At 49.4% G+C, this 140,476-nt stretch overlaps 10 protein-coding genes, 1 non-coding gene and 3 pseudogenes across 16 annotated transcripts; 5 read left to right on the top strand and 9 right to left on the bottom strand.

The window, feature by feature from the left end:
* Positions 1-1,165: 1,165 nt before the first annotated feature.
* On the top strand, positions 1,166-2,817 carry LOC120690715. The gene is made up of 2 exons (XM_039973497.1): positions 1,166-2,125; positions 2,255-2,817. The coding sequence occupies exons 1-2, from the start codon at positions 1,335-1,337 to the stop codon at positions 2,505-2,507; spliced, it is 1,044 nt and encodes a 347-aa protein (XP_039829431.1). The 5' UTR covers positions 1,166-1,334; the 3' UTR covers positions 2,508-2,817.
* A 96-nt stretch (positions 2,818-2,913) lies between these two features.
* On the bottom strand, positions 2,914-5,225 carry LOC120690716 (thylakoid lumenal 17.4 kDa protein, chloroplastic-like). Its single transcript, XM_039973498.1, has 3 exons — positions 4,852-5,225; positions 3,514-3,760; positions 2,914-3,388 (listed from the first exon to the last, which is right to left on the bottom strand). Exons 1-3 carry the CDS (start codon positions 5,074-5,076, stop codon positions 3,165-3,167), a joined length of 696 nt encoding a protein of 231 aa, XP_039829432.1. The 5' UTR covers positions 5,077-5,225; the 3' UTR covers positions 2,914-3,164.
* Positions 5,226-5,255: 30 nt separating this feature from the next.
* On the top strand, positions 5,256-5,965 carry LOC120690717. Its single transcript, XM_039973499.1, has one exon. It carries the CDS (start codon positions 5,410-5,412, stop codon positions 5,674-5,676), a length of 267 nt encoding a protein of 88 aa, XP_039829433.1. The 5' UTR covers positions 5,256-5,409; the 3' UTR covers positions 5,677-5,965.
* A 39,885-nt stretch (positions 5,966-45,850) lies between these two features.
* Positions 45,851-45,935, top strand: LOC120693589 (annotated as a pseudogene).
* A 598-nt stretch (positions 45,936-46,533) lies between these two features.
* On the bottom strand, positions 46,534-49,850 carry LOC120687870 (glutamyl-tRNA reductase 2-like). The gene is made up of 3 exons (XM_039969950.1): positions 49,246-49,850; positions 48,095-48,336; positions 46,534-47,975 (listed from the first exon to the last, which is right to left on the bottom strand). The coding sequence occupies exons 1-3, from the start codon at positions 49,469-49,471 to the stop codon at positions 46,842-46,844; spliced, it is 1,602 nt and encodes a 533-aa protein (XP_039825884.1). The 5' UTR covers positions 49,472-49,850; the 3' UTR covers positions 46,534-46,841.
* A 19,275-nt stretch (positions 49,851-69,125) lies between these two features.
* LOC120688836 lies at positions 69,126-69,720 on the top strand (annotated as a pseudogene).
* Positions 69,721-79,214: 9,494 nt separating this feature from the next.
* LOC120688835 (MYB-like transcription factor EOBI) lies at positions 79,215-81,466 on the top strand. The gene is made up of 3 exons (XM_039971200.1): positions 79,215-79,323; positions 80,187-80,316; positions 80,673-81,466. The coding sequence occupies exons 1-3, from the start codon at positions 79,215-79,217 to the stop codon at positions 81,229-81,231; spliced, it is 798 nt and encodes a 265-aa protein (XP_039827134.1). The 3' UTR covers positions 81,232-81,466.
* Positions 81,467-84,033: 2,567 nt separating this feature from the next.
* LOC120693723 lies at positions 84,034-84,222 on the bottom strand. Its single transcript, XR_005683177.1, has one exon. It is a non-coding gene; the product is annotated as a U2 spliceosomal RNA (small nuclear RNA).
* Positions 84,223-86,682: 2,460 nt separating this feature from the next.
* Positions 86,683-89,349, bottom strand: LOC120693156 (membrane steroid-binding protein 2-like). The gene is made up of 3 exons (XM_039976562.1): positions 89,101-89,349; positions 88,729-89,011; positions 86,683-87,286 (listed from the first exon to the last, which is right to left on the bottom strand). The coding sequence occupies exons 1-3, from the start codon at positions 89,270-89,272 to the stop codon at positions 86,968-86,970; spliced, it is 774 nt and encodes a 257-aa protein (XP_039832496.1). The 5' UTR covers positions 89,273-89,349; the 3' UTR covers positions 86,683-86,967.
* A 644-nt stretch (positions 89,350-89,993) lies between these two features.
* Positions 89,994-92,825, bottom strand: LOC120693157 (membrane steroid-binding protein 1-like). The gene is made up of 2 exons (XM_039976563.1): positions 92,357-92,825; positions 89,994-90,583 (listed from the first exon to the last, which is right to left on the bottom strand). Exons 1-2 carry the CDS (start codon positions 92,662-92,664, stop codon positions 90,226-90,228), a joined length of 666 nt encoding a protein of 221 aa, XP_039832497.1. The 5' UTR covers positions 92,665-92,825; the 3' UTR covers positions 89,994-90,225.
* A 1,563-nt stretch (positions 92,826-94,388) lies between these two features.
* Positions 94,389-97,635, bottom strand: LOC120690806 (F-box/LRR-repeat protein At3g48880-like). 6 transcript variants are annotated; one of them, XM_039973632.1, is made up of 3 exons: positions 97,323-97,608; positions 95,700-96,069; positions 94,389-95,272 (listed from the first exon to the last, which is right to left on the bottom strand). In XM_039973632.1, the coding sequence occupies exons 2-3, from the start codon at positions 96,053-96,055 to the stop codon at positions 94,660-94,662; spliced, it is 969 nt and encodes a 322-aa protein (XP_039829566.1). In that variant the 5' UTR covers positions 96,056-96,069; positions 97,323-97,608; the 3' UTR covers positions 94,389-94,659. The 6 variants fall into 6 exon arrangements, with proteins under 6 accessions (XP_039829566.1, XP_039829567.1, XP_039829568.1 ...); XM_039973633.1 differs by lacking the exon at positions 97,323-97,608 and adding an exon at positions 96,503-97,316; XM_039973634.1 differs by lacking the exon at positions 97,323-97,608 and adding an exon at positions 96,788-97,316.
* Positions 97,636-110,344: 12,709 nt separating this feature from the next.
* On the bottom strand, positions 110,345-111,971 carry LOC120688834 (annotated as a pseudogene).
* Positions 111,972-112,484: 513 nt separating this feature from the next.
* On the bottom strand, positions 112,485-114,860 carry LOC120692875 (LIM domain-containing protein PLIM2b-like). The gene is made up of 5 exons (XM_039976272.1): positions 113,824-114,860; positions 113,605-113,704; positions 113,494-113,516; positions 113,065-113,154; positions 112,485-112,763 (listed from the first exon to the last, which is right to left on the bottom strand). The coding sequence occupies exons 1-5, from the start codon at positions 113,956-113,958 to the stop codon at positions 112,485-112,487; spliced, it is 627 nt and encodes a 208-aa protein (XP_039832206.1). The 5' UTR covers positions 113,959-114,860.
* Positions 114,861-114,970: 110 nt separating this feature from the next.
* Positions 114,971-137,682, bottom strand: LOC120688833 (folylpolyglutamate synthase-like). Its single transcript, XM_039971198.1, has 15 exons — positions 137,537-137,682; positions 134,033-134,123; positions 133,427-133,536; positions 133,188-133,248; positions 132,965-133,048; positions 122,644-122,700; positions 122,182-122,242; positions 122,048-122,094; positions 117,429-117,506; positions 117,170-117,334; positions 116,836-117,090; positions 116,636-116,714; positions 116,135-116,344; positions 115,962-116,098; positions 114,971-115,328 (listed from the first exon to the last, which is right to left on the bottom strand). The coding sequence occupies exons 1-15, from the start codon at positions 137,680-137,682 to the stop codon at positions 115,269-115,271; spliced, it is 1,641 nt and encodes a 546-aa protein (XP_039827132.1). The 3' UTR covers positions 114,971-115,268.
* Between the last annotated feature and the right edge of the window lie 2,794 nt (positions 137,683-140,476).

The raw sequence follows: 140,476 nt of genomic DNA, 5'->3' as shown, positions 1-140,476 counted from the left end.
ATGCGGAATATATTTGAATATCATTGTTGGCCATAGGAGGGAGATACTTATATGCTATATTTCTACTATAGAGGAGTGAGTCAAAGAGCATGCTCTAAGTTATGGAATAGAAACATAGCTTGGTTGTGTATAGAATCAATTTCCATCTCCTATCCTATGAATTTAGAATAGACTTATATCTCAACTTTAGAAAGTGGTGGAATATAAAATTCTAAACCAAATAACCTAGTTTATTAAGTAGCTAGTTTTCAATTCCTCCAAAATGAGAGGATCCAAACATCCCCAATAGTAAATGACCATTTCAAATAGCCTGTGAATAAAAAAGGTATTCATTAGGACAATACCGCACCCTAGCTTGCATTATCTTTGTCTATTGTTTCTTGTATCAACAACCGTGTTTAGTTGCGATATAGATGCCAAGTCATAGCTATCCCTTGATTTTAGATCAACACACAAACTAATACGACAATGTAACGTATGCCAATCCTACCACATCAGATTTGTGGAAACCGATGGTGTACCATCTATCCCTTTTGCCCTTTTGACGTGAATTGCATGCGACAACCGTGCATCTTACACTTATCGTACAATCCAGCCCCGTAGCGTTGGTTTGGTATACAACGCATGACATAGTGGACCACAATCAATATAAGAATTAAAACATAAAGCAACTAATAACCAATGTCTCTAATAGTAAATTACCATTGATTTCCATGCCAGTGCTACATAAGCGATGTGCAATTTGGCACATGCATGGAACACTACACTGCCATACGAGGCAGCAACCTTGAGTAATTCCTTCGCTGTTCAATATTAAGCTTTGCATCGCCTGATGAATGATGGTTAAGAAACACGGTGTTCAATATTAACTCCGGCTTCTTCTCCCCCGCACGCATCGGCGGAGGACGCCTTCCCGTCCAGGTCCAGGTTGGCGCGGTGCCACGCCAGATCGCCGTGTGAGCGCTCACCACACCAGCCGCGCGCTGCCACCCGCGCGAGGCCAAAACGCCCGGCGCCGAGAGCAGCGCGCGGCCGAGCCTTTTCCCCCTCGCCCCACGACGAAATTAATCAGGCGCTGAACTGGCCCGAACTGCCGCGCAAGGCACGCATCGTCCAGGAGCCCCCAGCCCTCCCCCGACCCCGACGTGGCAGAGCCCGGGGGAGCTATAAATACCGCCATTGCCGCGCCCTCCCTCTCCGCAAGCTAGCTAGATCGCCATTCCACTCCGCCTTCGGTGGGAGGTTCGGTTCCAGGCAAACAGCCCTTTCGTAGTTCCGTTTGAGAGAGAAAGAGTCTCGCGTTGGCTCGTTCCTTTCCCCGGTCGGTGGCGAGGATGACCCCGGCGAGCATGGTCGCCATGCCCAGGAGCGTTCCGGCGGCGGTGGCGGCGTTCCCGGCGTCCGCGCGCGCCGAGGAGCGGAGGAAAACCCGGCCCGCCCTCAGCAGGACTGCGGCGTGCGGCGGGGACGAGCAGCAGCCGCCGTCCATGGCCGCGGTGCCGCCGTCGCTGCGCGCCATCCAGGCCAGGCGGAAGCAGGCGGCGGCGCAGCGCGGGGTGCCGCGGGCGACGGCCACGAGCGCGGCCGGGTGCGCGGTGGCGGCGCTCGTCAAGGCCGTGGAGGCCGTCCAGGGCGCGGCAGCCGGGGGAGCCTCCGAGGCCGCGCGCGGCGCCGGGGACGCCGTGGCGTGGGTCTTCAGCAAGGTGCACTTCCAGTCGCCGGACCTCGCCGTCGGGCTGCTCGGCATGGTCGCCTGCTGCCTCGGCACCGCCGTCCAGGCGGAGAGGGACCGCATGGAGGCCAGGAGGCTCGAGGCGCTGCGCAACGCGGAGGCCGAGCCCGACGACGACGACGGGGACGCGGAGGAGCCCGAGGATCTGCCGGAGCTGGTGGAGGGGGACATGGAGAAGGAGCTGTGGAGCCGGATCGGCATCCTGCATGGCGGCGGCCTGAATGGGGACGGCCAGGAGGACCTCGACGAGGAAGAGATCAAGGAGATCGACAGCGCCCGCGCACGGCGGCGGAAGGCGGCGTACGAGAGGATCATCGCCTCCGGCGGAGCCAACTCGCTCGTCCTGTCCAACTATGCGCAGCTCCTCTACGAGTTGGACAAGGACATCAACAGGTGCTTCCTTCTTGTCGCATGCACGCATGCAATTGCAATTGCAACCAACCTTTCGATCACATCTCCCTGCTGTTAGGATCTTGACGATTTCTTACGCGTGAATGATCGCTGCACACATTTGGTTGGCAGGGCGGAGATGTACTTCAAGCAGGCGGTGGCCGCGGAGCCGGCGGACGGCGAGGCAATGCGGAGGTACGGCATGTTCCTCTGGCACGCCCGCGGCGACATCGGTGGCGCGGAGGAAATGTTCACCGGCGCCATCGACGAGGAGCCCGAGAGTAGCCACCACCGGAGCAGCTACGCGTGGTTCCTCTGGATGACCGGCGGCGTCGAGACCTGCCTCATCGACACCGGCAAGAACAACGGCAACGACGCCGAATGAACCACCGCGCCGCAGCCCATCGGAGACCCAAGACAAGACCTTACCACCGGCAAGTGCCCGGCGGGCCGGCCGGCCATCTAGGTACTGCCGTGTCGCATGGCCAGCATCACTGAGCAGCATCGGCCCTTATAGGGGGCAGTTATCCAGTATATGCTAGATGAATGCGCATCAACAAGGAGCCAACCCAGGAGGCAACAATAATAATGTTGGCAAAGCTAGCGCATGTAGTATTGTAGTGTGTGTGTGATGCTAGTACTAGTGGTGTGTGGAATAAAGCATCCATGCATCCTTCCAGGGCATGGATTCATCATCAGACAGAAATGTTATAACCGCCTTGTGAATAATAATAATAATAATAATAATAATAATAATAATAATAATAATAATAATAATAATAATAATAATATATGGGGAAAACATATAGTGTTTCCTTTTTTAATTTATGTATTGTGCTTGACTTGGCAAGGTGTAAGAAACATGGTTGCATTGCTGCTGATATATAAGATATACAGATGTTTGTACATAGGGTCATAGGCATGGAGAAAAATCGTCGCATCTTGTCATGGTGGCTCTATAGACAGGCATGAACACTCATCAAACGATCTCATCAACATATTAACATGAACGATTGGGGATGATTAGATGGAATCTGCTGAATCACCTGCAGCCCAGCTCTAATCTACTGTCTGCGCTGATGCTGGTGTTTGCGCACAGCTTCTGAAGGTCAACGTAGCCAATGATTGTGTCCTCAAACACAACATCTTCCATCTTAGCATCATCGAAGGTCGATCCTGACAAGACTGTATTCTTGAAGATTGCCCCTGTGAGATCAGCCTTCTCGAAATTGACACGGTCTATCACTGCATTCGTGAAGTCGGTTCCTGAAAGCATTTGAACGGGAAGAGCTCATCATTCTGTTTATTCAGTATTGGGAAACAGTGCGGCAATATTATGCGATGAACCAGAACAGCAGAATAAGGTATTAAGTTGTGCAATTAATTGGTACCTTTGAAGCTTGCCCCAACAGCATAAGCTTTGGACATGACAACTTCAGACATGTCGGCGCCATCAAACTTTGCATCGGACATCAACGCCGCAGCTAGAGACTTGCCTTTCAGATTAGTTTTCTCATTCGTGTAATCACAGAACCGGAGATCAAGGGGCTTGTCATACACCCCATTTGCCTGACCAATTGTGTTCCCCACGAATGCACGCTCACATCTGTTTGGCTCAGTTGAGAGTGGAGGCAATCTCTAACAACCAAAGCAAACAGGGAACAATGTTATCTCAGTAATTAAAGTGGCACTGCAGTAAGAAAAATAAGTCCTCGATTTAACGCTGATTGTATATTCAGGTGATCAGGTCACACAGGATCAAAAGGAAAATGAAGAGTTTATAGTTCACGACTACTACTAAGCTAAAATGTGTTCAAATGAAATTTGTCTTTGCAAGCACAAAAGACACCGAGATAACTAGTTAATCTCGATGGAAAACACTAGCTAGCTATTTCTAAGCTGCTCCATTGAAATTCTGTCAGATATATTTCCAATTGAAAATGCTCATGCTTCATGCAGTTAATCCTCCGATCACCAAATACAGCAAAGTTATCATTTCTCTACAAATAAACCTAGCTGTATCAGAACAACATTGTGAACGTGCAATGTGAACCTGAATTCTCATATATCTGTGTACAATAAAATACTCAGAACAGAACTTCTAACTTTAGATTGAGCGGAAGTGATGCTAAATTTAAGGTGCTCTGCTCAGTCTCCAGACTATAGAGAATTGAACTCTTGGTAACTGTACTGATATATTCGTTATGTTGAATAACACGAATTCTTGAGGTTGCTTAAATTTTATTACCAAGAACAGTAGTAAAGTACCAAATCCTCTTCCAATAGAGCCCTCAAAAGCTTCCAACATATAACATCTTCCTTAAGGGGGAGAAACAATATTTAACTAGTACTAGTTAGTGCTTTCCATGGATTTGAAAATTTCCATGGAGCAGCTTTATGTATCTGACAGAAATTTTCCTCTGAACCGAATTAAGAGAAATAGTAAACAGTCACTCTACCTAAGAAAAATTCAGTAAAATTCCATTACTATCTGCTATCATCAGATCGTAAAATGTGAGGTCAATTCATTCCCATGTCACACCGAGACAGACCAGCATTTGATAAAGATTAAAGTTCCATTTGATTTCAGAGCATTATCTGCCTTTCGCAGTCTAGCGGAATCTGGCTAAGGTCGATCAAAACTACATTTCTCAAAACTACATTCCACAATTTGCATCCTGCCCGCGGTGCGACTGCGATAAGAAAGGGAGGGGGGAAAACCCACCAACCTGGCTCGCGGCAATGGCCGGGTTGGACGCGGACGCGACGGCCCAGGCCGCCAGCACGCCGCACGCGAGGCGGCCGGCGCTCTTGCCCCCGGCCGCCGAGAGCCACGCCGCCTCGGTGCTCTTTCCGCCCGCGTCGGCCGCCGCCGAGCACGCCACGCGGCGCCTCGGCCGCCGCGGGCGGCAGAGCGCGGCGCCGGCCGGCGAGGTGAGGCAGGACGAGGCCATGCCAGTGCGGCGCGGCTGGCCTTGCGAGGTGGATGGGGGGAGAGGGAGAAGAGAGGGTGGTGGCGACGAGGCAGAGTCGGAGCGAGCGCTCTCTCCCTCTCGAGTCTTCTCGCGCGCTATCTTATCGGCTTCGTTATCTTCTCGGGGCCCACACGTGACTCTCGAGGCGTGTCCCTCTCCCAATTTTGGAGCAACCCCCAACAGCCCGGAAACCGAAGGCAAACCAACCAACCAACCCCACCGACGAGACGAGATCGCCACCACCTCCCGACCTCCCCCGAGTTGTTCCTCGGCCGGCTGGGCGCGGGGCAGGGGGACCGGCGGACGGCAGCCATGAACGGCATCAACCCGAACGGCGGGATCCTGTCCTACGGGACGCTGGAGGGCTACGCGATGTGGGTGGCGACGGGCGTGGCGTCGGCCTTCTTCGCGTCGCTGGAGCGGTGCGCCTGCATCCACCTCCACACCGCCGAGGACGACGGCGACGAGGAGGACCTGGAGGAGGGCAGGGAGCGCCCGCTCATGCTCTCCCGCCCCCAGGCGCTCCCCGAGTACTACTACGACCGGTCCGGGTCCTCCACCTCCTTCGCCAAGATGTGACCCCGCCGCGAGGTCCGATCCGATCCGATCCGTTTCCTGATTTTGCTCTTCGCTTTTGTTCCGTTGTGAAATTGTTTGGTGTGCTCGTGTGTGGGTGTCTGAGATCCTGCGTGATTCCAAGCGCTGATGGATCTGTAATTCCGTCCCGTTTCTTGTCTGATTCTTTGGTTTGTTTTGATTTTTTTTTGGGTTTCGAGACTGCATTGTGTTGATGCCTTGATGGATCTCGAGCACTCTGCGAATTTCAGATGCCTGGCATTTAAATATTCAGTGTTCGTTTATATTTGAATTCGCGTGTCACAAACATGCAAGTGTGTTACCTTGATAACTGTAACAAACATGACAGTTATCAGGTTATGGCAGCATCTCAGGCCTAAGGGGAAGAACAAAAATACAGGGTGGCCGCACTACTGATGAATGCTTCGATGGAAATTATTAGAAACCGATCGTTCCGTGGTCTCCATGTTAGAAAACAGGATGACTCACATCATCAAAGATGCTGCCCGTTTAATGTAAGATTCAATGCAGGAATAATTAGTCCTAGTTAGCATCTTAATGTACAACTCTCATCCCTAAAACAAGCATTTTCTTCACTTATATTGCTTTTCTGATGAATACGTGTACTATTTATTTTGCGTCCATCATCTTCCACATGCCTTTGTAGACAATGGTGCGTTTGGATCAGGCAGGCCATTTGGGCCTTTGAAAGCAAACAATGTTGAGTTTTCAGATTAACTGGATTGTACTGCTAGCTTAACCCATCAAACATCAGTCATCATTGCAGTATACCCATCAATCCATCATGCACACATATGCATACCAAAAACTGATGAGTATCACAACATCATGCACTGGTATTTCAGTGCACAGGAGTGTTTGACTGGTGGCCGCATTCTAACGCATCACAGGATTTATATCATCTTGTATCACCCTAGAGATCGAGTGGACAGAGTTGTACGACCAAATTCACATATATGTTCAGTAACGTGGTCATCATGCACGCCAGGACAACAGATCCCATTTCCATCCGCGTACGGATTTTTGCGTCCCTCATCGCGGAGCACTTCTTCAGGGTTAGAATTTGAGACGAATACAAGACTTTCAGGTACCGGACCCCCCCCCTCGTCTCCTCCTGGAGGCGACTCGGGCGGCGCCCCACCCTCCTCCACCGACACCACCCCTCCCGACCTCCTCTGCACCTCGCCGCCGCCGGAGCAGGGCACCGGTAGTCCGGTGACTGTTGGGAAGGCGGCGGCGGGGCTTCCCTCGATGCCTCGGGGGCTCCCTCCCCAGTCAACAATGCACCCGTGCCGAGCACTAAGGCGACGGCGGCGGCCCGGGGGTGCGGATCCGATGTGCTGGGGGCCGGATCCGGCGCCCCCGCGGCTGGATCTACGTGGTGCGGCAGCAGCGGCGACCTCCCCCCTCTGCTATGGCCCGTGGTGCGCCGGGCACTGTGGCGGCGGCGGCGGCCCGAGGCTGCGGATCCGGCGCCCCCGCGGCCGGGTCTACGTGGTGCGGCAGCGGCGGCGGCCTCCCTCCTTTGCTTCGGCGCGTGGCCCGTCGACGCCGAGCCCCGGCGGTGCGCGGTGGTCCGTCTACGCCTCCGTCTACCGCCGGTGGCGTTGGGCAGCACTTGCCCTGGACCCTCCTCTCCTTGCTCAAGCGGCGGCTGCGGGCGCGCCCTGTGGCAAGGGGAGGTGGGGGGAAGGGGGGCTCGTGGTGGTGACGTCCTCGGGCCCGCGCAGGCGTCTGGGGCCGCCTGACCGCCTGGAGGTGAAGGTGGAACCGCACTGCTGGCGGGTGCCGGCGGCGGTGGTCGGCGACGGCCCCATGCGCCGCCTGGCCGGAGGGTGGCCGACACAGCTGTGCGGCTGCCTCGTGCAGCCGGCGCGTCAATACCCCTCTGAAAAGGCGGCTAGGCGATGCCATGGCTACAGCTCAAGATGCTCCGGGAGGAGGTGCGGTGTGGCGCCGGCATGTTGCCGGGTCGCAAGGACGACGGAGATAGATGGAGCTTCGGCAGCGGGCTTTGTGGAGCTGTGACAGTGGCGTCCCTCAGTTGGGGCGGCCGCAGTGTTGGTGCTGTCTTGAGGCGACGAACGCGTGCAGTGGGGTGCCAGTACTCCGGGCGAAAGCCCTCGCCAGATTCATTCTGGTGAAATGGCGGCGGTGCCTCCGGGCGTCGCTCTCCCTGTTGAGGGCATCATTTTTGGAGTTGCAACCCTCCTACACAAGATCTCTGGGTGAAAACCCGGTCCAGCTCCTGGACGAGCGACGGTGGTGCCTGTGGGTGTCGTGACCTCCTTGGAGGCGGCGTCTCTAGAGACACCGTTCGGCGACTTGGCCGGCCTGCTGCTCGCGATTTACTTCGGCCGGTGGTGACAAATCTGTCGGAGGGCGTGCGGAGAAGGGGATTGCCTACCTCACGCCAAGACGCCTGCTCTTCTGTTGGTGGCCGGGGTCATGACTCGGCTGTTGTTCGCCTGCTTGCAGTGTTCCGTTGCGCCTGGAGCTGCGTGGCAGTCTCCAGTGCGGTGCGAGACAGCGTTTGAAGGACGGCGCTAGCGGCAACGACAATCAGTGACGACTTGGCCTGCAGCGGATCGCGACGGGGTGTTTAGGATGGCTGAATCCTTCCGGTGCTGTACAACATCGGAAGACGGCGCATGCAACATCTTCGGTCTTCTGGCTTGAGGGCGGCGTCTTCGTGCGAGGGGGAAAGCAATGTGATGATGTCGAACCACGACGGTGGTCTGGCGGCTTGGCTCAGTTCCCCGGGGGCGGGGCACCTCTTCTTGCTGCCTCGACGGCAATCTCTGAAACGAGTACGGAGCGTGGTGCCGTGTGGCGGGTTGGAGGTCCCCGCACGCGAGAGAGGCGTGCTGAGTGGCGGGTTGGAGGTCCCCGCGCACGCGAGAGTGGCGTGCAATGGCGGAAGTGGCGAGACCCCGCGCGTTGGGTTGCTCTGGACTTGGTGTTTTCCATGCCGTCGAGCGGTCGGTTTGGGTGCAGCAGGACTGCGGCATTGGGTCCTGCACGACAGTGGCCTCCTAGTGTGATGGTGTCTGCCCCTTCTGCTCCTCTATCAACGCTGGAACACTTCAGTTGTTTCGTTAGCCGCAAGAGTGCGATGGTAGGTGGAAGCTGCGGTTGTGTCTTTTCCCCTCTGTCGTCGTTGTGAATAGAGTTTGGTCGTGTTGATGTCCCAATTCAACCGGCCAGTGAGTATAGTTGAGCGGTAACCCGTGTTGACGTCCCAATCCAACCGGGCGAGTTTGTTGTTTTCTTTTCTTTTTGTTTTCTGTCTATGGCCTCCCAGGGCCGTAGTCTTATATTTTCCTGCTATATCAATAGAAACGCACTCGTCGAGTGCCGTCCGTTCAAAAAAAAAAAGAATTTGAGACGAATCCGTGCTAAGGTGGCGTGCTTATCATGCGAGTGAGCTTCCCTTGCAGTTGATGCGAAGTTCTCAGTGTCTGAAGGCTGAAGCATCATACAAATTCAATTGCCAAACTCGATGAAACTCTTGAGAAAGCCCACCCATCAGCACAAGTTAGGAAAGGCCCAAGCCGACAAACATCACAAAAAGAAGAGGCCCACTCTCCTCACGTTCTTCCGCCACAGCTCACAGGCTGCTGTTGTTTAGTACCACACTGGCTGCTCACATAGCGCCGAACCAAGTTAAATACCCACTTCCAACGGCGGGAGTATAATCGGTCGCTGCGCTCCCGGCCCTCTTAGGGCCCAGGCGCCCTCTCTGGCTAACCACTATCTTTTTTTGCCGGTGACCTGCGCCAGCCGCGAGGGGGAACAAACAACTCCTATCGTAAGCGGTTAAATTTTCATGATGCGTAGGATTGTACCTTGTCAATTTGTTATGTTTCTGTAAGAATCGGCGGAAGAAAATTAAAAGAATAATCTAGAAGATCACCTGAATTATCAGTTGTGCAGGGGGGTTGAGCCTTGGGGCACCGGTCTCGCGGACGCTTCATACATTCGGCCGGGAGGAGAACCATTACCAAGATGTTCTTGCGTTCTTGGCATCTTGTAGAGCTGCTGCTGCCGCTCCACTGAAGATGCCGGCCGCTCGTCTTCTTCCACCACGATTCGGCCTCCCTGACTGAAACCGGCAAGCTCCGCAACGAGCACGCATGCCAAGAGAAGCAGCATGCGCCATGTTGGGGTCTTCATTGGCGTGTGGAGGAGGAAGAAAGCTGGATTGGAGGGGAGATGGAGTTGGGGCCGGAGAGCCTCAAGTGAGCCAACAATGCAAGTTGATGCTGAATTTGCTCATCTGCAAGGGCTGCAGGTTCCCGGTTCCGTACCAGAACTACTACGTAGTAGCGCACCACAAGTTCGCTGGTGTGTCCTTGCTCCAAGTTTGGATCCGTCTGATGATTGGGCGCATGCTGGATTTGTCTAATGCTTGGCAGGTGCGTCCTCATCTCATATCATATGGAGGAGTGACATCATGGCTCATGTGATTGATTACTCCGAGCCCGAAAGAGTGGTTAGTTTGGACGGCAGCCGGATTTCAAACGTTTGGGATCTGAAAGTTGACTGAACATCCAGTGAATGGAGATCCTCCTACTTTGCACGTTTGGCAGTTTGGCCCCATCTTTGTGATCCTGACGTCTGAAAGTTGAAATTTTCTATGACTAACATCATGCAAGGGTGTGCTGCCGTTATCCGAATGTGAATGTTTTCCCAAAAAAAAATTCAGCAGTTAGCACCAAACCTCTTTGCTCTTTGAGAAAATGCAGGTGGCGACGTGTTTGTCAACTCCAATCATGCCGTGTCAAGTAAAATTTCTAAACATTGGCTTTTCCAGCGCACTGTTCTCTTCTCTATCCATTTTTCCGATGTATTGTTCACAGTTCACAGTCCAATGAATTTTGTGTCCTAGTATTCCTACAGCGTGAGCGTTTGTGTATAACTTGATAGGCTGTTTAAAACCCACAGACCGATCGAAAAACACCAGAAGTCTCGCACGAAGGCGAGCGCGGAAGGTACCAGCATGAAAAAAAGCTTACAAAAATAGTAAATAATATCAAAGCTTTTACAAAACCGCTTTAAATTTAAACTTTACAAAAGAAAAAAATAGCAGCGGAGAAAAATCTAACTCACAGAGCATTTTTACTAGAGAATAAATGAAACAAACTAAATAAGTCGAGAACTACCGAGACGTGAAGACAAGGCGCCACATCGAGCCCACCGATGTGAAACCTAGTTAGCTCCTATATCTGAAATAGGGTAAACAACAAACCCTGAACAACTAATACTCAGAAAGACTTACCCGACCAGTGGGTATAACTTAGCCCACCTACCTAGACATGCAAGGCCTTTGGCTGGTGGCTTATTTTGCAGAAAATAGCGACTAAAGTAATTCCTAAATTTCTATATTTTAGCTCCATGTTCTATATAAATTTACGCTAATCTAATATTTGCACGAATCAACTATATCAAATATGGTGGTGCAATCAATAATAATTCAATGTTTTTCATCATCATAGATATATAAATATACTCATTATCTCATTATAATACTACGATGCGACGCAGTGATCAAGGTGCTCATATCCGAGAGCGACTGACGGCGAATCGACCCGATTTAACCTTGCAAGGTGGAACTAACCAACACGACACGCAAGAGCCCCGTCGGACCACACGCACCAACATTTCCCCTCCCCGCCTCAAACTACAGGATCGCCCCACCATCATATGGTCAGACGAGCTCAACGTGAGACCACCAAAAGTAAATACGTACAACCCATTTCTCCGCGACTACTCGACTACCCCAGGAGGTGAGATGAGATCCTGTACTTTCGAAGTGAGGCAGTATTAGGCTTACCGGTTTCGACTACCTTCTACTCCCGGCATGCAGTTAGTACAGTTCAAACATGATCAGCAGGGCCAACAACGGTACGGTCCTTAACTGACACAGACGGGACTAAGACACCCAGGAACCCTGTCCTGCTGCCATACCTACATATCCTTATCATTCCCGTCCGGTCTCAATTCTCCATTCATTCCATATCAAATACACAACTCATGTACTAGAATAGGAATATATCATATATCTCGCGAGTAACCGGAAATTATTCGACTTCTAATCATCCTATATCTCGCGAGTGACAAGAGAGCACTCGTCTTCTACCGGAACCATTAAGCATAGCACTTCTATCGCCCTATACATATTAGTATAACTCATGGAAACCTAGGGATCATGCAACTAGGGTTCCAAACAATTCCTAAACCTAATGCACAAATAATAGAGACATATATAGGTGTCATAATTTAAAATAATAGAATGTGCATCGGGGCTTGCCTGGGGTAACACTAAGTCAGTGTTAATGCTATTAAGGTCTTGGGCCCTTCCGACCTTGGGCCGGGTCTTTGGTTGCTTTAGCGGGTCCTTCCATCTTCTGGCGATATCCGTCGAACACCGTCTTGTGGGTCGATTCCAACACCACGTGCTTCACGTCCACACGTGTACATCTAGCATACCTAAATGAGGTACAATAATGCATATGCATGAATATATATGAAATGCCAATTAAATGCATATGCATTGGATATAAATTAGTGCAACTAAAATTTCCTACTTACAAAAAAACTATACGCATAAAGGACTAGCTGGCGGACTGTCCGCTATGCAGCAGCGGACTGTCCGCAGCTCAACTTGCCGACCTACCAAACCTACCAACGTCTCTGGATAAACTTACAACTATACTGCGGACTGTCCGAGATCCAGGAGCGGACTATCCGCAATACACCTCTACCAACCCACCAGAACCCACGACGTCTCTGGCCGAATTTCAAAACTCTCCGGCGGACTGTCCGCGCCCAAGTGGAGGACCGTCCGCGGTACAACTCGGCCCACCCACCAGAACCACCAATGTTTCTGGAGAACTTCTAGACTGACTGGCGGACTGTCCGCTCACCCTTAGCGGACCGTCCGCTATAAACCTTCGCCAATCCACCAGAGACAACGTCTCTGGACAAATTTCTAATCCTAACGGCGGACTGTCCGGCCCTCCTTAGCGGACCGTCCGCGATTCAATTCTGCGAAACCATCAGAGGCAACCACGTCTCTGCACAAATTTCTAACCTGACCTGCGGACTGTCGGGCCCTCCTAGGCGGACCGTCCGCGGTTCGTCTCTTTGACATCGCACGACAGGCGGCAGCAAGCGCGGCGGCGGCGGCCGTTCACTAGCGCCGGCGACGCACAACAGGAGGGGAAAAAGGCCAGGGTGCACAAGTGACTCACCACGAATCCATTCTTGCGGTCGGTTCGGGTGGAGGATGACCGTAGAAGTAGATCGACGGTGGAGCAAAACTTCAAGCGGGCTCCAATGGTGACCGGCGGTGGCGGGGGCGATTCCGGCCGGTAATGAGCTGGCTGGGGGTTGGGGAAGGTGGAGGAGGTGCTGGGGAAGATGCTCGCGCAAGGAATCGAGGTATGGTGGACGGAGGAGGGAGATCGAAGGAAGGGGCGACGGCGGGCGAGCGGACGAGAGGACCTCGTCTCTGGTCGACGCGAGGAAGAGAAAAGAGGATATGGCAGGCGGGTCCCACAAGGAGGTAAAATATCTGGGTGTTACCTGGGCGGACCGTCCGCCGCTCCGGAGCGGACCGTCCGGAGGCAGGGTGTTACAATCCTACCCCCTTAAAGAAATCTCGTCCCGAGATTTAAGCGGCGAAAGGAATGGCGAGGTTCAGATTGCTAAAAATTTCCATAGATAGATGTTTAAGAGATTGATATTCGTAGTTAAGACATTTATTCAAACTCTTAAATATCTTTTCTGAACTTTGCGATATTAAGGACCTAGTTCCAGAGGGTGCTAGTTTCTAGATTAATCAACGTAGCCGGTTTTAACGGTATAAACAGTGCCAACCGATTTACTAATTCCATGCTCGACATGGTTCTGGAAGATATAAATTTTATAGTAACTAGATTATCATTACCTAACTGGAGATTGGCCGTGCCACTGAGTGAAAGGGCTGGATAATATAGGTGGGCTCAATCACCATTAAAGTCGGCTGGAAAGGACCGGTTGACTATTATAGTGCCAGCACATAGTAGTATTTTGCAGAGAAAAGAGGTTCTAAGCTTCTCAACGAATATATAAATCAAGGAGGTTCTTGGGAAGAATTAAATTCTCAATTTAGTGGTGAACCTAGATAGAGAGGACACCAAGGTGAGTATTTTCTCAAGGACATTCTTACTCAGTATTATTCATTAATTACGTTGCATGATGCAAGATGCATATGTCGCTATGCAGGTTAGTGGCTATAATCCTCAGAAACTCAATTACAAAACAACCCACTAGCAGGGTTACTCTCCGAGAGCCTACCCCCTTAAAGAATAAAAGTATAGGAAAAACAGTTCCAACTATTTTACAAAAGAAGTGTCGATGTAGTTTCATCTACACGCACTTAAGCACCAGCGCGCACCCAGCATCACAATCACATGGCGAAGGCACACACGAGGCCCTAGGCTCCATCGCGGCACTATAGGTCGTGGGACAAATCTCCACCATATATAAGAACCAATAATAGAAATCCGAATAACATGATTGAATACAAAAGGATTAGAGGGGTAAAAACAGCCAAAAAATACGTTCAAAGGCATGAAATCCACATGGTCAACCAAACTACCACCAAATTTTCCCCGATGACCCAACAATGCAATATGATGTGATGCAATAGTGTGGTTGCACCGCAATAAACAGGGAACCTTATTGATGCAGGATAACTATACTGAACGTGATCAAATTTTCTAATTTATTTATATTTATTTGAGCATGAATACAAACGGAACCACTTTAGGTATAGGAATCAAGGCGATTAGAAATAAACAAATACTCCTACTAGAAGAACATCAGGGTGGTTTTAGTTATCAAAAATGATCGGGACGGATGATCTGCGAGCATTTGAAGGAATAGCCTATAGACAAATTAACATTGACCAACAGTAGGTACATCAATTATTTGAATAAATTGAAATGGTCAATGAACCACAGATAGGATGATCTTAGCTATTTTTCCTAGATCATAATCTACCACGAAATAAAAATCTATGTTAAAAAGGTATGGAAGAGGTCTACCACTACTGAGGGCTCTTCTCTTATTATCTTCATATTTCGAAATGGCCAAATCGTAGATACCTCGCAGAGTACTAATTTTGTCTAACATCTCGATGCGGCAGTAGTCAAATTTCAGAATCCACAAACTAAAAATCTAAAAAAAATTCATACTTTTTGACAACACCTAAAACTAAGTTACCTACAACCTTGAAACCATGAATTTATTTAAATTTTTATAAAATAGAGTCCTAATCAACACATTTCCTAAAACTTCCTATCATAAAAAAATGATCTTAATGGTGGGGACCGCGAATGACGGCATAGCACAAAATTTTTAACCAACCAACAAAACACAAGAATGAATTTAAATGAATGACATAGTGCATGAATTTAAATGATTAACATGGTGCATGCACGCCCTATACATTGTTATTTTAACTCTCAAGATGATAAGATCAATCAGAAAGCTTCATCCTCGGAAACGAAGAACATTTACTACTACTATATTCGTACTTCGCATTTCAACTATTTAATTAAATAGATTCGTTTTGTTCAAGCATGATACACTGATTTTCAGGTTTTCCTAATCATGTATAGTTCGAAATTACTGAAAGGAGATGTGCCGGGTGTGAAGGAATTTATACAAAACTTACTAATAACACCCGAAGCAAAACAATATGATCAATATGATAAAATGTTAATAACCATTCAAAGCAAAAATAGTACGTACGATACGATGTATGCATGACCTATACGTTCTCATAAAACTAAATTTTGCCAATCAAACTATGGCAATATACGGAGATCCTTGTGGTGGCACCATACGTACCCTCCCTATAAATACTAGCCGTTTACTACTAATCTTCCCTACGTAAACGGGGTTAGTGTACCTGTAGAAGAATCACAGTATATATATATTTATATCCAAAAATTGATAATTGCCTGAAAATTAGTTGCTATTATACATATCTAGCCACCTGATATAACCTACACTAAGTAGGGCTTACCATCTAATCTCTCCTAATTCCTTAATCGCAAGGAAATTGCTGGTACCCCCTGGTGCATTTCAGCTCTGATACCAGCTGTGACAGACCCGCCGAGTTAAAATGCTTAATTAAGCGTAACCGCCATCATTTGAATACATCAGGCGCATTAGCTTAATTAAGTGTAACTTGACAGGCTATTTCTAACCCACAGGCCGATCGAAACACACCAGAAGTCTCGCCTGAAGGAGAGCGCAGAAGGTACCAGCATGATAAAAAACTTACAAAAATAGTAAATAATATCAAGACTTTTACAAAACCGCTTTACATTTAAACTTTACAAAAAAAAAATAGCAGCGGAGAAGAATCTAACTCATAGAGCATTTTTACTAGAGAATAAATGAAACAAACTAAATAAGTCGAGGACTACCGAGACGTGAAGACAAGGCGCCACATCGAGCCCACCGATGTGAAACTTAGTTAGCTCCTATACCTGAAACAGGGTAAACAACAAACCCTGAGCAACTAATACTCAGAAAGACTTACCCGACCAGTGGGTATAACTTAGCCCACCTACCTAGACATGCAAGACCTTTGACTGGTGGCTTATTTTGCAGAAAATAGCGACTAAAGTAATTCCTAAATTTCTATATTTTAGCTCCAGGTTCTATATAAATTTACGCTAATCTAATATTTGCACGAATCAACTATATCAAACATGGTGGTGCAATCAATAATAATTCAATGTTTTCATCATCATAGATATATAAATATACTCATTATCCCATCATAATACTACGATACGATGCAGTGATCAAGGTGCTCATATCCGAGAGCGACTGACGGCGAATCGATCCGATTTAACCTTGCAAGGGGGACCTAACCAACACGGCACACAAAAGCCCCGTCGGACCACACGCACCAACTTTTCCCCTCCCCGCCTCAAACTACAGGATCGCTCCACCATCATATGGTCAGACGAGCTCGACGTGAGACCACCAAAAGTAAATACGTACAACCCATTTCTCCGCGACTACTCGACTACCCCAGGTGGTCAGAAGGGATCCTGTACTTTCGAAGTGAGGCAATACTAGGCTTACCGGTTTTGACTACCTCCTACTCCCGGCATGCGGTTAGTACAGTTCAAACATGATCAGCAGGGCCGACAACGGTACGGTCCTTAACTGACACAGACGGGACTAAGACACCCAGGAACCCTGTCCTGCTGCCATACCTACATATCCTTATCATTCCCGTCCGGTCTCAATTCTCCATTCATTCCATATCAAATACACAACTCATGTACTAGAATAGGAATATATCATATATCTCGCGAGTAACCGGAAATTACTCGACTTCTAATCATCCTATATCTCGCGAGTGACAAGAGAGCACTCATCTTCTACCGAGAACCATTAAGCATAGCACTTCTATAGCCCTATACATATTAGTATAACTCATGGAAACCTAGGGATCATGCAACTAGGGTTCCAAACAATTCCTAAACCTAATGCACAAATAATAGAGACATATATAGGTGTCATAATTTAAAATAATTGGATGTGCACTGGGGCTTGCCTGGGGTAACACTAAGTCAGTGTTAATGCTATTAAGGTCTTGGGCCTTCCGATCTTGGGCCGGGTCTTTGGTTGCTTCAGCGGGTCCTTCCATCTTCTGGCGATATCCATCGAACACCGTCTTGTGGGTCGACTCCAACACCACGTGCTTCATGTCCACACGTGTACATCTAGCGTACCTAAATGAGGTGCAATAATGCATATGCATGAATATATATATGAAATGCCAATTAAATGCATATGCATTGGATATAAATTAGTGCAACTAAAATTTCCTACTTACAAAAAAACTATACGCATAAAGGACTAGCTGGCGGACTGTCCACTATGCAGCAGCGGACTGTCCGCAGCTCAACTTGCCGACCTACCAGACCTACCAACGTCTCTGGATAAACTTACAATTATACTGCAGACTGTCCGCGATCCAGGAGCGGACTGTCCGCAATACACCTCTACAAACCCACCAGAACCCACGACGTCTCTGGCCGAATTTCAAAACTCTCCGGCGGACTATCCGCGCCCAAGTGGAGGACCGTCCGCGGTACAACTCGGCCCACCCACCAGAACCACCAATGTTTCTGGAGAACTTCTAGACTGACTGGCGGACTGTCCGCTCACCCTTAGCGGACCGTCCGCTATACACCTTCGCCAATCCACCAGAGACAACGACGTCTCTGGACAAATTTCTAATCCTAACAGCGGACTGTCCGGCCCTCCTTAGCGGACTGTCCGCGGTTCAATTCTGCGAAACCATCAGAGACAACCACGTCTCTGCACAAATTTCTAACCTGACCTGCGGACTGTCCGGCCCTCCTAGGCGGACCGTCCACGGTTCGTCTCTTTGACATTGCACGACAGGCGGCAGCAAGTGCGGCGGCGGCGGTCGTTCACCGGCGCCGGCGACGCACAACAGGAGGGGGAAAAGGCCAGGGAGCACAAGTGACTCACCACGAATCCATTCTTGCGGTCGGTTCGGGCGGAGGATGACCGGAGAAGCGGATCGACGGTGGAGCAAAGCTTCAAGCGGGCTCCAATGGTGACCGGCGGCGGCGGGGGCGATTCCGGCCGGGAATGAGCTGGCTGGGGGTTGGGGAAGGTGGAGGAGGTGCTGGGGAAGATGCTCGTGCAAGGAATCGAGGTATGGTGGCCGGAGGAGGGAGATTGAAGGAAGGGGGCGACGGCGGGGCGAGCGGACGAGCGGAGCTCGTCTCTGGTCGACGTGAGGATGAGAAAAGAGGATATGACAGGCGGGTCCCACAAGAAGGTAAAATATTTGGGTGTTTCCGCCGCTCCAGAGCGGACCGTCTGGAGGCAGGGTGTTACAAGCGTGACTGTTGTCTTGCACATATGTACCAGGTGTACAGTATTAATTTTTGAATGTAGCATGCCACAGTTCAGAAAGCATCTTGATGTGGCTCGTTCAGTGACTTCCCACCTTTTCTAGTTTGTCCATATATAAGTCCTGCTGGATAATAGACTAATGCCATTTTCTGATGAATTATCCTAGTCAAAGACGAAAGCGGCGGAAAAAAGAATATTATATTCGTATGGTTATTTATTTCTTTAATCTGTCAGCTGCCACCTGCTTGACTAAACAATTTATGTAGTTGGATCATGCTTGAACAGCACTGCCTTGAAGTTTTAAACTGTTAGCTGTCATGAGGCATTTGGGATCAACAATTTCCATGCTTTTAGAACCCTTGGACGATTGTCCTACTGCCTAACTCATCAATCATTCATTGCTCATTCCTATCATACACATCACAGGTCTGAACTTATTTTACGCTGCACATGGACATGAACAGACCTGTATATGGCTGTATGCTAGAGTTTTTGACTAGCAATCTAGCTACTGTTTCCGTGCAGAGGGGTTGACCACATGTGGCTTCTATCTTACCATTTCACTATGGGGCACTGCATTTGCTTTTCGGGTTCTTTATGGAATGGAGGAATCCGCTTGGAATGTCTGCAGGAAATGTCCTTATTGTAGGAAAATCCCCAAGAATTTCCTGTTAACTCTAATAATGTTTCAAAAGGCACAATAAGGGAAACTAAATGCAATTCACTTAATCCACTTCCACAAGGTTCTATTTTACATCAGTTCAAGAGACAGCAGCAACAACTTCACAGATCAGTCACTATGGCTGAATACAAGAACTCTGCGTATCTCGTTGCAAGTGCAGACTGATTTCTGCTTCGCTGGAGCCCAGGGCTAGTCAATTGTGCAGTGGATTTGGCCCCTGAGGCACCAACCTCTTGGATACTACATGCATGTGCTTGTAAGCATCACGAAGGTGTCGCCGTGAAGCTGAAGAAGATGCCTGCTTTGACAAATAGGCCGGTGGGAAGCCCCCTCCGCTGCTGTCGCCGAATGCCACGACATCTAGTTCTGCAACTCTCCGGCCATCGCTGACGATTGCCACTAGAAGAAGACTGATGAGCAGCAGCATCGCCCTGGTTTTCAGAGATCTTCTCACCATGATGCGATGCTTCAATTCAAGGGGAGGTAGAGGGAATCAGGGAAGAAGAAGAACTGGGCCTAGAAGTTTTGAACTGAAATATGGTGCTTTGCCGCTTTATAGTGAGAGAAGGTTATGGATCACCAACTACTTTTCCAATGGAAGTCCAAGAGATTTAATGCCATGACAAGCAAAGACTTGACTTGTTATCGGTGACGCGACAGATTGATGTCTTATAATATAGTGCATAGTCTTGGACGGTGCACATGAGTAACGAGAGTACTCTATCCTGCTTGTGATGAATGAATTATCAACCGTGCGGTGTGATCGTGCGCTTGTTCTTTGGATTGCAGGTACACGGGCGTTGAGTGTCGACGGGGAGCTGCCGTGGAGTTGGTGTGGCCGATGGACCATGCGGTGGATGGCGGTGAAGGGCAGCCGGGACCGGAGCTCGGACCGGACGGCAGCTGTGGCGTCCACTCCTGGATCGAGGGCGGAAGCGGCGACGGAAGGCGGGTTTCTTGGTTTGCGCCACAAAACCAAGGAGGCGGACGGCCGTCGAAGACGCCAAGTCGTGGAGGCACGGGCGTCGGCCTTGGGACTGACAGAGGCGACGGGTGTCGACGGCGTCTAGGGCATCGCTGCGGGCGAGGAGTTGACGGGCGAGGAGCGGCGTCTAGGGCCGTGTCGGGTACCACGATTAGGGACCCCCTAATCGGTGTACTAAGATCATTCTAAAAAACGCAAGCACGTTTTAGGGCAACTGGGCCCACGAAAGCCCACGACCACCTTCCAATCTGGAAGAAAGGAAATGACTCAATAAAGCCTAGCATGCAGCCCATTCACATCCCTCTCGGGCCCACCTCGGGTCCGCCGGACCATCTCCGCCTCGCTTGAGGGTAGCGGATCTATCCTCGAGCAGGTGAGCAATCTCTGCCTCGCTCGAGGGTAGCGGATCTACCCTCGAGCAGGTGAGCCATCTCCGCCTCTCTCGAGGCCACCCCTCAGCACAAGAGACAAACAGCCCCGCCGCCTAACCACTCGCCGTACGGAGGCATTAAAGGCCAGCCATTCAGCCACGACGCCCAGGACGGACGGTGTCAGGCTGCCACTTCCACAGTGGATGTGACTGGGGTCCCATCCGCTGACTTCGGTCACCGCTCCGCCATCCCGAAGGCTGTAGCGACACTGTGGGACATGTGGCGCGAGACAAGACGGGCCCGGCACTGCTCCCGTTCCTGTTCTGCCGACACCGACCACCCGGACTCGCCTCCCACTGGGGAAGGGGTCCGGCGATATCACGTGTACTTTCGGAAGGAGCGCTCATCACACACGGTCGGAGTCCAGGACCTCCCCCTCCTCTCAGAGGTCTGGGACCTCCACGTGTCCCCCGGACCTTCTAGTGTGCACGCCTGCACACCGACCATGGGGTCCGGGGCCATCCCGCACCATTACTACCGCCGGAACACTGCAGGACGATCGACGCAATCCTCGCAGAACCAAGGACGAAATCCAGGACGACAGCGACGCACTCCGCCTTCCCACAGTGTACTTCCTACAGTGTTCGACCACTGTACCCTACGATTCAGGGGAGGACGGCGACTTCTATGCCCCACTCATGTATGCCGCCCCTCCTTGTGACTATAAAAGGAGGAGGCGGACTCCCCTTAGCGGGCGCCGAACTCTGGACTTTGGTTTTGCCTGGTCTCTCCGGCTTCTCTCTTCAAGAGGACGTACATGAACTACTGAGCACTCATCTCAACCGACTCCACTCCTAGCTGAGACTTGGGGGCTTCTCTCCTTCTCTCGCCTCGCTTGTACTCCCTACTACAAGCACTCCGGGTGCAAGATAATACAGTGCCCTCGCACACCCCCTTTGCTGGACGTACGGCCCCGCGGCCGGAACCAGGATAAACCGTGTGTTACTGTGTTACCTCTTGCATCATCATCTGGGACGAGGAAACACGCAGCATTTACTAGTTGGGATCTGGGGCCCCGGGTCGGGACACCGACAGTTGGCGCGCCAGGTAGGGGAGCGCTGCGTGACATTTTTTCTCTCTTTTTCCAATTTGATTTCCAGGGATGGCGAGCAGATCCAAGCCATACTCTATGGGTGTCTCGGATCCGCTCCCAGCTGGGTTTGTGATCTGGTTCGGGAGTCTCGAGTTCAGAGCGACCGGCAACGGTTACCTCATGCGCCTCCTCTCGCCCAGACGCAACCCCATCACCCCGATTTCACCGGCCCGGCACGACAGGCGCTCGGGTCAGCGTTCGCGACAAGCACGCGCGGAGCGGCGTCGCACAGCACGTCACAACTCCCCCTCGTGGGTCGAGGCTGGCATGTCGCAACTCAGCATCGAGGCGAACGGGGCCACCGTTTCGTCATCACGTGCCTCGGCATCATCTGTGTCGGCACCGTCACCTGCAGTGGTGCTAGTGCCTCCCAGGGGGGGCTCGACTTCGCCCTCGCCCTTCCCCTTCGGGATGCGCAACACTGCCGCTCGCACCTACGCCTCTTCAATCAGTACTAATCTCACCGAGTATGAGGATCTGCCGGGTCATCATCTTCTATCGATCCGCAACCTCATCGTGTCGTCCCTCGACGAATCCTACCCCGAGACGGCGAGCTCGATTGCCGACGACGTCAACTTCTTCATGAACAACTTCGCAGGTGAGGAGGCCGAGGACTACTCCGGGGTCTATTACCCCGACGCTCTTCGCTCGTTCCAGCTGGCGACGGCTTACTGCCTCACCTGCTCCGAAGACTCCAGCGAGGGGGATTTCGATCCTTCCCGGGAGTGCTTCATGGTGGACCTTGCGGACGAGCAGAACGACAACGCCCCAAGCAACGACGGGGACGCCGGGGTGGACGCGCGGGCAAAGCAACCGGCGAACCCGCCTGCAGCCCCTTCCTCGTCAAGCTCGGTGGCGCGACAAGCCCAGCTGGCGCAGCTCAAAGAGCTTCAAGCCAAGCTCGACGAGCAGCGTCAACAAACCCAGGAGCTGCGCGCCGCACTCGAGCAGCAGCGTACCGCGCGCGGTACACATGCCCAGGCGGCGGGACGTGTTGCCCGGGAGCGCATCCTGGCCGACGACAACGTCGACAAACCTCCGGAGCTACAAACGGCCGGCGAAAAACTCGTCGCTGCAGCCTATCTACTTCAAGCTATGCCCGAGCCATCGACGCCTTCGGGCCGCAACTTGCGCCGCAAGGCACAGGAGCTCATCGAGCAAGCTGCCGTGCAGCAGGCCGAGAGTTCTGCGTCTCGTATGCGCTCGAAGGCCTCGGAGCCGCCTGCCGGGACTGCGCATCAGGACCGTGAGGCTTCTGTGCACACGCCACCGGCACGGAAGGGCAAGGCAGCCGTAACACCCGATGCGAGGGCACCCTCGGTGCACGAGCGTATTGGAAGAGTTCCCGTAAGGGAGCGAATCCGGGACACTCGCGGGCACGCTGGCGACGGCGATGCCCGCAACGTCATCGACGGCAGGAGGTACACCCCTCGACGGGGTGGACGCTTCGACCCCGAGCACGACAGGGGTGAGTCCCCGGAGCCTCCGGGCACCCGAGTATTCAGCCGGGAGATTCGAACTGCATCCTTTCCTCCGTGCTTTCGACAACCTAACACCCTCGTCAAGTACTCGGGCGAGACTGACCCTGCAGTCTGGCTCAACGACTACCGCCTAGCGTGCCAGCTAGGGGGTGCGACGGAGGATGCGGTCATCATCCGCAACCTTCCTCTTCATCTTGCTGACGCCACACGAACGTGGCTCGAGCACCTGTCTGCGGATCAGATCCACAATTGGGCCGACTTGGTCCATATCTTCGTGGGCAATTTCCAGGGCACGTACGTGCGCCCTGGGAACTCCTGGGACCTCAAAGGGTGTCGCCAGAAGCCCCGCGAGTCCCTGCGTGACTACGTGCGACGCTTCTCCAAGCAGTGCACCGAGCTCCCCAGCGTCACCCATGTCGAAGTCATCAACGCTTTCCTCGAGGGTACGACGTGCAGGAACCTGGTGCATGAGCTTGCGAGAAGCCGACCTGTCAGCACCAATGAGTTGTTCGACGCTACCACCAACTACGCCACCGGCGAGGAGGCTGTTGGTGCCATCTTCGACGACAAATCGAGCAAGCGCAAGGACGATGCGCCCGCGGAGGGCAGCAGCGTGAAGCCCAACGCCCCCGCCAAGAAACTGATGCAGGGGAGGAAGGGAAAGAAGCCGGTCCCACCAAACCAGCATGAGTCAGGGCGGGTAGAGGACTCCGAGGAGGCCCTCGCTGCCGCCCCAGACTACAAAGGTCCTCGAGGCCCCCTCGAGGTGGTGGTGGCCAATTCGACGACATGCTCAAGAAGCCGTGCCCTTACCATAAGGGCCCGGTCAACCATACCCTCGAGCAGTGCGAAATGCTCAAGAAGTATTACAACCGCGTCGCGCATCGCGACGAAGACAAGAAGAAGGATGCGGGCGACAAAGGTGGAGATGACGAGTTCCCCCCAGTGGAGAACGCTTTCTTCATCTTTGGAGGAGCAACGACGAATATGACTTCTCGGCAACGCAAGCGTGAGCACCGCGAAGTCTTTTCCGTCACCAAAGCCACGCCATCCTACCTCGACTGGTCGAAGGATACCATTGCCTTTGGCCGTGAGGACCACCCCGACTACGTCCCGCATCCGGGACGGTATCCGCTCGTTGTCGACCCCATCATCGGCAACACTCGCTTCTCCAAGGTGCTCATGGACGGAGGCAGCAGCCTCAACATCATGTACGCCCCCACCTTGGAGCTCATGGGGATCGGACTGGACAAGCTTCGCCCCAGCAAGTCGCCATTTCACGGCATCGCGCCGGGGAAGCGAGTCCAACCCCTCGGCCAGATCGATCTGCCTGTGTGCTTCGGCATAGCAGCCAACTTCCGCAAGGAGGTACTCACTTTCGAGGTGGTGGGATTTCGAGGGTCCCATCATGCCATCCTTGGTCATCCCTGCTACGCCAAGTTTATGGCCGTCCCCAACTACACCTACCTCAAGCTCAAAATGCCGGGTCCAAAGGGTGTCACCACCATCGGCTCGTCGTTCGAGCACGCCTACGAGTGCGACGTTGAGTGCGTTGAGCGCGCGGAAGCTCAAGCGGAGGACGAGGCCCTCGCAGCCACCCTCGACAAAATGGCGAGCGAGGCCTTGGACCCCACGCGCCGACACGCCGGGAGCTTCGAACCGGCCGAGGGTATCAAGAGGGTGCCCCTCGATCCGAGCCACTCCGACGACAAGGTGTTGCAGATCAGCGCCACCCTTGACGACAAATAGGAAGTGGTGCTCATCGATTTCCTCCGCACCAACGCATATATCTTTGCGTGGAGCCCCTCGGACATGCCTGGCATACCGAGGGAGGTCGCCGAGCACTCTCTTGATGTCCGACCCAACTCCAAGCCGGTGAAGCAGCGCCTAAGACGCTTTGACGAGCTCAAGCGCCGGGCGATCGGCGAGGAGTTGCAGAAACTTCTGGCGTCCGGATTCATCAAAGAGGTATTCCATCCCGAGTGGCTAGCTAATCCAGTATTAGTAAAGAAAAAGAGTGGAAACTGGAGGATGTGTGTAGATTACACTAGTTTAAATAAGACATGTCCGAAGGTTCTCTTTCCTTTGCCACGGATCGATCAGATTGTAGACACTACTGCGGGATGCGAACTCTTATCCTTTCTTGATGCTTATTCCGGTTATCACCAAATCAAGATGAAAGAGTCCGACCAGCTCGTGACTTCTTTTATCACACCCTTCGGCATGTACTGCTACGTTACGATGCCCTTTGGCCTCAGAAACGCCGGAGCCACATACCAGCGATGTATGCTCCACGTTTTCGGAGACCATCTCGGGCGCAGCGTAGAGGCATACGTCGATGACATCGTTGTTAAATCCAGGAAGGCGGACGACCTGGTTGCTGATCTCAGGATCGCATTCGACTGCCTACGAGCCAAAGGGGTAAAACTTAACCCCGAGAAGTGCGTGTTCGGGGTGCGTCGAGGCATGCTCTTGGGCTTCATTGTCTCCCAGCGGGGCATCGAACCCAACCCTGACAAAGTCTCAGCCATCACTCGGATGGGACCGATCCGAGACTTAAAGGGGGTACAGAGGGTCATGGGATGCCTAGCGTCCCTTAGCCGTTTTATCTCGCGTCTCGGCGAGAAAGGCTTACCCCTGTACCGACTCTTGAGGAAAACCGAGCGCTTCACGTGGACCCCCGAAGCTCAAGAAGCCCTTGAAAGGCTGAAGGCATCGCTCACTTGAGCTCCCATTCTCACACCACCTACGGATGGCGAGCCCCTCTATCTATACGTAGCTGCGACGACCCAAGTGGTCAGCGCGGTGATCGTGGTCGAAAGACAAGAAGAGGGTCATGCTCTGCCCGTCCAACGACCGGTATACTACATCAGCGAGGTGTTGTCTGAAACTAAGACACGCTATCCACATATTCAAAAGCTGCTCTACGCAGTGGTTTTGGCTCGGCGCAAGCTGCGCCACTACTTCGAGGCTCATCCCGTCACCGTGGTCTCGTCTTTCCCCTTGGGAGAGATAGCCCGCAACCGGGAAGCTGAGGGTAGAATTGCCAAATGGTCTGTGGAGCTGATGGGAGAAACACACACCTACGCCCCTCGCAAGGCGATCAAGTCCCAAATCTTGGCTGACTTCGTGGCTGAGTGGACGGACACTCAGCTACCCCCATCACAAATGCAGGGCGAATGCTGGACTATGTACTTCGACTGGTCGGTGATGAAAACCGGCGCCGGTGCCGGCCTTCTTTTCATCTCACCCCTCGGAGAGCATATGCGATACGTGATACGCCTACACTTTCCCGCGTCGAACAACATGACGGAGTCAGGCCCCTCGTCCGCTGGGCCCTCCGGCGGACGAGGACGAGCCCATGGACATTGACTTCGGCACCACCTCCGCGGAGGAGGCCGAGGCAATGGAAGTTGACGAGTTCAGTACCTTGACTGGATGATTCGAGGGGTTCTACCCTCGGACCGCGCTCAGGCGCGACGCCTCGCCAGGCGGGCCAAGTCCTTCGTTCTAATCGACAATGAGCTACACAAGCGTAGCCCCTCGGGTGTTCTGCAACGATGCATCCCCATCCCCGAGGGCAAGGAGCTGATCCGCGACATCCATGCTGGCATCTGCGGCCATCACGCCGCGCCACGCACTCTCGTGGGCAACGCGTTTCGGCAAGGCTTTTACTGGCCCACCGCGGTCGCCGACGCCACCGACGTTGTGCGGACCTGCGAGGGGTGCCAATTCTATGCTCGAAAAACACATCTCCCGGCCCATGCTCTGCAGATCATCCCCGTCACGTGGCCGTTTGCCGTGTGGGGACTAGACCTCATCGGTCCGCTGAAGAAGGCGCCCGGGGGCTTCACCCACTTGCTGGTAGCGGTCGACAAGTTTTCCAAATGGATCGAGGCTCGACCCATCGGCAAGATCAAATCCGAGCAAGCAGTTCTGTTCTTCACCGACATTGTCTTTAGGTTCGGGGTCCCGAACTCGATCATCACCGACAACGGCACCCAGTTCACAGGCAAGAAATTCTTGGCGTTCTGCGACAGCTTCCACATACGTGTGGACTGGTCGGCTGTGGCACACCCACAGACGAATGGGCAAGTGGAGCGTGCCAATGGCATGATCCTCCAAGGACTAATGCCAAGGATCTTCAACAAGCTGAACAAATTTGGCCGGAGGTGGCTCACGGAGCTACCCTTGGTCATCTGGAGCCTAAGGACGACCCCGAGCAGAGCTACGGGTTTTTCTCCGTTCTTCCTCGTCTATGGCGCCGAGGCCATACTCCCCACTGACTTGGAGTACGGATCGCCGAGGCTCAAGACATACCAAGAGCAACGAAACCAACGAGCTCGCGAAGACTCGCTGGACCAAGTGGACGAGGCTTGAGACATGGCGCTCCTCCACTCTGCGCGCTACCAACAGTCCTTGAGATGGTACCAAGCGCAGAGGGTCCGGCGCCGAGACCTCAACGAAGGGGACTTGGTGCTGAGGCTTCGACAGGACAATAGGGGCCGCCACAAGCTCTCACCTCCATGGGAAGGACCGTACATAATCGCCGAGGTGCTCAAACCCGGCACCTACAAGCTGGCAAACGAAAAAGGCGAAGTCCTCACCAACGCTTAGAATATACAACAGCTACGTCGCTTCTATCCCTAGAATTTCAAGTTTTTTGTACATATGCCTGTACTCGCATCTTCAATTTTCCGAAATAATAAAGTACGCTTTACTGGTTTATTTTTGGGAACCATCTGGGCCCTCGAAGGTTAGGATGCGCGCTGACGCTGAGGTACGCTCGGCTTTACCCTCGGCAAAGCCGAGCCTCCCTCGGGGGCTACTAGGGGGGAACCCCCGAACGTCCCCAAAAAGTCACCAATATTTTTCGAAATATTTCCGTCTCGACCCTAAGCTTCTTGTATCCTTGGAAAAAACCGGCGCGAGGCGTAAGCAACTACGGACGGGGCCGGCCGAGTCGAATGGCCGCCTACGACTCCGGGATACGGCACCCCCCTCACCACCCTACGCCTACATTGCTTATGAACGCGAACCCCCTCGCAGACGTTCGTCCAAGTCGCATACAAGAACACGGAAATAAAGTAAAGAAAAATAGACTCGAACACACAAGGCCTCGACGGGCCACGCACTCAAATTACGAAACAAAATCTTTTATATTCATAGGATGCGATTACAAAGCGCGACTATGATATAAACACTAATCTATTTACATGGGCTTCGAGGCCCAACTGTCCTACAGGCTACCATCCCCCCTTGGGGGTCTTCAGGGGCGTCGAATTCGGTGAATAGAGGGAAGTCTGCCTCGAGCTTCTCGGCGAGGACGGTGGCAAACTCCTCCGCGGCCGCATCGGCTTCATCCATAATGGCCGACGCGGCGTCCGCGTCAGCATCATCGGGCACGACGTACCCCGACGACACCCTCTAGAGATCCATGAGGTAAAGCGTCGAGGCCACGGCGAGAGCCCGCAGGACACCGAGGCGGAAGGTACTCTTGGCGTGTTCGGCAATTTGGCCGCCTAGCGCGCGCAGGCGGCTGATCACCGAACTGCCCGAGACGGCACCCTCCCCCTCGAGCTCTTGACACACGCTCAAGGCGGTCTGCTCCAGCTCAGCAAACTCCATCTGTGCCGCCGTGAGCGCGGTGTGGACCGCTTCCTTCGCCGCGGTCTCGTCCGCCACCTTTTGCCTCAGCTCTGAGTAAAGAAAATCGACATTAGCTACGAAAAGAAACAAATCGACGAAAAATCGAAGGTACTCACCCGTCATGTTCTTCTACGCTTCCTCCCTCTGGGTCCGGGCGGCCTCTTCGAGCGAGGACAAGGAGGCTTCCTTCTCTCCAAGGGCGGCCCCCATGTTCCGGAGGGCCACCTCCTTCCCCTCGAGGGCCTCGCCCTTTTCCCGGAGGGTCCCGGTGAGCGCAACCATGGCCACCTCTTTATGGAGGAGCTCGGCCTTCTGTTGCTCGAGCGTCATGCTGAGGCGCTGCAGCTCAGCGCTCTACACCTCCACCTCGCGAGCTCTATCCTCGAGTACCGTCCGAAGGCGCTGCAGCTCGGTAGCTTGCGCCTCGGTCTCCCGAGCCTTCTGCTCCGCTGCCGCCCTCTGGACGTCCCGCTCGCCAGCAACCCGCGCCAGCTCCTCCTCCAGCGCCTGTTGACGCGCCCCCAGATCGGCCATTTTTGTGTTGGCGTCGATATTTTTGAGCACCAGCTCGGCGTTGTGTTGCCCGAGCTGGCTCATCTGGGAGTACAGCCGGTTCATCTCGGCGCTCTTCTCGCGCAAGATTTCCCTCAGCTGTTGCAAAGGGGGACGGCGTGGGTGAAGACGCGCAAAAGCTAAAACCAAATCCGATCAATTTTCGGCGGGAAATATTTACCTGGCTGACCTGATAATCCGCATTCTGGTGGAGCTGGAAGGCGCGGTCGAGGGCTTGCAAGATCTCACGACCGACGCTCATCTGCTTGTTCCAGGCCTCCTCCTCCTCTTGCTCCTTGCGAAGGAACTCCGAGGGGACCCCGGACGGAACAATCGCCCCAAGATGGCCCCCCTCGGACGACCCCGCCTCGAGCATGCCCGCGCTGGCTGACGCGAACTCGGCGATGTGCGCGGCGGCGCTTGCCGTAGCAGCGGGGTCGATATCCATTGAGTCCCCGTACTCCTCGCTGCTGTCCGGCAGCTCCACCACCGCCGTCGTGCCCTCCTGCGCCGTTGGCACAGGCACTACCGCAATGGTACCCTCGTCCCGGGCCTTGGTGGGCTCCGAGATGGGGGCACCTTCCACCTCTGGCGCCTCTTGCGCCGTGTCCTCTGCGAGGCCCTCACCCTCGGCCCTCGAGGGCTCGAAGACGAGGGTCTCCTCCGCTGCTTGGCCGGCAGGGCGCTCCTGCGCATCCCCGCCAGCTTCTCCTTCCGTATCCGGTCGGGCAGCGCTGGCCGCGTCGCCCTGACCGGCCTCAACTTCAATGGCCGCTTGGGCGGCGCCACCGGCACCGCCCCAGCCGGTCTCCTCGGCGTCGTCAGCCTGAGCAGCCGCTTCGGCGCCACTCTGGCCAGCGTCGCCCTCCTCCTGTGCCCGGGCCTGCTGCGCCGCCCGGGCCCCTCGAGCCAAGGCCTCCCGTAGCCTCGCGGCCGCCGCCTCGAGATCCACAACAGGCTGGGGCTGCGGCGCCGTGTGCGGCGTGCTGCGTGCCCCAGTCTTGAGAGCCTTGGCCGGGCCAAGCTGCACCGCATCTTTGGGAACGGCCCCGGGGCTGAAAACCGAGAGACGCGGGTTGAGGGCAACAGGATTGAGAAACCCACCCAACACGTAACAAAAACAAAATCCAAAGTACTTACCCGGACCGAGCACTCATGCTCCGCTTCCTCGTGGCGCTTCTTCGAGCTCGGGGCATCATCTCGTCCCTCGAAGACTGCCCCGAGGGCGCCCCCCTCATGTCGGCCTGGTGGCTCGAGGCTGCCAGCATGGACGACTCCTCTCCCGCCGCGGCCTCATCGCCATGGGTCAGCACCTGGGGCGCGGAAGTCTCCTCGCCGACCGCCAGCGGGGATGACTCCCGATCTGCACCCTCGAGGGAGGGATTCGCCGATGACCCCGCCCCGGCCCTCGGCTCCTCTGGCGCCACGATCGCTCCTTCTTCTTCTTCCCACAGGTAGAACGGTGGGGGGCTCGCGCCCTCCCCGTCGCTCCTCAGAGCGTGGTCCTCGGCGTCCGAGGCCTCCTCCTCGTCCTCCTCCGAGGACTCAGGTGTGGCGGGCTGCGGCTTCCCCTCCGCGCGAGCAAGTTTGCACGCCTTGTCGTGCCTCGCCTTCCTCTTTCTTTTCCTCTCGGCCTTCTTCTCCGCCGCGTCCTTCCGCCTCTTCATCTTCTCCGCGTGGAGGCGATTGATGAGGCGCCGTTCTGGGACCGGGGGCCTCGAGGTGCCGCATCTCAAACCCTGTACAACATACCCGGGATGGGGTCAGGGAAAAGGAACTACACGATGCCCGACGAGTTCGAAGCCAAAACTTACCAGGGAAATATACCCCGGCTCGGGGCGCATCTTGATCCTCCAAAGATCCGCGGGATCTTGGGGAAACTCCGCCACCGCGTACTTCGCCCTCCGGGCGGCGTTGGCATAGGAGAGAAGCTTGCTTGACGTCCTCGAGCCTTCAACCTTGCTCCCGGGGGTGAGCTCGAAAATCGGCAGGGCCCTTTCCACGAGAGGGATGACCCTCTGCCGGTGGAAGTTCACGATAACGGCCGCTGCTGTCAGCCCCTTCCTCGCCAAGCGTGCCAGCGCGTCGGTGAGGCCCTCGAGCCTGGCTTGTTGCGCTGGGGGCGACACCCCCCAGTCCCACTTCGGCGGTCGCTCCCGGAGAACTTTGTTAGTGAACGCCAGGAGCGTGCCCTTGTGGTTCCGAAGGTAGAACCGTCCTCGGCTCCACCCGGAGTTGTTTGTCTTCATCTTGCTTGTGATGTAAAAATTCCTCCGGGTCGGGCGGACGTGGAGCATCAGGCCACCGGCGCGCGCGTACCGCCTCGGCTGGTTCCGCGCGTTCTCGATGAAGAGTTCGCCGCGGAATATATGGATCCAGAGGTCCCAGTGGGCTTCAATGCCAAGGTACCCCTCGCAGACGGCGACGAAGACCGCCGCCTGCGAGATGGAGTTGGGGCTGAAATTGTGCAGCTCCACCCCGTAGTACTCGCATAAGGCCCTCATGAATCTGCTGACGGGGACGCCGAAGCCTCGCTCGTGGAGGCGAACGAAGCTGACGACGTAGCCTTGCGGGGGCTTCGGCTCGGTCTCGTCTGGGTGCGGGGAAATCCACGCCGGCGCCCCCGAGTCGGGGTTCCGCGGCAGCAGCCGGTCTCTGACCAGCTTCTCCAGGACTGCCATGGCGGCGGAGGACTTCCCCCATGGCAAGGGCTCCTGGATGTCCGACATGTCTTCAACTCGAGGGGGAATGTGGGAGCGAAAGCTCTGGATGGCTAAGGTGCTTTTTCTCCCTTCTCTATCTCTCTCTCTGTCTCCTTTCTCTTCTTCCTTCCGCTCTTGGCTGCGGGCTCAGGATGCAGTGGAGGCGGAAAAGGCAAAGCAGAATGAAGGCAAATGGCCAGTGAGAACCCAAAGCATCCCTTTTCTCTTCATATTTATTCACCGTGACGGGCGCATCCGTAGCCACGGCCCAAATCTACCACCTTGAATGCGGTAGATTTTGCTACCGCTGACGGATGGGCCCTACGACCGTGGAGTCTCCCACGCGCGCACGCAGCAGTAAATGCGGCACGATAACCGGCGGGCGCGGCGCGACTGTTGTGCCACCCCATCCGTCAGCCGCCGCCCACGCCGCTTCGTCTGCCCGAGGCGGTCGCCTGAAAAGGCGCGCCCACACCGTGCCGCACAAATCGGGCCACGTTGCCCGCTACCAGCGGAAGACCCGCGTGTGCGTGGCTCGCGGCTCAGCGACGTTTTCAGATCACAACGAAATATTCCTTCATAGGGTCTCTTTACCCTCGAAGGAATCGCATTTCGCGGCCTTACTGATCAGGGGGTCGAAGCCTGGCCCTTCAGGGGGTTCGACAGGCGCCCCAGATCACCAGAGTCAGGGACTGCAGGGATGTGCCATACAAGCTACCCTCGAACGAGGAGTTTAAGACATCCTACGCAGTGTTCAAGGCCGGTCGAGGGTGCCTAGAAGGGGGATCCCATCCTGGGAGAGCATCGAGCCCTCAAACCCTACCGAATGGGTTCGAGCCCCGCCTAGCGAACCCTCGCGAGCGCTTTATGAGACGTGTCTATGGACCACGAGCCGACCCCTATCGAATGGGGCACGGACGTCCGCTTGAACAACCCGCTAATAGCTCACTGAAGCAGCCATAGCTCGCGGCCCGGGCATGGGTAGCATGGTGCGCTTCACCCCTCCTCCCTGTGGAAGGGCGACGAGGGTTGTAATCAAAGTCGAGGGTTCCCCAGAACGCCTTCACACGGGCCTGGGCTCGAGGGCTCCCCGCACACCACGGTTCAAACCACACCCTCGAATAAGTCGACAACCGTCCATTGTGAAGCTCCGCGTGTTTAATCAAACCCTCCGCTGTTGACGAGCGCTCTCCTGAAGGTTAAGCTGAGCGCCGGGCCACTGTACCAGCACTGAGAGTGCCGAGGCCGGCTGAAAGAGTGCCGATGCCGGCTGAAAAAGTTGCTGGACGGCCGCCCCAGTAAAGCTACCCAGTGAGACAACGTTCATAGCCCTTGGACAAGCACAAACTCTCCTCCAAGGCCTCGGGGGCTACACCCGTGGGTGCGCTGATGCGCCCCCACGAAGGTGACTTCACACATATTCAAGGGTTGTAACTCTATGTACACTCCTATACCCTCGGTAATCCTCCCCGTAGAGGAGAAAGGGGACTTTATTGCTCAAATGCGAATAAAGATTACAAACGGTTACCGGCGCGAAGCCATCGAAAGATACAAACACATTGCCACCTACATGGCAATTTTCCCTGTCTTGGGGAGGAGCGAGCGACGAAGAAAGGCACCGAGCCCCTAGCTGACGCAACAGCGAGGCTGCTAGGGATGCGAGGACCAGCCCCCAGAATACACGGGTCCAGCGGGATGCTTTCCTCGCAAGCCTTCTTCTGGCGTCTCCTCCACCGAAGACCATGCGGGGGGTCGAGCTGGCGGAGAGCAACCTTGTCGCCGGGGGGGGGGGGACGATACGAAAAACAGCCGCCCAACCTGGCGCTAACGCCATGGGCAGGCGTCTCCATCCCCCTTCAGGCTAGGGGACATCGCAGGAGCAGGACCCCACGGGCCCAATGCTCTTCTGCTGATCCCACTGAACCTAAGGGATGGAGCGCACACCCACTCCGGTCTTCCCCAACCGCTCGCAAGTATTCTTCTAGCGCCAAAAGTCTAAAAAAGCCAGGCCACCCCATCTGGGGGCCGGTCACAAAAAGGCAAAGGAAACATTACAAGATTTAGGCGAGGCTGGAAGAAAGAGTTGGGAGGTTGAAGAGGAAAGGGAACCCCACGACCCCTATTTATAGCTGCGCCGGGCACAAAGCTTCAAGCTTGGCGAAGAGCGGAGGCTTGTATCACCCGTGACGACGCGGCACTCCACGCGCAAAAGAGGTCCTTGGTCACCGCGCTGAGACACGACCGAACGAAATAAAGCGGAGCTGAGCCCCTGGACGCTAAGCTAAGCGGTGCAGCGTCGGCTCTGGCCGGCTGCCCTCGAACGGCGCGCCGCAAGGCGACCAGGAACGCCGGGGCCAAGACCCTGTGTGCGGGACAGCGTGATGAAAGCACCAGCTGCCAAGCAGCGGGCGCCACCGTCGCCCTGGCCCCCCTCAGCGCGCGGACACGACTTGTCCTTCAAACAAACAAACAAAAAGGCACGCGCCTCGAAGTACTCAACCCGCAGGCGCACTACCCCATCTGACGAGTTGTCACATCCGCCGGGCTGGCGCCCAGGCGCGCCTGGCGGGGGCACAGCATTGACCGATCACGTCAAGGGAGAAATTGCCGAAATACCCTTTGGACGAATCCCTTGACTCGACCAAAGCCTCGGGGGCTACTGTCGGGTACCACAATTAGGGACCCCCTAATCGGTGTACTAAGATCATTCTAAAAAACGCAAACACGTGTTAGGGCAACTGGGCCCACAAAAGCCCACGACCACCTTTCAATCTGGAAGAAAGGAAAGGACTCAATAAAGCCCAGCATGCGGCCCATTCACATCCCTCTCGGGCCCACCTCGGGCCCGCCTCGCTCGAGGGTAGCGGATCTATCCTCGAGCAGGTGAGCAATCTCCGCCTCGCTCGAGGGTAGCGGATCTATCCTCGAGCAGGTGAGCAATCTCCGACTCGCTCGAGGGTAGCGGATCTACCCTCGAGCAGGTGAGCCATCTCCGCCTCGCTCGAGGGTGGCGGATCTACCCTCGAGCAGGTAAGCCATCTCTGCCTCGCTCGAGGCCACCCCTCGGCACAAGAGACAAACAGCCCCGCCGCCTAACCACTCGCCGTACGGAGGCATTAAAGGCCAGCCATTCCGCCACGACGCCCAGGACGGACGGTGTCAGGCTGCCACTTCCACAGTGGATGTGACCGGGGTCCCATCCGCTGACTTCGGTCACCGTTCCGCCATCCCGAAGGCTGTAGCGACACTGTGGGACATGCGGCGCGAGACAAGACGAGCCCGGCACTGCTCCCGTTCCTGTTCTGCCGACACCGACCACCCGGACTCGCCTCCCACTGGGGAAGGGGTCCGGCGATGTCACGTGTCCTTTCGGAAGGAGCGCTCATCACACACGGTCGGAGTCCCGGACCTCCCCCTCCTCTCAGAGGTCTGGGACCTCCACGTATCCCCCGGACCTTCTAGTGTGCACGCCCGCACACCGACCAGGGGGTCCGGGGCCATCCCGCGCCATTACTACCGTCGGAACACTGCAGGACGATCGACGCAATCCTCGCAGAACCAAAGACGAAATCCAGGACGACAGCGACGCATGCCGCCTTCCCACAGTGTACTTTCTACAGTGTCCGACCACTGTACCCTACGATTCAGGGGAGGACGGCGACTTCTATGCCCCACTCATGTACGCCGCCCCTCCTTGTGACTATAAAAGGAGGAGGTGGACTCCCCTTTGCGGGCGCCGAACTCTGGACTTTGGTTTTGCCTGGTCTCTCCGGCTTCTCTCTTCAAGAGGACGTACAGGGACTACTGAGCACTCATCTCAACCGACTCCACTCCTAGCTGAGACTTGGGGGCTTCTCTCCCTCTCTCGCCTCGCTTGTACTCCCTACTACAAGCACTCCGGGTGCAAGATAATACAGTGCCCTCGCACACCCCCTTTGCTGGACGTACGGCCCCGCGGCCGGAACCAGGATAAACCGTGTGTTACTGTGTTGCCTCTTGCATCATCATCTGGGACGAGGAAACACGCAGCATTTACTAGTTGGGATCCGGGCCCCCGGGTCGGGACACCGACAGGCCGTCAGGAAGCCGAGGCGGGAACGGCGTCTAGGGCCACGGCGTGGAGGCGGGAATCTTCCCGCGCGTGAGGTTTTGGCGGTTTTCTCAAAACCGGCCACCTACCCGGGTTTCGCGGACCCTCCAAAACCGCGGACTGGATCTTCATCAAGACGACGGTATCGCGGAGAAGACTTCGTTTCGAAGAAAGAACCTCGGCCGTCGGATGAAATCGTGTACAGGGGGTGCTGCAGGCCAACCGGTCTGACCGGTCCCTGGCACCGGTCTGATCGGTCTAACCAACTGGTCTGACCGGTCCAGCGTACCGGTCTGACCGGTCCCGCGGGTATAAATACCCCTTCACTTGTGTTAGGTTAAGTGCGGCTTTTAGAACTTGTCCGTGAATTATCTGTTTCTCCAGGCCACCGCCCCTGTGTCTCTCTCCCCCCGTTCTTCCCTTTAGGGTAGATTTAGTTGATGGATTGTTGAGACCTTGTGTGAGATTTGATTGGGAAAGGAGGCCCTATCCTCCTCGTGCCCTCTGGGCTTTTGAATCGAGTCAATCTCATCGTTTTTGTGCCCGGTTGTGATGGATTTTGGTTTCGTTTTTGGTGCACACGATTGCGATGGTTCCACGAGTTCTTTGCTGTGATTCCCGTGCTTCTAGCCTTGTCCTAAACCCTCTGGAATCACTAGTTCGTTCGAATTCGATTTCTTGAGTTCTAGAGAAAACCCCATCCCTTTTGATCTCATCCCGAAATTCTCGTGCTATGGATATCTTTAGGGTGAGATCTCTTGGGGATATGTTCTTGGGGTAGGAACGAAGCTTTTCTCCGAGTTTCATTGAATTTGAACGCAATTTGCTCGAGATTCGTGGTTTGAAAGTTGGATTTCGGGGGTTTTCTGGGTACCACCGGTCAGACCGGTTGGCAAGACCGGTCAGACCGGTCTGCTAGTTTTTGAACAGGCGTGACCGGTCAGACCGGTCCAGTGCACCGGTCAGACCGGTCCTGGCATATCAGTTCTGCAGTTTTCCAAATCGCTTCCATTTTGCTTCGTGGTTTCGTTTGCTCGTTCGAGGCCTTTTGTGTTGATTTTGCTTTTCAATAGCTACTCCAAACTTTGGTCAGAACATTTGAGGGCTTGGGCGATTTTGGGACATAGGCCGACGATTCGAATTTCGAAAAAATTTAGATCGGCTCCCATTCACCCCCCTCTGGTCGCCGACTTCGGTCCTTCAGCACATGAATCTGCAAGAGCAATCGGTTTGCCAGAAAGACACTGAACCCTATTCATATAGCCATACTCTTGCTCGGGTTTGCTCTATAGAAATGTGCCAAGAGATAGGAAGGATTTTGCAAAGGCATGACGTGTATTTGTGCTAAAAGACACAAAGAAGTCTTTCACGGGCACAGAAGAGCACAAAGTGCACCGTATCATGCCGTTTAGGTGTTAGGTCCAAGAGCTTGACCCAAAGGTCGCAATACGCATGTGGCCATCAGCCATTGCCTTTTCTTCAGAAACCAACAAAAAGCATGGCTTTCCCCATGAATTTTGCGCGGCGTGAGTGTGAAATTTCAGCACCTGTACAACACTTCGTTGTCAGAGAAATCAGGCCCGTAAAAGTTCTCACACGACGGCGCAAAGCCTCACCAGCACGTATAACTTGCTCAAAGGAACCATCACGCCACATGCCTGAAAATTTCGGTCATTGACTCTATCCAGCCCCACACCAGATTGCTCGGCACAGCATGCCGCAGCGACCAGCTGAACCCTGGCAGCGGCGGAGCCAGCGTGGGGGCTGGGGGCTCATGCCTCTTACCCAAGAAGATGAAGAGGAAACGGGAAGCTGGAGGAAGGAGAAGGGAGATAAACTCCCCTACCTCCAATTCCTGGAGCCGCCCCTGTCTCTACTCCGAGTCCCTCCTCTCCTTGCTCCAGTACTACCACAATCGCCTAACTCATCTCACACCAAATTTAATTTTTCATCCATCCACTACCACACCGCTTAGCTCATCTCACACCAAATTCAATTCGTCATCTATCCACATTTGTTTATCTATATGAACAATTTCTGGGTGTCACTCCTTGTCTTGTGCTCTTCCGCTCCCTCTACGTTCTCCGCCACGCAGGAGGTAGTGCCACCACCGGGAGATGCTACTTCCACTCCGCGACTCCACCCAATACATTCTGTTCAAGATGCGTAAGTGGAGGGAGCAGTGGTTCTAGATCGCCCACACAAGGAACGGCCTGGACGAGTACGACCTCCCGACAGTTGCGCCGGTATTCGATGACACCTAGGCAGAAGCTGCCCCAGACACCGACCTCATCAACAACTTGAAGGGCCGCATCCTGTCCCTAAAGGCCATCAACCTGACTAGGGCTATTGTCACCTGCGGCGTCATATGGCACCGTATCTCTCCATTGAGGGATCGCCCCCGCCTTGTTTACTGGTACTACGACAACAATGACGTTGCACGGACCTTTCTTGGTGGCAAGTTCATGTTTCTTTGTCTTTTCTCCATTTTGCATCTCAAACTAGGGTCACCACTCACCTCGATCGGTTATGCACAGAGGAGGGCAACTTTGGCACCCATCGGCTCGAGAGCTACTTGGAGGAGCTTGGGATCGACAGACAGGACATGAGTGACCCACCCGAGGTAGCGAAGCCCTTGTGCGATATCAGCACTCCCGAGAGGCGGGAGCGCATGGAAGGTCATCCTCGGGTGGACCTGCTTGGCGCCGATGTACAGCCGGCGCAAAATTGCCCTGACCATTAGGGACACGAACCGGAGGAGGGGCCTACTGTCACAGCCCAAGGAAAAAAAAGAAATAAATAAATTTTTCCTCGCCGGGCCCACCCATCAGCCTCTCCATCTCCTCCTCTCTCTGTTCTGCTCGGCACGCCGGACCGCACGCGTCGCCGCCGCCGGCCATCCTCACGCCACGCGCCAGCGATCCTCATTCCGCGTTCGTCCTTATCCGCGTCGAGTCCGCCCCCTCGCCCTCTCCTCGTCCATTTAGAGAGCCCGACCCCATCTTTCCCCTTCCCCAAACCCTAGCCCTCCATTGCCGCCACCCCGAGCTCCCTCGCCGCCGTCGATTCATCGTCTCCGGTCGGTCTCTCCTCGATTCCTCGTGCGGGGAGCTCCCTCTCACCCTCCTCCTTCGATTCCCCTCCTCACTCGGTCCTTTCCTTCATCGTGCAGGCACCCCGGCGGAGCTCGCCGACCGCCGCCGCCTAGCGCCGTCGCGCCGCCTCCTCGTCACCGCTCCTTGCCCGCGCCGCCGCTGGTGAGCTTCGCCGCCGTTCCCTCCACCCCGCGCGCGACGCCATGGCCGCGCCCACAGCGCACCCTGGCCGCGCCCCGCCACGGGTCAAGGCCCCTGGTTGGCCTCGACTCGGGCTGGTGGGCCGCTGGCCCGTGGGCCCCGCCTGTCAGCCTCAGGGCTGGCTGACCGTGGGGTGGATCTACGTTTAGGGTTTCTTGATTTGTGCTGCAATGTTGAAAAATGCGTAGAAAATTCTACAAACCTCGGAAAAATACGAAACTTATTTTGTTGGGTTCATATCACTAAGATACACTTAGGAAAAATGTTTTTTTTGTATGTTTCACTGCTGTTTGTTAGGGTTTTAGTGTGTTATCATTTGCTCTATCCAAAAATGGTTTAATATAGAACTTTGCGCTAGAAATTGGTAAAATGGCAAAACTAGTTTTGTTAGTCTTGTGTTCCTACCTAGTTTCTATGATAATTTTTTTAGATTTGTTTAGTTGAGTTTACATGACTTTCCGATTTATCTTGTTTAGAGTAGCTGAAAATTAATATATTTATGATTAATTATAGGAAAATGCTTTTGCTGCAAAACCAATTTTCATGAGTTCCTTGTAATGTCCTCTGCATGTTCAATTTAATTTGTGATTTATGATTTCTATATAAGTTATTTGCTAATTCTTGATCTAGCTTTTCTGTTCGCGTGTACGATAGTGATTGTTTGTCGTCGCGTGTGTTACGTTTGTGCATCATCGCATATGTGCCATTCATTATGCATGTCTTATCATCCTTGCATAATCTAGGGTATCACACTAACGCATGCATCTCATTTCATGCATAGCATTTCTTGCACAATCATGGCATCATGCTAATTCTGGCATCTCATTCATGCATTATAGTGACTGAACCGTCGGAGAACGAACCCGTTGAGCATGCCGAGTCCGTCGAGCCTGAACCCGGAGTCCAGTTCGTGGTCGAGTCCGAAGCTATCCAAGGCAAGTAGCTAAGCATCCTTACTCCTATTTAATCTGAGTTAGTTAGTTACATCACCGGGTAATATGGGGTTATATAGTATGTATGTATGTATTGCATTTTGGTACCTACTCTCTTGCATTACCCTTCCTTGAATTGTTATCCATGTCCTTGTCACTTGTTAGTCAGTTAATAACTTAATCTGACTAGATGCTTAGCCCTGCTTAGAATACGCATATTGCTTGCTCGAAAGGAATGGTTTGGAGTATCACATTTACCTGATTATCCTTGATCGCACTTGAGCAACTGGGGCAAGTGGATGCAGTATCGAGGTTCGAGCGGAAAGGTAGGGCCTAGAGAATGAAGTCATATGGGCATAGTCCGCTTGGACCGATTAAGGGGTCCGTGGATGACGTCGGTTTTGAGCACCTTTCCGTGCTACTGCTACCACATATCCAATATAATGGTACGGATGAGCCAATTACCTTCTTTGACTTGATCATTGATGTGCAGTCCTAGATACGTGGCTAAGGGCTATGCAGAGAGGCTTAGAGGTGTCCCCGGGTGGACCTATGTGTAGGAAAGTTTAGAGATGTCCCCGGTGGAAACTAAGTCTCTACGCGTAAGCTAGGTGTGAAAATCTCAATGATCGAGCCTTGTTGGGAACGGTTGACGCGGGTACCCCATTATCCAACTTTGGCCGGTTGGGTGAGTTGCATGGTCCTTGCGTCGTGTGGGTAAAGTAGTACACCCTTGCAAGGTTATAATCAATTAAAATTGCCGCGCTCTCGGTTATGAGCATGCTCTTTATCCCATGAACTCCTCGTAGAAGTGCGGACATGTTGGAATGGATTTTAGTAACTCGGGAATAACTATGTTATTCCTAGTATGTTCTACTAAAATTTAATGGGGGTTCGGGCAACATTAATTAATTTTACTAGGTGTTAGTTTAGAGAGTTCATGCTAGTGCAATAATTACTAAACCTTAAAGTTTTTACTTGAGCCTTTGCATGATCCTTGTTTATTTAATCGCGTAAGTCTTGCGAATACCTTTGTACTCAGGGTGCTTCTAACCCTAGTTGCAGGTGAACCGGAAGTGGTGTTCGGCCACTTCTACCCCGCCGTTCCAGGTACGGGGGAGGAGTAGGTCGTTGAGGTTGGGATGGTGTCCTTGAGCAAGACATCATCATCGTAGTAGGTTTTATCGTAATCGAACTCCGTAAGAGTATGTAAATACAATAAATTTTAAGTTCCTGTTTAATATGGCATTCGCGAGTCCAAGATTTGTAATGGAAGTTAGTTGAACCCTCCTATATCAAACTTATAATATTCATTGTGTAAAATTGCTCTTTGTGAATCATCGGCAATGTACGCGCTTATATAACGGTACGTGTGCTTAATCCTGGGCATGTGGCAAACACGTACCAGGACTACCGGATTTGTTCTCGTTCTAGGTGAATTGTGTTGTTAAATACCTCTAAGGTGTGGATTAGCACGTGGCGTGTCGGTAGACGGACACGTGCTAACCCTCATCTTAAAGGATTAATCAATAATTTCACCTAAACTGAGAGCAAATTGGGCTGTTCTCACACCTGCGGTCGGTGCCAGGTGTGGTGCACACAGCACACTTGACCTCCACTCCGAAGGGTCCCTGCCCCAAGGAGGCGGAGGCATCCCGGAGCCCCCGCGGACCCACGCAAAGCTCAGCTCAACGGTGACGCCCACTATCCTGGGCCTGGGCAGCAATCTTGTGCCGATGCCCGGGGGTCCGGGTTCCAGCGTGAGCGGCGGCGTGCCCCCCTGCGCCTACGCCGGTTCCAGTTGGCACGGAGGTGAGTAGCGTCGTGCCTACGAGTGGTACGGCGGCAACGATGAGCACTACCCCGAGCAGGGCCATTATGCCGGTGCCTGCAGATCCGAGCTCCAGCTCCTCCGTTCTGCCCAGGAGACTATCGACGACGTGCCTTCTGCGTTCACGCCAGTTGCAGGTAACACGGAGGCGCCTGCGGATCCTGCCAGGCTCGGGCAGGCCGTCGTCTGCGACCCTTCTGACCGCCGCGCCGCGTTCCATGACCATGCCGACCACCGACGAGGATTTGCCCTCGTTGAAGTACCGGTTTGGCATTCCTCCTCTCTCATCATGGTGAACACCCACCTCTCACACCGTTAACTTCTTGTTCTTCTCCCTAAGATGTCGAGACAGCAGGTGGTCGTGAGCTCGGACACTGCAACCTCTCCTGACGCCCGCACCATCCACTACGGGAAACTCTGCATTTGCCGTGTGCCAACGAGTTTGCCGTGTGCAATTTCTCGGGTACACGACAAAAAGCAATTTTACCGAGTGTCTATAAATAAACACACGGCAAACAAGTGGTACACGGTAAAGTATTAAATTTGCCGTGTACTTTTTTTTCACACGGTAAAATAATTAAAAATTTCTCCTCCCACCTCGAAATTTTTTCTACTCTTCACATACGACATATGATACTTTATGTTAAAATTTGGTATATTTTTATTATTACTTGTTATATTTAACTAATTAATTTCGTTTCAAGCAATTTTTTCAATTAAGTCAAATTTGAACTATAAGCGATTCAAATAATAGAATAAAATTAGTAGAAAAATAATATTCATGTTATATAACCTATTTTGAGGCCTTATCCATGAAAATAAATGAAATTTCGAACATCCTATTTAGAAAACATGACCATGAACGTGTGTGTGAATGATTTTAAAATTCTAGAAAAGTCAAATAAAGTCCAAAAATTATGAAATTTACCAATATATCATGATATTATATGTGGAAGCTATGGTAAAAACTTGAGAAAGTTTCGCACATTTTGTCACATACAATGTTTACAAATCGAAGCATCTCAAAGGAAGACTAGTAGCGTTAAGAATGATTTAATCAAATTTTGAGACAAAGTGACGGTTAAATTGTGGTTTGACTACAAAACCTTTTGAATAGACAATAGAGAACATAGGTTATTTCATGTGAAATTTTGGTAATTTTTTGAAACCATTTGATAATTTTAATGTGTCAAATGCAATTATAGAATAATTTAATTTGAGATATAACTGCATAAATAATATAATAATAGGAGTAGCAAATTAAATACATATTGTTGAGTGAATTTGATCTAGTATTTTCAAAGTACATCGTAATATATTTAGAAGAACAAAAAAGGAAGAAGAAGAGAACAAGAAAAATGAAAAAAATGATTTTGCCGAGTGCTACTTGTCTGACACACGGCAAAGAAGCTATTTGCCGAGTGCTTTTTTCGTGGCACTCGGCAAAGAATATTTGTCACGTCATCGATCCAAACTCCTCAAACGGTGTTCTCCTATTGGTCCAATTAATACCTCAGATCATCTCTCTACCTCCCCCATCAGATAAAGCCCCTCACCCCCCCCTCCCTCTCTCTCTCTCTCACGCCGGCGCAGCAGCCTCCGCCGCCTAGGGGGTCAGCCGCCGTCCCTGAAGGTAGGCGCGGACGCCGGGGTCGGGATCGGGGGCCCCGCCGCGTCGCCGGGAGCGGATGACCTGCCCCACGCGGGCCATCTCCCCCGCCGTCCTCCCTGCGCTCCGCCGCCGCCCGGAGAGGATGGCCGGCGCTGGCGGTGGCGCGTCTTCGAGCGCCGGCCGTCAGGGTCCTCGAGCGGCGACCGGCCCCGGCGGGGTGTGGACGGCCAGCCCCGGCGGAGGCTCGGCCTCGAGCACCGGCCCCGACGGCGGCGCATCCTCGAGCACCGGCCGGCGAGGGCCCCGACCGGCAGTAGGCAAGGCTCTCCTGGCGCCGCCCCCTCCCTCCCTCCAGCCCTCCTCAAGCAGCACCGACACGCCCTCGCCCCTCCCTGTGCGCCGCCGCCATCTCCCCCTCCCTGTAGTGCGGCCCCCTGGCCCGATCTGAGGGGCTGCTGCAGGGCGGCGGGTCCGCAGGCTGCGGACGTGGTGGCTAGTTTTTTTTTATTATTCCGAAAATTCTTTGCCGAGTGTCAGTTGGCACACGACAAACACTCTGCCGAGTGCCCGTACAATGACCCACGGCAAACTTGTCTTTGCCGGCCGATCTATGCCGTGTGGGGTTTGCCGTGTGTTGCCGTGTGACTTCAAATGTGGCGCATCCCGTAGTGATCCATCGTGGTTACCACGGTTACTAGCAACAGGTTGTTGCTCCCCAACTCCAGTACGACCACTTAGGATGCGACAAGATGACTAGACATGATCCTCGCTGAGCACGAGAGACGTACGTGGCGCCCATATGCGCTCCCACCAGGCCCAGATGCAATCTCGCCTGCATGACCTTGAAGAGCAGGCGGTGAGGGAGCGCACGAGAGCAAAAGTGCGGGTCCTCAAGAACATGTCCCAGACCTAGCAGCTCACCTCGCAGCTCCACGAGGCCGCCGAGCAATCTCAGCGGTCTGAAGAGGAGGTGGAGCACGTGAGGTCCTGTGTCCAGGCAGCGGAGAGCCACACCGATCATCTGGAGACCCGTGCCCTGGCGGCGGAGAGTCGCGCCCATGGTCTGGAGGAGCTGCTCAGTACGGCGAGGGCGCGGGCGGGAGCGCCTGCGGACCACGATGGCGAATAAAGCATCGGAGATGGGGTGTCAGGCGACGCGTGCTGTTGGAGAGTATCTCCTCGTCAATTGTGTGCACCACTACCCAGAGGTCGACCCTGCGCTGGTGTTGGAAGCGGCGGCACCGCTGGAGCCCGAGGCCAAGAAGAAGCAGCTTGATGATGTGGCAGTCTACGTGCACCTGCTTGAGCTTGTCAATGTCAAGGGCCAGCGTGCGGGCTGGGCTGGGGGGGTCAAGCCCCCCTACCCCAAGAACTCCATGGAAAAGAAGAGGGAGTAAGGAGGGAGAGGAAGGGCAAAAAGAGAGATGAGGAGGAGGGGGTTGGAGGAAGGAGAAGGAAGATGAGCCCTCTACCTCCAATTCCTGCCTTCGTCCCTAAACAAGGGGTTCACATTGATCGGCGGCGGCATGCCGGACTCCTGGTGTTCGGTAAGAGAGGGACGGTGACGCCGAAGAGCGTGTCCCTGACTGAGATCCACGGGTTCGATTTAGTTGGGAAAGCAGCCCAATCCATTTTATTGGGCTACAGGTCGGCCCAATATCGCCAAAGGGATCCTGGGAGTTACACGCGGGAGGGTGTTAGCAATTAGCTAAGGAGGAGCACAGCCCGGCGTCACGGTCAAGGTAGTTAGTCCCACACTGCTTAGTCTCACGGTGATTACCCAACAATCACACGACCTATAGGGCGGCAGCTGAATGTAGGCTAGCTGAATGATACAAACTCAAGCAGCTGTGTGGCGAGCACAGAGTGAACTATTCTTTTGCCTTTTGCTAAAGAATACCATGCGCACGCCACAATAAGCAGCTTGGTGGGTGCTATCTCCTTGAGGAAGTGCCCAACTAACTGAACTTCCAAATCTTTTAGGTTTCTCTTTTAGGGTTTTCTTCCTGGAGATGATGATGAATACTAACAATCCTTTTTTGGGTAACTATCCGTTTATCCTTTAGAAGAATAGCCCACCAGCCGCAAAGGATCTATTCAATTTCTGCTCTTCTCGTTAAAGAAGCCCTCAATCTTCTGCTGAATCCGTATGGTGTGGGTTAGTCTAAGACCCTGAATAATCTAGGATGCAACAGAAAGCCCAGTCGCCAGCACAGGTAAACCATTGGCACCTAATCTTTATCTCAAATGACAGGGCCTAACCCCGTCCCCCTTCCCCCAAAATCTGTGACCTGATCGACGACTGACAAATTTGATTGACGAGAGCAAATCTGCTATTTGTTCACCTATCCATGCTCTTCAGGAAGAACATATTGCAGTACCGAAATGAAGAGTGCATATAACTGGACGAACCATCTGACGTCTAGAAAGCAGAAACAATGTAAACTCTTCTGAAACGTTAATGTTCAACAGTCTGAATACAAGGCTAAACGTAAGAGGTATACATGATCAGTATAAGCTTATAAGTATAATACACCAAAAGGGCATCAACTGACACATTGATGGATTCCTGTTTATTTCGTCCAAATAGCGTATACAACGTAAGAAGAATGGCCGCTTGCCACAGCAGTTAGAGCAATAATTTACAGAGACATGCAGCTGGAATAGAGACAATTTGCCACTACCTCTCAATGGATTGAGCTACTGCCATGGCGCTAATTCACGACACAGTTGGCGATCTCAGCGAGCGGGGATGGAGCTAAGTAAGCGAAGGATTACAAAAAAAAACTGGGAATCAGAGTATGTATACACGGGGTAGAAAATTTGCTTCCTGGCATCAATTTTGGGTCTTCTCCACCTTGGCCTTGATCTTCTGCTCGATGATCGCCTTCTCGGTGTCAAGGCTGAACATCCGGTTGAGGGCGTGCATGTTCTCAAGCGTCTCGTCGAGGGTGCGGCTGTCGCTGCCATCGCACCTCAGGTGCTGCAATGGGCCGTGGAGGAGCTTGTTCACGATGCCGGTGCTCAGTTCCTCGACAGCTCTCCGCATCTTCTTGGTGAGATTGTCATCCCCGATCTTCTGCAGACACTTGTCAAGCTCTGAGGCCCGGATCCTGTCAGCATATGACCTCAACTTCTTGATGGTCGGAACGGTCTCCAACGAGTCCCTCCATGCCTCAAACCGTTTCAGTTCTTCGGTGATGATTGTCTGTGCCTCCATTGCTTTCCTGAGCCTGTCCTCCTTGTTGGCTTCCACCACCTCTTTCAAGTCATCAACATTGTATACTCGTGCCGAGCCAACTTCAGACACACATGCACTGACATTTCTCGGGACAGATATGTCGACAAATAGACGGACACCACCCATAGTATCAGAAATAGGGGGAAGTGCCTCTGCGTGCTCCTTTGTGAACAATGGGGTTTCAGATGCAGTGCTCGTGAACACAACATCGGCTTCAGAAGCAGCCTCATACATCTCTGAGAGAGGCCTGTACACAATCTCGATATCTTTCATCTCCTCACGAATGGCATCGACCCTTTCCACAGAGCGGTTCACCACAACAACCTTTTTGCATCCTTTGGCAATGAGATGCTTGACCACTAATTTGCCCATCTTACCAGCACCAATCAGCAGCATACTAGCTGACAGCGCTTCAGTCTCTGGAAGCTTCATCAGGGCCAATTCAACTGCAGCTGAACTGACAGAAACCGCACCAGATGATATGTTGGTCTCACATCGGACACGTTTACCAGCTGTGATTGCATCCTTGAACATCCTATCAATGTTCTTTCCCAGGCCTCCACTGTTTTGCCCGCTCCTTACAACTTGCTTAACTTGAGCAAGGATTTGTCCTTCTCCAAGAACCAAAGAGTCAAGCCCAGCTGATACCTCAAACAGATGGCGTGTAGCATCACTGTCGCGCAACATGAACAGGTGCTCCCTGAGTTCAGAAGCAGGAATGCCACTTTTCTGCAAAATTACAAAAGTACACATCAGGACATTTTTCCAGATGGTGTCCTTGAGCAACCTAAAGGGAAAGCTGGGCCAAAAAGATTACGGACAGAACAAATATAGTTGATCAAACTCACCTTTGACATCCAGTCTATTACTTCTCTGATACCACGGTTCCATGACAGAGCCACCACATAAATTTCCATTCTATTACAGGTACTAAGAACAGCAGCCTCTTCAATATGGTTTAGACTAGTGAGTTCTTGAATAGCACGGGGCCATAGTTCCTCAGCAACAGCAAGTTTTTCACGCATCTCCACTGGTGCTGTGTGCACACTGAGGCCAATCACAGCTATGCTACTCCTTTCCTTCATGTACCCTGGTAGTGAATAGAAAAGTAAAAACATCATCAAAAACTGCAGACTGCAGAGAAAGTATTTTTCTAATAGAAGTAAACTGAATATAGTTGCACATTTTGCTAGCAGCACCATGGAGATGTTTATTGAAGCAAATTCTATTCATAGAATTTCACATGTTTATGCTAGATTAATATGACCAAAACTGGAGAAACTCGAAATCTTTCACTGCAAAATGCTTGAAATCTTTGTTATCGAATTAGATTTCTCCTTCCTAAGGAGTAAGGACAACATAATTCTATATGCATTCACTATCATTTGGCTTGTTACCACATGTTACTTTGATGGATATAGACAAAGATAACACTCCATCAATTTGTGAAGCATTGGCTCCACAATCAGTTAACCTTGAACAAATCCCCCAAAAGAACTTGCCATCCACTATTGGTTGCTTAACTCGGTTCAAAAAGGAAACTAATTGATGTTCCAATTGGGATGCTCGGCAGTTTCCTCATCCCCATGACCCATTCCGGATGACACGGGCAATTCTTCTCTGATGCCACACAACCTGGTCTCTGATTCCACATACTGATCTCACTCATCACTCATGTAACTAGACTCTGAACTTAACGAACAGCATAACATGAAAAAATTAAGTTATGCATGGTGAAAGAAAAATTGCGACAGAGCAATGCAAAATTCACGCTCATACTTTTTTCTTCCCCAAACCACCCACACCTTTTGACCTGTACCAAACCAAAAGTCCAAAACTAATCCCAACTGCAGCAGTAACCTCGACGCGACGCAAAAAATTCCTCAAACCGCGCACCAGAAATGAACTTCACCAGGCCCGGCAGAATCGCGCATCCAGAGTAACAGGAAAGGCAACAGCAGCTGCAGATTTGAGGACACGCGAAGGGCAAGAGACTCACGGTCGGCGGAGATCTTGAACTGCTCGAGCGCGGTGATGCTGGCCGCCTTGGCCACCACCTGCACCTGGGTCTCCACGCCGGCGTCGCACCGCACCACCCCGGAGCGCCTCCTGCCGCCGGTGGACACCCTCGGGCAGATGGCCGACGACGACCCCCGCGTCTTGGCGGTGGTTGGGCCCCCGAATGCCGCCGCGGCGGCGGTCGCTGACGTCGTGCTCGCCATCATCTGGATCAAGGGAAGACAGAAAAAGCTGCCCCCTTTTGCAAGGAAACCAAACCAATGCGACGAGAATCGCAGACAGATAGGAAGACGGGAAGGAGATACAGAGAGAGAGAGGCGAGGAGAAACTTTTATCGCCTCTCTCTCAACCTCTCCCCCGCTGTAGATGCAGTTCTTGGCGAGCTTCCTCGGCGAGCGAGGGCGGAGATGTATTGGTTTTCGCCTCGCGTTGGCCCGAGGGGGGGAGGGGAGGGGGTGGAGAGGAGGAAGAAAGACCCGGCTGCAGCGTGGAGCCAAAGGTTATGGGAGAGGGGATGGGGGGTTGTTGGGTTTGCCGGAGCCGCGCGGCCAGGCGTGTGGGCCTCACGCGTGGTGGGGTGCCTTTGGGCTAGGTCTTCGGGTCGGCCAAGAATTTTCTTATGCTAGAAAAATATTTTGCGTAAAGGCCCTCTTGATAAGCAAATATTATAGGACATCTTCCTCCGACAAACGAATTTTTTGCTAGACTTTGGGTTACATATAAACTTATTTTGTTGAATTCTTATGGAACTCTACTAGGCCCTGTTTAGGTCCTAAAAATTTTCCAACAGTACTCGTCACATCGAATCTTCGAACACATGCATAGAGCATTAAATGCAGTTAAAAATAATTAATTACGTAGTTCAATTGTAAATGACGAGACGAATCTTTTAAGCCTAATTAGTCTATAATTGGATATTAATTGTCAAATAACAACAAAAATACTATAGTACTCAAACCCAAAAAAAATCGCGAACTAAACACAGCCTAAGAGAAACAAGCGTACATGGGAGTCTCTAACAGCTCTATTATAGCCATAAGCTACGACAACTGCTGTGCATATTAGTAGTGTGGTCGCTTCAGTTTTTTTTTTGTTGTTGCTGTAGATACAACTACAGCAAGCAACAATTATATAGATTTTACCTGTTGACTGCTACTACCATAGCTAGCTGGAGCGAGCAGTATCTAGATCTGCATAAAATCACATCTTTGAGGATTTTGCTATGAATTTTGGTAACGCGAATAACCATCATACAAAAATATAAAATGCATCGTACAAAAAAGTTGTTCATCTTCAAAATCTCCATGTTTGTAATGACAAATCTGCCACTCCCATGAGTTATTGCATGCAAGGAAAAACATGGACCTCCGTGTAATTTTGTGAACATTGGAGGACACCTTAGCATCTTTTCTACCTCCATGTGTTTTTCTTACCTATTTATGCCGCATGTTGGTATTCGGGTGGGTTAGGCACCAGGGAGGAGGATATGAGCCGGGGAGGATGAGAGGGGTGGCGAGAGTGTGGTGGCCTCCGGCCTCTGATTGGCTGCGGCCGCACTCTTCTATCCAACCCTTATCTCCCTCTCTCTTTCGAGCAGCTTAGCTTTTGTATGGCCTGCGAGGTGGGCACACGAGTTCCCATGGCCGCCTCACGCGCACCCTCGTGCGGCTGATGGCGAAGCGTGTCGATGTGGTGGCCACACTCTCCTGCGCCCCGGGGCCCGCCTGTCTGTCCGACTGGCGCTGAGCTTCCCATGGCATACTCGGGGCCTAGTGGATGCCGTGGATTCGGGTCTGCGTCTGTTCGGGACTAGTAGGATTTTTCTTATGTTAAAAAAATAAAAGAACTTGTAGGATCTTTCTCATTTTCTAGCATAGGAAAATTACAGTTTAAAAGAACTCGAAGCATGAAATGCCTAGTTTTCTGTAATATACATACAAAGGTATGTAAGTCAGTAACTCGAAGCAGTGTGATTAATGTTTCGAAGCATTTGAAGTCTTGAGAGAATATACCCGCTCACTTTATTTTGGCATCTACTTTTGTTGAGCTCATATTTACAAAATGTCTGTTCACCCATTTTCTTCTGTCGCATCATTATTATTTCACGCAAAAAAAACACCTTCCTTCGTCGCGCCGATTCCGTTAGCAGTGGCGGACCCAATTATAGGTAGGCCCAGGACTACCCAAAAATTCAACCAAAAAATCTTTTAGCGCTTAAAAATTAAAGCCCGGGCTTAACCAATGGCCCAACAATCAATCCTAGCCCAACAAATAGCCTCTTCCTCAGCCCAAGTTCCCCCGTCTCCCAATCTCGGGCTCCCTCCGACTTCCCTTCCGCCTCAGCGCCCTGGCGTTCCGGCACCGGGCGCCGCCACCCGCGGTCGCGTGTCGGCTAGTTGTCACTGCCCGCCTGACCCAGACGCCCGGCTTCCCGCGGTCCCTGCTGCTTGCTTCCTTGCTAGGTAAGCGCGGCGCGCGCCTCCCGCCAGCGTCGTGCGTAAGTCTGCACGGATGGCAGCAGCAGCTTCCCTGCTGGGCAAGCGCGGTGCGCGCACCTCCCGCCTGCTGCGGGCCTGCGCAGCTGGCAGCCACGGCAAACCAGCACACCTGCGCCAACAGCCTCCCGCACACCTGCGCGGCCGCCCCTATCGTCCGACGCCTCTGCAGCTGGCTGCCTAACTCGATTGCACAATTGCACTCCCCTCAATGGTCAGTACTTTGTTCCTGTATTCCACAAGACTATGATTCTGTGATTTCATCTCAATCTCACTTAATGGAACCATGGTTCTTAACTAATTTGTTGAATTGAATGATTATGAGACCTTTATACTTATGTTATTGTAAATTTTGATCATTATATACCGTAATTTTGCCAAAGTGCTATTAGAGTATACCGAATTATGCTTAGAATTTTTTTTGCTAGGACTATCCTAGTTTCAATTTCTGGGTCCGCAACTGTCCGTTAGTTCGACCCATCTTTTGGATCAAGCTCAACAGCGATACCCTATTTTGCCACTAGTATTTTCCGGTAGACCTTTCGGCCGCATGCAATTTGAGAGGAAAGCTAGGAAGGGCAGCATCAAGCCAACTGTCCGAGGCTCCTACTTCGGCAGGCCATGCGTAGGGGACGCCTTTGAGTACGTCAGTGATCGACCTACTGTCTCTGCTTGATACCCAGTTCCCCCAGTGCAGCGTCCTTCGTTCGAGGAAGGCATGGCACTTGCGCAGCGTCAGAATGTGAGATCGAGTACCATGGTGCCCGCGATCTAGTCTGCAGCTGTTGCCGGCAACGTCTTTGAGTACGTCAGTGACCTAACATCCTGGAGTGTCTGAACTCTGAAGTATGCACCGGTAACAGAAATAGATTCAGGCCTAGTTGAAACGCAAAAAAATTTTTTGCAAAAGAATCTTGTTAATTTGAAGTACTGAATGAAGTCTATTTACAAAACTTTTTACACAGATGAGTTGTAAATCGCGAGACGAATCTAATGATGCTAATTAATCCATGATTAATCCATGATTAATCCATAATTAGCAGATGGTTACTGTAGCATCATTGTTGCAAATCATAGATTAAGTAGGCTCATTAGATTCGTCTCGCGATTTACAGCTCACCCATGCAAAAAATTTTGTAAATAGACTTCATTTAGTACTCCATACATATATCGAAATATTTGATGTGAAATTTTTTTTTTGTGTTTACGGGTTTATGGGGTGAGAACTAAACAGTGCCTCACAACTAATTAGGAGACGTTGTCAGAATACTAGATTAGAATCAGAAAATGTCAACGGAGGCAGCTCATTACACGGTCATGCACAAGCACACACTGCACATGAGAGAAATACGGTAAGACTTGTAGGCGAACCTTCATAGAAATAAGGGAAGGATTCTTTCGCAGTTGTAAATTTGGTTGCGCGTTGTAAATTTTTTGAAAAGACATTTTTCTATATTTGAAGTACTAAATATAGACTAATCACAAAAATAATTACAGAACTCGTCTGTAAATCGCGAGACGAATCTAATGAGCCTAATTAATCCATCATTAGAAATTGTTTACTGTAGCATTACTGTAGCAATTTAGCATCTAATTACAGCCTAATTAGGTTCATTAGATTCGTCTCGCCATTTACAGACAGCAGTCGCAATGCGTTTTTTATTTCGTCTAGATTTAAGTCTCCATGTAGGTGTCGGAAATTTTTTTTGGAATTTTGAAGTTTGCATCCAAACACGGGCTTGATTGACATCTTCTTGCCGCGCGTACAGCTCTGTCTCTGCACGTTTTAGTTGGAATGCTCGGTCTGTCAAAGCTGTGGGATCTTCTACACGCGACGACTCGTTCCATCCTGCAGAAGGTGTCGCAACAGGATTCTGGAATGAATAGAACAGGTCAGCAGGCGCAAGAGATCCCGGCACAGAAGATCCCTACTCGTCAAAAAGCATTCTCCATGGTAGGCTTTGACCAGAACCTCTTCTCCGCTTTTGATTCCTATTTCATCTGCTAGCTGCTTGCCTTTCACACTGGACGGCCAAGGCATATCTCAATTCTCCAGCATGTGTTCTTTGACGGCTACAGATTTTTTTTTTCTTCCTTGCAGGCCATTTAATTTTGCTACATAAAAACAAAAAAAATATAGTTTGTGCTGTATCAACCTCTCTTCTTGAGTACAGAGTACATTCGTCCTGTGATCATGTGATTTTCGTAACAAGATGGTTAGCACATGAAAATTCAGTAATTTGGAGGTAGTAGGAGTATAAGAAGCAAAAAAAAAGTACAGGAATTAACTAGTAACAGGGAAGTTCACTCTTTGGCCTGCCCCAGCTTTAGCTGGACAGCAAAGCAATGAGAAGGGTAAGGATCGGACTAGCCGGCATCAACCTCATAAGCAGCCGAACAATCTTGCCACATGACCAACGACCAACGACCAACGCAGTTGACTCCATGAGATCGTGCGTGACATACGCCCTGAGATAATTAAAGAAGAGTGCTTGTTTCGGTTGGTCACCAGCGGGGTCCTTGACAGGCAGTACTAGTGCTACGTCAGGAAACAATTCATGTCTTGTTCTCTCGCCATCGAGCAATGATGGATGTATTCTGGAAGCTCATTCATCAGGCTAATAGAATATCCGAGCCTCTAGATTTCATGCCTAGATAGATGTTTTTTTTTTTGAAAAGGGAAATTTTATTAATTTCAAGTTGTTATATCGAGGGATACAACTCCTTGAAATATTTCCGACCTCTGCTAGAATGCACACAGCCTTACCAGAATTTTAGATAACCGACACACTAGTGACTATCAATCCTCAGACTATATCGCCACCCATGTGCCTGGGTACAAACATCCTTGGCCACCTGCTCCAATAATTGAGAACCCGCAACAAGCGTCTCCCTGGAAGTAGGCTGTTGTAGGGTAGCCCAAATACATAGCCAATGCGTAGTCATGTAGAGTACCTGCAAAAAGGAAGATTATTTGTTTTCAAATACAACAGCGTTTCTGCAGAGCCAGACTGACCAATAAATGGCTGCTGCACCTACAAGGATAAGAGGTTTATAAGGTTTAGGTATTCCATTAAGCCACCCGATTAAATAGATTGGCTATATTGGCAGGTTTGCATAGCCCCCCATGCCGTGTGAACTGTTGCCCATACCATCCGTGTGAGGCGGCAGTCGAAGAACACATGCTAAATCGTTTCATTTTCGTGACAGAAACAACACTGTTGGTTACCCTGCCAGTTACATTTTGCGAAGTTATCTTTTGTGAGGATAACGCCTCTTCTGAGGTACCATAGGAAGATTTTAATTTTTAGAGGTGCTTTCAGCTTCCAAAGTTTTTTATTTGTATTGGGAACATTCTGGTTGATTAACGCACGATAATGTGTTTTAACTGTAAAAACACCTGTCGAGTCTAATTCCCACTTGAACTCATCTTGTTCTTCTGTAAGATTGATGTGAACCAGACGGGATACCAGGATATTCCACCGCGTTAAATGCTGACCAATGATGTCTCTACGCCAAGATAGATTGGGTGATGGTGTAGAGAGCACCTCTCCCACCGTATCCCGTTTTTTCCTGACCATATTGTAGAGTTGCGGATATTGTTGACACAGTGGTCTGTTGCCCAGCCATATGTCTTCCCAGAATCTAATTTGGGCCCATTCTTGATGGTGAATGATCCAAATCTAAGGAAGTCACTATTAACTTTCATCAGGCTTGCCCAAAAATGTAAATCTCCACTTTTCCACTAGACACTCACTATAGACTTAGTTCCTAGGTACTTGTTACGTAGGATCTGCTGCCAAGTGTCGTCTGTTGTTAACAAGCGGTACAATCATTTGCTAAGCAAAGCGATGTTTTTTAGTTCTAAGTTTTGTATCCCTAAGCCTCCTTGTTCTTTGGGTTGGCATAGGATATCCCACTTAGCTAGTCGATATTTTCGTTTGTGTTCGTCACTCTGCCAGAAGAAGCGTGATCGAAAGTAGTCCAGCTTTTTACGGGCTCCTTTTGGAATCTCAAAGAAGGACATTATATACAGGCTGCTAAGAACAGAGTTGATTAATGTTAGCCGTCCTCCTGTAGAAAGGTTCTTCCCTTTCCAGCTACCGAGACGCTTCTCAAATTGTTCTTGTACCTTCAACCAATCGCTATTAGACAATCTCTGATAATGGATTGGAATTCCTAGGTAACGAATTGGAAAGGTACCGGTATTACAACCAAACAACTGCATGTACTGATTTTCGCATTCCTTTGCCTCGCCAAAGCAGAAAAGCTCGCTCTTATGGAAATTTATTTTCCACCCCGATAACAGTTCAAAGGCACAAAGGATTAGCTTCATGTTTTGAGCGTGTTCTAGGTTATGTTCCAAAAAGAGTATGGTGTCATCAGCGTATTGTAGGATGGAGATTCCGCCTTCGACTAGGTGCGGCACAACACCCATTAGCGGATCCTCTATTTTTGCTCGGTTGATGAAAAGTGCAAGCATATCGGCTACTAAGTTAAATAGAATGGGTGAGAGAGGGTCTCCTTGTTGGAGGCCTTTTTTCGTTTGAAAAAACGGACCTATCTCATCATTGACATTGATTTCTACGCTCCCGCCTGAGATGAAGGATTTGATCCACTCAATCCATTTAGATGAAAACCCTTTCATCCGAAGCAATAACATAGATCATGATCGACCTCTCGGCGTCAGTATTTGATGCAAAGTACATAGTTGTTTCGCAACAGAAAAAAGAAACTAGTATTTGTCGCAGAGTTTGCCGGCTTATGTCGCACATGAAAAAGTAGTAGTTATGTATGAATGAAGTATTGGCTACATATACTAAACATTTGAAAGATGTTGAAACATTGGAAGTTGCTGCTCCAGGGGAGAGTTGCATACATGATGGAACAGGAACAACGCATCTCTTTTTTAGATCGTGAAGAACATCGAACTAGATCATTGACCCGTCATATTCGACCATTCAATTTTGTCGTAGATTACAACTGATACCTCAACTAGAGAACTAGTCATGTAAAGTTAAAGCATCTTTTCTGCAAGCATCAAACCTGACACTTGCAGCAAGTATGGGAGGTATTCAATTATTTCTAGCTCCATCTGGAACATTCATCAGCAACTTCATATGAGTGCTGCTCGCTTAGCTCGGAACTCAGTCAGAACGCAGATGTGTTTCTAGCGCCCTCCATTTTGTTCTTCCCCAAAGAACTCAGAGATATCTTTGTTTGTTTTCATGGTGCATCATCTTCATTCAGCTAGGTCCTAGGATCAGGCTGAGGCGCAATAGCTTCCACCCGTGTTTCAGGCAAAAAGCTACCACAACCTTCTTCTGCAGGGATTTTTCTTCCTGTCTTCACATTATCACATACTTGTTGGCCACCATGAATCCAAGGCCCCGTTCACTTCCCAAAAAGTTTGCTACAGTAACCGTCGCATCGAATTTTCGAACACATACATGGAGCATTAAATGTAGCTGAAAAAATAACTAATTACACAGTCTAACTGATTAGCACGAGATGAATTTTCTAAGCCTAATTAGTTCATGATTGGACATTATTTGTCAAGCAACAATGAACTATGCTACAGTAACTTTTCATCCCAAAATCGCGAACTGAACGGGGCCCAAGTCATTCAAGTCATATGTTTCAGGCAACATATGCTCCACCGGATTCATAGAATATTGAGGAACGAGAGTATTCTATCCTGCCTGTGATGAGTGAATTATCAACCGTGCGGTGTGATCGTGCGCTTGGTCTTTGGATTGCAGGTACACGGGCGTCGAGTGTCGACGGGGAGCTGCCGTGGAGGTGCTGTGGCCGATGGACCATGCGGTGGACGGCGGTGAAGGGCAGCCGGGACCGGAGCTCGGACCGGGCGGCAGCTGTGGCATCACTCCTAGATCGAGGGCGCAAGCGGCGACGGAATGCGGGTTTCTTGGTTTGCGCCACAAAACCAAGGAGGCGGACGGCGGTTGAAGACGCCAAGTCGTGGAGGCACGGGCGTCGGTCTCGGGATTGACGGAGGTGACGGGCGTCGACGGCGTCTAGGGCCTCGCTGTGGGCGAGGAGGTGACGGGCGTCGGGCGGCGTCTAGGGCCATCAGAAGGCCGAGGCGGGAACGGCGTCTAGGGCCACGGCGTGGAGGCGGGAATCTTCCCGCGCGTGAGGTTTTGGCGGTTTTCTCAAAACCGGCCACCTACCCGGGTTTCACGGACCCTCCAAAACCGCGGACTGAATCTTCATCAAGACGGCGGCATCGCGGAGAAGACTTCATTTTGAAGAAAGAACCTCGGCCGTCGGATGAGATCGTGTACAGGGGGTGCTGCAGGCCAACCGGTCTGACCGGTCCCTGGCAACGGTCTGACCGGTCTAATCAACCGGTCTGACCGGTCCAGCGTACCAGTCTGACCGGTCCCGCGGGTATAAATACCCGTTCACTTGTGTTAGGTTAATTGCGGCTTTTGCAATCTGTTCGTGGACTCTTCTGTTCTCCAGGCCGCCACCCCTGTGTTCCTCTCCCTCCGTTCCTCTCTTTAGAGTAGGATTTGTCCATGGATTTGTGAGACTTTGTATTAGATTTGATTGGGAAAGGAGGCCCCATCCTCCTTGTGCCCTCTGGGATTTTGAATCAATCCAATTATGTCCCTCTTGTGCTTTTTGTGATGGATTTTCGTTTCGATTTTGATGCACTTGATTGCGACATTTCATAGAGCCCTTTGGAGTGATTCCCGTGCTCCTAGCTTCGTCCTAAACCCTCTGGAATCACGAGCTCTTCAGAATTGGAGTTCTTGAATTTTTGAGAAAACCCCAATCTCTCTTGATCTCCCCTCGAATTCTCAAGATTTGTTTATCTTTAGGACGAGATCTTTTAGGGTTATGTTCACGGGGTAGGGGCAAAGCTATTCCCCAAGTTTCATCGATTTTCGTGGTCGTTTGGTTGAGATTCATCGTTTGAATCCAAGTTTTCGGGGGTTTCTGGGTGCCACCGGTCAGACCGGTCTGCCAATTTTTGAACAGTCACGACCGGTCAGACCAGTCTAGTGCACCGGTCAGACTGGTCCTGGCAGATCAGTTCTGTAGTTTTCCCAATTCGCTTTCGGTTTGCTTCGTGTTTCACTCGCTCGTTCGAGTCCTTTTGTGTTGGTTTAGCTTTTCCATAGCTATTCCAAACTTTGGCCAGAACGCTTGAGGGCTTGGGTGATTTTTGGGATATAGGCCGACGGTTTGAATTTCGGAAGAAATTTTGATCGGCTCCCATTCACCCCCCTCTGGTCGCCGGCTTCGGTCCCTCAATTGGTATCAGAGCTTGGTTGCGGTTTTCAGTACCTTAACCGGTTCGAAAAGCACTCGGCGACCATGGCGAGTCTTGTTAAGATCCCGGTGTTTTCCGGCGAGGACTATGCCTACTGGAAGGTTCACATGAGAGCCTTCCTGCAGAGCATGGGAGCCGATGTCTGGGAGATTACCACGAACCACCTTTACGAGGTGCTTGCTGTTCGGACCACACCTCTCCAGGTGACCCAGCACGAGACTAACGCCAAGGCCGTCAATGCCTTGTTCGCTGGCGTTTCTCATGCGGAGTTCTCACGCGTCCAGGGTTTTCAGGAAGCTCACAAAATTTGGACGTGCCTTGAGAACTACCACGAGGGTACACCTCAGGTGAATGCCAGACTGTTCGAGACTCACCGGCGTGAGTACGAGAACTTCACACAGGAGCCGGGTGAGAGCATTGACCAGATGTTCAGTCGTTTTCAGTCGATTGTGAACAAGGTAAATGCGAACAGATCTGCTGGTGCCCTTGAGTACACAGAGCACGAGAAGGCCCTCAAGTTGTTTTACGCACTTGATCGCTCTGTGTGGGATCTCAAGGTGAACACGATTATTGAGTCTGAAGGCTATGAGACTCTGACCATGAACGAGCTTTTCAGCAAGCTCAAGGCCACGGAGGTGGATAACCAGACACGAGCCAAGCTCAATGGTGCCCCACCTTCCAAAAGCGTCACTCTTGTGACTGGCCCAGGTGGATCGAGCTCTAATGCTAACTCTGCTATTGGCTTTTCTCTTGCCTCTTTGCCTTCTATTTCAGATGAGCAGCTGGAGACGCTGGGCAACAACGACTTGTGCCTCCTGATCAGCAAGTTCCAGCGCATCTACCACAACAGGCAGAGGAAGAAAAACCCCGGGTGCTACAACTGCGGCGATCTGAACCACTTCGTCGCCGATTGTCCCAAGAAGTCCAGCGGTGGCCAGAACAACTCCTTCGACTACTACCGCCACCGTGATCGCGACGAGGGAGGCTCCAACAAGGAGCGTCGGTGCCACAAGCACCGCAGTCGTGACCGGGGAGGACGCTTCGACAAGGAGTCGCTCAAGAAGCGCTTCCAGTACAAGGCCAAGAAGCGGGAGAAGGCCTTCCTGGCGCAGCTCAGCGACCTCGACAAGAGCTCCGACACCGACCGCTCTTCTTCACCGATCTCCGACGACGACGACAAGAAGAAGAAGAAGCGGGACAAGGAAGCCACCGGCTTCATCGGCCTTTGCTTGGCGGCCGGTCGGCGCAAGAGCTTCTGCACCATGGCGGGCGAAGCCGATGGTGCTCGTGCGTCTTCGGGTGGACATGCTACACCGACGCACTCCGGCTCTTCTCCTGGATCCGAGAGCGATTCAGAGGTAAACTCCACGATCGACCTGCTTGATACAGAGGTTAGGGAGTTGTACGCCGCTCTCGACAACCAGAAGAGGCTGCTTAAGGAAGCAGCTAGAGAGCGTAGAAAGCTTAGGGCTGAGCTGGCTTGTGCTAGGGAGAAATCTAGTGAGGATGAGTGTGCTGGCTGCATATCTCACATGAATGATCTTGTTGCTCTCCGTGCCAAGCATGATGAGAACGTCGCGAACTTAGATGTTGCTAAGACTTCGCTTTCTGACGTGTCTCACGAGCTAGCCAAGGCCAAGCATGAGCTTGAACTTGTCAAGGACGCTCCCATTGTTAGTGATGTGCTTGAATGCGATGAGTGTCCTATCTTCAAGTCTGATCTAGCTTCTTTACAGTCCAAGTTTGCTACTGTTGTTTGTGAACTAGAGGAGCTTAGATCTAGGCCTGCTTTGCTTGGCGCTTGTAAGCTTTGTCCCACGCTTAGGTTGGAGCTAGAGGAGAAGAACGCTTTGATCAAGTCTTTTGGAAAGACTAAGGTCGTAGAGTCTAGCCCACCTATTGACTGCTCTGTTTGCCCTGGTTTGATTGCTGATTTAGATAGTCTTGCGGTAGAGAAAGCCAACTTAGAGAACGAGAATACCTATCTTAGGGCAATTCTGAGTTGGGTTTCTAGCAGTGAGCCGCAGTTGGGCATGATGATTAAGCAGTTCAAGCGTGGTGATGGGTCTGGGGTCGGTTACACATACACGAAGTCAGACTTTAACAGGTTGTATGGTAAGATTGGCAAGGCTGCTGGAAACACTGCTAGCACGAGCACACAACCTTCGCTTGTTGACCCCGCGGATGGTGTGCTTAAAGAACCACCAAAAGCACCTCCGCAGAAGCAGATTTGGGTTCCAAAGCCCAATGAGCTGAGGAACTCCCTCGACACGCTCCCTGCTGCCACAACCCGTGTTGCCCAAAAAAAGAGGGCTGCTCCTCCCCGTCCGCAGGCTAGGCCTCCACCTCCCAAGCGTGAGGTGAGGTACCACTGCGAGTTCTGTGACAGGGAAGGTCACCTGGAGGAGTTTTGCTTCAGGAGGAAGCGGGCTGCGAGGAGAGAGCAGGAGAGACGGAACGCAGACATGTACTCTGCTCGGGTGCATGGTCCTTCTCGGCGTACTGATAGGCGAGATGCTAGGGCGCGTCGTGTAGGTGGAGGTCAGTGAGACGGTGGTGGTTACCGTGCTCCAGCGGGTGGTCGCTTTGCCGGTCGTGCTCCTGGTCGTTTTCAGTACGGCTATGGACCACGGGACCGAGGCTTTGGAGGAGGTTTTGAGGCTCCACGCTTTCCTCGCGGTGGTGTTCGTCAGTCACGCGGTAGATGGGATGGGGGATACGCTTTGCCTGATTTTGCTAACTCTTCTGTAGAGCAAATGGCTCAACACTGGTTTGCTTCTCACTTTGCTAACCCCAGTGTTGAGACATTTGCTCACCCTTTGTCTCACTACTAATGTGCAGGTCGGAGGCTTGGAGAACAGGTGGATCATGGACTCCGGTTGTTCGCGCTATATGACCGAGAATGACAAATGGTTCTCCAGCCTCACCCCGATGCGCTCAAAGGAGTACATTGTGTTCGGGGATAATGGAAGAGGAAAGGTACGTGGACTTGGCGCTGTTCGAGTTTCTGATCGCTTTACCCTGAGAGAAGTTGCTTTGGTTTCGAATCTTGGCTTTAATTTGCTCTCTGTTTCGCAACTTCTTGATGAGGGGTTTGAGGTTCGCTTTAAGGAGGGTTGTTCGCGTGTTTTGGATTCCAGGGGAGATTTGGTTTGCCAGATTACACCTCGCGATCGGGTTTTTCTTGGTTGACTTCTCTGGAACTCCTTTTGGCCCTTCTCATTGCTTGATGGCTGGTCCTTCTTCTGATCTATGGAAGTGGCATAGGAGACTTGGACATTTGAGCTTTGACTTGTTGTCGAGACTGAGCTCACTTGGCCTGATCCGAGGATTGCCCAAATTGAAGTTTGAAAAGGACCTTGTTTGCCATCCGTGTCGCCACGGGAAGATGATTGCCACTTCACATCCGCCTGTTAATCAGGAGATGACCTCTCACCCTGGAGAGTTGCTACACATGGACACTGTCGGTCCTTCTCGGTTGATGTCTGTTGGTGGGAAGTGGTACGTTCTTGTGATCGTGGACGATTTTTCTCACTATTCTTGGGTCTTTCTCATGAGAACCAAGGATGAGGCTTTCGAGTTTGTTCGAGACTTGATCTTGAGGTTGAAAAACGAGTTACCCCAGGCCATGAGAGCGATCCGCAGTGACAATGGCACAGAATTCAAAAACGCTCGTTTTGACGCCTTTTGCAGTGATCAAGGGCTTGAACACCAGTATTCTTCTCCTTACACTCCACAACAGAATGGAGTTGTAGAGCGGAAGAATCGGACGCTGGTTGAGATGGCGAGGACGATGCTCAATGAGCATAGGACTCCTCGCAAATACTGGGCTGAGGCGGTTAACACCGCTTGTTACGTGTCCAACCGCATTTTCTTGCGTGCTTTCATGCACAGGACTTTTTATGAGTTGCGGTTTGGACGCCAGCCCCGTGTTGACCATCTCAGAGTTTTCGGATGCCGGTGTTTTGTGCTGAAAGATGGAAATTTTGATAAGTTTGAGTCTCGCTCGTCTGACGGTATTTTTCTCGGTTATGCTTCTCACTCTAGAGCGTACCGTGCGCTGATTATTGATACTAACATCGTCAGAGAGACTTGTGAAGTCACTTTCGACGAGACTACACCGTGCAATTATTTTGTCTTTGAAGTTGCAGGAGATGATGAGCTCGGCACCTCCATCTTTGAAGATGAGGAGGAAGAAGCTGCAGAGGGCGACGCTGAGGCTACCACGCGTGCTGTGGACCCAGTTATCTCTGCCACGAGCTCGGACGATGACGACGGCCCCGATCCGACTACGTCTACTTCTCGGGGGCTAATCGAGGAGGTGACTCAGGCTTCACCAGCTGCACCTGAGGAGGCACCAGCTTTGGTTGAGGAGGAGGCGACTTCGACACGGGAAGCACCGCGACACATTCAGCGTCGCCATCCACCTCAACAGATGCTAGGTGATCTCAACGAGCGAGTCACCAGGTCCAAAGTAACAAGTATCGCTGGCTTTGCTCATTCAGCATTTGTTGCCTCTTTTGAGCCCAAAGATATTGGACACGCTCTTTCTGATTCTAATTGGGTCAATGTCATGCATGAGGAACTTGAAAATTTTGAAAGAAACCAAGTTTGGGTCTTAGTCGAGTCTCCACCTGCTTGTAATCCCATCGGAACGAAGTGGGTTTTCAAAAACAAGCAGGGTGAGGATGGTTTGGTTGTTCGAAACAAGGCTCGTCTTTTTGCCTAGGAGTTTTGCCAAAAAGAGGGTATTGATTTTAAGGAAACTTTTGCCCCTGTTGCTCGTTTGGAAGCTATTCGAATCTTTCTTGCATTTGCTGCTTCCAAGGGTTTTAAGGTTTTCCAAATGGATGTTAAATCTGCCTTCTTGAATGGTTTTATCGAAGAAGAGGTTTATGTGAAGCAACCCCCTGGTTTCAAAAATCCCAAGTTTCCAAACCGTGTTTATAAACTTCAGAAAGCTCTTTATGGTTTGAAACAGTCACCTAGAGCTTGGTATGATAGATTGAAAAACCTTTTTGCAGGCTCAGGGCTTTAAAATGGGATGTGTTGATAAAACTTTGTTCCTCATGCGATCTGGCACTGATTTTCTTTTAGTTCAGATATACGTGGATGATATTATCTTTGGTGGCTCTTCTCACGCTCTTGTCTCTAAGTTTTTTGAGCAGATGTCCAGGGAGTTCGAGATGAGCATGATGGGTGAATTGCAGTTCTTCCTCGGGCTGCAGATCAAGCAAACTCCTCAGGGCACTTTTGTCCATCAAGCCAAGTACACTAGAGACTTGCTGCGATAGTTCAACATGAGCGACCTATCTCCTCAGCCGACTCCGATCAGTACATCGACGGCACTTGATAAGGACTTGGACGGCGAGGCGGTGGACCAGAAGGAGTATAGGAGCATGATCGGCTCTCTCTTGTACCTGACAGCGACGCGACCGGACATCCAGTTCGGCGTCTGCCTTTGCGCGTGGTATCAGGCTTCGCCGCGCACCTCCCACAGGCAGGTGGTGAAACGCATCTTCAGGTATCTAAAATTCACCCCTGAATTTGGTCTTTGGTACTCTGCGGACTCTTCTCTGGTTTTGGTGGGCTTTTCTGATGCCGATTTCGGTGGGTGTCGGTTGGATCGCAAGTCGACATCCGGCACTTGTCAATTTCTCGGTACATCTTTGGTGTCTTGGTCCTCTCGCAAGCAGGCTAGTGTAGCGTTTTCTTCCACAGAAGCTGAGTATGTTGCCGCTGCTAGCTGCTGCTCCCAGATACTTTGGATGAAACAAACCTTGCAGGATTATGGCTTGAGTTTCGGTAGGGTTCCCATTTTTGTAGACAACATGTCAGCCATTAGCATTGCAAAGAACCCTGTCCTACACTCCAGAACCAAGCACATAGACATCCGATTCCATTTCCTGCGAGACAACCATGAGAGAGGACACATAGACCTGATCCATGTCCCTTCAGAGAGGCAAACCGCAGATATCCTCACCAAACCGCTAGAGCAGGACACCTTTGCTCGCTTGCGAGGGGAGCTTGGGGTTTGTTACCCCTTTTGATCGCTGACTTTTGTTTTGGTTAGCTTGGTAGGTCTTTGTTTTGCTTCTCTTGGTTTTCTAGGTTTGGTAGTTGCATTGTGCATATGCATTGTACATGTTTGCATTTTGCATTGTCTCCCTTGCACTAGCATTCTTGTATACATTGCTATGATCTTCTAGTACCTGCTAGTGTGAGTTGATAAATTTGATCATGTATAGTTTGCTCCACTATGTATATGACATCATCTGAGTTAAGCTATTTTGATTTGAAAAACTGAAAACATGATCACCCTGTCTTTGCTACTAACATGTTAGGGCGTGTTGATATGCTTTGCTATCTTATTCATGCTAGTGTAGCTTTTCGTTCAGCAATTCATACTTGAAATGATCTAAATCTGATAAATTTGCTTGAACTGTTCTTGAAATGGGTTGAAAAGATACAGGTGGGATTGCTTGTCGCACTGATCGAGCTTTCGGGACGGCTCACTTTGCACTTGTGAGAACCCGGGCAAGGCTGTGTATGACTGAAACGAGTGCTTTAATCTTCTGATTGTCTTTTGGCATAGGCTTGGTCTCGTTGCTAAGTAAAGCTTGACAAGCTTTCAACCCCTGGCATTAAGAATTGCTTGATATAAATTTGATTGAAAAATGAATGTTGGCAACTTGTTTTGGCTAGTTTGGCTCACCTGTATGAGTTTGAGTAGCACTGCTTTCCATTCCCTACTTGTTAGTGCTAGATCATGGGTGATGCTTTTATTTCTCACAAACTGAACTTGCCTAGCTCTAGACTGATATGATATATCCTGTTGAGCTAGATGCAGGTCTTGTTTTTGGATGCACACGTGCTTGTGACTAGATGTTGCTCATATCCTTGTATCCCTGAATGCTTTCACTTACACCTCCTGCATTGCATTCATTGCATAGCATCTGTTCAGGGGGAGTTTCAGCTTTAGGGGGAGCTTTAGGTCTTTTTAGGCTTGATGTGTGCATGTGCCAACAAGGGGGAGAATTTTGAGAGAAGTGATCGAACAAGGGGGAGACTTGTTTGATTTTTGAAAAAAATGTTGTGCACAGGGCTTCGAGAGTGCATCATTTTGGTAGAGTTGCACTTGTTGTGAGGGAAAAACTTTAGTTTGGGAGTTTCTGCTTTGATTCGCTCCTGGTTTTCTCTCCGTCTTTGCATGACTGCGTCGAGCGTTACCTCTGTCTTTGAGGAGTCATGTTTTGGCTTTTGATCGATTGCGTCGAGCCGTTGCCCTTGTCTGAGGGGATCGATCTTTGCTTGAGTAAGTGACTATCCTTGTCTCTCTGAGTTTTTTGTCACTTGCTTGAGTTCTTCACTTTCTTACTTCTCTTTTTATCACTTCTCTGTTTTCAGGTGGTGTGTTGACAATGCACTCATCAAGGGGGAGATTGAGGAACGAGAGTACTCTATCCTGCCTGTGATGAGTGAATTGTCAACCGTGCGGTGTGATCGTGCGCTTGGTCTTTGGATTGCAGGTACACGGGCGTCGAGTGTCGACGGGGAGCTGCCGTGGAGGTGCTGTGGCCGATGGACCGTGCGGTGGACGGCGGTGAAGGGCAGCCGGGACCGGAGCTCGGACCGAGTGGCAGCTGTGGCGTCCACTCCTGGATCGAGGGCGCAAGCGGCGACGGAAGGCGGGTTTCTTGGTTTGCGCCACAAAACCAAGGAGGCGGACGGCAGTTGAAGACGCCAAGTCGTGGAGGCACGGGCGTCGGTCTCGGGACTGACGGAGGTGACGGGCGTCGACGGCGTCTAGGGCCTCGCTGCGGGCGAGGAGGTGACGGGCGTCGGGCGGCGTCTAGGGCCGTCAGAAGGCCGAGGCGGGAACGTCGTCTAGGGCAACGGCGTGGAGGCGGGAATCTTCCCGCGCGTGAGGTTTTGGCGGTTTTCTCAAAACCGGCCACCTACCCGGGTTTCGCGGACCCTCAAAAACTGCGGACTGGATCTTCATCAAGACGGCGGCATCGCGGAGAAGACTTCGTTTCGAAGAAAGAGCCTCGGCCGTCGGATGAGATCGTGTACAGGGGGTGCTGCAGGCCAACCGGTCTGACCGGTCCCTGGCATCGGTCTGACCGGTCCCGCGGGTATAAATACCCCTTCACTTGTGTTAGGTTAATTGCGGCTTTTGTAATCTGTTCGTGGGCTCTTCTGTTCTCCAGACCGCCACCCCTGTGTTCCTCTCCCTCCGTTCCTCTCTTTAGAGTAGGATTTGTCCATGGATTTGTGAGACTTTGTATTGGATTTGATTGGGAAAGGAGGCCCCATCCTCATTGTGCCCTCTGGGCTTTTGAATCAATCCAATTCTGTCCCTCTTGTGCTTTTTGTGATGGATTTTTGTTTCGATTTTGATGCACTTGATTGCGACATTTCGTAGAGCTCTTTGGAGTGATTCCCGTGCTCCTAGCTTCGTCCTAAACCCTCTGGAATCACGAGCTCTTCAGAATTGGAGTTCTTGAATTTTTGAGAAAACCCCAATCTCTCTTGATCTCCCCTCGAATTCTCAGGATTTGTTGATCTTTAGGACGAGATCTTTTAGGGTTATGTTCACGGGGTAGGGGCAAAGCTATTCCCCAAGTTTCATCGATTCTCGTGGTCGTTTGATTGAGATTCATCGTTTGAATCCAAGTTTTCGGGGGTTTTCTGGGTGCCACCGGTCAGACCGGTAGGCAAGACCGGTCAGACCGGTCTGCCAGTTTTTGAACAGCCACGACCGGATAGACCGGTCATGTGCACCGGTCAGACCAGTCCTGGCAGATCAGTTCTGCAGTTTTCCCAATTCGCTTCCGATTTGCTTCGTGTTTCACTCGCTCGTTCGAGGCCTTTTGTGTTGGTTTAGCTTTTCCATAGCTATTCCAAACTTTGGCCAGAACGCTTGAGGCCTTGGGTGATTTTTGGAATATAGGCCGACGGTTTGAATTTCGGAAGAAATTTTGATCGGCTCCCATTCACCCCCTCTGATCGCCGGCTTCGGTCCCTCAAACATCCTGCAGAAGTGAAAACTAAGATGCAAATAGTGAAAATTCACGCAACTTGATCACAACACGATGTATTACACTGTCATGCACAGTAAAGTACAGATATCATATTTGATGAGACAAGGTGACTGAAAACCTTCAATTGTCTGAAATTAATACAAATAACCTAGGTGTCCAATGCTAAGACCAGTCCATGTGCATGTTACTCGCATGGCACACATACAGAGAGCGCACCGGCACCGCTAGAGTTTTCAGAGAAGAAGCCACGGCCTCACAGTCACAGGTTCTTGCAGTGAGATCAGAGGAAGGCCATAAGAATTGCGACTCTCCAAAGATTTCAGGTGAACCACATGGAACTATGAAAATCATGATTCCATCCAAACAGGAACAATTAAGACATGTCATTTAGACTGAGATAGTTATCACTAAGCAAAAAATGGACCAGTAAGTTTTTGGCCCATAGTACTGGACATATTCTGTAGAAGCCCAGTAGATAGTATGTACTTCGTTTCGGATAATCCTAAATTGCTGCATATATTACAGATAATTTTGTATATCAAGTATAATTGACCACAATTATGATATCTAGGAGGACAAATTTGCAAGCTTCAGATTCCTGGTAACGCAAAAGGAATTACTGGTAAGCCATCCTCCACACGTACTTTCACATATAAATCCCAAATCAATTGTGGACTGGCATGCGGCTGGCTATGTGCATCAAGTTCAGTTTTTTTTTTTGCGAGGTGCATCAGTTCAGTTAGTCAACCCCAAAATCAACTTTAAGCATGCTATGTGGATTGGCGTTCAATAATAGATCTTGCATACCGAGCAGGCGAGCACCGTTGCATCCGAGGTGAGAGAGGTTCACCTTTTCATTTAAACAAGAGGAAAGATCACTATATAATCTCATGCACGAAAAATCTCAAAGCATCAAGCAAACCAGAGTACAGGAAATAAGAGAAACAGAGAGAGCTTGAGCATTCCATTTCTCAGGGAAGCAAAGATGGCGACACCCAGAGCTGTAGCCACCATGGCGATCTTCCTCCTGATCGCGCTCTCCGCCTCCCACAAGGCGTCCTCCCTCCGCCTTGGCGTGTGCCGCGCCAGCGGCTACCTCCCGGGAAGGTCCGGCAACTGCGAGAAAAGCAACGACCCGGACTGCTGCGAGGACGGCAAGATGTACCCGCAGTACCGGTGCTCGCCGCCGGTGACCGCGAGCACCAAGGCTGTGCTGACGCTCAACAGCTTCGAGAAGGGCAGGGATGGCGGCGGCCCGTCGGAGTGCGACAACGCCTACCACAGCGACGAGGAGAAGGTGGTGGCGCTCTCCACGGGGTGGTTCAGCAACATGGCGCGCTGCGGCCACCGCATCAAGATCTCTGCGAATGGCAACTCCGTGTACGCCAAGGTGGTGGACGAGTGCGACTCTGTGCACGGCTGCGACGACTAGCACAACTTCGAGCCGCCCTGCGACAACAACATCGTCGACGCACGGCTGCAACGACAAGCACAACTTCGAGCCGCCCTGCGACAACAACATCGTCGACGCATCGCCGGCGGTCTGGGACGCCCTGGGGCTCGACCAGAGCGTCGGCATGGTGGACATCACCTGGTCTGAGGAGTGAGTGTCCCTTGATGGTTGTGTCTGGTCTCTGTACAGTATGGTACGGTACGTACATGCCTTGTATGGATAGAGAGATTAGTAGTTGTGGCTCATTGCTTTATTCTGTATGCCATGATACTATATGGAATAAAAGCTGTAGTATATTTTTTTAAAGAATGGCAAGACATTTATCAAATATTGAAAGGTATCGTGCTCCTTTTCTACTAGGCACATTTCTAGCCCTAAACATCAATGCGTATTAAGTGTAGCTTAGCTGGTGAGATTTCTTGTGATGGATCTGCCACCTGAGTTCGAGTTCTTGACTTAACATACGTTCTCACATTCGGCTCAATCTCTCAGAGATGCTCACAGGGGTAGGGCTGAGTAATTGTATTCGTATGCGTGACTGCGTGCATGTATATTAAGTGTCTGCATCTGTAATATGTTCAGCGAAAAGACTATGATATCATTCATTTTCCAGCCATCATCAGTTGAACTTTTTTATTTTCAAATTTTGCGGAATTTTATAATGTTATTTTTTGTCAATGTGGAGAAGTGGCACGGGAGATAAGATAGTATTTTAGTCCTTTACAAAGCTATCTTCAAAACTTTGGGTTTTTTCCTGACGTGTTATGGGATATATGTGGCATAAATAGTTTTACATATTAATTTGAAATCAAATGTGACACAGGATAAAAAAATTATCACATGCTAACACGTGACGTCAAGGCATGATATAAAAAAAGATTTTGCCTATTCGCTTCAAAGATAACAAGTTTGTGAGGTGGTCTAGCTTCTGTTTGGGAAGATACATCTAAGATTGTGAGAAATCATTCGAAAAACAGGGCTCATTCTACATGTTCTTAAGGGGGTTATTATTAGCACACTGTCATAGTAAGTCTATTATTTTCTGGCTCATTCTACATGTTCTTAAGGGGGTTATTATTAGCACACTGTCATAGTAAGTCTATTATTTTCTGTTGAAATGACTGCTCTAATACGTTTGTGTGGCGCCATGGCGAGCAATAAAAAAGAAACAAAAGGTGGTGGTTCGTGGAGAGCGAGCCCTTGATGGAGCGAGCCACCTCCCGCGTACAGCAACCGGATTTACGATCAGAACCGTCACACCAGATTTACGATCGAAACCGTCACACCGGATTTACGGTCAGAACCGTCACACCAGCCTTTGCTGCAGTGAGCCGAAGATGTCGGATCCAGTCGACGAGCTCTCCTCCCCGCCGAGCCAGCACCTTTGCCCCCCAAGGCTGGGGATGACTGGGCACCGCCACATGCCCGGCGAGGGATGTCCGGAGCGGCGCGTAGATGAACCCGCGTTTGTCGCTCAATCTTCTCGGTGTGGTACTAATCAAAGTAGCTACGATGATGCATTGCAAGCGGTGGTTGTGCAGGCGAGGCGAGGATTGGAGTGGGAGTCCGATCGGAGACACAGTCTGTCTGTCTTGCGTGCGCGGTACGCGAGAAGAGATCAGTGGCGCGCGTCGAGGGGGGGGGGGGGGGGGGGGGGCTGAGACATGACGCGCGTCCGCACCGCGAGGCCGCGCAGTTATATACTCTACGGAGTAGTACGTACGCGTACGCGTTCTATACCGTAGACGAGACGGACACGGACTCCATGAAGGACGACCGGGTCCGGACCAGTATCTTGTGTGTGTAAATGGAACGTAACGCCGCGCACGGGGCCACCTTCGTCAATCGTCATCATGCATCGATCATCACGCGGCCCTGCACCGTCGTCCTCACGAGTAGAATGAAGTGATCGGTGAAAGTGCAAGGACCCAGCAAGCTTGTCTGTCACGTGCACTGTGCGCGACTGCACACGTGATGCCTGATCACACACACGCGTGAATATACGTACGTTTGCATGACCTAAGCTAGCTCTGCTGGGGTTTCCCAGATCACCGGTCAAAGACAAGACGCAGCATGCATGTAATTAGCCGACGCGTTCGAGTACGTAGTCGGCGGTCAGCGGGAGCAGAGCCGGCAGCCGGGAGGTTTACCTGCGCACACTGCATGCAGTGACTCAGTGAGCCGGCGGATCGGGCGTGCAACCATGATAGGCGGCAGCTATGCATGAGTGCATGACGGGCCACCGAACCGCGCGTGTGGGCTTAATACAGCTGGGATCCACCCGGGCGCGCATCTTTGTGGGCCGTGTTCGGGCCGAAAGCCAGCCCAGGAGGCAGTACTTCTCGGAGCATAGTACCCGGGAGTTCGTCTCAAGTCTAATAATTCCACACGGCATGTGTGGTTAGCTCAACTCATTTGAGAATTTGATTGATGATGAATTTGCTCTTTGAAAGCACACAACAAGTGTGCTCAGTTTTTTCCCCCTTTTGTGTGCCTTTTGATCTCATCGGATTCTATAATCGCCATGTGGTTGTTGTGTTTGGGCCCGTACACAAACACCTCCTAGTATGCAGTATGCACTCGTCGCAGAGTACGGACTCGCCGCGAGTTTCTGGCACGCTTGGATATCCCGTTTCAGGGATTCTATTAGCTAGGAGCAATCTGCATCTATAATACAAGAGTCACTAGAGCCAATTAGTTATTATGTGACCAGAACAATCCTTGCTCGCCACCACCAATAATTCATTCCTACCACGACTGAGGCCTGGGAAACGTACTTCACGGCCGACCTGCATCGGTACCACCGGAGATAGTACCATTTCTTGTAACGACTTGATCTGAACTAGCAGCTGCAGTTACCTCTAAAGCACACAAACAGCATGGAAATAAAGAAATATACAGGAGCAGCGCAACGTCTTCAAACGGCGTCAGAGGCAGGAGCATCGCCCACGAATTCCCCATTTGCAGTACCAATCATGGAAGTTCTGCAAAAACGTAGAGGGGATGGAACAGGCGAAGCAGATCATTAGCTTGTGCCAGCTGAACGAGGTCACTGTACAACGAAACCAACATGTTCACAACCATCATTTAGTGTCCCAAAACTTTTTCTACGCTATACTGACTTCGAACGTTTGACCACTAATTATTAATATTAAATGTGGATAATTGACAAAATACATTTCATAAATTCCGGTGAAATCGCGAGACGAATGTAATGAACCTAATTATACAATGATTAGATAATATCATGCTACAACAAACGATCTCTAATGATGAATTAATTAGATTTAGTAGATTCGTCTCGTGATTTCCCACTCCTCGGTGTAATTAGTTTTATAATTAGTCTATATTTAATACTCCTAATTAGTGTTGTAAAAGTCCAAAAAAAATTTGCCTAAAATTTTCGGGCAACTAAACGCGGGGGCGTCTATCTATCGCGCACTGCGATTTGAAGTCAATATGTCGCAGAAACGGAGACGGCGGTCGCGACGCGCGCGAGCTGGTGCGCTCGAACAGACGCGGAACTGGAGGCCCATTAAACTAACTGGATGTAAATGTTAATTCCAGAATTGTTTATTTCTTTACGTTCCAGAACGGGTGTCGACGTTGCATGCGAACATTAATTGGAGGCCTGCCATTCTTTGTTTATTTCTTTCTTTCTTTGTTGTTTCTTTATTTCTGAACAAGCCAAAGGAAATTTCTTTGAGAACCAGTCAAAGTGTTCCCAATAAAATGGTAAACAAAATACTCACAAAAAGTGTTTTGCACTTTTTAAATGTTAGCAAACATTCCAGAAAAATGTTTCAAAATGTTGCAGAATTATTTGAAACATTTCAGAGTGTTCCGAACAAAATGTTTACCCAAAAAGACCCCCAAAAAATTATCAGCCAAAAATTCATATTGTTTATAAAAAATTTCAAAAATTCCAAATTTGTTTGAGAATAATTGTAAGTGTTCCGAATAAATGTATAACCAAAATGTTCCCAAGAAATGTTTTGCACTTCATAAAATGTTCCTAAACATTCCAGAATTGTTGTTTGGAAACATTTCAGAGTGTTCCAAAAAAAATGTTTACCCCAAAAAGTTCACAAAAAATGATCAGCCAACTATTCAAATTGTTTATAAAAAAGTTTTAGAAACTCCATCGCAGAAGCATCAGGCGTTAGTTTTTTCAAATGTTAAACACTTTACAATGTGACAAAGTTTTGAAAACATTTTCAAATTGGTTTGAAGAAATTGGTAACTAAAAAGTTTCCCAAAAATATTTTGGATTTATGTTCATTTCAAAATGTTCGAAACTTTCTAAACATTGCATATTTGTTTGGAAACAGTTCAGAGTGTTCCGAAACATTTAGTTTTGTTCCAGAACATTTTGAGATATTCAGAAACATTAAGATTTGATTTGGTTTTGGGAAACATTCAAGAGTGTTCGGGAACATTAAGACGGTTTTTAGAAATGTTCCGGAACATTAAGATGTTTTCAAAAGTGTTCTAGATTTGATTTGGTTTTGCGAACATTTTTAAAAGTTCCTAAAAATTCAAAATTTGTTTGGAAACATTTCAGATTGTTCCGTTGGGCTTGTTTATCAAAAAACTTTTAAAAAATGTGTACGTCAAATATTCCAAATTTGTTCAATAACATTTCAGAGTGTTCATGAGCATTCCTAAAAATGTTGGAAAAAGAAAATTTGAGAACTTTTTAAAGTGTTCCTAAACAAAACTTTTTAAAATGCTCCTAAACATTCAAAAAGTTCCCAAACAAGTTTGTGAACATTTCAAAGTGTCAAGTGAAAAATATTTGAAAACAACTCACAATGTTTTGGATAATAGCTAGAAATGATCGAAAAAAGTTTTGAACTTTTTAAAATGTTTTTAAAGAATTGGTTTGGAAACACTTCAAAATATTCCATTAGAACTTTTCAAAATGTTCCTAAACATTCAAAAAGTTCACGAACAAGTTTGTAAACATTTCAAAATGTAGTGAAAATGTTTGAGAACAACTCACATTGTTCTGGATAATTGCTAGAAATGTTCGAAAAAAGTTTGAACGTTTTAAATTGTTCCTGAAGAATTTGTTTGGAAACATTTCAGAATGTTCCATTAGGGGGTTGCGAAGCAACCCCCTAGCCGCCGCCAGCGCTCCGCCGCTCGCAGCTTGTGAGGGGGCCCTTGATGGGCGCCCTGACTCTTGCCGGCGAGCAGCGTGCCTCGCCGCCGACGGTGGCTGCTCCGCAGGCACAGTTGCCCCTGGAGCAGGAACACGAGAGGCGTGTGGCGTGGAGGACGCCACACCCTCCGTCATCTCTACGTTGTCCACACGAACCATGGGGACGAAGAAGAGATGAACTGCGACCAGCTAAAGGCCCCCTACCTGGCGCGCCAAATGTCGTGGTGCTGCAAACCACAGTCGGGTGGCGGAAGGCACCCGCCCTAGCCCTGAGGGTGTGTACTCGGGGGTTAGCTAGTCCTAGTTCGATCTCAGTCAAGAATACGATGAACACAGCAAGATTTAGAGTGGTTCGGGCCGCCGGAGCGTAATACCCTACGTCCACTATGTGTTGTATTGCCTTTCCTCTTGAGAGTTCAAACGAGCTTGTGTGCTGTGTGTCGTTCGAGCCTGTAGCGCACAGCGAGCGCCTCCCTTTTATATCTCAAGGGAGGCGCGTACATGGCTGTTGGGTCCCCGACAAGTGGGCCCAATGATGTAGTATAAAATAACGTACTGTCCATACATTATGGCGTCGCAGGCAAATGAGATCTTTCTCCGGATATCTTTGCCCGCTCTTGGAGTCCCCCGTTCAGCATGTCCAGGCGCTGTCTTGTCGGAACGGCGCCAGTCGTAGCCAGCGGCGTCGCCTGCCACGTAGCTGAACGGGTCGTGTAGCTTGCGGCGTAGGTGGCATGATGGAAAAGCGCCGAGCCGTCGTATCCAATTAATGCGGAGGACGGGCCCTGCACGGGTGCGGCTGCACTGTGTATCTTGGTAACACGCGATGCACAGTGGGGCCTGACAAAGCCTGCCCCGCGTGCTGTGGTGGCAAAGCACGCCTCAACCACCAGCATTAAATGCAGTGGGTGGGCGAGTCTTCCAGCGGAAGGCTCGCGCTCGAACCCGTGCCTCCGGGACACGTGGCGGCTCTGGACCTCCACGCAGTATGGGGAGGTCCGGATGGACGCAGGAGGTCCCGGACCCCCTATGGGGGTCCAAGGCCTCGGCTGTCAACATGGGGCTTCCCTTCCTTAGGGGCACGTGGCGTCTCCGGACCCATCCCCAGGCGGGGAACGGGTCCGGGGCCATTGGTCTGGTGAGGAATGGGCCTAGCCCGTGGGGCCTGGCTGCTCCATTCTTTGCGCGTAGTTACGGATAACTATACGGGTCCTGCCTTGCTGCAGTAGGAGTGGGTATCCCTGCTACAGGGTACCGACAAATTTGTTTGAAAACATTTCAAAATGTTCCGTTATATTGTGAAATGAAAAATGTGTGAGAACAACTCACAATGTTCTGGATAATTGCCAGGAATGTTCAGAAAAAAGTTTTGAACTTTTTAAAATGTTCAGAAGACACGCACATGTTCCAACAAAACAAAAGGTTCTTAGCAAAAATAGAAATTCTTCTTGGAACAAAACAAATGTTCCAATAACAAAATAAAATGTTCCTAGCAAAATAAACTTTTTTGGAACAAATAATGACATAGAAAAATATTATCGAAGTATAATTAAATGCAGCCTTGTTTTGAAGATCTTGTCATAAGAAATACAACGTTGTAATCAAAATTTGATTTGGACAATCATCTTTTGAACTGTGTTTGCTTACTCAAATTTTACATAAGAATCAATGCAACACTTTCATTGGTCGATGGCTGCTAGCCAAGGAGACAAAAGAAGAAAGAAAAAAAAAGAAAACAACCAATGAAGAAAAATAAACTTAAGAATAATAAATGAAAAGAATGAATATGATTCCAAGTATGAAATAAGAATATCCAACAAAAAATGTTCCAAGAACAAAAAAATTATTTTGATGGTTTATTGTAAACTAAAAAATCTAAATGCATAAAAAATCAAAATATATTCATGTATGATCTTGTTTTCTTGTATTAATTGCGCACGATAATATGGTGCAAACACTTTTCAAAAATAGATAAATTTTCTATAAGGATATTTGTGTTGAAGATTGGGATTCCAAACCATTTTCTGACCGACAAATGGTCATGTGTTCTCGCGCCTCCCTTGCGTTGGAGTGGCTGCACGACGTGCACTCCTCGTGGGCCATAGTCCATAGGGGCTATCATCGAACCTGCACGCATAAAAGCTCGGAAGTGGCCAGAGTGGAATCGGGAAGTCTTCTGCGTCTGCGATAGGTCGAATCCAATTCGCGCGATAAATAGAACTGGCCACTAAACGCGCGTAGGAGCCGGAACGGCGGGGGTGTCTATTTATCACTTTTAGTGATTTCCCCTAATCCCATCGCAGAAGCATCCTCCGCCCCCGCCCCGCGTCCTCCGTCCCCGCCCTTTCGTCCTCCGCCCCCGCCGGCGCGTCCCCGCCCTCCCCTAACCTCTCCGGTGCCACGCCCCCGCCCGGGACCTGGCCCGGCCGCCGGCGCCCACCACCCCGGCCGGCGGCACGGAACGCCGCCTCACCGCCCGCCCACACACCACCGTCCACCGCCGATCGATTCCTCCCCCCACCACCTTCTCTTCTAGGTCCGGTGGCCATGGAGCCCTTCACCGCCGCCGCCGCCACCCCCAGCAACCCTAGATCCTAAGTCCGCCGCCGCCCTCCACCACCCTGGCCGCCGGCGACCTCGCCGGCGGCCGCGCCGCTCACCAACCACCCCTCGGACCCCGGCCACCCCCCTACCCTAACCCCGGCGCCAACCACCATCGCTGGCTCGAGGTTGAAGAAGCACAGTCCGCGCGCGGGCCCACCTACCAGTGAGCTGCGCCTCCCTTCTGCGACAGCTCGAGCTCCAACAGCGCGCGATAAATATCCTCCCCGGGAACGGCCGCACGGCACGGGGGTGGTTGCCCGTCTCAATCAGCTGGTGTATCCTCTCCCCTCCCTTTCGCACGCTGACACACACCACTCCGAGAAGAACAGCGCATCCTGCTACGCACCCTTTGCCAGCTTTAGTTTGTTCATCTGGTTCTTCGTGTAATCTGCTGTTCCAAATATTAGGGCAGACAAAAATTTTCCGCTTGAATTCAGAGAAGGCAATATGAGCGAAGCGGCATAAGAGCATCTCTAAGAGTGCCCAATTTTTTACTTCCAATAAATCTATATTGGGACCTTACTAAAAGGATTTTGGGTATCAAAAATACCAAACTCTCCAACAGTGCCTTAAAACACTAACGTAAGCTGGGCTAGCAGTTCCATTTCTCGTGAAAAAAAGGCACCCTCGCCCCTCTATCTTTCTTCCACATGGCCTTTTTTTTCTCACCGAGGGATTGGGAGTGCATAGAGCATGTCTAAATTTGGCTCAGAATAGCTCTATTATTGGCCACGCGAAAAAATTGGGAACTGATATTGGCAACTGTTGGACCTTTGTTTTTCAGCTTTTTACCCAAAACTGATTATTGGAGAGGTTTATTGGGCACTCTTGGAGATGCTCTAAGAACTGACGAAATCGGGATGGCACTTCCAAATTCAACTAAACTGGGCGTATAGCCCGCACAAAGTATTGAAAATTCAAAAATTTGCATGTCGTTGTATTCGTTTTAAAGATTTTACTATTTTTTATCATACATCATCTTGTTCATTATCGTAAATTATGTCTTATTATTGGTTAAAACAATTCAAATATGATCTACCTATAATAACAATTTGATTTGTTGAGCTTTAATAATATTATGCATATAATTATTCTTATTTTCGTTTTATTTTGATTGACTTTTGTCAGTTTTGGTTTTACTTATACATAACTAAATGATATTTTATATTTAATTTTTCATAATAGCATTGGTGGGTGATTTTTAATTAGGCACAGGGGTATTTTAGGTTAATTTTATCATAATGGCAGTGGTGAGTAATTTTTATTTTTTATTTTTCTCCGATTAACGTGAAAATTTTTAGACCTTGAGAGCGAACGTGGAGGCTCCGTTTGTTGATCAAATAATAAGATAATAGATTAACCAATAAAAAGAAACATTTGCAGCAGTTCCAAAAATGCACCAAAGATATTTTCACCATCAGTCTACCTATAGTTGACAGCCCGAATTCAGAATAGTGCCTAATCTGATTAAAATTCCAGTGCATTTTCATGTTTATCACTGATCACTTGGTAATTGAGTGCTACACAACAAACTGGCAGATCAGCGTGCCTCATCATATGCTGTGAAATTTCCGTTCCTTTTACCCTTCCCTTTCGTTTCACCCCCTTTTTATTCCCCTTCATCAGAATAAGGAATCGTTGGATATAATACAAGACAAAGCAATAAAACGACAAGAAAGCAAGGGATATATTTACCGCACAGTAAACGATAGGAGATTATCACGCGTTAGGTGTTTTACCGTACCAGGGCTGCCGCACTATAAATTGGGCACTGTACTCCTCATTTGAATTCCTGTGCCCCTTTGGGAGACAAAGCAAAAATCTACTATCCAATAGAGAAAGAGTTTAGTACAAAAGACAAAAAAAAAAGGAGGGAGATGATGAAGAAGAAGGGGAAGTGGTCCAAGGAAGAGGATGACTTGATCAAGAACCACATTGAGAAGTATGGCATTGGCCACAGTTGGCAGGCATTGTCCAACACTTTAGGTTTGTAATTTTGAACCCCATACCAATCATTTTGAGCTTTTGAGATAGCTGATGAAATGATAGATTTGTGTACTTCCACTTTCTTTAAAAGAAAAATAAAAGGAAGCAAACCTCCCTGAAATGTGGTATCATTGCTTGTTTGGTTTGGCAATGATCTGCCCCTTTGAAGTCCAACCTTTCTAGTATGAGCACTAGTACTACATATGTAGTAGTACCATTTCAATGTGCATTATTTAGCGCAAAAGCTGCAACGTATGTGCGTTATGCAATACTTTTGCTCATTCATCATGCTCAACATTTAGTGCTCTCATTAGCTTATCTTAGATCTTGTTTGTTTCCATCAACTTTTTTTTAGCCCCTGTCACATCAAAAAAATTCTTACCATTTAGAATATCAAATAAGAATCTGTTTTTAAAATTTTTTCGACGGATGCGGGCTAATTCGCGAGACGAATCTAATGAGCCTAATTAATCTATAATTTATTACAGTAATGCTATAGTAACCATTCGCTAATTATGAATTAATATATCTCATTAGCTTTGTCTCGCATTTTAGCCCTAGAGTTTTATAATTAGTTTTGTAATTAGATTTTATTTAATACTTCTAAATACTAAGTTTCTTTTTTTATGTGACATGATCTGACGTTTAGTTCCAGAAACCAAACGACCCCTTAGTCAAACGAAACGCATTGTCACCTTTGTCTACTAGCACTGTGACTCTTGATTCAGCGGTCATGTGCTGTGAAACTGTGGAAAGCTTCTAGGAATTTCGCACAAGGAACAGCTCTGTCGGAAATCCTGTACTCATATCTGACATGATAAGGATGATGACTTAACGAAGTTCATTTTTATGTTTCAATGCAGGGCTGCGGCGGTGCGGCCGGAGCTGCCGTTCCCGGTGGCTGAACTACCTCCGCCCGGGCCTGAAGCACGGAAATTTCACGCCGGCGGAGGAGAGGCTCATCTGCGAGATGTACAGCGAGAGGGGGAGCTGGTAAGCCTCACAAGAACCCATTCTCCATGTCAACTGCAACTGACAAACAAACCTGCACGTTAACGCCACTGATTTCCAGTATTTTTCTTCAGAAGTTTAATTATTCTCCCCCTTGTTCCTGTTGTTCATGTTCTGTAAGATCTGCAACCTTTTATATCACTGATCAGATCGAACATATGAACCAAACTGCTGTTTATCGAACTGAGGTTTCATGTCTGTTACATCAAATGCATAGTGTTAGATTTTTAGTGCATCCTGCTCTGCTTCTAGTGCAAAGAAACTAGGCGATGTTTGCTTGTTGATCGCCGTCGCTGACAAACCACAAAATTTCTTCGCTTGATATGTTGATCGAACAGCTGGTCCGTCATGGCGGCCAAGCTCCCGGGGAGGACGGACCTCGCTATCAAGAACTACTGGAACAGCACGCTCAAGAAGAAGTTCCCGGTGGCGAGACCGTCCGCGGCCGCGGCCTTCCGCCGCCGGAACCGCCCGGCCTGCAGCACGTCGTCCGACGCCGGGACACCGGCGCGGGACCTGCAGCTGGTTTCCTACAGCAGCGAGGAGAGCTCCACGCCGGGGTCCAGCCCTGCCAAGTCCGTCTTGGCCGGCCCTACGCCGGTGCAAGCAGTGCAGCTGCTGGTTCCGTTCGTCGCCGCTCAGCCGATCGTGGCGGTCCCGATTAGCGGACCGGTGAAGATCGAGCAAAAGCATGCCGTGGTGAGCCTACCGCGTCTGGGGAAGACGCCGCCGCCGCCACCACCACCGGCCTGTGATCAGACCGGCGAGAGGGTCATGGATATCGTCTGCGCTCCCATGTCTCCTGTTCCTCTGAGCATCATGGAACCGGATGAGCTGGCCTGCATCTACCAGTTCGATGACATTGCTAGCTTCTTGCCGTGGTTTGATCATCACTAATCTGACTATATCATCGTAGCTTCATGAATAGTTCAGAGCTTAGATTTAAAGTTACCAATAATGGTGCTTCAGAATTAGCTGCAGGATCTGTCAATGTGTGAGTGTGTCCTTGTCTTCCCGTGTTACTGTGGAATTAGCACTGTGTGTTGTTTACAATTGTGGAATGTTAGAATGTGGTAGTGTGGCTCTGGTTTATCAGAAACTAGCTCGCTGTCAATCTTGTCATTTCACTTTTTCTCTGCTTCTGAACTCGGCACGTTTCTTCAGTCATGTTCATCTTTACTGACAAAGCATGGGAAATCAATCTTTTACGCCGGCGGCTCAGGGCCTATTTTTTTCATTCTGCTTTAACTTGTTCTGTTTTGGATCCAGCATATGCATCACTGCAAATATGGCAAAGTTATTTATCTCTGTGACTCATTGCAAAAGGAATCAAGCTATTTCCAACTTGAGTTCAGCAAGTAGGTTGCACGTACAGGACCCTTACAAACAAGAAAAAAAGTGCCAAGAATAAAATCAAAAAAAGATTTATGGTGGTAAAAGCAACCAGAAACTCCTTGACTTGTCAAGCAACCGGGTCAAACACGGTCAAAACCCCCGGCTTTTTTTTAACATGCACCACAGCACCGTCAGAATTCAGATTTAAGTGCTTGAGTATCCAACCTCCTTCTAGCATTGTGGAACAACGATCTTCGGAACATCGACGTGCATCCTCAGGGAGCTGAATTCCAGAGCGAAGAACATCGGACTAGATCATTGACCCATCATATTCGACCATTCAATTTTGTCGTAGATTGCAACTGATACCTCAACTAGAGAACTAGTCATGTAAAGTTAAAGCATCTTTTCTTCAAGCATCAAACCTGACACTTGCAGCAGATAGGGGAGGTATTCAATTATTTCTAACTCCATCTGGAATGCATCAGCAACTTCATAAGAGTGCTGTTCGCTTAGCTCGGAAGTCAGAAGACAGATGTGTTTCTTGCACCCTCCATTTTGTTCTTCCCCAAAGAACTCAGAGATATCTTTGTTTGTTTTCATGGTGCATCATCTTCAAAAATGGTGCATCATCTTCATTCAGATCGGTCCTAGGATCATGCTCGCAATAGCTTCCACCCATATTTCAGGCAAAAAGCTACCACAACCTTCTTCTGCAGGGATTTTTCTTCCTGGCTTCACATTATCACATACTTGTTGGTGACCATGAATCCAAGTCATTCAAGGTGCCAAGCCTGATTTGCATAAACCCACCATTCAGATCATGCAGCTCAAAGGACATCTTGGACAATGCTCTGCTGGCATCTTTAGGTAGCAAACAGTGCCTATAACATATGCTCCACCTGATTCATAGAACATCCTGCAGAAGTGAAAATTGAGATGCAAAAGCTTGACTGCACCTATCTGTCGTACTGAACAAGATCTAGGTATCCAGCGACCTACTTCCCAATGGAAAATGTGGATTTTCCAATAAAATATCTAGAAATCTAGGATTACCATTTACCACTGAATGTTTGCATAACAGATCCTAGGTGTCCCATGCTAAGACCAGGCCATCACCGAACACTACCACACAGTGGATTGGTGGCTGCAGCTTTGCGGGCGGCTGAACCAACAACATAAAGGAGTAGGTTCCATGTGCATGTTACTCGCATGGCATTCATACGGAAAGAGCGCACCGGCACCGCTAGAGTTTTCAGAGAAGAAGCCACGGCCTCACAGGTTCTTGCAGTGAGATCACAGAGGAAGGCGATAAGAATTGCGACTCTCCAAAGATTTCAGGTGAACCAAATGGAACTATGAAAATCATGATTCCATCCAAACAGGAACAATTAGGACATGCCATTTAGACTGAGATAGCTATCACTAAGCAAGAAATGGACACCAGTAAGTTTTTGGCCTAGACCCAGAGTACTGGACATATTCTGTAGAAGCCCAGTAGATAGTATGTACTTCGTTTCGGATAATCCTAAATTGCTGCACATATTACAGATAATTTTGTATATCAAGTATAACTGACCGCAATTATGATATCTAGGAGGACAAATTTGCAAGCTTCAGATTCATAGAACATAAAAGAGAGCATGATTATGATATTCCTGGTAACGCAAAAGGAATTACTGGTAAGCCATCCTCCTCCACCAGTACTTTCACATATAAATCCCAAATCAAATGTGGACTGGCATGCGGCTATGTGCATCAAGTTCAGTTTTTTTTTTTTTTTGCGAGCTGCATCAAGTTCAGTTAGTCAACCCCAAAATCAACTTTAAGCATGCTATATGGATTGGCATTCAATAATTGAGCTTACATGCCGAGCAGGCGAGCACCATTGCAGTATGTATGCATAAGTGCAGTACACATGGCTCCTTTTCATCTCCAAATGTTTTGCCGAGCATCCATTGACTAATTAGCCTGAATGCCTGATAGCATCCGAGGTGATAGAGGTTCACCTTTTCATTTGTTAACCAACAAAAAGAAGCATTTGCAGCAGTTCCAAAAATACGATATTTTCACCATCAGTCTGTACCTATAGTTGACAACTTGACACCCAAATTCAGAATAGTGCCTAATCTGATTAAAATTCCAGTGCATTTTCATGGTTATCACTGATCACTTGGTAATTGAGTGCTACACAACTGGCAGATAAGCGTGTCAGATCGAGATGAAGGTTTAAGGAGCTTGATCTCCTCCGATATCTCACCACCCCACCGGTAGTCAGACTCAATTTAAAGACTGCAAAACAATACCGAGAAAATATCAATATTTCACTTTTCACTTTGCACACAAATTTTGCATTTGATTTGGTTGGGGCGCGCCAGGCCCGGGCACGGGCAGCAGTGCAACGCCCCGGAGACGCTCGAAGCTACTGTGGTGAGCCCTCCCCCAAAAAAATAAATTTAATATCAAAATGAGCAAATGGCTCACATATCAAATATTAAACTGATAAAAACAAATACTACACTTGATCTTAATAAAAAAAGCCGAGAAAGGTATGTTTTGGAATGGAGCCCCGGGTCTGGTTATATAGAGAGCTGACGCCTCTGTGCTGCTTGGCCGGGCGAGGTGGGACTAAACGGGCAAACGAGCTGCCGCGGCATGTTTCATGCCAGTCGAGTGCGCGTCTATTGCGGAGAGGCCCAGCGCACTTTCCCATCCTTTGCAAGGCCCACGATGGGAATAGCACGTTCAGGCCCAAGACAACATCGATGCCGCTTCTTTTTTTTTCTTTTCTTTTCATTGCCAAATATTTCCTCTTCCATTATTCCACTACCTTGTTTAAACTTTTCCTGGTAGATAGGAAACGGATAGCATATTTTTCAAAAACAAAAAAGAGAAGATACGTAGTGAGCTTCCCAAGTACTGACAAAGTGACAAGACTAGACATCACTGCACTCGGAAAGTGGAGAAACCGACAAAAAACATAGAGCGCAAAATCTGCCCAAGAGACGATAGTGAACTAGTTAGAATAAATAGAACGCTGAGGAATGCCTCCATCACTATCAATTCTAGAATAGAGGCCACTTTGCCATCACACCATCAGTACAAGTGTACAAGTTCAACGTATCCCAAGTTAGCTCACTTCCATTCGCCGCGGTGCCGCGCGGTGGTGGATCATTTTTGCTTTCTTTCGCCTCAACGTTTCTGTTCTACCCATCATAGGTGGGTAACCCATGTGTTGGAACAGACCATTCAGTGAGACGCTTCGTTTGACCGTGTTTGGCCAGTTGCCACTAGTGGTATGTACTGTCTGTAGACCAAACCTTCCGATCAGATCATCCATGTCCAGAGCATAGAACGGACAACATTTACAGCCCAACTATCCAGGGCTCCTATTTTGGCAGTCAGTGAACTATACTCCGCTGCAATTTCCTTGAAGGCAAACATTGCAGTTGTGCAGCGTCACTTTGTCAGACTCTCGGAGAGGAATTGAGTAGGCGTGCACAATAATCTAATTTACGGTTCCTATCTCTTGCTCCCGTTCCTAGGAACATATTTGCACATCTATGAGTGTGCAATTGGAAATAATCTAGCACAAAATATAATGTAACTATGTAAGGTTCCTCTAGAGCTAGCATATAGTTTCAGAATAAAGGATAGAGCTTTTGCGTGAACTGAAATCAGGATACATGTTGTCAGAAGTGTTCAAGGAAGAAGATCAACCACAAATTGTACAGGAACCTTTATCATCTTTTTTGCCTGACAGGGATATTTACGTGTTATTTGAACTGCTGTAGGCAGAAATGGCTCCGCGACCGATACGTTCATACAGATTTTCTTCATGGAGACTCACTTGTTACATGTATTATTACTCCAGGAAGTTACGTGAAATGGAACTTATCCATATAATATATATGTGAACTTCATTAAAAAAAACTGTGTACTCTCCTGTTGTTATTACTCACTATTTTTTTGAAAAAAAATACATGCGTTACATTTCACTCTTGCGCTGTTTGAGATCAATGAACTCCATATAAATCCAGTGATATTCCAGATTTCTGAGGAATCAGTAAATTCCGCCTAAAGTTGGTGATATTCCAAAAGCCCAAAATGGAGCGCACAATTCTGGAGTGTCACAGTTAAAAGTTTCTTCAATGTTCAATCCATCTTTAGGACAATACGAGATGGAATCAAGTGATGCGTGTCAGTTAGTGATGGCAAAGGTTAGACTTATTAATTGTGAAGCAGTTGCAGCACGCCACTACCATGCGTCAAAAACCCAACATCTGATTCTTACCAAGGTACAAAATAGCCCGCTAATAGCTCGCTATTGTCCGCTATTAGCTTTTTAAGAGATCTCCCGCTACGCTATACAATATTTGTCCGCTATGTCCGCTATAGGAGTTTTTTATAGGATTTAGTGATAATAAATGTCCGCTACTTCCGCTAAAGATGTAGCCAAAAGAAATAAAGAATCAATATAACTAGGGTGGACCATAGACAAAGCATCACGGGCACAGTTAGGCAGGCAAGAGATGTGTTGAGTCTATTTTAGAATGTTAGACCAATGATGCTTCTAATTTTATATGTATTATGGACGTATGGCTATGAAAAATTTGTTGAAATTGGTTGCATTACTGATGTTATTGGCCACATTATGCATTTTTTTTTTTGCAAACCGCTAAATGGATAGCTCCGCTATAGCTTTTGCTATAGCTCTCTTAGCTTTTTGGAAGGGCTTCCGCTAAACGTCTTAGCCCGCGATTTTATACCTTGATTCTTACCCAACTCATTATTATTTTGCTGAGCAAGTAAGATCAGACAGTGATGTGTATGGGATCAGTGCAACGATGATCAGTTCGTGTGTATGTTTGTCCAATTGCATACCATTATTTAATCAGGCAGATGGCAGCTGGAAGATTAAAACATGATTCAAATGCAGATACTATGTCTTTTTGGAGCTAGTGCGCCATAGAGGCCTGTTTGGTGCTCCAAGAGCTAGAGCTGCACAAGTGATGGAACAACTTATCTAATTTCTTTTTTTTTTGTGAAGGGAAACTCATGTCTCATTTCTGAAGATGCACATCACTGAGCTAGAGCACTGATCTCTTCATATAATCATATCCAACCATTTGATCCTACTACACAGTACATATATACTATTTTCTTCCGAACATCCATGCAGCATATAGGCGGCGTTCGGTTATTCCTAAATTCTAAGTCCCTTTGGGACACTATCAGTAGTGCTCCGCCTTCCATTTCGTTCTTCCCTGTGTTGCTCAGATGTCTGTGTGTTTCCTTTCATGGTGCATCATCGTGGATCGGCTTCGGCTCCGGGTCAAGCTCAGGCTCAAGCACAGGTACAGGTGCAGTAACTTCCTCCTGTATCGCAGGTGAAATGCCATAACCCTCTCCTGCAGGCGCTGCCCTTACGGTTCCTACCTTCACATACTTACTGGTGAACTTGTACTCCCAGTCATTCAAGGAACCGAGCTCCATAGGTGTAAGGTCAGATATATCACCATTCAGATCCTGCTGTTCAAAGGACATCTTGGCCAATGCCCTGCTGGCTTCTTTTCCAGCAAACAACGCATATGCCCCACCAGGTCCATAGAACATTCTGCAGACAAAATCAATCACAGACAGAAAAAAAAAACATTGTCATACCATCAGCGTCAAACACAATATATCTTGCAAGGTAATTACAGGGTAATCTTCAATATAAAGACAGTCATTGACTATGAAGACTTTGAATAGACACAACATTAATGCAATGTCCTTGCATTGGAGTGTAGGCATATATTTGAATTTTTTAATGGTTCACAACAAAATCCATGGTATTTACGTGTTATTTGAACTGCAAGTCTGAAAGGGGTATGCTATCTAGTTATTCTCATCAGAGAAAACAACAGCTTATTCATGCCACATATTCAGCAAGCTAAATTAAAAAAAAAAATCGAGCGCAGCTTAAAATGTTTCAAAGGAATTATTGCTCTCCAAGAGCTTACAGTAGTACCACATGAATGCATTGATTCCATTAAAGTAGGAATTATTAGGTTCGTAAGTTAGACGCCAATGAGACTCAGATATTTATCACATTAAAACAATGGTGCACCAACTAAGTTCCTTCAGGGAAAAAAAAAGATTTTGTATTAGTAAACACATGTGTAGTAGAAAATAAGCGTAATATGCTGGTGTTGTTGGGACATTCCTAAACACGTCCTAATTGTGGTACACATCTTTCACACAAAATCCTGTTTCAAAGTAAAAGTGTCCGCGGTTCTACTATCTATGAGGAGAAAACAGTAAGCTTCATATTTTATAGAACACAAGATAAGGACATAGATGCGTTCTCGCCGATAAAACCAGCAGAAAGTATGGCAAGAAAAATAAAGAAAGAAAAGAAACATGACTACATTCTTGGCTTCTTGCTCCTGACATCAGAGAAGGAAGTACGGTTCCAATTACTTTGACATATATGTATTAATCAACCGAGGAGTGTAGTACTATTACTATATGTATGCTAGCAACAATAGACCACCAAATACTATGTGGATTAGCTCAATGATTGAATCCAGATTCAATCCAAGACATACCATGTGAATGTACACTCAATGACTGAACCTACATGCTAAGCATCATAACTTCCATCACAATACAATTTTCACTATGTTTGCAGAATTGAATGACAGCACACTACCAGTTTTGATTGGCCAGACAAACATACAGAAAATCCTATCATCAAAGCAAAGATATTTCAAACATATTCTCAATCCACTTGTTCGGTCACAACCTACAGTTGACATCCCAAATTCAGAACATTGCCTGCTTCATTTCACATTAGTAGGGCGCAAGAACTCTTGAAATTAAGAGCAGTGCTTCTGTAAAGCGGCAGTTCTACAAATGAAGCACTGATTGACTATCATTGAACAATCGATCGGAACAAAACTCTGAATCAACGTAATGCATCAACCATAAACGACTGCTGCAAAGCAGAGCAACGTTGCAACGGGATGAATGAAGAATTAGAGGCTCAGGGTTGAAGGAATCAAGGGAAGCAACCTGCTCTGGGAGACGTCATAGATCTGCCCCTTGATGGCCATCAGCAGCGGCTTCTCGGGGTCGGACCCGTCGTACTGCCGCAGCTCCTCCTCCGTTATCTCACCCACCTGCACCGGCTCCGGCACTGGAGGTCGCGGGGCCGTCTGGGTCTCCCCCCGACGCGGCGGGGGAGGGCGCGGCGCGAGGAGACCGGACCCAACCTTGTAGATCGCCACCGCCGCGGCCACGGCCGCGAGCACGGCCAGCGGAGGCGCGTCCTTCGCCGCGGCCCACAGCTCCGACACTGCCGCCGCACCCACCCACCCGGCAAAAAACCATCAGATTTCCACGCTAATTCTACACGAGGGGGGGTGATTCGATGCGAGGGCTTACGCTTCGCCGGGACCTTGACGCCGCCCTGCCCGGCCCTACACCGCACGCCGCGGGTCGCCGGGCGGCTGCCGCGAACACCGGGGAGACATACGGCCGCGGCCGCGCGCTGCCGGCCGGACGGCGCCGGCGCGGAGAGCGCCGCCGGTGGGGTGAAGACGGAGCAAGACGCCATTTAGTGACCACGGAACACTTGCTGCCAGCTGGAGACGCCCTTTCTCTTGTTTAATTAAACAGAGACAGCATCGCTCACGTAATTCCTGTTCACACTCTTTGTGCTGATGTGCTCATTAGTTAGTTAGTTAGTTAGAGAAAAATATACTGATTCATATGTTCACAGAAAACATTGGCATCAAAAGAAAATATATCTACTGAGAATTTCAGGCAAGTATAAGTAGTGCCAAGAACTTTGGCAACACTGCACGGGGGCAAGCGTAGAAATCTACGAGAAACTGTACTGATTTTACCAAGGAACGCCCCCATCATTGTCATTGTCAATATCTACTACTACTACTATATCAAATTTCAAATAGAGGCCGCTCTATTTATGTTGAGAATTGACAAGGCTCCCATACCAAACATCAACTTTCCCATGCCATTCAAGCCCTTTGAACACATGGCTTTGACCCACCCTCAGTCTTGCTGCGGGTCAAAAAAAAAGAAAAGCAAATAGTCTTAAAAAAAAGTAAATCAGTTTGCTGACAAGAAGATTTCCACAGCACACCCCATGTGGGTGGAATCTCGCAAGGAACCGATACCACAAGGATTTTTCTTTTTCTTTCCTAGGATACGAAATGGGTGAGGAGATAGAAGAAATTAGATGCTACTTCTGTGCTCATATGGGGAGGGGAAGAAAACGCAACGCATGCAACTGCAACATAGAGTACTAAAACAAGTATATTAACTGAGGAAGGGATTGCACAACTGGATGCCTTTGTACTCCAAACCAACAATGACGTCTGATAATAATAATAATATAAAGCAAAGTAGGGCCATGGCGCTGGTCAAGTTTACATATCCAAATTACACAGCCTATGTCGCTAATAGGAGAGGATGGCAGTGCCCTGACACGAACCCAGCGGGACCATGTCCATTTATTTGCTGCATCCGCTGGAGCTCTGAGTCACTCTAGCTCTCCTTGGCGCCTTCGTCAGCGGCAGCTTCCTTCTCCTTCACTTCCTCCGCAGCTACCTCCCTCGGCTTCTCCTCAGTTGCTGGTGCCTTGGGTGCGGTCTCACTGGTTTCAGCAGCAGCTGTGCTTGCGGTGTTTCCATCTTCAACGGGGACAGTCTTCTTGACGGTACCAACTTTCACGTACTTGCTCATGAACTTGTATTCCCAGTCCTGCAGGGCGTCCAGCTCAAAGGGACCAAGGCCAGAGATGTCGCTGGTTAAGTCCTCTGGCTCGAAGGACATCTTGGCTAGGGCCCTGCTGGCGTCTTTACCAGCGAATAGAGCGTACGGTCCACCAGGTCCATAGAACATTCTGCATACAGCCGTAAAATAAACAATATAATTACATAATGTAATATTGTAAGTAAAAGGAAGAAAGAAAAAACTGATGCGAAAGATAGCTTCACCAACACATTTCTGGATACAAATTAATTCACAACTGATCAAAATTAGCACAGCTATTCTTAAGTACAGTAGGCATGCATCATGGAAAATGACCCCTCACCTAAAAAGGTACATGTGCTTTGCATGGACAGTGATGCAATAGATAAATGATTGTGATTGTCAAAGCATGTGTCCATTTGAAGATAGACGCGCATATAATACAACAGATCCAAGAATTTCTAAAATACCATCATCCACCCACAAGATATGGCTACACCAGCAACTGCATCTCGCAAACCAAGGGATAGATAAGTGATATCACATATCTTATTCCATTGTTGTTCCTAACCACAGAAATACTACAGAATGAAGGAACAGACAGAAAAACAACTCTCACTAATTCTTCCAGTGCTGACTGAAAAGCATACAGTGATAGTGGCTTCAGCACCTTCCTGATCTCCCATTGAATCAGAACTTTACAAGTAAACATACCACAATCCTTTTAGGTTTCGGATATTTTACAATTTTAGAAGATAATTTCACCTCCAAGTACAAAACCACACATTCAATCATACGATAAAACCTTCTTATGGCACAAAACTATCTTTCTAGTTAGTCAGGGAAATAATTCAAGGTACAGTCTACAGAAGCAACAATGGCACCCAGGTTCTTCAGGCACAGCTGGTAGCTTGCTAAACTTTTGGTATTGTCGTTTATTATGAGCATCGGATACCTATATTCAATCAGGCAATCGCTACCAAATATACTTGACATTTGCAACTCCAAAGCTCCCAGATGGCATACAGTCAACTGGTGCTCAAAAGATTCTAATCAAGTATCCAAATAATTATATATCAAGCTTTATAAATATCCAAAGCTTGTGCAAAGAAAAAGTCAGCGAAAGCCACCCCAACAAACATTAGGCAATTGATGTCAAGGCCCAAAGGTTCGCTATGAGCCTGCCATGCACACACCTTAACTTTCCACCCACTACAGTTTTTTACCCCTAGCTAACCAAAGTGCCAATTCATATTACACAAATAGTAATCAATCAAACCAGTTTGCATGATCATGTTCTGTAAATACCGATGTTTTGACCTCGATGGGCTGAAATACGAAGCGGTTACAAACATTACAAATCATCAAAATGGCAAATCATCACTAACAAACAACATTGCAATTAATTGGTAGTTTCCGTATCTTCTTTCTCCTGATCGATGCCGTCCATGCAACTGAAACATGGACTGCAACAAAACATTCAAGGAGACCCTAGATTCCTCCCATTAGCCAGGTAGATGGAAAGGACAAGCTCAAAGACCTCGAATACGACAAAGCATTCAATTGCTTCATAGAAATTCAAGTAAATTTAACACCCGAATCACTCCAATCATCGGAAACGACTAAGCTACAGTTGCCTGAAAAATTGGGACACGAATTCTAAAAAGTTTCTCAACGCGAATTTGATAACTCAGATCGCTACAAGCTAAAAAAAACGGTAGCCACTACTCAGCCAGCTCACCCACATGGTACTAACTACATGGCAAAACCAGCTGATTGTGCGACCTCATCAACAATCATACAGCAACTAGTGTCGGCCGTTCTTTGTATACGATCTAATCGATAGAAAAATCATACACTGATTCGGCTACAGTAGAATCGGGTAGCTGAAAATATTTTTGGGGTTTTGGTGCAAGGAACAGACCTGCTCTGGGTGACGTCGTAGATCTGGCCCTTGATGGCCATGAGGAGCGGTTTCTTGGGGTCGGACCCGTCGTACTGGCGGAGCTCCTCCTCGGAGACCTCCCCCATCTGCACGGGCGGCGGGAGCGGCTCCGCCTCGGGCACCTCCCGCGGGCGCGGCGGCGGCGGGGGCGGGGGCGCGAAGAGCCCCGACACGACGTGGTACAGCACGGCCGCCACCGCGATGGCCGTGAAGAAGGCCACCGGGGACAGCCCCGTGTACGCGAAGATCGCCTGCTTCAGCGTCTCCCACAGCTCCGCCACCGCCATCGCTGCCTGCTTGCTCGCCGGCGACCGGAGCGACGACGATGCGCTACCCTATCCCCCTCTCCCCGAGTCCCCACTCTGACTTCGGGGCAGCGGGGTAGTCTCGTCTTTTCGCGCTGCTGGGGAAGGGAGAGGACAGACGACAGAGGAGGCGGTGCAAAATATCCGCAGCTTTTATAAAGCGAAGGGGGAAAGGCGTGAGCCCTTTCCGGGAGCGTCAGAAGTGGCGTAGGTAGCTCTGTCTGAGTATGACGAGTGGGTCCGTGAATTCAGTGAGAACATTGGCCCGGGCTGCTGGGGTGCAGCGGAGATCTCGAGGTCTAGAATCTTGGGTAAGAGCAAGAATTATAACCCAGCCGGCAGCTGGCTGAAAGTCATTGCCATGTCACTTAGCCGAGCTCTAAAAGCTTTCCCATATAATGGGTTGGCTATAAGCCGGTTGGTACACTGGCTGATTGAAACATCAAAGCAATTAATGTCAGCATGGGACGGAGGAGCACGGGATCGAGATGCGGAAGAAAGAGCCGGCTGTTTCGCCCGCTGCGGGCTGTAAGCGGGCGGTATGGCCTCGGGCGTCCCGTTTCAGCCGGGCGACTCAGTATCCGCCCGCTTTACTCTCTCTCCTCAATTCTCTTCCCTCCAGCTAGGATCCGTCTGACGTGGAGAACTATTTCGCCCGCTGAGTAAGCCTCATAATACTTGCTCTAATCGGATCGCCTCGGATCCAGGGCCCAGATGTAAGTGGGACCCCGATCCGTCTCGTTTAGGCGAGAGTCCTCTACTGTTTTTCTTTTTTTTGTGTGGAAAAGATTGCTAGGATAATTTGCCTTTGTATCCTCGATTTGATTACATTTTGACAATTGCTATTTGGGTAAGGATCTACTTGGAAGTTGGAAACAAGAGTTTTACAAGAGTTTGTGCCAACTGGGAATGCAAGGATTCAACGAAAAGTCTAGAATTACGAACAGGCCAACAGTGTGTAACTGCATTAATCTTTGTTTACAAGCATTTACCGAATAAGAAGTGTTGCGAGGCCCTTTCTGAGTTTTGGTTCACAAATTGGTACGGTTTTGCACGGCAGCCAAAAACGTCTTCTAGAAGTCTAGAACATTCGTTCCGACGGAATGGCTGCCCTGCCTACGGCTGTGGCCCTTCGGAGTCACACCATCACAGAACACCTCATTCCAACAATTAATTGTTTTAAAGATTTTTGGAAGTATACTCAATACTGCTCGTTTAGTTTACCAGTTAGCAGTGTCTATGGAAGCTCTCCATCCTAATAGTGATGTTGTTCCAATGTAGCTATCAGGCCCATCTGTGGTTGTTAATGTCCCTTTGTTTCGGTACACTGGAATGGCCGCTGGCCAACGCACGTGTCTAGAAACTCGGTGCACGTCTGATATGGGAGATCAAAGGTCTAGTACTTGTAATCAAGTACTCAAGTGTCACATACTTTCGGATGTTAAATAATCCGAGTTAAAGCCCAACTCGGATTCTTTGTTTACACTTGGCCTCCCGTAGCTTTCCTTATGAGTTATGCCTCCATTTCCTGTCACAGCCCAACTTTCGGATGTTAAAGCAAGTATTCAAAATCAGTGCGTAAACTTTTGCCAATTTTACTTGATTTTTTAAACACTAAGGGTGCATTTGGATGATAGCCACAGGCTGCCATACCCAGCCCATAGTGTCAGGGTCCACTCCGTGAACACCAGCTGGTAGTACATTGGTTTCATGCAACATCATTTGAAACTTGAAAGCATATGGTCCACACCATTGTTGCAGTCACCATAGAGACTATCACAACCCATTAAAATATGACCAGCTATTATTGGATTTACAGCACTGCCAACACACCACACACACACACACCATTCACCCACATCATTGTCCGATATTATTTATCTATGGTTACAACTCGGTGGTTGCTATGTTCTGTTTTACGAATGCCAGGTCAAGTTTCTACAGTGAGGAGGCGAGTTTTATACCCGCTTTAACCATCTACTCTACAGACGTCAACCTCTCGCAACCAGCATCAAATAGCTTCCCATAATCTTGCAGGTCAAGGGACCTGACCTCATCTCGACGCCAAAACCAATCCTCGTACCTGTACCAGCGCATGATGCCTTCATCCACCACCATCCGCTGGCATGCAATGCACGTCCTGCTCTGGCAGTAGTGGAATTCACGCAGCCGTGAAGCTCTCTCGAGAATTTGGCCATCCAGCTCATGAACCACTTGCTTCCGCCCATTTGCCGCGATGACCAACAGCAGGGAGTGGGAAATATTCAGAACCTCAAGATATTCCATCGAGTGCAGTAAAGACTGCAGTGCATCCATGGTCACTTTCGAGCAACGAAGACTCAATACTTTTAGCTTTGGAAGGAATTGCAAAATCGCAAAGGCAAATTGGTGATCAAATGAGCCCATGACCTTAAGTTCTGTGAAATTCTTGCAGCTTCTGCCTATCTCTTCCATAATATACAGAGGATGTCCGATGGTAGGCATTGTCAAGGACTCCAGCTCTTGCCACCTTTGGATAGCTTGGCATATTCCCACTCTGGTTATGCGGTTCCATGCTGGCATAACCAATCGTTTTAGGTGAGGAGATCTGCTAGATATCAGGCAAAATTATAAAGTGTTAGCCCTCTTCAATGAAAAATGAGAGATCACAAAACTCAAGCATCAGGAGTTTTCTTGAGATACAATCAGAAGATTGGTGTACCAAAAAAAAAAGGAGCCGATTCTCAACTTAAGTGTACTCTAACATCCTTCCCTAGAACCCTTCTAGTTTGAATGGCTCTGAAATAACAGCTATCCAAAGTTGCTAACAGAAAAATGCATGAAAGAATATTTACAAAAATAGAATATTTACTTTGGATATAGCATTCATATTTACGATTCAACTGCAGACTAACTACAAGCATTCATCTGTGCAGAAAGCCATAAGATGTAGTTCAACTATTGTATTCAAAATCAACTGGCAGGATTAAGTTAGACTAGTTGAGTGCCCATGCATTGATGTACAAGGGTTTTCTTACCTTTTTGAAATGAAATGAAGGTGCTCATCTCTCATGTACAAATTGTAATGGAATATCATGCAATTGACATTCCCACAGCTAATTGCCATAGCCACCCGTAGTATCCTTGCAAGTCTCTTGTCAGACCTATCATCAACCCAAATATATGGTGACGCTCTTGTCTGAATAAAATTAGATTTTAGCAATCCAAAGTCAAGAGTGCCCCAAATAAGTGGATCTGAACAGGCCGAACGCCACAATCGACAAACTTGAGATACTGGTGACAGCTCAACCAAATTTAATTCCTTGAATATCTTCACAAGGACATCAGTGTCCATGTCCTCCCATCTTTTGCCCATCCATTTATTCTCTCCCATTCTTAACAAAAATCCTGTAGTGGAACAAAAAATAGTTAAATACATTCAGTGGTAAAAACTATCTGCCCAATCTACTGCCCTTGCAAGAGCAGCTTAACAAACAAACAAAAGCTATAATATGTACAAATAGAAGTAATTAAACTTCACAGAGCCAAATTCCCAGAAAATAAGTTCCACGGACACAAATTCTACTTCTAAGATCAACACAGTTACTTAGCTTGACTATGGAGATCTTTAGGATCAACTAATAGCATGGTAGGCAGTAGAAAAACAATAAATAAATTTTCAACACTGTACCTTCCACCAAATAACCACAAAATGTATTGATTAAAATTATCAACATCTTTGGTTGATGTTTTTTCCTCTTCGTTTCAGAAAACATTTATGGATTTGCTATGAGATGGTCCAAAAGTAAGGATTTAAGAAAGGTAACACTAACACAATAACCTTAACAAGAAAAGATACTAGGAGCAGGTTAAGCCAAACAAATGGGACAGATACTTCATTCTTCAATCTCATGAACACAATATGAAGATGTTTGCTACTGAGGAGTGAGGATGGTATCGGTATGTATGGTATGTAGGCCAGCGACAGACAGTAGAATTTAATATGATATGAACATTTCATCTATCTATTCCCTAATCCCACACCGAAATATCCTTAGAGTATCAAACCAAAGGCTTTTGCATCCCTGCAAATATATTTACCAGCTTACTAAAAAAATATATTTACCAGCAGAGAGCAGACAGAACCCAGTGCATACAGTTTCGCTTGAGAAAGTTTGAATTCTACAAAAACAAACCAGAGGATCTTGAAGAAATGTAAACACACCTTCCTAATAACATAAAAACAAGCAAAAAGTCACCCATCTTCAGATATCGGCTGGGAGAAGCTTAAATAAAAATCCAACTATAAAATCAAGGTGACCCAAAAAAGAAAAAAAAATGAGGATCCCCTACTGAAGACAGCTACAGACTGGGAATATGCTGAACATACACTCGACTGCAACTCTAATTAACCGCAACTGACAATCGGGGATAGAAGAATCACTAGGAACAAAATCCAGGAATGTCAAATTGACGGCGAATTTCACTTGGGTCATGTGCACTGGCAGACCCAGCATAGGGCACGATAATCTTTGCAAACAAAATCGAAGTTAGTAGGTAGATAATACATGTTGGGTCAGATCCGAATACAAATAGCTTACATTAGGGATTGGGATGCTCCGTTTCGCACAGCTGGAAGGGGCGAGAAGGGGAGGGCATACCTGGTGGGCACTTGTCGCCGGCAAAGGACCCGCCAAGGAAGACGTGGCGAATCGCGCCGCCGCTCGCCCAATCGTCGCCGCCAGGAAAGGGAGACCGAGAGGGGAGCGGCGATGAAGAAATGAACGGAGCAAACAACCGAGGAGGGGCGCAGGGGTCCCCGGCCGCGGCGACGGCGGCCGGAGGCGGTGGAATTGGGGTTGCGCGGCGCCACCCCTCTCTTGGCCGGGAAAACGAAGCGGCGGGGAGCAGGGGTGGGGGGTGTCCCGGCCGGCGGGGTTAAAAACCGGTCGGGTTCGGGTCGCGGGCACGTCTGCGTGAACCGTGGCTGGGTGTCCATGTTTTGCCTTGTTTGGTTGCGCTAGAAATCTAGCACGCACACTTCCCGAAAAAAGAATCTCACATATATGAAGCACTAAATGAAGTCTATTTGCAAAATTTTTTTAGGGATTGGTGCAACTTTTCGCAACGAATCTAATGACGGTAATTAATCGATGATTGCTACAGTGATGCTACAGTACCATCCTCTAATCGCGCGGTCAAAGGCCTCATTAGATTCTTCAGGGTCACTAGCGCGGGGGTTCTGGAGTTGGTTTTGTAAACTGACTTTGTTTGACACCGTAATAAGCGGTCAAAGTTTACTATTCATTACCGGCCATCAAAACCAAACGGGGCACTGACGTAGTGACGTCCGATATATCTGTTTCAAATTTCGCGGCTGTTTCCATTTTCACCCTGATCCTATCTACAACTCTTATAAAGAAGCTCCCCACTACAACTCACTAATTGTTATTTCTCTTGACATGCAAGCTATCCACGTCATTGCAAAATTTCCACCATTTGGATTGCCATGAAATTCTTATATTGGTCCATCCATATGAAAGGGAACCCAACAGACTCATGTTTCCTTTTGTCTCCTAAAATCAAGTTTTAAGCAGATTTTACTGTCCTCGGTAGCTAAAAAGATCGGGTCCAGCTTTATTTATTGTAGTTCTATGTTAGTTTCTCAATAATTTAAATTTTCATTTCATAGAAAACCACGTATATATCATGCTCAGTTATTTATCAAATTAAATTAAATTTATAGAATAATCTACCTTCGTGTAAAAAAGGCCAACCCTTAATTCTCTCCCGACTAAATCTAAAAATCATAATTAAAAATTATATAAAATATCCCGCGACAACGCGCGGGGAATGAGGAAGTTGTATAATATATTGGCTGCTTTCTCCTTTTCTTTCCATTTTGAAATATAAGTTGTTTTCATTCACAAGGACGGATCATGATGTACGGATGTCGCATAGGATCTTGCTCCAAGCTTCCAATGCTAGCTCGAGGGATAGGTTCTCGACTTCTCGTTGGCAGTGGCACCGATTCTAGCGATGTCTGTGCAAGGGTGCAAACATTATCAGCGACGATGACGGATCAAGACACGCAAGAAAGCGAGCATTCAATTGGATTTGCACCCGCAACCTACGAGAATCAGTCATCAAGAAAGCCAATACGTGGAGGGCCTGGAGGCTCAAAGCGACCCTTGTATGTGCCACCGGGGAGTATCTGGCTGCACTCTAAACTAATCCGATAAGATGCGACGGAGGCAGCACTCGGAATCTCGGATGCCGCAGAAGTCGCGGGTGCGCGCACGGGGATCTTTCTCCCCGGGGGCCGGGCGGGGCTCGCTTTCCGCCAGTCCGCCTCGCCTGCCTGTCGCCGAGCCCCGCGGAGAGCGACGCGGCTTTTTCCTCGGACGCCCGAACGCGGCTTTTTCCTCGGACGCCCGACGACGGGTGGCGCGCGCGCGCGCCAGGCGGCGGAATATGCTGCCGGGGCAGCAGCTTTTTCTTCCCTGTTCCGGTGTTCCCTCCCACGCGCGGAGCGGAGAGGGAGGTGTCAGCCTGAAAAGCCGTCCCCGCCTCCCCGGTGGTGACCTCACCGGTCTCTCTCCCTGCAACGTCATCGCGCTGGCTGCCTCCGCGGCTCCGCCTTTCCTCCTCGCTTCGCTTCGGCTCTCGGCGGCGTGATGCGTTAGCTGTTCGGCCCCCGCCTGTCGCCGGTGTGGAGTGGAGTAGGTGGGGGTGGGGGGGGGGGGGGGGGGGCTCGTGGAGCACCAGTGTGGTGGTAATCTGACGCAGGGTTGGTTGGTCAGGGAGGGGATTACGCCATGACGGCCACGCTTGGGGAAAACTGGAGTACGTAAAAAAATGACTTCGATCAGGTCAATGGAGGCCAGGTCACTGCGTCACTGTACGTAAGATAGGCTGGCTGTAGCCGAAAGTTACGGGTCGACAGCTACAGTGTTCTGCCATGTTTGTTAGGATCACGGACTAATTTTTAGGTTGGATAACGTCGTATATTTAGGTACCTTAAAGCGATCAGTGGTCTAGTCTAAAAAAAAGAAGGGGTGAATTAGGCTCTCTAAAAATTTTAACCTATGGCTCCAACTAGTTTGCACAAAACTTAAACTAAAACAAGCTATCTAGATGTGCAACTACGGTTCACCTTAGTGTGAAACCCTCATCCCTAAAGAGTTTTGCAATCTATAGCCAATCCTACCTCCCCGACCTTTTCCCCGCTCGGTTCCGGCGCTCCCGCCGCGGCAGCGCAGCCGCGCCGCCGTGGCCGCGCCGCCACCGCCGCGCGCACGCCGTAGCCGGAACGGCTCGGCGCCGCCGCAAGCCACCGCCGCCCCGGCCTGGTTGCGCCGCCGCGGGGCCGTTCTGTGCGCGCGCGTGGGCCCCGCCTGCCCGTCCCGGCCGTGGGGCCCCGCCGCAGCGCCGCCGGTCGGCCCTCGCCGGCGGGGAGCGCCGCTGCGGGCTATCTGGCCGCGTCAGCCGCACGTGCGGGCGCAAAACAGAGGAGGGGGCGGGCTGGGCTCCCTGGCGGGTGGGGCCCGGCTGTCAGCCCCCCTTTTTATGTTTTTTCAATTATTTGTTTAGGCTGAAACCTTGTTTAATTCATAGAAAAAGGTAGAAAAATGCTAAAAATGCAAAGTAAATTTTGTTAGTTTTCTTAGATCCAGAACTTCAGAGGAAAAAAATACTTGTGCATGTGAAATGTCGCTTTTGCCCCTGCTAAAAATGTGGTTTGTGTTTAAGCTAGCGTAATTAGTACCAGATGTTTTGTTGCTCTAAAATTTATGAAAAGTTCGCAGTGACTTACTCCTTTCATGTGTAGTCCACTGTAAAATTTTCAGGTGCATGGTCTATGTGCATGTGTGTGGATCTATTGTTGTTTGTTTTCTTTTATAGGGTTAAAATGAATGCTCTCGATCGTCAAGAAATGTTGGAAAATTTGGGTGGCATGCTTTATTGCTATCACGTTGAGCTGGTAATTTTTGTGCTGAGTCATGTTTGCAAGTTAAGTGTTTGCTTTTAAATTGCCCTAGCTATGCTCTTTTCTGTTATAATTGAGGTTAACTGGTTGTTATTTCATGCATGTGTAACCTCAACAAAACAAGCATATGTCTTAATCCATGCTGCTGTAAGCAAGTTTACTAGTTGTTGTTTTGAAGGAAACACTTCAGGCTAAAACGAGTTGAATTTCTGAACTGCATGGCATTGCATCGTTTTGAAATGCATCACATCTTAAGCCCTCATGCGTTGCATTGTGTTCTAACTGTTGCATGGCATTCTTTTTCATACGTGTAGACGCCGCGAACGAAGTCGCCTACGAGCTGATCGCCGAGCCGATCCAAGAGCCGTAGGCGGGAGAGCAGCAGGAAGACGCAGGCGAGCCCACTTGCGAAGAAGTTGCTGACCCCGTTGACCTGCAAGGCAAGCCCCGGAGCATAATCCATATATTCAGTATATTAATGTTTAATTAAGTATTTGTGCATTTATGTTCTAGGAGTTGTATGGAACCATAGTATGCATGTTTTCTCTAGGTACCGTGGGTCTATACTAGTACAGTTGTCGATAGAAATGCTCTGCTAAATAAGATTTTGGTAGAAGTTGAGTGATTACTGTCACTCGCGAGTTTTAGGATCTTGATCCCTTAGCTATGGCTTCGATATGAGTTGATGAGTAAAGAGAATTGGAGACCGGGCGGAAATGAGTTGGAGTATGGATATGGAATAGATGAGAAAATGAACTTCCGCCTGTGTCGATTGAGGACCGTACCGTTGTTACCCCTGATGACTAAGGATTGAACAGTACTAACCACATGCCGGAAGTAGGAGGTAGTCGAAACCGGTAAGCTAATTACCTGATTTGTAATGATACTTTGAATCGCGACCAGCTACTCTGGGAGTGGAATGATGGCGGGTGTTGGATAGTATGTCGCCTCCGGGTTCTCCGGGAGTTCGCCGTGAGGGACCCTTCACCCGGGTTTTGGCAGGCGTGATTCAGACGTCGGGGTGATGATGGGAACAGTTGACGTGTGTGGCCCGACGGGGTTTTCACGTGTCGTGTGAGTTAGGTCCACCTTGCAAGGTTAAATCGGATCGATTCGCCGTCTCTCTCGGTTAAGAGAACCTTGGTCACTGCGTCACATCGTAGTAAGAAGTGGAATAAGCTTTGAAAGGTGAAGGCGGAATGTTGTATCTGTTGTTTTGAAGAATTAATCTGATCTACCCTGTGTGCTCTAGATGTTTAGGCGAATTTAGTTAATACTCGCTGTACTAAATGGAGCTAAAATATTGAAAGTAAGGATTCACTGCTAGCAGCCTTTCAGCAAAAGAACTCCAGAGCCAAAAAGCTTTGCATGTCTAGGTAATAGACTAAGTATACCCAAGGTCGGGTAAGTCTTGCTGAGTATTAGTATACTCAGGGTTGTTGTTGTAACCCTTCTGAGCAGGTTGTGTCCCCGCTGACTTCGAGGAGGTCTGTGCGTCCTGGATTGGACAACCACTTCCTCCTGGGTGGACCGTCGAGTGGGCCCCGTCTTCCCCGTGAAGATCGGGCAGGTTGGCATCACATCGGTGGGCAGGATGTGGAGCTCACCTTGTATCGTCGTCGTGGATATCGTATTGTATTTCGAACTCGGTTTTAAACTTCCGCTGTGTTTTGAACTCTGTCGTTTGTACTTAAAGCTTTTATGTAAAACCTGTGCTGTAAATTAATTTGAAGATTTCTGTATGCTGGTATCATTTGTGCTCGTCTTCGTATGGGTCTGCTAGTGCAATTGTGATCCTGGAGTATAGTAGTTAATCGGGATTTACCTGACAGCCTGTCAGATTACACCGTTTTAAGTGCACAGTAACTTGATTAAGTATAAAGATGATGGTTAGCGCACTTAAGCCAGTTTAATTTGGGCGGTGCTGCTATAGAGGCGCTCGGTCTTGCACCAAAGCCAGGCCGTCGGATCTTCCGACAACCATCGGATGCACCGATGCTATAGGCATCGGTTCTTCTGGTGCTACTGGTTTCAGTAGAACTCGTCCAATTCAGCATTTCTTTGCGTTCTTTCTTCGTGTATTTATTTGTATGGCCTTTTTACATCATCCCTGAGATCTAGAAATGTTCACTCAACAAAATCATTAGTCCCATTGATTGCGTTGTCATATGATCACTAAAATCACTCGAAATGGCTTAAATGGTGTCATGTTCGTTACAATCTCCTCCTTTTTGGTGATTGATGACAACACAATCAAAGCAAACATAAAATTTGCACAAGTTGTCAAATTGAACCACTTACACTTGCTTGGATGCTTACCATCATCCAATGACGGCTTGGCCTCCCCCTAAAACCATGATCCCCTTTGTTCCTCCCCCTATTTACTACTCTTCTCTCATATGTTGACTTGATCCAGTCGGCATTTTCCCCTTTTGGAATATAATTTTCCTTCTTGGGAACATCTTTCCCTCTTTGTTGGGAACATGCCTTGCTTTGATCCACCTCTCTCCCCCTTTGGAATCAAAACACCTAAAAGGTCTTGCACATAAAAGATCTTACAAAACAATATAGCTCAAGAGAAAATTAGTAGCCTAGGGAGTTAGTTTCATGACTTATGATCCAATTGTATGATATCAATGAAGATACCAATTGAAAATTTACTATGGTGGATCACAAAATCACGAAACTAGCATGACATGAGCTAAGCTTTCCACAAGTGTGTACACAACATGATAATGTGAAAATTAAGTGTACAACTAAAAGATTCAACAAGAAAGCTTAGATCATATCATGCACGGAGGTAGCTCCAAAAAAAAAGATAAGAAAGTGACAATTATACCAATTGAATGAGTTTAGAACCTTGCATACCTCCGGGGAATATTTGTTTACCTTGCATGTACCAATTTGAAAGTGACTTGCAACCAATTTAAAGTCTTTAAACAAAGAACACTTGGTACATCAAGGTTAAGCAAATGTATGAGCACATAGCCTATGAACTTAGATATGAGCATTTAAATTCAATAGAGCATGGCTCAATATGCATGAAAACACAATTTATCTAATTACTCTTATAGAGTTGTTTGTTCACATTGATCGTGAGAAACATTCTCTTAGAGTGTTAACTCCACGTGAGACTACAAAAAATAAACTTACAAACATGTTAGTCTCAAAATCACAAACCATAGGATGAACTCCCCCTAAATGTGTGCATTTAGTGTTTGAATCACCAAGCAAATGTATGCACATTGATTTTCACACAATTGGGAAGTTTACCCTATAGTTTGTGTTCATGGTACACATATGAAATACATACCTTATGAAGTCCATGTATCATGAAGGGTAACCTTGTGTAGCTTTCTACACACTTATCAAACTATTTAGGTTGCTAATGGGTTAGAATCATGACATAAACAACCTACCATATATAACACTAGGAGATGCAATGTATGCAAACAACCTAGCAAAAACAATGGAGCTACATGATGCTTGAATTGAACTCTAGCTACCATTATCTTATGGGGGACTTGGGCAACAAATATCCAAGTTGCGAGCTTTGCTTGTTTTGGCTTGAACCTTCACTTCAACTTGTAAGCTAAGCCTCCAAATCCCCCGATGTCATTCTTGGGCTTCAAGTCTCCTTTGGAATCCACACCATTTGAGGCCCCTTCATATTGGTGATGATGTCCTTGGGCACCTAAATGGAGTGGTTCCAACTCCTTTCCTTCTTACCAACCTTGTGAGCAACCACTTTGTCATTGGTCTTCTTTTTTATTACATAGGAGGTGCTATTGTTTTTGTTCCTCCGGTTGGGCTTGGTGTAGATGAGAGAACTCTTGATTGTGAGCTTCTTTTTGTTCTTCTCATCCGGAAGCTTCTTCCTTGGTTGAGGACACTTGTTGGACTTGTGGCATTCTTTGTGGCACTTTGAGCAAGTCACGGTGGATCCCTTCTCAAGTTTCTTCACCATGTCTTCACGGTTATCTTTAGAAGGTTGGACATTGCTCTCTATGCATTTGCCCTTCAATCTATACAAGTCCTTCGTGAGCCTTTCCACTTCGTACTTGAGCTTATCATTCTCTTTGGCAATGAGATCATCACATGATTCTACAACAACATTCTCATTGCATTTCTCATTGCAAGGGTTAGAGCAAGATTCATCAATTAAGTCAATGCATGAAGTTGAAGCATCTACCCTAGAGATTGGAATTGCATAAGGGATAGTTTGCTTCATTTCCAAAGAGTCATTAGTATCATTAATGCTCTCAAATTTTAATTTGAGCTCTTCATGCTACTTGCTAAACAAATTGAATTTGCACATCAAATCTTCAAAATTTATAGCAAGATAAGCATTTAGATCATTGAGAGCATTAAAGTTTTTAATTTCTTTTGATTGCTTCTTAATAATTTTTTGGTGCTCATGAACAAGGTCAAAAAGTTCATCAATTGAAGAAGAGTCGGAGTCATCGTCGCTTATATCGATATCCATATCTTTGGCCATAAAACAAGTGTTGGATGATGATCCCATGCGGGTGGTAAATTTTTTGTTTGATTCATCACTTGAACTTGCACTTGATTCTTCACCACCGCTTACCGATTCACCAAATACGGCATATGATTCATGCTTGGGCTTCTTCTCCTTCTTATGCTTGTTCTTCTTGAACTTCTTCTCAACCTTTATGAGTTGATGGTGAGACCCATCTTTGAGGAAGACCATGTACCCGATTGAATTGATTTTCTTCAAGCATTTGTTCATCTTCTTCACTTGCTTGTAGAGGTTGGGGTTCATTGGTTCTTTTTCATCATTTGAGGAGCTTATTGCATCCTCTTCTTCCTCATCACTTGAGCTATCTTTAATGTTCATCTTCTTCAACTTTTTGAGTTGCTTGCATGCAAGTGCGCTATGTGTTGGTGAAGAAGATGGCGCATTTGTCTTGATGTCATTGCGTAGCTCATGGGCAATTACCTTGTTGAGGACTTGATTTGGTGTCATCGTGTCGAGCTCTTTTTTATATAGAATTGTGGTCATCAAATCATAGTCCGGCCTTCGAAGTGAGTGAAGGATCTTGCGAATGAGTTCTAAATCTTCAATTTGCTTCACACCTAAAGGAATTTATCTCATTCACAAGAGTGTTCAAACGTGAGTACATAGATTCGGCATTCTCATTATCAAGTTGCTTAAAACTATTAAGCTTATCAATGAGAACATGATATCTTTCATGGCAACATCCTCCGTGCCCTCATGGTTCTCAATGATAGTCTTCCATAGCTTTTTAGCATTTTCACATGAAAAAATACGATTGAACACATTGTCACTAACAGAAGACAAGATTATGCATTTAGCGGTGACATCATATTGCTTCTCTTGTTGACCATTAATTTTTATGCCCTCACTCACAACTCTCCAAATGTTTAGCCCCGTCGCTTGGAGATGGGCTTGCATCAAAACCTTCCATCGTTGGAAGCCCGTGCTGTCGAACCGTGGAGCGGGTCTAAAAGGATTCATCCTTTCCCCCTAAGAGCTAACTCACTAGGCGGTGAAGCCTACCGATCTAATGTGCCGGTAAACACAAATTTGCCAATGAAATTAGCTTTATTTGTGAGAGAAGTGAGTCCCTGCTCTGATACCAATTGAAAACGATCGGGTGCTCTAGCCTAAGAGGGGGAGGGGATGAATTAAGCTCTCTAAAAACCTTAACATATGGCTCCAACTAGTTTGCACAAAACTTAAACTAAAACAAGCTACCTAGATATGCAACTACGGTTCACCTTAGTGTGAAACCCTCATCCCAAAAGAGTTTTGTAACCTATAGCCAATCCTAGCAAGATACTACACTAAGAAAGTAAAGGCACACAAGTTGCAATATGAAATGTGGAAGCTAAAGGAGAGGGATGAGAGAAAGCGAACTCTCGACACGAGGATATATCCCGTGGTTCGGTTTGCCACAAAGGCGTCCCTACGTCCACGTTGTTGAAGCACTCACGAAGAGTATCGCTTCCCGACAATCAAGTCTCTTTTGTGAACACAATCACAGTCACCTTGATCCCGATCTTCACTAAGAGAGATTGCCCACGAAGGAGGAGTCTCTGCCCCCCGCACAATGTCGTCAACGCCGCTCCACACCAAGCCGGAGGGTCGTTGACGTGCCGGCGAGCCACCAAAGCTCCAAGGATGGCCGGCGCACCAAGATACAATGTTGGTTCACTCTAGAACCACAGCACAAGAATCTAAATCTTGCTTGACCACTCAGTAAAGAGCTAACCTAGCACTAACACTCACAAAGCTTGTGCTAAGGACTAAGGATTTGATCTTTATGCTCTTGGATGGCTTAGAGGTGTTTTTGGGTGTGAGTGGGATATCCAGCAACTCCAACAAACTTCAAATGGCCGGGGGAGCTCATATATATAGGCCTCCAAGTCGAACTAGCCATTTGTAGCCGTTAGCAGCTTTCTGCGTAGGCATCGGAACATCCGGTGCATAGTGTATCGATTCTTTCGGTCACTCTGCATTCTGAACTAGTCATTGGCTTCTCTGACGCTTCTGCAGCTGAGTTGGCAACCACCGGTTTAACTGATGACCTAGTGTCGGTTCAACCGGTGCCTCTTGATCTCGATGTTGCCCTTGCTGACGTCATTGCACCGACGCCTTGCTCCAACACTCCACCGGTTCAACCGGTGCTGAAGGCGTGGCTCCCTCGCGCTTGACATCGTCTCTGGAACATAGTACGTGGATTGCACCGACGCTTCTCTTGACACCGTCGGTTCAACCGGTGCTTCATTCTTTCCTCACTTGATCTCCAAAGGCGCTCAGTCTTGCACCAAAGCCAGGTCGTCGGATCTTCCGACAACCATCGGATGCACCGATGCTATAAGCATCGGTTCTTCCGGTGCTACTGGTTTCAGTAGAACTTGTCCAATTCAGCATTTTTTTAGTTCTTTCTTCGTGTATTTATTTGTATGGCCTTTTTACATCATCCCTGGGATCTAGAAATGTTCACTCAACAAAACAATTAGTCTCATTTATTGCGTTGTCATACGATCACCAAAATCACTCGAAATAGCATAAATGGTGCCATGTTCGTTACAGTACCAACTAGGACTAAACATGAGCTAACTAATTGCATCGGTCTCGACTAATTTATGAAATGAATTTATTAAATCTAGTTAATCTATCACTAGTATATGTTTGTTGTAGCCCAACATAATCTAAACATGGACTAATTAGATTGAATGGATTCATCTCATGAATTAGTCTTCATTTATGCAATTAATCTATATTTAATATTTTTATTTGGTATCCAAGCATATGACGTGACGAGACTAAAGTTTAGTCCGTGGGAAACAAACATCACAGGTTGTAGGTTTCACCGTGCCGCTTGTTTAACTGGAACCGTACGCACGACGTTGCGGTCTCCCGTTACCCTTTTCCTCTCTTCAGAGCCTACCCTGGTTTGCATTTGCCTAGCAGCCGCAGCGTATATGTCATGGGGTAGTGCTAAGCTTTGACATGTCATTCAGGTGCTCCATGAAACAAAACACTCCAGTGTATAGTCTAAAACTAAAGCAACCTTTTTTTCCCTCCTATGTATGTGGTAGCCAAGTAGTAGTGATGAGTAGGAAATGCTATTTTATTTGAAGCATCAAGTGCCAAAGTAAGCACCAGTGCTAGGATGATGCTTGTTAGCACCCTGTCCTCCAGCGTGTAGCACTTTGAAAAAGTGACAGTGGTGCTTTGGAGCACCCTCTCAAAGCTCACACTGGAGCTGCACTAAGGGCATGAGCAATATTTTTTTACCAACTAATAAGTAAGGTGGGCCCTAATAGAATCAGGTATTTGTTGTTTATCATCTTCACAATGTGCACAGTAAAAAGTAGGTAATAAGATGGACCCGTAGCAATAAAAAGTGTGAGAGGAGATAAAGTGCACAGAGAGAATCAATGTTTTTTTTCATTTCTTACTGCTACTACCTGCTATTTGTTACTTACCGGTTCCACAATGGTTACTACTAGATAAGATGACAACATTTATTGTTTAGACTGACTCCAACAATAAAAGATATTTCGGAGAGGTAAATTGGTGTTTGATTTCTGTGTACAGTATTTTCCATTCTCCTTTCATCCCACCGGCTCCAACAGAGGCAGAGCAATCGCATTTGCAATCCTCTGCCGCTACCCACGCCGAGAGAGGCCAGCTCGTGTTTGCGCCTTGCCTCCTCCACCGGAGGAGAGGGAGCCGCTGCTCGCCATCCTCCACCGCCGCCGCAGCTGGCCCGCTGCTCCGCGCCCGCGCCCGTCGGCCATGGACATGGCGGATGCGCCGGCTGCGGGGATGGAGAAGCGGCGCCGCCCATGGCTCCCTCCTGCATCCCTCTCGACAGGGCGGCCTCCCCTTCTCCCCTTCTCCCGCGGCAGAGCAGGCCCGTGCCGCCGTCCCCTTCTCCCGCCGCGGCCCTTCCCCTGCTCCTGCTCAGGGCCGTCGTCCCCTTCTCCCGCGGCAGAGCAGGCCCCGTGCCGGCGGCCATGGATTGGGCTCGAGCTCCGGCGCCGGCTCTCTGTGGTGGCAGCAGCAACAGCTTCGGGCCGGCGGCGGCAGCAGATCTGGATGTCGCGGGGCGCTCGACTCCCGCCAGCGCTCCTCCGCCACGATTGCCTCCCACCGGCGTTCCTCCTTCGCGCCGTGCTCGCCCCACGCCGCCGCCCCTGTGCACCCTCCGCGTCGCCACCGCCGCTCGCGAAATGCATTCGAAGAGAGAGGGGTGTATTTTTACACCTCCTCTCTCCTCGGAGGCAAACTGGCTCGGACTTTTGCCTCTGCTGTTGGAGAGGGATTTTGCGATGCACAGTGCCAACTCGAGATGTAAAAATGAATTTGACTCTGCTGTTGGACTCAGTCTTACTACATGTTTTTCTACCTCCATCGTGGCTGCCCTAAGAGCAGTCCCATCCGAAAAGGAAGATGACTGCAGCAAGCCAGCAACGTCCACCATTCCACTGATGGATGCCAAACAGCATCGCAAGGCATGGCTGTCTCTCTCTTGTCTCGGGCACTCTCGCCTTCCTGCAGCCCTGCCTGGCATACGTGGAACGCTGGAGACGCGGAACGGGAGGAATGCTTGATACATACCCGCGATTTGACACCCCCAGCCCCCAGGGCAGGGAGCCAGGGCGCAGGGCTAGAGAGACGTCGAGAAATGGGCACTCCGTGTGAAACTCAGCATGTTTCCACACGTGCTGTTGGGGAGCGGCCACAAACGAAGACTCTACTAGCGAAGGCCGAGGCAAGAGCCGCCCCGTGATTAACCAGCGAAGGGGGACACGCGCTGATGATGGTCAGGAGAAAAGCTGAAGGGGATGAATCCAGCAAGGCAAACGTGATCTCGGTGAAGATTTGAGGACCCACCTGGCAGAGAGCTTCAACGGAGGTGCCATGGCCAAATAGGTTGTTCCTTCATGTATAAAGTCCGATTTACCCTCGGCCGTTAGGATTTGTTAGTGCTAATTGTACAATTGTAAAGGGTAATTTTGCTTCTGGACATCCTTCAACCTTGATTTTGGCTGGAAGACATCGCTCAAATTCATCTTTGCTGATGGACATTTTTCAACTGTGACTATTTGCTAATGGACACCGAAAATAATAAAATATCATTTTTTAGAAGAGGGAGAAAGAAATGGACAAAAATACTCATCAATCTAATGTTACTCTTGCTCCGACGAGCTCTTGGTGGCTGCCGATGGTCTTGGAGCGCGCGCATGGCCTGATGCCGCCCCCCGCGCCCAAGCCGCAGCCGCCGGAGAACCGGTCGCGCTCGGGCGTGCCGGCCGTTGCCGCGGCGCGCTCCGGGACCGCTCGCGGGCCTTGTCCGACTCCGTCGCCGCCATGTAGTTGGGCACCGCCCTCGCGTGGTGCCGCTGGGAGTGCAGGCTCGGCGTGCAGCTCCCGGCGCTCGCTCCGCGGTCCACGCACAGGGCCGCAGGCTCGCGGACCGGACCTGGATCCGGGGCGCACTGGCAAGTGCCCGTGGCCGTGGTGCGCGCGGTTCATCGGCGAGGACGACGGCGCCTGCGTCGCGGCGTCGAGTAGGAGATGGGCCACGCCGTGTCGATCTCCAGCGTTGGACGCGCGCCCGAGCGCCGCGGCCCCACACCGCAGATGCTGCTCCGGTTCGTGTCGAAGGACGCGCGCGACGCCATCCACCGCTCCGCCCACCGCGGCTGCTGCCCACCACCGTCCACATCCATCTCATCTGCCACCGACGTCGGGTTCCTCCAAAGCTGCATATATACATTCAGGGCAGCACTGAGCAAACCAGCGATCCAACACTTGGGCAACCAAATACTAGAGCGTGGATGTGTCGACGCTGACTTGGTGCTCCCGCACGGCGCGGTGGCGGCGCCCCGCCGCCGGCGGACATCGACATGGAGAAGGACATGGAGTCCTGGGAGAGGCGCATCCACTGGTCCCGGACGCGCACCAGCACCTGCATGCAGCGGAGCGTCATGTTGGCCTGCTTCCGGATGTTGTGGCCGCACACCAGGGCCTGCAGCTTGATGAGGCCCTTGAGCGCCCATAGCACACGGCGCCCAAGGTAGCCCTGGAACGCGGATCTAGATGAGGACGGCGGCGTAGTGCTCGTAGACGGCGAGGCCGGAGCTGCTGCTGTGCCCGGAGCAGGTGAGGCGGACCACCTCCGCCGCCACCTGCGCCGTGGCAGCAGTCACCACCGCCAGCGCGATAGCGTGGCGCTGCTCCTCCGTCACGACCGGGGCGCGCGGGGTGAGGGTGCTGGCGCGGGTGTGAGTGCTCCGGCGCGGCGGGGGCCGGGGATGGGGACGAGGACGAGGATCTCCGAAACAGCCATCTCCAGCGCTCCCGCTTCCCCTGCGCGGTGTTAGGCACAACTTTTTTTTTAAAAAAGATTATCAGGCACAGCCTTGGCGAAAAAGAAGCAGCAAGCACAGCAGAAATAAGGGTAAAAAAGAACTTTTCACCTTCTTTATCTCTCCCCAAAATAAGAAATGAATATTTTAATCCTTTCAATGTCCAGTGGCAAATAGATGCAAAAGAGCAGTGTCCAACATCAAATTTAATTTTGAAGGATGTCAGCTGGTAAATATCGTATTTCTAAGATGTCCTACAACAAAATTACCCAACTGTAAAGGACACCCGGATAATTACACCTTGATCCCCAGGCTAAGAGCATGGCTAATGGATACGGCGACAGCGGGTGAAAAGCAAGCGAGCGTGAGCAGCATTTAGTGCTGCAGCGGCAGCAGTGCATGCGGCAGTAACCAATAAACGGAGAGTAGGCCCTCGCGCACCCATGCGCCCGCTCTTGGCCGGGTCTCGCGAGACGTTTACTATTTTCTCTCTCCTAATTTCTCTCTCTTCCACATCAGACTCCGTCCGCTCCTAACCATCCATAATACTTGCTCTAAATAGCAGGGATCACGGTGATTGTAATTATCTCCTTAATGACACTCTGAAACTCACGAGTCATATTGCTCCCGTGCTGGTTTGATCTATCGTTCGTATGTTTGGTATTTGTTGTTCGTCGTCACGATTCCAACACGTGCTCCGGATTGCAAGCACGCAATCACGCCTGCCGACCGCACGGCGACACGAGCAATCAGGCAACGACCAAGCGGAATTTCAGCGGTCTTGTCGGGCACATCCTGCCATTCTTGTCCAGATTTTTGCTGTCATTGGCCAAACAAACAAATGGCAGTTTGGCACGGATACAGGATGGGGGCCAAAAAACAGGCGAGAACAAATAGGCTAAAATTCCAACAGACGTGTAGTGCATATATGCGTCCGCGTGCATCGCGTGTGGGCGCTTCAGTGCTCCTGCACCTCGGGAGCTTCCGGGACCTGCTCCGGTGACGCTTCTTCCTCGGGTGGCTCCGCGGCGGCCTCGGGCTCGTCGGCGGCAGAGTTCTTCCCAGCCGCGGGCTTGAGCAGGTTGCTGTAGCTGCCGGTCTCCTTGAACACCTGCCAGAAGTGGTTCTGGCAGTAGAGGATCCCGTTGTGGGAGGCGTACGAGGCGGTCGTCAGGAGGCAGCCGCCGCGGGCGCATTTGAAGCAGGTCTTGTGGTAGGGCTCGCCCTCCATTGTCATCTGCAGAGTAAATCTAAACGATCAGATGTTCAGGGTCCAGGCAAATAAGATGAACTCCGGGAGAAAAGGAAAATAACTCTATGCATGTGGAACCGTCAAAAATTTATTGATCGCAAAATCTGGTGGAATTCACCTAAAACTCAAATGCACATGCATTTGCGTTGTAACTCTGCTTGAATTTATTTGTCAGAAGTTGGGAGATGAATGCTCAATTCCACTGCCACAGTATGCTACTTTCCACCCACAAACATAAAGTAAAAGCTAGGTGTTATGTTCGCTGTAAAACAAGGTATGTTTGTACCTTCTCCAATGGGTATACAGTCTTGTTGCAGGCAGCACACTTTTCTTGAGTTCCGCAGAAAACGGAGGATAACTTGTTGGGGACCTTAGACTGTTTACAATAAGAAAACAGGTTTATAAGCTGAAATCCATGACAAATTTGACACGTGTTGCTGATTGTACTCTTTAAATATTAAATGGATGGTTTCGGCAATGTAATTTGGGCCGCTCTTTCTATCTGTTAATACAACGACGTGCAGTTCTCCTGCGCGTTCGAGAAAAAAATATTAAATGGACAGCATGGACGACTAATCATACTGGCAGCTTTCGAAGATTACGATCCTAGTATTTGTTTAATAGTCTTCACACAAGAAAAAAAAATGAACTCTGGTCTACGAGATGCATAAAGAAAACTCTACAAACAAAGCAATCAGAAACTGAGGATACGTGCCTGCTCATTATTTGCCTTCGGACCTGAAGGGAAAGAAAACCAATATATAGCAATAAGATTGATGCCATGCTTCAAAAATCAGAGGAAAACACTGATGCAACTCAAGCTTACCTGTGGGGAAGTTTTTGCAGAAGGAGCCTGTTGCCTTGAACAGCTGTTCAAAATGGGTCTTGCAGTAAAGAATCCCATCCATGGAGGAGTAGCTGCACATCTGAAATTAGCACAATTTAACATCAGCTCATGCATAAAAATATAATTTAGAAGATCACAGAGGGTATAAGAAATCGGTACTCGGCGTCATGGGCTGCAAATGTCAAGAAGAGGGCATACCGAAAGTGTGCCTTTGCAGTGGCTGCATCTGAAGCAATATTTGTGGTACGGAATGCTATCTACGGTGAGTAGATCAATGAAATGCACGGTTTTGTCACAAGCCTTGCACTTGTCCTGCGTACCATAGAACGTCATCTTTGATGTCTAAGTGGTGGTACCTAACAAAATATGTTGCTCAGTTGCAACAACCCTTCTAATGGTATCCAGATAACCTCGCCACTTCGGCTCTCAATCTGTAACACTGTAGATGCAGAAGAAAGCCAAAGAGAAGGTGGGAGAAGTGACGGAAGGCTTTAAAATGCAATGCCAGAATGCTGATTTGCAAGAGAGAATTTTGTGGGAGAAATATTAGAGGGAGGCTCCAATCCAGAGGAAAAGGGCAGAAGTGTGAGAATAAAAGTGCCATGTCATGACGCTAACTTTGGACACTACTCCTTGCATGGTTCTAGTTTTTTGTTTTTCTCCTACACAAACTGATGGACCATACCTAGTGTCCAATGATAGCTAATGGCCAATAATAGTCTGAGACATCCGCAGAACGAACAGGAAACTAAAAAGCCAGTGTTATCTGTCGACCAATGTTATTCTTAGTGCACCCAGAAATACACATGCATTCTCAATAAAAACCAGAAACAGGATGAATATAAAATGATATACACTTCATCGTTTGATAATTTAATGTAAAGAAGATGTCATTAGCCTTTTTGAGAAGTATAGCATTGAAAATGGTTATATTTCTAGATAGGAGATAATAATGAATAAACCAGAACAAAAACTAGCTCCTTGAATGATCAGAACAGAATTATTTCGTTAGTAATTATTATGATCTTCGAACTAGGTGAAAGGGGAAAAAATGATGAGACCTAGGATACACATATACCTCCTTTTCTCTCACGCATAAGTGTTACATTCTCTTAAGCCCCAGAAGCAAGCAGGATTTTATATATGTAGATCTGATTTCACTCCCTAGAATTTATTCTGCAAAAGAGAGTGTACCATGTCAGTTCTGCTTGTGTGCAAAGTACTATTAGGGATATCCAGGACAAGTTGACAATTAATCTCCAACAGGTAATGCAGGGAGAAAGTGCATCTGAAACTACAAATACATATAGAATAAAAAATATATGAAAATACTTCATTTCCAGATAAGTATAAATAAATGGCATGACTGATATAATGTAATTCACTGTTTGTACATTTCAAAATTGGGTTGCATTCTTCTGGATCGAGGCTGAAGTGGCATGCATTGCCAAAAAAAACAACAAGAAGAAGAAGAATACAAATTTACAGTTGATTGGCACTGGAATCACAATGCATTCCAATTTCTTCCAGTCTTCCAACCAAGTTGGTATAATGTATATCCCAATCAAAAGATTCAATAGGCTCCAGTTAATCCTTCTATAAGGAACCATTTCAATCTGAACAATGTGCTATTCCAAATGAAGTTACTTCCTGAGCAATCTTAATACATCTCCAACAAGGTGAAGGGAGCCAGTAACTAAGACCTGGTTCAGTTTGCAAATGTAAATGTATCAGTTTCAAGTAGGAAAATAGCTGCAAGAGATGAAATATAAAAAATAAAATCCCTATATCATGGAATTGCAGAACTAAAGTAACATAAAAAACAAAACACAAAGTTAACAGAGATTTCAGATAAATAATGTAAAAGAGGAACGAAATAACTGACATGCACAGTCACACACGAGCAATCAGATTCAGAGGACGAAGAACAGTACATAACAATTTCAATTAATGATAAGTACATGAATTAATGTCGACTACACAACTAATTCAATAAACTGCCACCGAATTCTGCAAGTCCATGAGTAGGGATGCAAGTCATATATACTTTGGGTCACTGTGTCGACCCAAAAAGTTAATAGAATGAACCAGAATGACATTCTATGAAATTTATTTTGGGGGGTGGGGGGGGGGGGACTAGAGTGGATTGTCATCGTAATTAATTAGTAGACCCAGAAAACAGCATTGGATACCAACTTGCATCGCTGTTCAAGAGATTAGCAAAGCCTATTACTGAGTGATTCATGCAGCAGGCACTCTGGATGCACATGATAGGATGCCGAAGTGCTGCGAAGCATTTGAGAGAGAATTATAGAAACTGTAGCAAAGGCTTTCACCTGAAATTGAGTCGTTTGGTTTTGTTGAGCAGTTTCCCTTAGCCACTGAATTGCCAGTGGAAGAGACTCAAAAACTGAGCTAGCCCTTCTTGAGTTTGCACCATTTAGACCTGCATCATTCTCGTAAAATTCCACATCTCATCTTCAACTCAATGGACTTATGTAGTTTCAGTAAGAAAACAGATGCTGACAGCTAAACACAGTTTCACAATGAAGTTTAGAACAACCATCATTGTTATGAGGCAGGCTTTCCCACACCCTTTGGAGTGATAACTGCCATGACAAATCAATTTCCTCACGCTCTGAAGGTGGTGATGCAAGGGAACCAAGCTTGTTGTACTGTGATTGGTTTGGCACAAATAAGGCCTGCTCAAAGTGGATCCCTGAGAAAAAAAATGATTTATCAATCATTATAGGGCCAACATAAGCATTCATCCAACTCCTAGTACAAATATATTGATCTTGAAGAGCGAGTAGATACAATGTACGACAGTATTCACACACTACTCAATTAGCTCGTAAACTAAACCATTTAAGGGTATCATAAAATATATTCTCTACATGGCATGCAAATCAACAATGGTTACAGGAGAAACTTGTTTTCCCCCATACATCATACACATGAGTAACTAATCATTATAGTCAAATAGAAATAAGGAATCGTATTGATGTACCGTTTTGAGCACATGTATCTAGAAGACGTGGAAGCAATCTCTGAGGATCTCTTGCAGTCATGCAATTAAAAAGGAGAATCTGCAAACATCCGAAATCCAAAAGAGAATGCATATAATATAATAAATAAAGAACAATGGTATGCAATAGAGAAACAAAGAAAGAAAGATTCAACAAGAAAATCTGACACTGTAATGAATACCTTCCTAGAATTCCTGTCAGCATGAGGCTGCTTCGAAGAACCTAGTTGTATTCTATCATTATTTGTAACGTGGACAAACCACCTTGCACATGTTTCCATGCTTTCTGGGCTATGTGCCCCATCCAAATAGAAGACCAGTGAAGAATTGCCATCCTTATCGTTTTCTGAGTTCACTTGTAGATCTGGAACAATCTGTGCTCGACCTTGCAGGCGAGCACTTGACAGCCCTTTGATGAACTGATGTGGCAAGGTCTCCTGCAATCACTGGTAGAATGAAAATTGATGCTAAAATATCTTGCAGACATATAAATAGATACATATTTGGAGTACTTACAGAATGTTTGGCATGTATTCTATCCAAATGACCTTGCTTCTCAAGCCAGGTATTGGCCAATGCAACAGCAAGACCTGCATTCATGTATTGGTGCTCACCATGGAGTCCAAGAGGTTGATCCTCTAATTTCTGTGGGTCCAAAGGCTGGACTACTTGAAGAGAAACCTTTAGAGAATTTAAGTTGATTATATCAAAACCGATCATGATTGTAACCGTGGATGGTGGAGCCAAAAAAAGTGCAGCATCAAATGTAACTTACACCCAACTCAGAAGCTCGGCGCATCAGTACAGACATTGCCTCTTCTGGCTGTGGAACTGTATATGCCGGAACTCCTTTCTGTATCGAGAAAATAGGCCAGATGGGAATCAAGAATGTAGGAGAGAATAATGACTTGTATATCTCCAAACCCTAGAAGGGTGGGATATATAGATCCTATACATGGGCCTCTAGATGGACCTCTATACATGAGCTCACATATACACCAACACCCCCCGCAGTCTAAACAACCGGCGCAGCGGTGTTCAAGACTGGACAACAAGAAAGCCAACACCCCCCGCAGTCTGAACTACCAGCGCAGTGGTGTTCAAGACTGGACAAGAAGAGAGTACAAAAAGAGTACAAAGGGCAAATAACCCCCCGCAGCCACAACTAGCCACCGGCTACGTTGAGGCTGGAGCGAAACTCCGAGAAGGTCGAGGAGGGTAGTCCCTTGGTGAAGATGTCAGCAAACTGGGAGGTAGTCGGGACATGGAGTACCCGAACATCGCCGATGGCGACTCTGTCACGCACGAAGTGTAGGTCGATCTCCACATGCTTCGTCCGCTGATGCTGGACGGGGTTGGTGGAGAGATACACGGCGCTGACGTTGTCGCAGTAGACGAGCGTGCTCTTGGCGAGTGGGCTGTGGAGCTCCGCCAAGAGCTGTCGTAGCTAGGACGCCTCCGCCACGCCGTTAGCGACAGCCCGGTACTCCGCCTTAGCACTGGAGCGGGAGACAACCGGCTGTCGCTTGGACGACCAGGAGACTAGGTTGCCGCCCAGGAAGACGGCGTAGCCGGAAGTGGAGCGACGAGTGTCCGGGCAGCCAGCCCAATCAGCGTCGGTGTAGATCACCAGCTCAGCAGAGGACGAGCGGTGAAGCACCAGGCCGAGGTCCACAGTGCCACGGACCTAGCGGAGGAGACGCTTCAGCGCAGCAAGGTGTGACTCCCGGGGATCATGCATATGGAGATAGAACTGCTGAACAGCGTAGGTGAGGTCCGGCTTGGTGAAGGCGAGGTACTGCAAAACGCCAGCCAGACTCCGGTAGGCAGTAGGATCAGCCACCGGATCACCCAGATCAGCAGACAGCTTCGCCTGAGTGTCGACAGGAGTGGAGCAGGGCTTGCAATCAGTCATCCCAGCCCGCTCCAGAATATCGAGTGCGTATTGCCGCTGGTGAAGGAGAAGACCAGACGAGCGAGGCTCAACAGTGACGCCCAGATCCTTCATAGCAAACTCTTGCTGCAGAGAGGAGATAACACTCTGAAGCAACTGCTGACTGGAGGCTGTGAATACAATGTCATCGACATAGAGCAGCAGATATGCAGTCTCATCCCCACAGCGGTAGATGAAGAGAGCCGTGTCAGACTTGGCCTCGGTGAACCCCAATGTCAGCAAGAACGTGGTGAACCAAGAGTACCAAGCCCGATGAGCCTGCTTCAGACCATAGAGAGACTTGTTGAGTCGGTAGACCATATCCGGAGGACTCGAGTCCACAAATCCCGCTAGCTGAGAGCAGTAGATAGTCTCTGACAGAGTGCCGTGAAGAAATGCATTCTTCACGTCCAGCTGGTGCACAGGCCAGGAGCGCGAGAGCGCAAGCGAGAGGATCGTGCGCACAGTAGCAGGCTTCACCACTGGGCTGAAGGTCTTATCATAGTATACACCAGGTCGCTGAGTGAACCCCCGGAGAACCCAGCGAGCCTTGTAGTGCTCCAGTGTGCCATCAGCCCAACGCTTATGCGTCCAGATCCACTTGCTAGTCACCACATTGCAACCAGACGGACGCGGCATGAGGTCCCACGTCTGGTTGGCAAGAAGAGCCGCGTACTCCTCTTCCATCGCGCGACGCCATTGAGGATCCGCCAAGGCATCACGGAAAGAGGAGGGTACCGGAGAGACCCGCGGCTCTCCCTCGGTGGCAGAGAGAGTCGCGGCCTGAGACGCCATCCGCCGAGTCACCATGGGATGGATATGCCGAGGATCCCGATGGACGACGGACGAGTGGGACACCGCCGGCTCGGCTCGAGAGGGAGCCGGTGGAGGTGGCGGCGGCGACGGCTCCGGTGGAGGCGTCGCAGGAGCCTCCGGAGCAGGAGGCGGCGCCGGTGTCGGCACCGAACGACGCCGTTACACCTGCAGCGGCTCAGCGTACCGCGGCGGAGCCGAACGATGCCGGTACACCTGCACCGGCTGAGCGTACTGCGCAGGTGCAGGGGAAGACACCGGGGCCGCGCGCGGCGCAGCAGGAGACACCGGGTCCGCGCGCGGCACGATCGGAGGTCCGGGGGCCGCGCGTGGCGCGACTGCGGGCACCGAGGCCGCGCTCGGCGCAGCAGGGATCACCGGGAACGGTGCCGTTGTACCGGGAAAACCTGTAGGGAAAGGACAGACAGGAAAAGGTGGCTGAACCACCGGGTCAGTTGGAAATAGAGACTCCAACTCGGAGTCAGGAGAAGGTGTGGAGGAGATGGAGTAAGGGAAATCCGACTCGTCAAACACGACGTGTCGGGAGATCAGGACGTGGCGAGAGGTGAGGTTAAAGCATCGGTACCCTTTGTGGTCAGGGGAGTAACCAAGCAACACACAACGAGTCGATCGGGGCGCCAGCTTGTGAGGAGCAGTGGCGGAGGTGTTAGGGTAACACGCACACCCAAAGACCTAAAGGTGGTCGTGGCGAGGAGGGGTACCGAAAAGGGCGTGGTGTGGAGTGGGAGCAGGAGAAGCAGTGGACGGAAGATGGTTGAGCAAGTAGGTGGCAGTGTGGAGGCTCTCAGCCCAGAAGCACGGGGGCAGAGAGGCCTGGATCAGAAGGGTGCGCACGACGTTGTTCATCGTACGAATCATCCGCTCAGCCTTGCCATTCTGAGGAGAGGTATACGGACAAGACATCCGCAGCTGAACACCCCGAGAGAGGAAGAAAGAACGGGAGGTGGAGTTGTCGAACTCCCGCCCGTTGTCACACTGGACGGCCTTAACCGTGAGGCCGAACTGAGTGGACACCCAGGCAAAGAAGTGGAGGAGGGTGGGGAAGGTCTCAGACTTGACGCGCAAAAGAAACGTCCAAGAGTAGCGCGAGAAATTATCGACCACCACCAGATAGTACTTATAGACAGAAAGGCTAAGAACAGGAGAGGTCCACAGGTCACAGTGAACAAGATCAAATGCATGCATCGCATGCGACGAAGAAGAAGAAAAAGGGAGCCGAACATGACGACCGAGCTGGCACGAATGGCAGAGGGGCTCAATAGGAGCCCTAGTACCAGGAACATCGGTACTACGACTGAGCTGAGCCAGAACGTCACGGCCAGGGTGACCAAGACGGCGGTGCTAGGTGATGGAAGACGGCGTCGCGGCAAAAGCGGCAGACCAAGACGGCCAGGGCGAAGAACAAGGCGAGAGTGGTGAAGCGGAAGAAGGAAGGCGAAGGGTGTAAAGGGGCCCCGTGCTGTCACACCGGAGTAGCGGACGCCGGGAGGCCGAATCCTTTACAGTGAGGCCAGAAGAATCAAACTCGATGGAACAAGAATTGTCATCTGTAAACTGACGAATGGAAAGAAAGTTATGAACCATCTAAGGAGCAACAAGGACATTGGGAAGACGAAAAGAGCCAGGAGCAGAACCCACGGCGGTGATAGGAAGGCAAGACTCATCACCAACCATGATGGAAGAAGGACAAGAGGGGTGTTGGGTCAGACAGAAGAGAGGATAACGGCATCTGGGGTGGTGTGGAAGGAGGCACCCGAGTCGGCGATCCACTCGGTGCTGACCGGTGGCGTCCACCCCATGGCGCTGAAGGACTGCGCCAGTGCGGCCTGGTCCCACCCCCAGGCCAGGTCGGCTGCTGCCTAGGCTGAGCGGGCGGATCCAAGAATGGCGCGACCGTGGGGGGCATACCGAACACAGGCCACGCGGGCGCGGGCGCGGGCACGCGCGCCATGGCCAGTGCGGCCATCGCGGGCGCAAGAAGGGGCGGCACAGCAGAGGCAGCGGCCCGCGCGGGGTCCCTCGCGCGACGGCCTGCGCGGCGTTCGCGGCCGGACTCGCGCTGGCGGCGGCGGCCAGCACAACGGCGTAGGGCGGCCGCACAGAGCCTGCGCCGGCAGCGTAGGGGTTGGCGGCGCCCTGATCCCAGGCTGGAGCAGAGGAGGCGGGACCCGCACTGGGAGGGAGCCCGCCCGCGGCTGAAGCCAGTGCGACGGCGGCGTAGAGCGCCCACGGGGCTCCCAGAGCAGAGGAGGGGGCGCCCAGAACAGAGGAGCAGTCGGCGGCCGGGATCCACGCAGAGGCAGGGGATTTGCCGCCGGGAAAGGAAGAAAGGGGAGGGAAGGAGGGGAGGGAAGGGAGGGGCGGCGCCGGTGGCCGGCCGGCCATGGTGCCGGCGGCGGCGGCAGCTAGAGGAAGAGAGAGGAAGAGAGGTAGAGAGGAGGAGCTAGCTGATACTATGTAGGAGAGAATAATGACTTGTATATCTCTAAACCCTAGAAGGGTGGAATATATAGATCCTATACATGGGCCTCTATACATGGGCTCACATATACACCAACAAAGAAAATTTCAGTTTCAGCCACAGAAGGTCAGTTAAAGAAGATCCGAGCAAACTAGCAAAAAAAAAACTTAAGTATTCCAGCCTTCTCTCCAGCAATTTCTCCAAGTGTGTTTCCTGCTCATGGGGAAGAACAGACATTGGCTGGGTGAAACAAATCTACTAAGGATGCAAGGCATTTCGTCTTTAAGTTTCATGACTAACCCAGAATTTCCATATGATCATACCCAAGGGATGATATTCCACAAACTACAGGTGCTTTGACCTGCAAACGTTTCAATGCACAAGTCAGCTATGCTCCTAAGCTTTTGTCCAAGTCAAGATATTGGCAATGGTTTCAACAGACTAAAATGAAAAAAAATGCACTAATTGTGAACTTCAAACAGACTCTACGCAGAGTGCAACTGAACCTAGACGGCTACGTAAACAAACTACAGCACTACTACCGAGATCCTAGTCCAAACTTTTTGGATACGATCATACGAAATCTAGTTGCAAAGTTCAGCATTTAAATTCCAAATTCGAGATGGTATCGACATAATTTCTAGGTAGTTGGCAAATGGCAACATTCTTTTTGGTCGGCGATTATATCATATGGATCATGGAAATTTTCTACTACTGTGAATTATTTGAATAGAAAAATGATAAAACAAGCATGCCATATACCACATTCGTTGCATCATATTTCCCTCCCAAACCAACCTCGAGCACAGCTACATCCACCTGCTTAAATGGGTCAAAACAAAGAAAAAGTTTTGAGTATGCTGCTAAGAAAGCATCATAATATTTTAACAGTATATGGAAAGTTCATATTCCTAAAATGGCAATTGCTTCTTAAATAAACTTATTGCAGATTATTAAGCAACTCATAATTCAGATTACTAATGGTGTGCCTGTATCCGTCAAGAGTATTGGCTACAGATAGTTAGAGTGAAGTATGGAGGAAGCAATCTTTTAGATTCAACAACTATGATACAAGATGTCTTTCTACCAATTTAATCTGATATTTGATGAGCTAATGTCCACAAATATCCTTGCACTGGGAAAAGATTCAAAATCCAAAAAAAGAAGGAAAGCTGGGATATGCTTAGCAACACCATTACATGATTACATAGTTGTTGACCAGAAAGTGTCTGTAAAGTATCCTATATTTTATATTTTCTGTACGAAAACTTCTCAAATTAAATAAATAGTAAATATTCTCTCCGTATCAAATCATAGGTCATTTTAGCTTTTCTAAATACATAACTTTTGATATGTATCTGGACATAGGGTATATCTAGTTGCATAGAAAAAATGATGTATCCAGAAAAACCAAAACGACCTATAGTTTAGAACGGAGGGAGCAGACAAGAATTAGAAAACTAGGAAGGACACTGTAGTAGACAACATCCAATCTGGGATGATCTTAAAATCCAGTCAGATCTGGATGCTATGTCGAACAGCATCTGCGCCTGGTTCGCCTGACACTCAGCCACATCGCTCTAACGACCTTATGCGATGCCAGCAATCACAGTTCTGTGCTGATTTCTCATATGTTATCTCTTGTACTGCTCCTAAACCGATCTGTTTTCTCAATCGGACTGCAGATGTGAGGTGAGGCCCGTGGCGGTGGCGCTAGTGACGTCAATCAAGACAGACATAGGCGATGGATTTGTTCCCATCTGATAGGTTAAGCTAGCACTTGTATATTAATTTCTGCACTTTAATTTTGCAGTGTGTGTTGCCTTGGCCCTCAAGTTGATCATGAGGAGCTGTTGGCTAAGGGTTAAAGCTTTATGCTTTTGTTAGGAGTAGGCGAAGGCCCTGCCTATATAAGCAACAGCCCTCTCCCTTGTAAGACAGCTAATTGCATTTCAATTCAATCCAAGCGGCCCTTTGGTCAAGCTGACCTCCGGGCTTTCCACCAAATCCATGTCTGGGCAACAATTGGTATCTAGAGCCTAGGGTTTTAGTTCTTCCTCCCCAGCCGCCGCCATCATGTCCACCTCCAGCGAGTGTGCTCGGGGTGCTACCGATGCGGCCAAGGGGAAGAAGCCTCAGTCTCCCAGCGGCAAGAGTGCCGGCGCTGAGGGTTCAGCGACCCTGGAGGAGCGCCTGGCAGCTGCGGAGGCTGTGGCTGCGTAGGTAGCAAAGGCGGCCGCGCAGGCAGAAGAGGCGGCCAAGGCCGCGGTTGCTGCGGCGGCGGCGCTGCGCAAGGAGGTGAAGTCAGAGGCGGAGGAGTCTGGAGGATCGCCTAGCCCGGAGCGCCGCCGTCACGTCTCGACATCGCCAGAGCGCCGTCGCGGTCGTCGCGGGCGCTCTCCGATCGTGCAGGTGTACCGCGACCCCAGCGGGGGGTGGCCGCAGCTCACGCGCGCCAACTACCACGACTGGAGTCTGCTGATGAAGTTGAAGCTTCAGGCGCGGGGACTCTGGGACGCGGTCCGCTACGGCGACGTGGACTACGACGAGGATCGGCGCGCCTTGGAGGCCCTTTGCGCCGCCGTTCCGCCGGAAGTGGGGGCGTCCATCGCCAACAATCCCACGGCGAAGCATGCCTAGGAGGCAATTGCGACGAGGCGTGTCGGCGGTGAGCGCGTCTAGCGCGCTACTCTGCAGCGGCTCCGAGGTGAGTGGGAAGGCCTCACCTTTCGGCCGGGGGAGCAAGTCGAGGACTTTGCTCTCCGCCTCACCAATCTGAAGGAGCAGATGGCGATCAACGGCAACACCGACCTGGACGAGAGGCGTGCTGTGGAGAAGCTCCTCCGGTGTGTGCCGAAGAAATTCGAGCAGTTGGTCATCTCCATCGAGACCCTCCTTGACCTCAAGTCCTCAACCTCGACGAGCTCACCATCAAGGGCGTCACCAGGCGTCTCAAGGTGGTCCAGGACCGCGATCGTGCGCCGGAGACGGAGGCAGCCTCCGGCAAGCTGCTGTACAGCGTAGAGCAGTGATGGGCTTTCGACAAGAAGAAGAAGGAGGAGGGCGCTGGGTCGTCGAGGGATGGAGATCGCCGGCGTCGCCCCCGTGGTGGCAAGAAGAACAAGGCCAAGGGCGGCGATCAAGGCGGCGGCGCGGATCGAGGTGGGGAAAAGGCTAGAGCTGGAGGCGATCGGCGGCAGAATCGCGACGACCTCTGCCTCAACTGCAATCGTGCCGGGCACTGGGCACACGATTGCCCCCAACCTCGTCGCGATTGTGGTGGTGCGGCGCACATGGCGGAGGTTGATGAAGACCACGCGTTGTTCCTCGCATGCGGGTTCCCGGAGCTCGTGCGGACCACGGCGAGGGGCAAGCTTCGACCTTTTTCACCAAGTCGACCAACCTCGCCATCGATGAGCCCAAGGCGAATGCTTTCCTGCACAGCGAGACCGGCGGCTGCGAGAAGCTTGACGGGTGGTACTTGGACACCGATGTATCTCACCACATGACTAGCCGTCGCGAGCTGTTCACCGATCTGGACACATCGTCCAGAGGCACGGTGAGGTTCGGCGATGAGTCAAAGGTGGAGATTCATGGTGTCGGCTCCATCATCTTCGAGGCCAAGACCGGCGAGCACAGGGTGCTCCACGGGGTGTACTACATCCCGGCACTGCGCAATTCCATCATGAGCCTGGGGCGGCTTGATGAAGGAGGATCCAAGGTGCTGATCGAGCATGACATCCTGAGGATCTGGGATCACCGCCGGCGCCTTCTCGTCAAGGTGTGGCGCGGCGCCAACCACCTCTACGTCCTCAACATCAACACGGCCAAGCCCCTGTGCCTCGCTGCCCGCAAGGATGATGAAGCACGGCGCTGGCACGAGAGGTATGGCCACTTGCACTTCGATGCTCTGCACCGGCTGTCCAAGCACGGCATGGCGCGCGGGCTGCCGGAGATCCACCACGTCGCCCAGTTCTGTGACACATGTGTCATCACCAAGCATCGCCGCGCCCCGTTCCCGTCGGAGGCCCAGTACCGCGCGCAGGACCCGTTGGAGCTCGTCCACGGCGACCTGTGTGGCCCCATCTCGCCGGCGACTCCTAGTGACAGGCGCTACTTCCTACTACTGGTCGACGACGCCACGCGGTACATGTGGGTGGCACTCCTGATGACCAAGGACATGGCTGCGGACGCGATCAAGCATCTGCAGGCCATGGCGGAGAAGCAGAGCGGCAAGAAGCTGCGGACGCTGCGCACGAACAACAGGCGGGAGTTCACCGTCGGTGAGTTCACGGCATACTGCGCGGAGGAGGGAATCTAGCGCCACTACAGCGCTCCCTACAGCCGTAGCAGAACGGCGTCGTGGAGCGCCGGAACCAGACCATGGTCGCCATGGCGCGGGCACTGCTGAAGTAGAGAGGCCTGCCGACGCGCTTCTGGGGAGAAGCGGTGGTGACCGCCGTTCACTTGCTGAACAGAGCTCCGACCAAGGCGCTGTAGGGCATGACGCCTTACGAAGCCTGGCACGGCAAGGCGCCGCAGGTGAGGCACCTACGCACGTTCGGCTGCGTCGCCAACACCAAGGATCTGTCACAGCTGAAGAAGCTCGACGATCGCAGTTGCCCCGACATCTTCATCGGCTACGCTGATGGCGCCAAGGCGTACCGCGTCCTCGACCCCGAGACACAGCGCGTGTGTGTCTCGCGTGACGTCGTCTTCGACGAGAGTCGCGGGTGGAACTGGGTCAAGGCCGGCGGCGGGCAAGCTCCGGCGGATGAGGAGTTCGTCGTCGAGCGCGTCGAGGAGTTCGGATCCGGGGGAGCACGCACGCCTTCATCAGGCCTGGCCGCGACTCTGGCTGCGCCGCGCTCGCCGTCTGTAACAGATCCGCCCAAATTAAACCGGTTTAAGTGCGCTAACTATCATCTTAATGGTTATTTAAGCTACCATGCACTTAAAACAGTGTAATCTGGTCGTCTGTCGGATTAAGGATCGAAAACCACTGGAAGTCTCGCACGAAGACGAGTCCAGATGATTACAAGCAGACAAAAGTTCTCAAATTTAATTTACAATACGGAGTTTTACATACAAGTTTACGTAAAATATCAGAGTTCAAAATGCAGCGGAAATTAAATAGAAGTTTAGTTTAGAAAAACAACGATGACTACGATGACGTGAGGACGTCACATCGAGCCCACCGATGTGAATCTTGGTTAGCTCCAACCAGCAGCAGCTACCTAAAAACAAGGTAACAACAAACCCTGAGTATACTAATACTCAGCAAGGCTTACCCGGCATGGGTATACTTAGCCCACTATCTAGACATGCAAACTTTTTGGCTCTGGAGTTTATTTTTGCTAGAAAGCGAATAATAGTGGATCCTTACTTTCAATATTTTAGCTCAAGTTTAATGTACAAATAACAACTAGGTTTGCATAAACATCTAGAGCAAACATGGTACAACACATTATATTGTCCAAGAGTACCACAAACATCTCATTATACTTCTCTTCTCATTTCCACTTCTTTACTACGATGTGACACAGTGACCAAGGCTCTCATATCCGCAAGTCACGGCGAATCGATCCGATTTAACCTTGCAAGGTGGACCTAACTCACACGACACGTGCAGCCACGCCGGACCACATATGTCAACTGTTCCCATCATTACCCCGATGTCTGAACCACGCCTGCCAAAACCAGGGTGAAGGGTCCCTCACGGCGAACACCCGGAGAACCCAGAGGCGACATACTATCCAACACCCGCCATCATTCCACTCCCAGAGTAGCGGGTCGCGATTCAAATTATCGGTGCAAATCAGGTAATTAGCTTACCAGTTTCGACTACCTCATACTCCCGGCATGTGGTTAGTACTGTTCAATCCTCGATCAACAATGCCAACAACGGTACGGTCCTCAATCGACACAGGTGGAGGCTTACTTTCCATCCAGTTCATATCCATAACTAAATTCATCTCCGCCTGGTCTCCATTTCTCTTTCCTCATAAATTCCTTCTCAAGCCACTTTGCCATAAGTAAAGGACTTATATCTCGCGAGTGACAGGAATCACTCGACTTCTACCGAATCCTGATTAAGCATAGCGGTACTAACAACCTGCCCACGAGTAGAGCAACTGAGGAAACCTAGGGATCGTGCATCTATGGTTTCATTAAACTCCTAGAAAACTTAATGCACAAATACATAAATAACCATTGAATACTTAAATTAGGGGTTATGCTCCGGGGCTTACCTGGGAGTAACACTATGTCAGCATTAGTTAGATGATACTCGCTTGACGAGCATCTTCCTTTGGCTATGCACATCAGGTCCATCCTTCCATCTTCTAGATGCGTCCGCGTCCACCGTTACACCATCTTCTGGCTCGGCTCCAACCTTGTCCTTTAGATCCACGCGTCGCACATCTAGCGTACCTAGGTGAGATGCAACGATGCAAGGGCACGAACTTAAGAAAAACACCACATGGTGCATTTAAAAGGCATATAAAGCAAGCATAAGGTCACAATTGCATGGGGGCTGATGATGCAATGCAATGCAATGCGATTAAAAAGAAAGACATGACTGGGCAATCATTTATCGAGTAAGCACCGCATACACACTCATAAGGCAAACTGGGTTGGTGGTACAACACGAGAGTTCATTCAATTTGTTTTAGCCTGAAATGTTTCCTTCCAAAAACCATTAGTAAACTCATTTAGAAAAGTCAAGCAACACTATATAGCAAGAAGGAAAAACAACTAAAAACTTTATTTAACTAACAAGCATAAGCAAGGTATAAAAAAAATAAACCACATTCTGGTCCTAGCATGGCTATCAGGATTGACTCTAGAACATGCTTAAAGAGATTATACCAGTGCAAAGGAATTAACTAGCCACAAGAATAAAGGAAAAAGGACTATACCTAGGAACTAAATAAAAGCAAAGACCTACTTGCAAAATATGATCTAGCAACAAGAATTTATCAAAATAACATGATTTTGATAAAGCATGCCACACATAAATTTACCAACATTTATTGATGATAGAAAGTATTTATTTTAGCTCTATCAAGGTAAACTAAACATAAACAGATGTACTCAACAGTGCACAGCACCAGCACATGAAATTTTTACAGTGGATTACACATATAACGAATTAGCTACCACTGAAATTTCATGATTTTTAGAGTAACAGAACATCCGATATTAAATAAACCAGCTTAAGCACAAACCAAATATTAACAGAGGTAACACTGACATTAAATAAGGATGAGTCTTTTTCCTCTGAAGATTTTGATTCAGGAAACTCAACAAAATTTAGTTTGCATTTTTATCATTTTTCTACAATTTGTTATGAATTTTGCAACCCTCAACTCAAATCAAACAAACAAAACAAAACTACTCCTAATCCCCTCCCTAACCCGCGGGCCCCACCTGGCAGTGGAACAGAGAGAGGGGCGGCTCTGCTCTGCCCTGCCCTGTCCCCGGCCACGCACGCCATCTGCGCGCTTGGCGCGAGCGCGGCGGCTGTGGGGGCCGGCCGGCCAGCAGGGCAGCGTGGCGGGCTCGCGCACAGGGAGGCCCGCGCGCCCGCGGCCCGCGCAGGGGCGGCACGGGGGCGCAGCTAGGCGGCGGCGGCTTGCAGCGGACGCAAGGACGTGCAGCGGCGGCGCGTTCCCCGCCGGCGGTGGGCCAGGCCGACGGACGGGTGGGACGCCCCGCGGCCAGGCGAGTTCACAAGGCAGTGGCGCGCGAGGCGGCACAAGGCAGCCGCGGCGGCGCGGCGACGGTCTGGCGTCGGCGGTGCGGGATTCGAGCGGGGAAAGGGGCGGGAAGGATGAAGAGACGGCGGGGAAGCTCACCATGCTCACGAATCGGGCGGAGGATGGCCGGAGAGGGGTCATCGGCGTGAGGGGCGGAGCTCGGCGTGGAGCTTCAATGGTGGCCACGGCGGCGCAGGTCCGATTCGGCCGGGAAGGAGCTCGAACGGGCACGGGATGGGGTGGAGGAGCTTTGGGGCGAGGCTAGGGAGGTGGGGGCGCGAGGAATCGGCGAGGGACGGCGAAGGGTGGCCGGATCAGGGGCGCTCCGTGGCGTGGTTGCTCGGGCTCGACTCAGGTCGAGCTCGAGGTAGGAGAAGAGAGGGGGAAAGGATAGGGACGGTGTGGGGAATAGATAAGAGCGGCACGCACGCAGGACAAGGATCGCCGCGACGGCCGACGCGTGGAGTCGCCGGCGCATCGCCGGTCGCGGAATGGGCGTGCACAGGGGAGAACAGGAAGAGGAACAGTGAAGTTTCAAATGAATTTTGACCCAAAGTTGACCGTCCAAAAGTCAAATTTTTATATGGCAATTTGAAATTTGATCAAAATAGAAGTTGTAGAGGAAAAGAAGTTCTACAACTTTTGTTTTGGGTGAAAGTTGATTTGAAGCTTGGATTAGAGAAAAAACACGGTCGAACACGGCTAAGTCGAGGTTTACTATGCAACTTGATTAGCACTAATGACAAGCTTAAGCCCATGATCATCGAGTTAAGCACGTGATTAGCACCACGATTAACACAGGGGTGTTACACTGTCCACTGTTCTGCCTCCCGGGGAGCAGAGCAACGCTGGAGCAGAGGAGGATGCGGACTCTCTGCTCCAAGCGTCTCCGATCATGCCGGCGGCGGGCCCATCAGCCTCAATTCCTCCAATTGAGTTGGCCACGCCGCTGGAGGATGACGAGGACCGACTGGATGCCTACTACGACGCCGAGCCCCTACACTACCGCGCGGTGACGAACAACGTCGGGGGCGAGTCGCCACCACGCATGGCACCCCACCATTGCGCCCAGCTCCACCTCACTCACGCCGGGGAGCCCATCAACCATGCGGAGGCCAAGGGCCATCCAACATGGGAGGTGGCGATGAAGCAGGAGCTCTAGGCTGTTGAGAAGAACAAGACCTGGGAGCTCGTGGACCTCTCCACCGGCCACCGCCCGATCTCCCTCAAGTGGGTATTCAAGCTCAAGAAGGATGAGAAGGGGGTGGTGACCAAGCACAAAGCGAGGCTGGTGGCGCGCGGCTTTGTGCAGCAAGAAGGCATCGATTTCGATGATGCTTTCGCGCCAGTGGCAAGGATGGAATCGATGCGGTTTCTCCTTGCACTGGCGACGTAGGAGGGATGGAAGGTGCATCACATGGACGTGAAGTTCGCCTTCCTCAACGGCGACCTCAAGGAGGAGGTGTACGTGCGCCAGCCACCTGGCTTCGCCGTCGCCGGAGAAGAAGGGAAGGTGTACCGCCTCAAGAAGGCGCTGTACGGGCTGCGGCAAGCACCGCGCGCGTGGAATGCGAAGCTGGACATCATGCTGAAGAAGATGGGGTTCCAGCAGAGCGCACACGAGGCGGCGGTGTACAGGCGCGGCAGCGTGGAGGATCTGCTGCTGGTCGGCGTCTACGTCGACGACTTCATCATCACTGGCGCAGATGGAAGGGAGGTGGAGGATTTCAAGGCCGTCATGAAGGATCACTTTGAGATGAACGATCTCGGCCTCCTCTACTTCTACCTCGGCGTCGAGGTCCGCCAGGATGCCAAGGGCATCACGCTGTGCCAATACAACTACGCACAACGCATCCTCGAGCTCGAGAACATGCAGGGCTGCAATCCTGCGGCCACCCCGATGGAGGAGAAGCTGAAGCTCAGCAGGGAGAGCACCGAGGAGGAGGTGGACGCGACTCTGTACCGGCGACTCATGGGGAGCTTGCGGTACCTGGTGCATACTCGGCCGGACCTGGCGTCGCTGTTGGGTACCTGAGCCGATTCATGCAGCGGCCCACGGTGGAACATCAGCAGGCCGCCAAGCGTGTGCTCCGCTATGTGGCCGGGACGCTGGACTACGGGCTTCACTACGAGAAGGCTCCGAACACAACGCGCTTCATCGGCTACAGCGACAGCGACTTGGCCGGCAACGTCGACACCAGCAAGAGCACCAGCGGCACCATGTTCTTCCTCGGGAGCTGCTTGGTCTGCTGGCAATCCGTCAAACAGAAGGTGGTGGCCTTGTCAAGCTGTGAAGTAGAGTACATTGCCGCCACCACTGCATCAACACAAGCTCTTTGGCTGGCAAGGCTGCTCGGGGAGCTCCTGGGCAGAGAAGTGGAGGTGGTGGAGCTGAAGGTGGACAGCAAGTCTGCACTCGCCCTGGCCAAGAACCCGGTCTTCCATGACAGGAGCAAGCACATCAGGACTAAGTTCCACTTCATCAGGGACTGTCTGGAAGAAGGAAGCATCAAGACCAGCCACATTCCCACTGCCGACCAGCTGGCTGACATTCTCACCAAGTCTCTGGGCAAGGCCAAGTTCCAGGAGATGAGGGAGATGATTGGCCTGGATCACGTACCAGCGCAGGGGGCGGCGCACAAGTGGCTAGGGGCCACAATATTTACTTTCCCTTTTATGTCAATTAATTTCTATAGTTTGAGACAATTGTAAGTTAAATACCTGCACTTTGGATTGGAAAAGGATTAGGCTGAGAATCAATCTCAGTTGGCCTCACGGGGCCTTCCCCAACCCTTGCGTCTCTCTCCCTCAGCCCTAACTCGGCCGCCGCCTCTTCTCCCTGTGCCCACCAGCAACCACGACACCTCCCCGCAGGCGCCAGTTCAAGCCTCCCCCTTCTCCCTCGCACACCTACCATCTACGCAGCCGCGGTAGGATCCCTGGTCCTATCACCCTGACTATATAAGCAGCAGCCCTCTCCCTTGTAAGACAGCTAATTGCATTTCAATTCAATCCAAGCGGCCCTTTGGTCAAGCTGACCTCCGGGCTTTCCACCAAATCCATGTCTGGGCAACACCATCTGATCAGGCACGGCAATCCCAGCCTCATGTTCTCCATGAGAAGAAAGCAGTGGGCATGGCTTTGTCTCACGGAACTGCTGAACCAGAAGCCGGATGCTATGGTGAATAGCGTCCAGAAAGGGCCGGCGTTCCTAATAGCGTTCCATATGGAAATAGTTTTACAAATAGTTTCAGGCATTTACTATTATTAAAATCATTGAAACACTAACTGTTATGAATATAAAATGTGGGGAAAGTATTAACCTTCTCATCTGAAAAGATCTTGAATGCTAGCAGTGCAAGGAACCTAAAGTAGGCTGGCATTGGTACATCATCACCAGTCTTGTCCTAGAAGGCACAACAAAAATTTTCAACCACTTCAATGATTGTTTCCAAGGAATCCATAAACTCAGAGAAAGATGCCGCAGATCCACTGTTGTTTTTTTATATTTCAATATCCATATAAAGGAACCAGGTGGATAATTACCTTCAGCTTGTTCCAGCACCACCAGAAATACCTTATAAACTTGTCTTCCGAAATGTCCAGCCTATAAAATCATCATAACATAGGACACTCAATAAGCATAAAGGTACATAACGGTAGCAAGCAAATAAACTAAAGCAGCCCAACCATAAACAAATGTCTTTAAGTACAATGGTGGCAAGCTAAACATACCAAACTGATAATAAAAAAAAAGGTCGCAAGGTGGTAACAGAGAAAAGTACCCATCAAGTCGAAATCGTTCACGGACATCCATCAAATGAGGTGAAGTGAACAGTCCAGTACGGAAACCACATGACCGAAGAATTGACTCAGCAAATGTGCATGTTGAACCCTAAAGTATAGATACAGAGCTATCAATATGCGTCCATTAAATATTTTCTTTTGCAAGGTTCTATAGTATATTGAGCACTGAAACAATCTAAAATGAGCTTCCACCCATTTGCACTGGCCTTGCCAACAAAGCTTGTAATACATTTATCATGAAAGAGAAACTCCGCAGTTACGCATCTTTCAGCATAAACTATTGTACACCAAAGGTTGTGATGGTTGGTCATGAGTTCAAGTCCCCCGCTCTCCCAAGAATCAAAGATAACTGATTCCTCCTGGGTGCTCTTCTTTTTTCATGCCAAGATAGTAACAATGCCGGCTTCAGTGTTCAACAGGGAAACACAGCCCAAATGGAAACAAATAGGAATTAGCACTGGTCATTGAGATATTGTTATGACACCATCTCCATGATAACTACCGTTGCACATAGTCCAAAATACATCCAAAGCAATTCAGAACTTAAAACTACTCCAAACTGTGACGACACAAGCAGCGGTTACCTTCCCCTTGGTCCCGGCAACGGGAACCACCTTCAACTGCGCGATGGGCTCCTTGAAACGAACCGGGTTCCCGAAAGGGCAACCCGACTCCCTGTATCGTCGTGATAGTCCCTGGATCAGTCGCTATCACATACAGAACTCATTTCAGGCAGAAATCATAGTCATACCAGCGATTACAGAACATTCATGGGTTTAACTTATTACAGCATTCGGGATAATAGTAATAATCTCTGAGTACAAGCCCGATGGGCTAAATGAGGTGCAAACAGAAAGCATAACGGTAACTAAGACTTCATGCTGGTCCTCCGGGAATCTTCTTCTCCACAGGCATCCTTGAGTGTAGCACGCCTTCAATCGTACCACCCGTCGTCATTGTTATCGTACTCTGAGTCATAACCTGCATCTATCCAATCTATCCCCAAGGATGGAATAGGTCCACGTCACCATCCACATGAAGCAATATGTGGATACATTAAGGTAAAAACAATACCAAGGAAAAGGCTATGGTTTCCTATGCAAGCATTTATAACAAGTCATCCATTCTCCTTCATACGCAGGCAGCTCTGGCACCCGGACTCCCGGTCAACTAACTTCCGCTACAACAACTACCTAAGTTCGGTGCGGGAACTCCCTCTCCCCACATCTTAGCTGCTATCCGAGCAGGAAAGTGGACTAGAGGGAGGTAGAAAAGTATATGTGGATCTAACTACAGTGTGGTGACAGATCAAGAGTTGTACATGATCGAGTACGCGGCTATACGTATAGTTTTCACCCTGCAGGGGTTGTACACATGTACCCACTCGCCCCGAATCCAGCCGGCAAGCAACTCCGACTATCTCCGAGGCACCAGTCAACGAAACTAACAGCTACGGCACCATCCTACTCCCGATCTGGGGCGCGTCCTCCCGCAGTAGGTCGCCCGGGGCTGTGAAGCTATCTAGAATGGAATCTCCATGGATCCTGCGATCGGGGGCGATAGGGTCCTGCCCTCTCCCCCTGACACTGAAACACTATCCTCCTGCAGTAATGGTGCCGCGCATAGCTAGCTCGGGATGGGTCCCCCCTCATAAAGGATAAGTGGTGTGCACGTTTGACATAGTTCCGTCACTAGGGCCACAAAGTCAAGTCCTTAATCCCGCAAGGGCGAGCGTCTTCGTCCACAGTTTGTGTTCCATAAACACGGTTCGCGATCGGCACCCATTACAGGTATCGCCACCTCAACTCCTCAACTCATGTTCCCACAGGAACAGCCTTGCACCCGCCACATGTGCTCGTCACCCATCACAGGTGCTCACAGGGTCATGTCCAACACACAACCCCCAATTCCCGACCCTAAGGTCGGAGAAAGGGTCCGCTCGCCCCGCTGTAACCTATCCCCAACTCCTATATATGTGGAGGCATCTTCCAGCACGCAAGGACTATATATATATACACACACACACACACACACCCCAATCTCACACATAGTAGCAATAGCATACATCAACAAATGATAAACATGGGAAACAAGGAATACAGTAGTAAATGGTTATGCAAGCTCATCTCAACACTCAATTTGGAGGTGTAGCGTGTCTAGCAAGCAATGCCTAATAGGTATTCAAAACATGGATGGGCGTGAACCTGGGGCCTCCTCATAGTGCTCCTGGAAGTCGGGGTAGTCGTAGCCTCCGGTCTGCTCCTCGGCGTCAGGTCCTATTCGTAATTACGGGAAAGTATAAGGGTCCAAGTGCAAAGATGCACAAAACTCCCCAAAATAAGATCCAAATCATAGCAACTCCTACTCTAACGCATAGGTCATGATTTTAGAAGAATTATGAAACTAGTTTCATAATTTTTGGAGTTACGGTTGATTTATTATCAATTTTCTAATCCTAAAAGCATTTCTGGAAATAAATAAAGATTATCGGAAAACATAAAAGAAAAATCAGTGACACGTGGCAGCCTCTGGGCATGCCACGTGGCATGCTGACGTCATGACGTCATCAGGGGGCCAGCTATGATGACGTCAGCATGGCCCCATGCTGATGTCATCGTTGACCAGGTCAATGTTGACCCGGTCAACGATCAGCGGTCGTCGGTCTCAGGGGGCCCACAGGTCAGTCAGCGGGTCTCACCGACAGGTGGGACCCGCGTGTCAGTGCTGTGAAAAAGGAAAAGAAAAACGCGCGTTGTCGGGCCGAAAGTCTTCATGGGCTTCTGTGACAGCCCAGGTTTTTAATTAGCTAATCTAAGGTTGCTAGCACCAAATCATGCATTATTAATTAGAAAACTTTGAAACAAATGCTTGAATGTCTGTGTGTCCAGGTGTATATGTGCATAGGTCGAAAACTTTAAATAGTTTTTAAACTGATGCAAGTTTGCTTATGAAATTTCATAGGCACCTCACTAAAATCATAATAAACCAAAGTCTAGTTGAAGCCATGGGAATAAAGTGAGTTTTTGCACATGAAATGATAAGTCGATCCACATTACATTTTCTCCCATAATTAATTTCAGAAAATGCCGAAAAGATCCGAAAATACAAAGTGCAAACTATAACTTAAATTAATTTTTGCCCAAAACAAAAGTTGTAGAGTTTTATATAACAAACAACTTTCATGTTCAAAGTTTTTCAAGTTAGCACACAAAATTTGGAGAAAAATTTGAAAAACAATGTGTATAGAGTAATTTCTTTTGCATTTAAATTTGAATTTGTAACTTTCAAACCAAACCTCAAATGGGAAAATGCCTGAAACAAAAGTTGTAGATTTCGACATTTTGAACAACTTTCGTATTCAAAGTTTTTCGAGTTTCAATTGAAAATTTTGATTTTGAATCGAGTCAAAATCATTGACCAAAGTAACCTTTCTCTCTCCCCCCTTCCTCCTCTCTACGTTGACGCCGCGCGTGCAGAGCGCTCGAGTGCGCACGCTCGCGCTCGCAGCGCCGCTGCCGCCTGCTTGCTGCGCCGCTGCCGAGCGCGCTTGCTGAGCCCGCTACCGCCGCGCTGCTACCTTGCTGAGCTTTGCCATCACTACCCCACTCGAGCGCACACGCCGCCGCCACGGCACCAGCTCGCCATCATCGCCCCTGCGCGCCTGCGGCGCCATTGCTGCTTCACCGCCCGGCCACGCCACCGCGCGCCCTTCCTCGCCGTTGACTCCGCAGTCGCCCTGCTGCACCCGCGCACGCACTCCCGCGCTCGCCCACGACGCTCTGCAGCCCGGCCACACGTCGCTCGCTGCACGGCCACACCTCGCCGGAGATGCCTTAACCGCGCGCAAGCGCCCAGTCCCCTCCTCACGCCCTCACCCTACCCTTTAGCTCGTGCAGCATATGTGCACACGCACGCGCCACCCATTTCTCACGCTTGCACCCCACCCCATCATCCCGAACGGCCAGCGCCGCCTCGCCACTACACCTGCCTCCGCGCCCCCATTCCCGCCCGCCGAGACACGGCTCTCGTGGAGCGCCCAGCTCACCGCTCCTCCACCCACACCGAGCACCCAGCGAGCATCCATTCACCCCCACGCAGCTCCCAGCCCGTCCTTTTCCAACCCAACCTCGCCGGAGTCGCAGAATGCCCTCGCCACCGCCGTGAACCCCGCCGAGCCCCGCTCGCCATGGAACTCCCACCCCCGGCCCTGCACAACTCGAGTTAACCCCACCATCACCTTCCCCAAACCCTCACAAAGCTCCCCGGCCCGAGCCTCACCCAAGAGCCTCGCCGGAGCACAACCGCCGCCGTCAACCACCGCCGCCCCCAGTTCTGCTCCACCGCCGACCCCTCTCCCGGCCGCCCCCGACCACGAGAAGACCACCTCCGAGTAGCTCTCGATCTCCTCTATCCTTTCCCCCACTTCCCCTCGCCGCCGGCGAGCTCCCTCGCCGGGAACCGGACTGCCGCCGCCTCCTCTGTTCCTGGCTCCGGCCAGGGACCCATTTGTAATCGCCCAAATCTTTCCAGGGGCCTAGGTGCAAGATCTTTTTTTCTTTTCTTTTTGTTTTAAAAAACAGCGAACTTGTAAAATCGATATAAATTCGTATAAAAATCAGAGAAATGCAAATTCAACTGTTCTGGAATCCTTGTGACTAGATCTACAACTTTTGTTACATGCACTTTTTCTTTTGCTCGCTAGTTTTTGATTTATTTAAAATACAAAAAATAGGTAGCTTTTATTGTATCTCAAGTTCTATGCATGTTATAGTAGCCATCTTTGGCCAGTGAGTTAGACACTAGAAGTGCAGCTTTGTGTAAACGTTTCATAGTCAGTTATCATGCCTAGCTATAGGTTTATTTAGGTCTTGCTTTATGCCTAGGTTAAGTAAATTTATTTATTCAAGTTGTTATGCTATGTTTCTTCAGCCGAAAATTCTACAGTATATCTATGCCATGATATAGTTATGGTAGAAAAATTTTGGAACTTTTTAGTTAAGTGTAACTGTCCCCACAAATTAATAGCATGAGTAAATGTGCTAATTCAAGAAAAATAGTTCCTACACATGTAAAATTCTAATAATTTTTCTATGGGTTAACTTTGAGTATATAACCATTCTGGTAAAATATTAGGCTCTGGAACTTGCTATAACTATCTGTAGGTTTTAAACCAGATTAATGTAGCTTTATTTTGTCCTATTTATCGTGCTCTGTTACTTGCTCCTTTAAATCTGAAAAATTTACAGTAGACTAACATAAGTTTATGAGCACTCAGTAAAAATTGTAGCATCTTTACTTGTAGGGTTTGTTCTGTATAAATGAATCTTAATCCTAGCAGTAGCTGTTTAATGTATTTTTAATAATTAATATGCTCAATGAAAATAGCTGAAAATTTTATGGCAGGTTTGTACTTAAGTAGTTGGATCTCCATAAAAATTCCATCTTCAGAAACTATACCCATCAGCTGTTTTGAATATTTCATTCTTGCACTTGAAAATAATCTTTCTAAAAATAACAAAACCCTCACTTACTTAATGAGAAATAGTTAATCTAGATAATACTCTATAAACGATTGCCCAAGGAGATGTAAAGAAAATATTTTACATCTCTATAGTGAATTAAATTAAGTTTGTTACCATCACCACAACTCATGCATGTGCATTTCATATAGATTTGACTACTCTCGCCGACGGTACGTACGAGCTGGTGGAGGAGTCCGAGAGTGAGCAGCGTGAAGCTCAAGTTAATCTAACTGAAATTGCTGAAGACCTGAACCAAAGTTCAGAAGAGCCCAAGGCTAGCTCCGCTCAGAAAGGCAAGCCTCGGAGCATGTCCTGTCTATTTTAAATTTATGCAACTTATTGTTATTCCTATTGTTTTGTGCATTTAAGTTTACAGGGGTTGATTGGAACCTTAGTTGCATGATTCTAGGTACCTATGCTTGAACACTAGTATGTGTAGGTCGCTAGTTAGCTATGCTAATGGTTCGGTAGAAGTCGAGTGATTTTCTGTCACTCGCGAGCTCATAGAAGTTGAATGTCTACTACGCACTACAATATAAGATTTACAGACGGGGTTGTTGTACTTGTGATACCCCGTCTGTTTAGTGAAAATGGATAAGGCCGCGGTGTGTGGTAGTGGTGGTTAAGCGTTTGAACGTACTAACCACATGCCGAGAATATGGTAATCGGTAAGCTTAAGTGCCTGATGGAACCGGCCGTGGAACATACTCCCCACTGTCTGGTCTTTGGTCACGCACGGGTGCAGGGCACCCTATGGCGGTGGGCCTGTTCCATGCCCGGGGAAAAAGGGGAAAAGTCGCGTGGGTGATTTCATTCCCCATGCGTGTGTTTAGGTCTGCCTGGCCAGGTTAACAAATTCGATTCGAATCGTCCGTTTCTCACGGATATTGAGACTCCTTAACCCTTTTGTCACATAGAGTAAGAAGTGGAACAATGATGATGAGGAATATGGTTGAATGATGAAAAATAATTGTTTTTCACCATATATGCTATTGAATAGATGCTAATGTAGAATGGTTAATCGAACTAAAACTTGAAAGCTAAAATCTGAAAATAAGGACGTACTCTTTGTGGCTTTTCGGCAAAAACAAACCCCTCCAGCCAAAAGCCTTGCATGTCTAGTTAGAGGGCTAAGTATATCCTAGTCGGGTAAGCCTTGCTGAGTATTAGTATACTCAGCCTTGCTTGTGGCTCAACTTTGTTTTCAGGTGATATATTTGAAGATCAGGTAGCTAGCTTGACTTGGCCGTGTACTTTACCTCCTGGTTGGTCGGTGGAGTGGGGTACGACTCCGGCCAACGATGACAATGCCGAGTGATATCATGTACGGGCTTCATCATGACATCTTGTATCGTCGTTTAGAACTCGCTTTATTTCCGCTGCAGTTGAACTCTGAACTACGTTCATTTGAAACTTCAAGTACCTTTCTGAGATTTCGAACTTGGTTTGTAATAATTAAGTTAAGACTCTGTAATGTAATGTAATGTATTTGTGAAATGTTGTACT

The sequence above is a fragment of the Panicum virgatum genome, chromosome 9N (genome assembly GCF_016808335.1).
Source record: "Panicum virgatum strain AP13 chromosome 9N, P.virgatum_v5, whole genome shotgun sequence".
Taxonomy (NCBI): Eukaryota; Viridiplantae; Streptophyta; class Magnoliopsida; order Poales; family Poaceae; genus Panicum; species Panicum virgatum.
The sequence above is the reverse complement of the archived record's forward strand: the minus strand, read 5'-3'. Positions and strand labels throughout refer to the sequence as shown.

Excerpts from the sequence above, each read along its gene's own strand:
- LOC120690715 (XM_039973497.1), top strand. The coding sequence starts at position 1,335 with ATGACCCCGGCGAGCATGGTCGCCATGCCCAGGAGCGTTCCGGCGGCG. Across the intron at positions 2,126-2,254 it reads TTGGACAAGGACATCAACAG|GGCGGAGATGTACTTCAAGC; the intron begins GTGCTTCCTTCT and ends TTTGGTTGGCAG.
- LOC120690716 (XM_039973498.1), bottom strand. The coding sequence starts at position 5,076 with ATGGCCTCGTCCTGCCTCACCTCGCCGGCCGGCGCCGCGCTCTGCCGC. Across the intron at positions 3,761-4,851 it reads CGGCCATTGCCGCGAGCCAG|AGATTGCCTCCACTCTCAAC; the intron begins GTTGGTGGGTTT and ends TTTGGTTGTTAG. Across the intron at positions 3,389-3,513 it reads TGTTGGGGCAAGCTTCAAAG|GAACCGACTTCACGAATGCA; the intron begins GTACCAATTAAT and ends AAATGCTTTCAG.
- LOC120690717 (XM_039973499.1), top strand. The coding sequence starts at position 5,410 with ATGAACGGCATCAACCCGAACGGCGGGATCCTGTCCTACGGGACGCTG.
- LOC120687870 (XM_039969950.1), bottom strand. The coding sequence starts at position 49,471 with ATGATGGCGAGCACGACGTCAGCGACCGCCGCCGCGGCGGCATTCGGG. Across the intron at positions 48,337-49,245 it reads GTTCAAGATCTCCGCCGACC|GGTACATGAAGGAAAGGAGT; the intron begins GTGAGTCTCTTG and ends ATTCACTACCAG. Across the intron at positions 47,976-48,094 it reads TAATAGACTGGATGTCAAAG|AAAAGTGGCATTCCTGCTTC; the intron begins GTGAGTTTGATC and ends GTAATTTTGCAG.
- LOC120688835 (XM_039971200.1), top strand. The coding sequence starts at position 79,215 with ATGATGAAGAAGAAGGGGAAGTGGTCCAAGGAAGAGGATGACTTGATC. Across the intron at positions 79,324-80,186 it reads GGCATTGTCCAACACTTTAG|GGCTGCGGCGGTGCGGCCGG; the intron begins GTTTGTAATTTT and ends GTTTCAATGCAG. Across the intron at positions 80,317-80,672 it reads TACAGCGAGAGGGGGAGCTG|CTGGTCCGTCATGGCGGCCA; the intron begins GTAAGCCTCACA and ends TTGATCGAACAG.
- LOC120693156 (XM_039976562.1), bottom strand. The coding sequence starts at position 89,272 with ATGGCGTCTTGCTCCGTCTTCACCCCACCGGCGGCGCTCTCCGCGCCG. Across the intron at positions 89,012-89,100 it reads CGTCAAGGTCCCGGCGAAGC|TGTCGGAGCTGTGGGCCGCG; the intron begins GTAAGCCCTCGC and ends GTGCGGCGGCAG. Across the intron at positions 87,287-88,728 it reads TATGACGTCTCCCAGAGCAG|AATGTTCTATGGACCTGGTG; the intron begins GTTGCTTCCCTT and ends TTTTGTCTGCAG.
- LOC120693157 (XM_039976563.1), bottom strand. The coding sequence starts at position 92,664 with ATGGCGGTGGCGGAGCTGTGGGAGACGCTGAAGCAGGCGATCTTCGCG. Across the intron at positions 90,584-92,356 it reads TACGACGTCACCCAGAGCAG|AATGTTCTATGGACCTGGTG; the intron begins GTCTGTTCCTTG and ends GGCTGTATGCAG.
- LOC120690806 (XM_039973630.1), bottom strand. The coding sequence starts at position 96,100 with ATGTATTTAACTATTTTTTGTTCCACTACAGGATTTTTGTTAAGAATG. Across the intron at positions 95,273-95,699 it reads CTTCATTTCATTTCAAAAAG|CAGATCTCCTCACCTAAAAC; the intron begins GTAAGAAAACCC and ends CCTGATATCTAG.
- LOC120692875 (XM_039976272.1), bottom strand. The coding sequence starts at position 113,958 with ATGACGTTCTATGGTACGCAGGACAAGTGCAAGGCTTGTGACAAAACC. Across the intron at positions 113,517-113,604 it reads CTGCAAAAACTTCCCCACAG|GTCCGAAGGCAAATAATGAG; the intron begins GTAAGCTTGAGT and ends CTTTCCCTTCAG. Across the intron at positions 113,155-113,493 it reads CGAAGGCAAATAATGAGCAG|TCTAAGGTCCCCAACAAGTT; the intron begins GCACGTATCCTC and ends TATTGTAAACAG.
- LOC120688833 (XM_039971198.1), bottom strand. The coding sequence starts at position 137,682 with ATGGTGGGGTTAACTCGAGTTGTGCAGGGCCGGGGGTGGGAGTTCCAT. Across the intron at positions 122,243-122,643 it reads AATATGATGCAACGAATGTG|GTCAAAGCACCTGTAGTTTG; the intron begins GTATATGGCATG and ends AAACGTTTGCAG. Across the intron at positions 117,091-117,169 it reads GAATACATGCCAAACATTCT|GAGACCTTGCCACATCAGTT; the intron begins GTAAGTACTCCA and ends CAGTGATTGCAG.